The 108,192-nt window shown below is 41.5% G+C and overlaps 2 protein-coding genes across 8 annotated transcripts; both read left to right on the top strand.

Moving 5' to 3' along the window:
• The first annotated feature begins 12,495 nt into the window (after window positions 1-12,495).
• On the top strand, window positions 12,496-85,026 carry MARK1 (microtubule affinity regulating kinase 1). Of its 6 annotated transcripts, none has more exons than XM_081857790.1 (18): window positions 12,556-13,177; window positions 45,458-45,661; window positions 47,666-47,719; window positions 48,925-48,973; window positions 51,533-51,598; window positions 54,026-54,096; window positions 57,482-57,538; window positions 59,399-59,635; window positions 59,724-59,843; window positions 66,463-66,562; window positions 67,689-67,801; window positions 69,322-69,496; window positions 70,981-71,174; window positions 72,985-73,085; window positions 74,566-74,727; window positions 76,159-76,413; window positions 79,732-79,776; window positions 82,900-85,026. In XM_081857790.1, the coding sequence occupies exons 1-18, from the start codon at window positions 13,127-13,129 to the stop codon at window positions 83,252-83,254; spliced, it is 2,409 nt and encodes an 802-aa protein (XP_081713916.1). In that variant the 5' UTR covers window positions 12,556-13,126; the 3' UTR covers window positions 83,255-85,026. The 6 variants fall into 6 exon arrangements, 5 of the variants coding, with proteins under 5 accessions (XP_081713916.1, XP_081713918.1, XP_081713917.1 ...); XM_081857791.1 differs by having other exon boundaries at window positions 12,559-13,177; window positions 69,322-69,475; XM_081857792.1 differs by lacking the exon at window positions 79,732-79,776.
• A 6,885-nt stretch (window positions 85,027-91,911) lies between these two features.
• On the top strand, window positions 91,912-106,073 carry LOC309339641 (required for drug-induced death protein 1). 2 transcript variants are annotated; one of them, XM_081857846.1, is made up of 2 exons: window positions 91,912-92,414; window positions 104,431-106,073. In XM_081857846.1, the coding sequence occupies exons 1-2, from the start codon at window positions 92,127-92,129 to the stop codon at window positions 104,548-104,550; spliced, it is 408 nt and encodes a 135-aa protein (XP_081713972.1). In that variant the 5' UTR covers window positions 91,912-92,126; the 3' UTR covers window positions 104,551-106,073. The 2 variants fall into 2 exon arrangements, with proteins under 2 accessions (XP_081713972.1, XP_081713973.1); XM_081857847.1 differs by lacking the exon at window positions 104,431-106,073 and adding an exon at window positions 94,833-95,132.
• The last annotated feature ends 2,119 nt before the right edge of the window (window positions 106,074-108,192 follow it).

Here is a 108,192-nt window from a genome sequence, read left to right as displayed (position 1 = left end):
TTCCTGTCCTAGGAAATGGATGCGGGAAGGGGGAGACTTCAGGTCCTGGGCCAAGTGTGGTCCTCCAGCTCTCAGTGTTTCCTGCACTTTCTGCTCCCCACCTCCCAGTCTTCTCACCATTCTTCCTCTGTGCTGTGCTGTTGTTAAGCACTTTTGTATAGCTAGACCAATGTAAGGTAAGGTAAGATAAGGTAAGGTAAGAGGTAAAGACCCCTGGAAGGTTAAGTCCAGTCAAAGGCAACTATGGGGATGCAGTGCTCATCTCGCTTTCAGGCCAAGGAAGCCGGTGTTTGTCCGCATACAGCTTTCCAGGTCATGTGGCCAGCATGACTAAACCACGTCTGGTGCAATGGAACACCGTAACGGAAACCAGAGCACACAGAAATGCCGTTTACCTTCCTGCCGCAGCAGTACCTATTTATCTACTTGCACTGGCGTGCTTTTAAACTGCTAGGTTGGCAGGAGCTGGGACAGAGCAACGGGAGCTCACCCCGTTGTAGGCATTCGAACTGCTGACCTTCTGATCGGCAAGCTCAAGAGGCTCAGTGGTTTAGACCACAGCGCCACCCATGTCCCATGCCTCTTGACCACACAGATGGACATGTGTGCAGAGACCTATGACTTTTGCATGGCTAGAATGTACAAAGAGTCATGTCCATACCTCCACACAGGTTTAGCTCTAGTTGCACCAACGACAGACAAGCAGCTTTCAGAAGGTTACTCATGAAAGAATGCAGTGATTATGATGGACTGTGATTACCTTTTCCTCAAGCTGGAGATGGAAGTACCAGTATCTCACTACTACACCCCTCTATTTTCTTCAGGAGTATATACATCTCTAGGCAGCTCACTGCTCCTGTACACTCAGTGTCTGTTGCAAAGGTTTCCCAAAGACTTTTCTTTCTGAACAAAAGTGGGAGATGCACTTCACTCTCCACACATTCTAGAAGCTAGAATGTCTAAGTGGTGTACATATCCCAACAAAAAGACTCAATATAAAAAATTGCAATGCAAATTCCACATTCAAACCTTAATACTAATTAGTCCATATTTTAAGAAAAATTTAGGAGCAATTCAAATCTCAAAACAATGTACAAAATCTAAAACAAATAAGCACAGAAGCACAGCATATATGAAGCATCAATATTCAACATCAAAATGCAAACTACAGTAACTTTACAACGAAACCCCATTTCAATGGCACCAGTTGTCCAAGCAACTCATTGAGATTTACTTCTGTGGACGAAAGTGATTGACTTTATGGGATTGGCAGAAATGACTGGCAGAATCCGCGACCAAGAGAAAGAGACGGTGGAGGAAGATTGGAAGAAATTTAAAGCTTATCTTAAGAACTGTTATAAAATTGATGAGTGTTAAAATGTCAAGGGAAAGGAAGAAGCAGAATTATAGCTGTAACTGATTGATGAATTAAGATGAAACTGAGAAAGAAAATAAGTTATTACTTAATTGGAGTGAAGGGTTGCTGAAAAACCTTAAAATAAGGATGCAGAGAGGGTGAGGTATGGGGAAGTCCGAGAAAGAAGGTTTACGAAAAAGAGGATTTGAAATTATACTTGTTTGTATGTTTTTGTTTGTTTATATCTGTATGTTATTTTGTTTTAAATTTGGAAAATCAATAAAAAATTATTATAAAAAAAGAGAGATTTACTTCTGTGTAAGCATGCTTAAAATGTATTTGTTATGACAGACTCTCCATGTGTCCCTATGTATAATTGTTTATTGTGTATAACTGTTTTGATGTTTTTAACGGAACTGCAGTATACAAATATTTTTATGAATGAATTAAATACACTGTCTTTTATACATGACACAGGTGGTTTACAACAAAATGAAATAACGTTAAAAGAATGCATAAAATCCATAAAAACCCACAAAATAAAAATAAACCGCCAAATGTCCATTACTAATAGCAACAGCAGTTACAGCAATTAATCAATTTGTCTGATTAGGTCTCTTCTCCTCCAAATGCTTGCTGAAAGAGGCAATTTTGTTTGTTTGTTTGCCAGGTTCTAATTTGGGTATAATAGGCCAATCATACAGTAAACTTTAAAATAACAGCTAGGTACAGGAATGCCTTGCTAGTATTTGTGCTGTTGTTTTCATATCCTTTTTTGCAGGCGACCCAGAGATATCTGTTGGCCACTATGAGAACAGGGGGGTTGTGTAGATGGGCTTTTGGTCTGATTCAGCAGGACTTTTTATGTCATTAAACTACCCAGGAGATGAGTCTCTCCCTCTGGAGATTATTGGATAGACTCAAAACTTTTTTGGTATTTTGCCCAGCAACATTGCTGACTACACACACACACACACACAACACACACACCCTTGTTATAAATATTTCTGGCATAGCTTCTCAGCCAAACTTATGAATGCAAACACACAAAGCCCCCTCATTCTATACAGCCAGATACTGCAACCCACAGAGAACATTTGAAGAACACTTTGGCTGAAATCCCGTCTCCTGACAGCTGAGTCTCTTTGAGAGTGCCATGAGCCTTGTCATAAGCACAGTCCTTGACTGACAGATGTAAAAGAGCAGCGCAAAGTAGCCTAGCAGAACATTTGACACTGTTCAGTTAGTTAAAAAAAAATTAATGGTGAAACAATGATCCTTCAGCAGATGAGCCACAAACTATGCATCACAAAAGATGTGCTTTGGAAAATAAAGCTACCATGTGGATGCCAGTGCTCCATAGGCCCTCCATTCCACTGTCAAATAGTTCTTAGTACAGTGGTACCTCGGGTTAAGTACTTAATTCATTCCGGAGGTGCGTTCTTAACCTGAAACAGTTCTTAACCTGAAGCACCACTTTAGCTAATGGGGCCTCCTGCTGCCGCCGCACCTCTGGAGCACGATTTCTGTTCTTATCCTGAAGCACAGTTCTTAACCTGAAGCACTATTTCTGGGTTAGCGGAGTCTGTAACCTGAAGCGTATGTAACCTGAAGCGTATGTAACCCGAGGTACCACTGTATCAGAAAGTTCTCCCTGATGTTTAGTCAGATTCCCTTTCTTGTAACTTGAAGTCATTGATTTGGATCCTACCCTCTGGAGCAAGAGAAAACAAGCAAGACCCTTGATCATCTGCACATGTTCTAGCTTTTCAATATCCTTCTTAAATTGTGGCACCCAGAACTGGACACAGTACTCCAGGTGTTGTCTGCCCAAGGCAGAATAGAGTGAGACTATTACTTGTGGTCTACTAAAGTTCCTAGATCCTTTTCACAGGTGTTCCCCAGCTTATAGTTGCGCAGCTGGCTTTCTTGAAAAGTGCAGAACCTTACAAAATGAATGGCAATAGGGATAAATGTAAGCTTGGGCCCAGTTCTCTAACCTGTTAAGGTCATATTGAATCCCAATTCTGCATTCTGTGACATTAGCTACCCCTCTCAGTTTGGTGTCATCTGCCAATTCGATGAGCAGCCCCTCAAATTCAACCACATGCCAGCAATCAGGTTGTTCAATTACAGTTGATTGGGAGACCGTACACAGCACACCTGTCCCCCCCCCAAACAGATTTTTTTGCAGTAAGGAAAGTGACAAGAAAATGCCACGAAAAGTGTGGAATAACACTTGCTTTGATGGAATTTCATCTGACCTCCCTGCAAACAAAGAAGGAATGCTCATTGAATAGTCAACCTTGCCTGATCTCCCTGCAAACAAATCAGGATGAGAATGCTCAATAAACAGATTGCCAGGAAGCACCCTCTAACACATCTTGACCCCACTCCCAGTTTTCTGATTTTCTTTTTCAAATGACACTCAACATAGCAATTGACCATGCTCAACTTTCATTGGAGGGGAGGGTGCTCTTTTTTCTCTCTTTTTTCTCTCCTTTTTTCTTTTTTGCATTTCTGCAAATTTGGGAGTTCCCCTGAGCATGCTGATACTCTCATCTTATTTCTCAGTGATCTGTTATGGCTGCAGTGCTGTCAGCACTCATCACCTGAGTCCACTTTTAAGAGAGTGATGCTCCTTATCCGGCTTCCAGCTTAAACTGTTTTGTGGCAGCCCACCAGTATCAGTGATGGAGCTTTAAGACTGGCACACCATGTTTCCCAACTGAGAATCAAAGGCTCTTCTACCTGAACAAGGAGTAACATCCCTCCACAAAGCAGTCTCTGTGTTGCTATGAGATAGCACATGCCCTGTGGGGATTGGGAAACACTTGGCTTTGTCTTCCCTCCATGAAAGCCAGGGAGCATTACCTCATGGTATTTCGAGGAGCCCTAAATATGCTATTCCTGTGACAGTATGACATACAAAAATAAACTGCTTCGTTGTTACAAAGAAGCATTAATTCGTCCAGCTCTCCCCCACCCTGCTGAAAAGGATGGCAGAAACTGAAGCAGCCCGTTTGTTAAATATCACACTCCTTACTGTACCTGGATTGGGGATTGTTCATCTTTCTGTGCATTGCATATTCATGAATTATGCACATGTATCTCTTATGTGCATGTGCCTTTGCTTATGTGCTATTTATTATTCATAAGCACCATATTTTAGATTTGTATGTAAATACTGTATGATCTTTGAGTTCTGACTGGTCCTGCGTGTCTCAAATCTGCACAAACACATATTTTAAAAGCATGGAGGAACATGTTTACTTAAGACTGAAATATTTTATTTGAGTCACCCTCCAAGGATCTCAGGGAAAGATACATGGTTTCCCCCCTCCCCTCTTTTTGTCCTCGTAACAACCCTGGGAGGCAGGTGATGCTGGGAGATTGTCACTGACTCAACATCACACATTCATGGATGAGTGGGGAAACAGGCCTCCCCAGGCCAGGTCTGGCACTAAATGATATGCCACCCAGACTCTTTAAAAACAAACACAACACCACTTCTCCCTCATTCCCCACTCCATGATTTCTATGCCCAGAGATTTAATGTCAGATCTGCAAAATAACAAGAGCATTGTAAGTTTTCTGGGCATGAGCAATTGTTCTCATGCAGAAGCTGCCATTACTGCAAAAAATGCAAGAAAATCCAGACACTGGATTTTTGTTTTATTTGTGGTAGCTGTGCAACCCCACACCTAATTCACTAAAACTAAATAGGTCTCATTTCAGGTAACACAAATAAGAATACTGAATCACTGGGAAGCATTGGCAGAAAATTAAGTGTCCCTTGCACCTATTCCTGCCTACAGACACACACGCACGCACGCGCACACACACACACACACACACACACACACCACCATAGCTTACTGGTAGTGGCAGCACATGTGATTTGTATGCAGAAGATCCCAGGTTCAATCCTGGGTGTCTGCAAGTAGGGCTTGGGGAAGACTCTTGCCTGGAAACCACCACCAGTCAGTGTTGACAGTACTCTGGACTCTGGTTTGACTTGGTATAAGGCAGCTTCCTGTGTTCCTACATTAAGAGGTAGGGGCATGTGAAATTCCCATAATACAGTGGTACCTCTGGATGCAAACGGGATCTGTTCCGGAGCCCCGTTCGCATCCTGAAGCAAACGCAACCCATGTCTGTGCGGGTCATGATTCGCCGCTTCCACGCGTGATGTCATTTTGAGCGTCTGCGCATGCGGCGAAACCCGGAAGTAACGCGCTCCGTTACTTCCAGGTCGCCATGGAGCGCAACCCAAAAATACTCATCCTGAAGCTACTTCAACCCGAGGTATGACTGTACAGTAGTCCTCTACAATCAAGAGTTTTAAGGCAGGTTCTTGAGCTGATAAACTGCTACACAATCTCTACTTGTTGGTCCCTTGCTCTGGCTCCCTGCCCTGGCTTGTTTTCTCCAGACTCCACAATGGGTTCATCTACACTAGGACAGAATAGCAAACAGAAATCTTCTGAAGATGTACGGTTGACTAATGGTGAAATAGAAACTTGTTTCCCCCCACAGATAGGGGCCAACAGATGCAGCAAGTGAAGATGGTTGGAATAGAACTGTTCTGTAAAAAGTCTTGTTCTGGGAGCTGCTGCCTTCAAATATGAAATTACTAGGGAAAGGACCTTATGACTTATGGTATACCAGCTGTGGAACCCTCTCCCTAAAACTACTCAGCTGGTGCCTAGTTTGCTAGTTTTTTGGCACCAAGAGGTAGAGACAATTTGCCTGTTTGCAGATGATTGCTTTGATTCTTGCTCTGTTTGCTTTTGTCAGCTGTTTACACTGCTGTTTTTGATTTAATTTCAATATTAATTGTTGAATTTTAAATGTTTATTGCTAGCAGCCTTGGAAACTTTTGCTGAAACGTGGGATTGAAATATTTTAAATAAAGGGAAGAAGTGTTTCTGGAAAGAAAAGCAGTAATGATTTTGCAACATAGCTCTCCAAACAGCTGTTTCTCATGCTCTGGGTTAGGCGCATTTAAAAATCCCAGCACCCTATGATTTCATCAGTGTATGTGTTAATCAAGATATAAATATACGTGGGGGGAATGCTTCTGAAATAAACAATCTCTGTAAAGCTGCCACTGTATGCAAATGATATGCTAATCAGAGCTGCTGTGATAAGATAATGTCATTGCAAATTGTCTTATTTACACTACAGAACAGAACCATTAAGCAAAATCCAAATAAGAGCTTAGGATGAAAAGTGCAGAAGGCCCTAACTTGAATGAAAATGGCATTTCGATTTCTGCTCTGTCTCTTGATTTAGATTCCAAAGAGTTTACTCTTTACCTCAGCGGTTGGGTGGCTGCTCATTCTCCATCTTCAAACTCTTGACAGAGGTGAGAGAACAGATATGACTGGGAGGGACAGGCAGGTAGACATCGCCAAGCAGAGATTCAGCAGATAGAACGGCTTGTTCTGAACCTGCAAATTCTCTAATTTGGCCCCGAGCATTTGGAAACCACGAGTCAGGTATAAAACAAAGCAGACTCCGAGACAGAAGCGGGGGGGGGGGGGGGCGCTAAGGTCATTTCAAACACAATATATTTCCCTACATGGAAAGCACAGCATGTATGCAAAACAAAATATATGAAGCAATAAGAAAAGTTTTGCTGCATCAGACATAAAGCCCCTCTAGTCCAGCATTCGGGGTGATACCAACGTCATAACAGAATAGACCCATTAAAACCAATGGATTTATCCACTGATTTCAATGTACAGTCGTACCTCGGAGGTCAAACACCTTGCGACTCAAACATTTTGGATTCCGAACGCAGCCAGCATGGAAGTGAGTGTTCCAGTTTGCGAACATTCTTAGGGACCCGAATGTCCAGCGTGGGTTCCGCAGGTTCTGATTGGCTGCAGGAGCTTCCTGCAGCCAATCGGAAGCTGTGCCTTGGTTTCTGAATTTTTTGGAAGTCAAACAGACTTCTGGAATGGATTCCGTTCAACTTCTGAGGTACGACTGTATTTCAAATTGGCTTTCACATTGTGTGCACAGCAGCCAATCAGCTGCCCATGGGAAGATCACAAAGACTTGAGTCATTAGTCCTCTGCTGCTGTTGTTCCCCAGTAAATGTTACTCTAAGGAATGATGACTTTGATCAGGAAGTGGTATACAGGCATTATGATTAGCCGCTATTGATAGCCTTATCCTTCATAAATTTGTCTAACCCCCTTTAATTTAACCAGCTTTCCAAGTTGGTTGTCTTCACATCGTGTGGTACAATCCCCATAGTTTAACCATGCACAATGTGAAGGAGTACTTTAACAGGCTTTGGTGAAATGGAACTGCCTACTGTTGCTTTATTTTATTACTGCCCTGCACAACTACACGAGGCTGAACATTTCAGTCTAGTTAAAAGCTTCCTGGTTGTGCTATATATTTGGAATTCCAGTTGGCATAAACTGATTGTTCCCGAAGTGAAAACAAGGTTTATGGGGGTTTTTTTATAGAAAGGGTTGTGGTAAATCCTGATTAAAGAGCAACTCCAGCTTAAATTTTTACCCTCCAAACAGAATATTGCTTACAGTTGGTGGTAATTTCAGTCTTAAAGTTCCAGGCAAATCCATAACAATGAGATTTTTGTTGGTTTGTCCTGAGCTACTTCTTGAAAATCAGGCCCTATGATGGCCAAAAACACACCTTGTGACAAAGGATTTTTATTTATGCAAAGAGAATCTGTTGTGCTCAGGTTTTGCTATGGTTGGCCAATGTGAGAACAAACTAGATGGGTCTTTGGCTTGCCAGGCTCTTCTGTTCTTAAAGGGGGACTCCAGTAAATGAAAAATTATTACTTTAGTCATTTCTCCTCCTGAGTTATCACATCCTAGTTAGACCTTTCTCTATCAGTTACAGCAGACACAGCCCTCTCTGCTGCTCTGTTATGAAGAAGAATGTATTTGAACTCTGAAAACACAACTGGCACTAAAGTAGCAAGCAATAACATTGACAAAAAATGAGAGTATTGGAAAATAATATCTCTAGGCTGCAAAAGGCATAAAGTAGCATTATGCATGATTGTGACCCTAGGGGGACTATAGTATTGCTAGTCAGCTCATGCTCAAATGCTATTACAGGAAGTCAGCAAGTCTTTCCCGACTCGGTGGTGACACTGAATACATTTATATGGGTTTTAGTTTAAGCTGCTTTCTCCTGCAACCACAAATCCAGGAAGGAATCAATATTGGTATTTCTGAAAAACATTCATTTGGCTCACTCTGAGCAATTCTGATCTGGAATAATGCTAAAATTTTTAGATACCAAGCAAGCATTGAAAACAGCTGAAAGCAATTTTGTTGGTGTTCTGATACAAAATAATAGGAGTACTCCTTTTTGCAGTTCGGATTTGAATGAAAATTGGCATACCTGAAATTTGAAAAGCAGGGAAAGAAAACCTGGTCTAAACTCCGAGAACCATTAACTTCAAAGTTTTAAAACTTTTAGAAACCTGCAGATTTTATTCTTAAAAGCCTTGGGAGTCTTGAATTGAACCACTCCCATGTGTTCTTTAATGTACCATTTTCATGAGTCAGTATAGTATTATGAAACTGCTCCCCAAATCTACAGCTAGTCTTCTGAACTGTAAGAGTCCAGACTCCATAATTTATATATTGGCTGTTGATTAGGTCAACTAACTTAGTGAGAGAGAACTGTTCCTTAAAGAGAAAATACTTCATTAAAATGCTTTCTGGCCATGTAATTGTTGTTTCAAGGGAAAAAGATAGGTATAAAAAGGAGAATTTCTGGAACCGAAGATCCAAGTACTCTTTGTTACAGATAGGTAGCCGTGTTGGTCTGCCATGGTCAAAACAAAATAAAAAAATTCCTTCCAGTAGCACCTTAAAGACCAACTGGGTTAGTTCTAGGTATGAGCTTTCGTGTGCATGCACACTTCTTCAGATACACTGAAACAGAAGTCACCGGACCTTTCTATATAGTGAGAAGGTGGGGAGGGGTATTACTCAGAAGGGTGGTGGGAATGGGTGATTGGCAGATAGCTGCGATGAGCCTGTTGACGACTCTTAACGACCTCAATAGGTCTAACAGGAAAAAGCAAGGGGTGAGAAGGTGAAAAATGGCTTTGTCATGTATAATGAGATAAGAATCCAATGTCTTTGTTCAAACCAGGTCTCTCCATAGTTTTAAGTTTGGTAATAAGTTGCAATTCAGCAGCTTCTCTTTCCAGTCTATTTCTGAAATTCCTTTGTAATAGAACAGCTACTTTGAGATCTTGTATAGAAATAGATCTTGTATACAAGATCTCAAAGTAGCTGTTCTATTACAAAGGAATTTCAGAAATAGACTGGAAAGAGAAGCTGCTGAATTGCAACTTATTACCAAACTTAAAACTATGGAGAGACCTGGTTTGAACAAAGACATTGGATTCTTATCTCATTATACATGACAAAGCCATTTTTCACCTTCTCACCCCTTGCTTTTTCCTGTTAGACCTATTGCAGTCGTTAAGAGTCGTCAACAGGCTCATCGCAGCTATCTGCCAATCACCCATTCCCACCACCCTTCTGAGTAATACCCCTCCCCACCTTCTCACTATATAGAAAGGTCCGGTGACTTCTGTTTCAGTGTATCTGAAGAAGTGTGCATGCACATGAAAGCTCATACCTAGAACTAACCCAGTTGGTCTTTAAGGTGCTACTGGAAGGAATTTTTTTATTTTGTTTTGACCAAGTACTCTTTGGTGAGAGAATCTCAGCAGAGATATAAAATCAAAAAGTATGCAGCAAAGTAAAGCATGGTAAGTTAAAAGTGGTTTACTTACAAATTCCCCAAAGGTCAGATTCATGTGCTTTTCCATACAGCATTCAGAAAATGTTGCACAGGCAGTAACACTTGGCTTAGTTACTGTGATGAAAGTTCCTAAATTATTGGTATACAAACTCAATAGTGGCTTGTGAGAGTCATGTGGTGAAGATGGAGCAACCAGTTTAGCCTCTTCACATGCTGAGTTCATCAAGTAGACTGAGGGGGAACAAAGACTTGACTGCCTAGTCCCTCCCAAGGTGAGCTAAGCTTAGCAGGGCAGCTTACTCTATGGTCTTAACCATTTCATGCATTAATTACACTTAAGCAGGCTGGTTATGTCTGGCTGGTTACACCACAGTAATATGCATATTACATTAGACCACCAGTCAACTACAGAACACAAGTTGGCGAATGGAGGAAATCCCCATTCCAGTTACTACTAGTCTGCATGGTTTTAAATAGCCACAGAAACCTAAGATCCCTGCACCAGGTGTGTATCTTCAGCTTGGTAGGTAGCTATCATCCTTCTAATAGTCTTAGATACCACATTTGGAAGCAATCAATATAGAAGCAAGTCCTTATTAGGTCAAGACCTTTAAAGGACTTTGGAATTTTTCTTAGACTAACAAGAGCTACCTTAACTCTTGAAATGATCTAGTCTTATTTCACATGCTTCACAATTTCTGATCCTTTGGCACTTTCCCAATAATTTCACAAGTTTCTCTCTACAGTCTTGAGGACTAGAAATAGGATTCTCAGGATGCTAACAAGATTTTCAAAGGTACATCATTAGAACTGGGCATAGTAATACTTCTTGCTTATATAGCACTGTAAAAGTGATCTTCCAAGCTGCCCCACGACTTAGTATGAAAACAATGTAAGGTAGCTCATTATCTTGATAAGGAAGAATGCAGCTGAGGACGACTTGCTTTACTTTAGGTCACCTAGAGTGCTTCTAGGCAACACCAACAATAAAAGTTTGATACTTTTATTATTTTCCTATAATTGTGCCTTACAGTTCCCAGATGAAGGACACAGTGGTTGTTTTCTCTACTCCTACCTCTACCAGCAGGCAATCCTGCTTCATCCTGCCCCCTCTCCCCTTGAAAAGCATATGGGATACAAAATAGGGTGGTGAATTTGTGATAACTGCTTGTTACCCTCTCTGGGCTCAGCAGCCCTCATCCTTTCCTAGTGCTCACCGTGTGGTGGCACTGATGGGATTCCCTCTGTAGCAAGTTGAGCCCTGCCTTAAAATGCAGTATGTGGATCTCAGTGCCAAAGAAACTCTTGGTTCACAGATGTGAAAGGCTGGACAAATAGATCAGACCTAACTCAAATAATAAATTTAAAACCTTCTGGTACCAAGTTTACACAGAAACCCCTTCTATCCCACATGCACAGAAAATTTCCTGTGCAGAGAATTGTGTGCATTGTGCATGTATTTTCCTATCTAGGTTCTTGCATACTGTATTTCAAAGGAAGTCCTGGCTGGCAGCATGTTCTCACATGGTATGGTGTGGCTCTATTTTTATGCACACAATTTCCTACACAGAAGCAATAAGTGTACCAGCTAATTATCAATGTGCTTGTAATTCTTACACTTAAAAACATTTCCATGTGGGAATTAACACACTTCATAGACAGTGTCAATTGCTCACATTGGGATTCACTTTGGTTTCCAGAGTTTGTGTGTCTGATCAGCACCAGCATACACTCAAAGTATTCTGTTCTGTAGGGGATGTCTTTTTAAAAATGTTTGCTACTAGATTTGCCATTCTGTCTGTATGAATGCCCCAAGTATTTGGACATTAACGGGGAATTCTGTGGAATTTACTCCCAGATAAATATTATGACTGGGTAGTAGAATTTTGCCTCGAGTGCACATACATGTTAAATGCACATACATAAACACTAAGCTATTAAGTAGCCACATCCTGCCCTTTCAAATGCTGCAGGCAGCTGATGAGATTTCAGTCTGAACTTTGTATATTTTGCTAGTAGCCAAAAGCAAAACAAACACGCAAAAACCAGACACGTTCTCTTTGCTTGCAAATCAATGCTGGGCAGGTTGTGCAGAGTAAACAGCAATCTATCAGAGCACCACTCGTGTAAAACACCTGGCCAAACGCAAAACAGAGCGACTGGAAAGGGACTCAGGCAGGGGTTCTTGGGGTGCAGATACGGATCTTACAACAAGCGCGTCCCCATTTCCACCCGTGAGGAGCTGGAGGAGGGCGCCCCTCAACACACGCGCGAGTCTCGCGCTGATCCTTTTCTTTTCTTTTCCTTAGACGGAAACTCTTTCCCCGGAGGAATTTCGTAGCGTGTGAAGCTGCCCTGGGTGCGTGAGGAGGAGGAGCAACCACAACCCCCGGCAAGGCGGGAGGGGGGGACTTGGGCGCCGTCGGCGTCAATGAATGAAGGCGAGAGCGTCTCCGCAGGGCGGGATGAGGCGCCCCTAGTGTTTCCTCGGCGCTGCAAGCGGCCGGCTCCGGCTGCTCCGTCCCCATCGCAATCCCAGCCGCGTCCCCTCCTCTTCTCCGGCCTGTGACCGAGCCGGGCCCAGCTCAGGGAGGAGGAGGAGGAGGAGGAGAAAAACAGGGAGCAGGAGGAGGAGCAGCAGCCGCCGCCGCCGCCGGATGCGGCGAGGAAACAGCTCCGGCTCCCCTACGCAGCGCTGCCGGCCACTCACCTGAGCGCGCCGCGGCGGGAGGAGGAGGAGGAGGAGGAGGAGGAGCCGGCCAGGCTGCCGCTGCCGCCGCGGTAATCCCGGCCCAGGGGGCGGCGGCGGGCGACCCAGAAGCCATGGCAAGGGCTCCGGGAGCCTAGAGGCGGGCCGCCTCAGCCTCGCTCCGAGGAGCCGCGCCGCAGAGGCCTGCGAGTCCAGGGCGGGCGGCGGCGGCGGCGGGCTCGGCCATTCCCCGCTTGGCCCGGGCCGGCTCTGCAGCAGCGCCTCTCCCGCGCAAGATGTCCACCCGCACGCCGCTGCCCACCGTCAACGAGCGGGACACCGAGAACGTGAGTGCCTTGAGAGCCCTTCGACTCTGCCAGCCGGCGCGGGGCTCGCTCAGGCCGGAGTCGCCCTTCTTGGCCTCGGCCGGGCGGGGTTTTTTTTGGGGGGGGGGTTGAGAGGGAGAGCGGGAGGGGGCTTGGCGGCCACGGCTTCCCCGTCTCGCGTGGGTGAGGGACCCCCTTGAGCTCTCTTTTTCCTTTCTTCCCGCCTTGCTGGGGGCAGCCCCTTTCCTCTCGCCTCCCTTGCCCAGCCAGGCCTCCGCCGGGTGGCCCCTGGCGCGCCTTTGCCTGCACTGCAGCCACGCCTCAGTGGGATGCGCGCTCTCCTCCCCATGCCACACCCGGGGGCTGCTTTCTCCTCCTCCTCCTCCTGCTTTTCCCTTCCTTCTTTTATGCAAGGCACCCCCAAGCCAGCCCAGGCAAAGTGTCTTCTTTGCGTGTCTAGTTTGCAGCCAGCCTGTCTCTTTTTTCCACACAGAGCTCTATCTGTGCTTTCAGGTAAACTTTCCACATGGCTTCCCTCCCCATAGGGCCGGCCTCCCCTCCCTGACTGTACTCTCTTCTTCTTCTGCCTGCCCTGCCTATTGCCAGGCTTGCATCCTTCCCTGGGCCCGGCCGGCCGGTGACCTCCAAAAGCCAGGCTGCTCTGTCAATCCATCACTCGGGGCAAGCGCAGGATCTGCCTTCACTTCCGCCTGCCCCTCGCCCCTGCTGGTGATGTCTGTGCACGAAAGCTTCTTCTGAACTTTGCTCCTTTTGTTCTTGGGGAAAGCTCTGGTCTTTCTCCCTTAGATCCTTCTTTTTTTATTTTATTTTTGGTGGTGGTGTCCTAGTGGGGTGACGGAGGCTTAAGATAGCAACCAGAGAAATTATAAAGCAGGGTGATTCTCTTCCAAGGGAAGGTTGTTATAGGAACAGTACAGAAGAGGAAAATGAGAACGGAAAGCTTTGTAATGACCAGGGTTCAGTGCATGCAAGTGCCTTCAATTGCTCTCTATTTTGTAAATACAAGCATAACCCAGGATGAAAGATGTTGGGGCTTTGGGGTAGCGAAAACATGTCTGGAATGCCTATTTCACATGGTTAGTAGCAAAGGGAGACAGAAGGTTTAGACTCTGTAAAATCTGGCTTTATGTCTGCACGTGCTATTTCTGGTAGGCATGATTAATGGGAAGTGAACTGTGTGTGGGAGGGAAAAGACATATTTGTAGTGAAGTAATCTAACGGCCTGAATTGAAGCAGACTTTACTATGTTAATGTGAAATGGGATACAGTGTGAACAAGACCACTGACTTTGCTGGCACTGTTGACAATGTTCACTTTTCTAAGCAAGCAGTGTTTATCCTTTCCTGGGGACACTGTGTCTGTGTCCTAGGCACTATTCACATACTCTGGTTTGGAGAGTTGGATTTAAGGTGAAAGTGTGTGACAATGTGAGGAAGGAGACAAAAGGCAGATTATGAAAATCGCGGCTTCTGTGGATTGTGCAATTTCAGAGTTCCATGGTGCTATAATAAGAAATGCTGTCCAAAGAAACTGCATTGAAACATATTATAAATCTGATTATCGTATCAATTCATGGCATTTTTAAATGTAAGCTAAAAAGTGTACATTTTAGTATAGTGTAAATACATCACACACCTCCAATAATTCTCTCCCTATTAAGTTCTTATAGAAGAGATGTTTGAAAGATTTTTATAGGATACAGAGCTAACAATATGTCTTTATTTCCCCCTTGTAATTAGTGTGGGAAAGTTATTGGTGCAGGAGAGACATTCACCCCAGTAAAATGTGACCTTAAATGGGCTTTTTGAAATATCTTCTTTAATGACGCTGGAATGTTTAGTAATGCTATCAATTTGTTTGAAGAGTGTTAAGAGGCTCTCTAATTAATGATCTTTTTATAGCTTCTTTTAAAAAAAATCTTTGCCTAACATTCCTGTGAGGTGAAACTTTATTGGAATGTATAATGTTTAGGACTGTTTTTTAGGGAAAAGTTCATTGGGAAGATATCCCCCCCCCCACCATCTTTTAAAATTCTTTTCTAAACTCTGCAATGATCCATTGGGATTTAGGCCTTGGATGAATTTTTAAGGGAGTAAAAATGTGCTGTAGTTGCCAAGTTGCAACCAGGAAATATTGTTCTCCCTCCTGTTATGCCTTTTGGAACAAACGGGTCTGAAATTGCCCCACAGAAGGCGGATCTGTTAAGGAAACAGGCATAATCACTTGGTTGTGACTTGACAATCCTTGGGTGAGTTGAATTTGTTTTGCTTTATTATTTTGCTACTCCAGCTATTCATTTTTACAGTAGATAAATATGAAGGCATAGAGTCACTCAATTTATGCAATTCCCTTATCACACTGGATATAGAGCGGATTATAGGTCTATAGTGAGAAAGAGTGTGATTGTCTTACCCACTGCGCCCACCTTTTCTTATATTCACAGAGTGAGTCAGCAGGTGGTAGAATTACTGAATAGGCCAAGCAGTTGTTCCTAAAGTACATTTTCTCTTCATTTTTACTTTTTGTCTCTTTCACCTTGGCATTCTTTTTGAGTATTACTTTTCGTTTGTGCTAGATCTTTTTGCTGATGGGTTTTGGGATATATAAGAGCAAACCAAATTGTGTGCTGGAAGAGAATATTTCCATATGCCTGTACTCACTGCAGTTTCTTCTGCAAGGAAGAATGAAGGACCATTGTTTCTCTAGCCACAATGCTCTTAAATGCAACCCCTTCCAGAGGCAAAAATCTCTGTAAGTTCTAAAGAGGTGCTGTTTGTATTTAGGCGGAACATAATATTTCGGATTTTCAATCAAGCCTGTAATTGGAATAGGTTTTTTGCTCTGACACAGCATGTTTTGACATAATGTACTTGAGAAATTGAATTTTATTGCTTCAAAGTTTGAGCTGATAGTTTACATGCACAACAGTACTTTACAGTAACATCAGGTTTTGTTTGTTTGTTTTGGTAAAGCAAATAAAAGCACAGAGATGTTTAGGCTTGTTCAAGTGAGTTTTCTTTGGAGTCCTATAGCCAATTTAAAATGGGTTTCTTGAGTAGTTATACTTAACTGCATTATGGTAACTTTCAGGAACTATAAATAAAGAACCAGGCCTTGTGGAGAGGATATTGAAAAGAAGGGAAAGTAGTTGGTATCCTAGGTTGCCTTAGGGAAAAAATATTGGGGAAGCAAAATAGTATTTGAGGATCACAAATAAGGATACGATTTGGGAAAAGTTCTTACAACATATATGTACCAGCAGTACCAGAAGTCGCAATTTGTAGGCATTGAAGTAGTATTTGATTAGTGACCTAAAGCTAAGGTCTGGCTTTTGTGCCAAATGAATGTTCTACAGCTGTTATTATAAAACTACTTCCACAGACCGGGCCTGCTCTTAAGCTACTGGAGCTATGTGGCAGGAAATCACATTGGATGAACTATTAATGTGTTTCTTGCAGCAGTGCTGCCTACCTCCAGGTAAAGCAATAGCGGTATAGGGAACAATCACTTTGCAATCCATCTCATGTAATTTCCTGAATACAGACATGACTGGAACAGTACAGATGGAGCCACAGGGAAGCAGCTGCCTCACTGTTTTGGTAATGTTAGAATGAGCCCTAGCAGATACACTTCTGGATTTTTTTGAAATAAGTTTTTTCCAGGCTTCAGAGCAACCAAGACAGATAGATGTATGGATTATTATCAAGGGCACCCTTATGGGCAAAGGTTGGCATTCTGATATGTTATAGAACAGACAGTGGCATTTGATGGTGAATATCTTCTCTAGTGATGTTTGCAATCTTGATTTAATTGATTCTTCTTCTTCTCTAATTAACTCAGGATAACTGTGCTAGTTTACCCAACTGTCGTTCCATGATAACCAAAGTGGCAAGTACTGGCAAGGCAAAGTGGTTGAAGATGTTTAATGAACTGGAGATTTGGGCAAGGAATAATAACCACTAGAAATAGTGGCTGTTTATGCCAGTGATTAAAATGATTAACTATGTCAGATGACATGGTTGGGGCTAAATAGGTTTGAATGTGTTCTGGGTTCTCTCATTGGAGGTACAGGTATGATGGGGGATAAGCACTGTGATGTGTCATGCATGAGACACGCACAGAAAAAGGCAGCTTCAGAAAGGGCTGGAGGAAGGCAGTGGCACAATTCCTGGTCACATTGCACTGAGTTTGTGTCCCATTGGAATGAACCACTGAATTGTTTTAAGTGGGATAGCTCAGTCAGTAGAGCATGAGACTTACTCTTGGGGTCGTGGCTTCAATCCCCATGTTGGGCAAAAAGATTCCTACATTGCAGGGGGTTGGACTAGATGCCCCTTGTGGTCCCTTCCAATTCTGTGATTCTCCAGAGTACTACATTAGGGCAGTGGAATCACTATACAAAAGGAGTTGCTTTGCCCCAGCTGGTGCAGAAAGGAGTTTGCTCCAAGACAGCTGTAAAGATCAGAAATGTCATAAACGATGGGCAGGGAAGTATTAAAGCAGAAGTGGGCCCTTTTTTTCCTTTCAAACCTGTTATACACAGTTTTATGCCAAATTTTCTGAATTTCTCCAAAATGTGGAATAGAACATTACTCCTCTAGAAACTCCTTTGTCATATTTTGTTAAATTGTTTCATGGCCAGGAGACAGTACATGTAATTTATATATAGCATGTAAATTTTGATTTAAAGTCTTACTGTAAGCAAGGTTAACTGTCAGGGACTAGCAGGGCTCTGAAGAGTGTGGGGCAGAGGCAGAGGACCAGGGGAGTGACTCAGGAGAGGGGACCAGCAATTTATGGGGTTTGACACTGCCTGCAAGGCAGGAGCCAGAGCAGGGGGAGGAGGAAGAGTCAGGGTAGTCCAAGACAGAGGAAGGCACACAGGATATGGTAGAAGAGGCTGCTCAGATGACAGATGGGTCTCCTAAAACCCCTCTGCCTCCTAAAACCAAGAGGAACTTGAAGCAGGAAGAAAAACTACAACTTCTGTGCAGGAGAAGTCTCAGACTGTTGGTGCGCAACCCGTCAGAGGAAGGTGTATAACCAGGCCAGGCGGAGGGGGCCTTGCTTTTGCTGCGGGGGGCAGTCGCCTAGTGGCTAGAGCAGGCATAGGCAAACTCGGTCCTCCAGATGTTTTGGCGCTACAACTCCCATTATCCCTAGCTAATAAGACCAGTGGTCAGGGATGATGGGAGTTGTAGTCCCAAAACATCTGGAGGGCTGAGTTTGCCTATGCCTGGGCTAGAGGCACGTGTGTGCGTGTGCATCTGGAGCGCTGCAGGAGTTGCTATAAGTGCTTCTTTTGTAACTTAAGACTTGACAATCAGACACATGCTTTCCTTAGCTGGGGTGGGCCAGGACATTGACATATTACTATAAGCAAGAGCAAGAGCATCTTAAGTCTTTGGATCTTCAGTTTAACTTAATATCCTAGTATAGAGACAAACAACTTTATTTCATGGTAGCTTTAAAAAAACTCATAATTTTTCTGCTATAGACATGATGTACGTGGGAACAGTTTAGACTGAAAAACAGATCTGCGCGTCTCAAGAATGGCATCATATAAGACAGTTGGTAAAGGAGTTAGCTGTCAAAACCAGGTAGGGATAGTAAACAAATCTCTTTTTTGAGGAAAGCACAAAGGTTTAATAATGCCTTTGGTTAAAATGTAGAATAAAAGTTGGATGGCTATACTTATAAAGTTAATAATATCTAGCTTTGCTCCTGTGTAAGAAAGAATGGATCAGATATGAAGAGAGAAGTTGTGGGAGACAATTCTTGCTAAATATTTTCTTTCACTGCCTTGAGGAACATACGGCCTAGATTTTAAGCATTCCAGGTTCAAAGTAGAATTGCTGTTTGCCAATAGATATAGAGTAGCTTGGTGATGGGTGATAGCATGTCTTTTTCCTGGATAGCCAAATGAATTGATCCAGACTAAATTTCTCTGAAACAACTGCTAGTTGGCTTGGGGCCAGGAATCCTTCTCTTTTCTGCAGTGAATAACTTGTTTTTACACAATAAAATACTTGTGATAAGAGCTCATCTGAATAAAGCTTATGATTGTTGGGAAACCTCATCTGGTAAAGTTTTTTGTCTTGAAATTTTGAGTTTGAGTGAAGACTAAGAGTAATCTCATATAATTTCTGTGCTACCTTTTATTCCTCATTTAATTCAGGGAACTCCAGATTTGAAGAAATATCTGACAGTGAGTTCAGTTGTGTGAGGCAATCTATACAACTGGACATCTGTGTTGGGTATTGAGGTCACTTTGTGATGGATACAACATTTGGTGTTGGCATCTGTCTGTCTCTGGAGACAATAGATGAGTATGCCTTTGCAGGTGAAGTCAAACCGCTGGAAGGTTACAGCGCTTGCTGTGGCTGTAGAGACCACAGAGATACATGTTTAGTTGCAGCTGGGGCAGATGCACCATGGCATTTTCTTCTCTCTGTGCTCCTCCCAGCAATCATTCCTCCTCTGGCCACTGCTATGGATGCATGACCTGACTGGCTGTCTCCAGGCACCACAATTGTCTTCAAGAGATTCCCACATGGCTGGGTTGGCGTTGCCAGCCTTCATGTCACGATTGCAGGTATCTTTGTAACACAAAGAGTTGGTCTGCCAGTGGGCTTAGTTCCTGAAGCCAGCTCCCTGTAAAGCACATCTTTGGAGATTCTGCCAGCTTTCATTCTGTGGCCATGACCAAGCCAGCATAGATGTCACTGAGACAGGAGTGCAGACATGCTGAGACTGTGGGCTTGGGAGAGCACACCTTTGTTTGAGACTCTGTCCTGCCATGTGATGCCCAAAGTCTTCCTGAGGCAGCACATGTGGAAGGCATTGAGGCGTCGCTTCTGTCGGTTGTAAGTTGTCCACAACTCACTTCCACAGATGGTGTACTCAGCATGCAAGCCTGGTAGACCTTCTTCTTGATACTGGATGTTAGCATCACATTCTCCCATACCCTTCTGGAGCAACATTGAGAAATACATATATAGTTTGTTGCAGATGAGATGGGGGGGAAGGTTTCATTTGAAGACTGAACTTTAACCATATCATTGTAGCCCATTCTCACACATATTTTGTGTGACTACATTGGATCCTTTGAATGTAAAAAGTTCACCTGAGAATGGGAGATACTGTGGCATTTTTGTTAACACTTCTACAGTGATGGATGGCTTCGGGATATGTTAAGTTAAAAATATTAGTGTGTAATGAGGTTTCTCATTTTTATTTGAACTCATTTCCCCCCTCATGAGATTAGCTGCTATTTTGCTGGAAAGAAATGAAAATGCTTTAAAATGCAATAAACATACCTTCTGGAAGTAAGCATTCCTTCTTTAATTTGTCTTCTGACATAACTGAGGTTTGGGAAGGTATTTGCCAATCCTGTATTTATCTGACAAATTACATACAATTTCAACTGCTAATGGTTTCAGCTCTCTACTTACTTGAGTGTGCCATTTATCTAAACATATATGCATTTCATTATCTGAGTGATGCTGAATTAGGCTGTCAAGACATACTGGACACTGATATCCTCAAAGGCATATGGAAGAGTTTCTGTGTTGCGGAAAATATTTATCATAAAAACTCATGCTGGCCTTTAAAAATAGCTTTCATGGTGCCTTACAAAATTTTAGAAAGAAATAAAATACAAGAAATGGGAAGGAACACCATCATAAAACAAAATATAAAATCTTAGGAGGATAAAATGGTATTTGCCTGGCAATGGGTAGATAGTATCATGGGTGCCAGGCAAGCTTCTAGTTCCAAAAATGGAGTGTCATAGCCAAAAATCCATCCCAAATTGCCACATGCCTCAGCTCAGATAGCAGCATACCCAGAGGACAACTTTGGCAGCTGGTCTCAGTAAATGAGCCAAAGGTAGTGATAGGCATTCCAAAGGTAGTGATAGGCATTCCAGGTTGTGGCAGAAATGGTCCTAAGTGCTCAAGGTGGAAGAGAAGAAGAATGGAACTGTCTGCTCAAGATACATGCTTGTGTAAAGTCAATATTTGCTGTGGCCTATGGAAAGGAGGGACCAGGAGAAATAGTGCTGTTGGTTCTTTGCCTATAACTTACACTTGTTTATGGCCGTGCAGAAGGTTTTGTTTAAATCAGTTAATACAGAATCCAGTAGTCCAGTCAGAGCCTATAATTGCTGGCCTTCTCCCCTTGGTTTTTGTGCACTTCCAGTTTCCTCATCTGTGTTGCACTGACATAACTCTTCTCTGTTGTGCTATATTTCTGGGCATCCAGCCTCTACTATATTCAGTGGTGAAGTTTCTGTGCTCTGCGTGGATGCCCATATTGTATGTTATACGGGTCCTACAAATGTATTCATATTTCTTCTTTTGTTTTTATAAAACTTTGGTGGGTGGGGAGTTCAAATTCTGAAAAGCTTTAAATAAGAGCTCAGAATAAATAATTCAAATGGAACATTAAATGAAAAATTCATTTCAGAATGTGCTTTTTCTTGTTGGGTCTTGAATTTCCTTGGTACAACATGAGAGCAACTCTTTATACAGCACACACACACAAAAACAGATAGACAGCACTTTAATACTTGTCTTATGCTTAGCGTAATCATATTGATTTCCTGATTTCATTCCTTGGGGTATCAGTATTGATTATACATTTGTTAAATAAAATAAACTAGTGTATGCTGTTTGTTTTTAGCTGCATCTAAGCAACCTACCTCTGCATCAAGAATTGATGTAACTTTGTGTCTAAGAGTTTGAGATGAAATCTTGCTAGATGACTTTTAGCAAGTCTATTATTTTTGTATCAGCTTCCTATCTGCAATATGTAGGAATATTACTGCTGGCTTGTCTTACAGAAATATGTTGTAAAGAACTCTCAGTCCTGAGCTACATGCCATGGGGGTGTATGGGAACTACCAAATGACATCCCTCTTCTCTCAATGTATAGTATGGGGTGTGTTTGTGTTTGTAGAAATATGACAGTGACATCATGTTAGTGTTTTACAGGTCTGCTTAATTGGCTGCCACTTGTAGGGGCAGGGAAAACATGAATGTGATGTCATCTCACACTTTTTCCATCTGCACATTATGGGGGAAACATGAATCCATTCTCTTTAAGACATTTATGTACAAGCACCAAACCAGGAGATTCCTGAAATCCCCCCCCCCCCCAAAATCTGCAGTGAAACAGGGTTGTCTCTTGTTATCTTCATGCTTTCTGGTTGGAAGTACCAGGTAATGGTTGAACTGTGAAGCTGGATTATATCTTCTGTAATTCAACAGATATTACTAGGATATTTTGAGTATCCTTTTCTCATGTTAAATCTACTTCATTAAGAGCAGATAGAGCCTTCTGTAGTGAGATATTTCTGATGATGAAATGCATAGATTGCTGTAACATGAATGTGTAGCTGCAGAGCAGCATTTTTTTGTCCATTGGGAGATAAGACTGCTTCCTTCGTATTGCCCTCCTGCAATGTCTTTTTATTGTTTATATGTAGGAGGGGTGAATGTAATTTCAGAATTTACAATCTTTCCAGGCACAATAACTGCCTGAAGATCATTTCTGATAAGGCTGGAAAATTAAGAAATCATTTTATAAAATTGGCTTTTTTCATGGTTTATGAACAAAGCAGTATTGAAGTGTTGGAAGTGAAACAAAATGGTTTTGCATTGTGCATTAGAATATGTTTGAACGATTGCTACTATTCTGTAGGTATGAGGCAGGCTATATTGCTATCATCTGCATAGGAAGTTGGTTAGGAATATTGGGATTTAAAAATATGCCTGGAAATAGGCTCAGTGAGAGAGTAGGAAATAAATTGCTTTGTTGTGTTAGTTTTGGTACATGATGAGTACACAACCACAACTACTTTGAAGTTGCATGCTGATGAATGCTGGAGTTGCAAACAACCTTAACTAGAAGAAAGCTGGGTTGTTGCTGTACCAGGCTGTCTTCTTATCTGACTTTTTCTGCCTCAAGGATGACTCGCTCTATAAGGGAGAAGGAACTTGGGAAACTTGGCATGTGGCCTGAGATGGCAGTGGTCCTTCACAGTTAACAGCCACCAGAGCACTATGCTGTGTTTCCCAGATATTCAACGCAGTGGGGAGTTTGGGTTTGCGACTTTCTCCCACTTCTTCTCTTGGCATCTGAAGGCAGCCCTGTTTAGGGAAGTTTTATTCTGTTTTTAATGTTCTGTTGAAAGCCAAACAGAGTGGCTGGGGAAACTAAGACAGGGTAGAAATAATATTAATTATTAATTATCAATAATTTATTATTTTATTGATTGGCCGGGAACCACAGAAGGATGCTCTATTAACTGGAATTAGTCTGTAAGGCAGACATTGGTCATGTTCATCTGTGGCTTAGGTCCAAGCTATCTGAAAGACCATATTCCTTCATATAAACCAGCTTCAGTTCTGAGATTCAGGAGAGGCCCTTCTCTCAGTCCTGCCATTCTCACAAACATGCTTTGTAAGGGCACGGGAGAGTTGTATTGGCTGGGCATAATTATATGAAAATCGAATGTGTGAGAATTTTCTGTATGTATATTCATAAATCTACAATGATAACTATTGCTTTGGAATTTATTTTTTATTATGAAGAAAAGTCTCTCTGTTCCTTTGATGTGTGGTGTAGAGAAGCAGTAGCTGACTGTAAAACAAGTTCACATTGCTAATGAATCAAATAACTTTCCTCCCTCCTTTCAAGTGTTATCATTCTGCAGCTTCTATAAAACTGTGTTTTGACCCAGATGCTATGATTTATTGGGCTTTCCTTTTCTTAAATTTAACTAGTCCTGGACTGATGTCTCTTTATGAAAGACTGGAAAGAGGAGGTGAACCAGGTTGCAGAGAATTCTGGCTGGAGTATAGGGTTGCTATCCTACCTACAAACTTCCCTTACTCCTGGATTGCAGCTAAGGATATCTACTACTATACCCATGGCATTGGTGTTGGCTCAAAATTCCTAATAGGAACTGGTCAGCAAAAACCGGGAAAACCACATATCAGCCACCCTCAGACATAAAGTTGAAAAAAGTACACGGGGAAGACAAGTAGAGCAAAAGAGTGCTTGCTCTGGCAGCGCATGTACTGAAAGTGGAACGATACAGAGATTAACACAATTGTTGTTGTTCAGTCGTTTAGTCGTGTCCGACTCTTCGTGACCCCATGGACCAGAGCACACCAGGCACTCCTGTCTTCCACTGCCTCCCACAGTTTGGTCAAACTCATGCTGGTAGCTTCCAGAACACTGTCCAACCATCTCATCCTCTGTCGTCCCCTTCTCCTTGTGCCCTCCATCTTTCCCAACATCAGGGTCTTTCCCAGGGAGTCTTCTCTTCTCATGAGGTGGCCAAAGTATTGGAGGCTCAGCTTCAGGCTCTGTCCTTCCAGTGAGCACTCAGGGCTGATTTCCTTCAGAATGGATAGGTTTGATCTTCTTGCAGTCCATGGGACTCTCAAGAGTCTCCTCCAGCACCATAATTCAAAAGCATCAATTCTTTGGCGATCAGCCCTCTTTATGGTCCAGCTCTCACTTCCACACATCACTGCTGGGAAAACCAGTTAGCACATTAGCACAATTAGAGCAGCAGAAACCCACCTATGGAGGAAGGAGTCTGCATGATGTTGGACTCTTGATTCCCATCAACCCTTAGCCAGAATAGCTAGTGGTCAGACATGATGGCAGTTGTAATCCAACAACATCCAGAGGGCTACAAGTTCTCTGAGAAATGCTGATGCAGGAAGCTCATCCACTTAGCCCCCAGTTGTGTGGTATCCATTGTCTCTTGGAGGGCTTGCTGGTTGTGGAAGTCAAGGGCCCAGAGGGAAAAGAAAGAAGAAAAGACCTGGAAAAATTGCCTCTTGAAGTCTCCTGAACATGAACACCCTGCTTCTCTTATTCTCAGTTGAGCTGCCTGCTGTATCCACCATAGGAAATATGTAATAGAAACTAGCACTAAGATCTCTGCAGATTCTTTGACTTACCGGTACGTTTTCTTCCCTCACATGGGCCATTGCATCAACAATCCCTGGCATGTATCTCTGCTAGGAACAGACCCTTTGAAAATGTATTGATCTAAGAAGATCCTAAGGCAACCGAGCAAGAGATGCCTGCGATGGTGGGAGTGGTAGAGGCCTTTGACGAGCAGCTTCACTTGATTGTTTCATGGGAAGAAGCTTGTGTAATCCAAGTGTGTGGTTGGATCTTAATTAACAAAGACTGCTGTGTCTCCCCAGGTTTTCAGCTGGCAGGGAACAGAAGGACTCTGGCTACTTCCTGGCTGCTTTTTAGCTTCTTGTTTGGACAAGAAGGATGGGTCCTTAGGATGGTGCACCACCATTTTCCCCCCATTTAGTATCCATCTCATCAAAATGTACCTTTCTGTAGAGGAAGACTATGTACTTTCTATTGATCTAAAGGGGGTACCTCAGAGAGATTTTGGATGCAAGCTTGTGATAGGCCAGGCAACCATGAAATCCCAGAACCAGTACTACTATGACCAGTGCAAAGAAAGGCAGGTTCATTTGCCTGTAGTTGTGGGGATTTTTGCTTCCTGCGCATCTTTCATTAAAAAAAAAGTTCTTAGACCTTATGGCTATGAAGAAGTGTAGCGTGACCCAGGACCACCTACAAGTTTTATACTGTTTTACAACTTAATGTACTGTGTCCATACCTTTTTTAGTTTTGGGAGTTTTATTTTACCCCCTATTGTATTGGATGTTGTGTTGTAATAGTGTTTTCTTTCTTGGGAGGATAATATCTAGAAAGGCAGCTTATAATGCTTGAAATAAAACAAATGAAAATAAAAACCCCAGAGCTAACAGGCTTTTGCTATTTTGCAGTACGAATCAGTGGTATCCTTGGGATTTGGTAAATCTGAAAAGGTACCCAGCTGACCAAACTCGTTTGTATATCTTTATGTACTTGCCACACTCTTTGACAGATTATTATTATTATTATTATTATTATCTTTCTGGCAGAGTTGTTTGTTTGTATTATCTAACTTATTGGTATCATTTATCAGTTAGAATATTGCTGATAACCTATTTCTTGGTTTCCTCTGTATGTCTGTCTGCCAGTGACTAAAAATAGCCCTGGCTCCAATTACTTGTAGACAGTTGTTGAATCTAAGACTTTTTTCTTTTCTTAGGTCATGTACCATTAAGTTGTTGTTAATCTTGGGGCCATTTTTAGTTAGATCATAACATGAATCCCATGATCGATATTTTTAAGGTTGCTTCTACCAAATCATTTCTACATATTTTCTACTATATATTTAAAGTTTTGTATTGTAGAGATTTCAATTTCTGGTGAACAGATTAATAAGAGCTTTGCTCCAGACTACTGGATACTATTGATGGTATATTAAGTGCAACAGACTCAACTAATTAATGTGTATGGGCAGTTAACTATGAAGTGAATGTTTTAAAAATCTGTTCTGTACCTAAGAGATAGAGGAGTTAATGCAAGTGAATGTGTCCTTGATTTGACAGTGAAGGAGCAAAGAGCCAACTTCATTAGTCTACTCTAATTCAACTCTTTACAACTTAATAAGTAAATACAGTGGTACCTAGGGTTAAGAACTTAATTCGTTCTGGACATCCGTTCTTAACCTGAAACTGTTCTTAACCTGAGGTACCACTTTAGCTAATGGGGTCTCCCGCTGCCACCACGTCACCGCCGTGCGATTTCTGTTCACATCCTGAAGTAAAGTTCTTAACCCGAGGTACTATTTTTGGGCTGGCGGAGTCTGTAACCTGAAGCGTCTGTAACCTGAGGTACCACTGTACTCATCAAAAACTACAATAGAACCCCTTGCCCTTCAAAACGTATGTTTCTGTTGAATATGTATTTTCAGAATGGCTTCCCCAAGATGAAATGTTGTTGCTCTGGCTTATTGAGAGCCTGAGACATATTTCAGCTTCTTTTTGGTTTTGGTTTTTCTTGCAAGTTTCCAGTATAATCAGAGTTGGCCTAATAAGTTTTTTTCTGCCTGGGGTGGAGCAGCAAATGACATTCCTCAACCGATGTCAAGGTACATAGTACCCAAAGTCAAGTTTATTTGGCACCTGAGAGAGAAAACCACACAAGTGCTGTTTCTCCTCTGTGGTAGTAAAATGATCTAATAAATACAATAGCCGGCAATTTTCATGACTCTTCCTGATGGTGGTAGGCCTGGCCCTAATTATCATTCACAGGAATGTATCTAACAAAGTACTGTAGACAGCTGTATTTTCTGGACAGAGAATCATGCACAAATATGCCTGTTCTAAAGACATTGTCATCATGATAATCTGAGTTGTTGCTACAGCATCAGTTAACTCTGTGATGAAGCACTTGACTGTTAAAATAACTTTTCCCATCTTGTACCTGCCTATGCAGCATTTTGGGTCATTAGTGCTGTGTCATCAGCAGTCATTTTTACTTATTTATTTCACAATATTTACATACCTCAAAGTGGTTTACAAAAAGAGCAAACAATGAAATTATCAGTAAGATAGATAAGATAATTTATTACGGTCAAAGACCAGCTCTGAAATTATCAGTCAAAAACACTTTAAAAATCAGTATCGAAAACATTTTTTTTTTTTAAATCTATAATCAACAGGAAGCTTAACAGAATAAAACATATGAAAACTTGGATAGACTTCCCTAAACATAAATGTTTTTACCATGCATGAAAGACACTGTGGTCACCTACCAAAGATGTACTATGGCACAGATGCTGGTGGAGAAATTTGCATGTTTCATTAAAGGCGTTTTGGGGGGCCATAGAATCCCAAGTACTTACTTTGACACAATCCTACATATATGTAGGATTATAGTAGTGATACAGCTGATCACCATACTTACATTCTGCTACTTTACATACAAAGCCCTAAGTAGCTACAGACCACTCGACAATCAGCTAATGGAGCCCAAGTCAGTTTTGCCGTGGTCTGATGGTTATCTCCATGGAGTCAGGCTTTTTCACTGGTGGCACCAGTGTTGTGGAGTGCTGTGGTCCTTGCTGAAATACAAGATGCCCCACCAATGTTGGCCTTCTAGTGGCTCCTGAAGACACACTCATTTAGACAAGCATTCTCCCCAACTGCACTTTGGGTTTTATTTTTTGTTTTGTAAACTTTTTCAGTTGTTTGGTTAATTCAGTGGAATTGACTGAAAACAAAACTGAAAACAAATAAGCGTCTGGTTTCCTTAATAAATATCTTATTACAGAAGTGAATAGTTTTACCTTCCCCTGTAACTATCTTTGCTTGATATAGCCGTTTGGAAATAGTTACTCATACAAGCACCTTTCTGTACTGCACCTACTTTTTTGTGGTTTTGTGATACATTATAGCCTGGATTGAATAGGCTGGCCTATCGTGGGCTGGTTGATTGCACGGTACTTGCAAACAGAGAGTTAGGGTAAATATTGGTCCTTTCCACTCTTACGCCAAAGCTGTATTATAGAATCAGTTATGTTTTATACTGACAGTGTTAAGTTATACTAGCAGCTATTTTCACATTTGTTTAGGAGAAGGATACTCTGTCCTACTGGTAAGAAATATCCCCCACTGTTTCTAATTAAGTGCAATGTAAGCTATGGATCTTTCAGGATTGGATTTCTATGATCTAATGTGAAGACTGCCTATTTAGTACTAGCATTTTCTTGATCATGCCTAATTGTTTTTAGCGTAGTCATAGTTTACTTACATACCACATTTCCCCCGATTTGTGCTCAAAAGTGCTTTACAAAAAAAAGCTGACAATGATACAGTATCCATAATACATAATTAAAATTATAATATCACTACAACACTAAAAGTTTAATAATTAACAATTTGTTTAAAATATATCAAATAAAATTAAGTATGCACAAAGCTTCCAAAAGGCTAGTTTTATAGCTACAAATACTAGAACTAATTGCAGTAAGTAGTAACTAGTAACCCCCCCCCTCCCTTTTGCATCTAGACTGAAAAGTCACAGTTCTTCTGTCAGCAGCTTCCTTATGAAGACTCCTGGAGCAGGAGGAAGCAGCTATCCTCTGATGGCAAACATAATCACCCTCTCCCCGCTGCATGAAGTACATATTTATACATTGATATGGGATGCATTGCCATCCTCTCCTTTGTCTAGGAGAGAGAATAACAACAGGTTTTGTTTTTAAGAGTGAATTGTGCCATTAACTTTATGACATTCAAGTCTCCTGTTCCTTTTTAGAAAGATTTATGCTTATCAGGTAAGCTTGAGTTGTCATATTTTTTCCTTGTGCCATTATTTTGAATTGAAATTCTACCCTTCAGGTTGAATAGATTCTTTGTTTTATGGGGCATAAAATTATAGGAAGGATCAGTAAATAACTAGATCCCTGCTCTTAGGCTGACCACCTGCAGTTGTAGGTCTAACACAGGCCTTTCCTTGTGGCAGCCTGTCACTTTAAGATCACCCAGTCTCTATCTAGACCTCCATCATCTGCAAGTGGGCAAGTCATGACTCCCTTCAGCCTCTGTTTAATACACAAACTGCAGAATGGGTTAAGTTGTGACAGAGAGATGACAAATCCACATAGCCCATCTTCCGCTTTCCAAAAGGTGTCAAGCCTTGTCCCTAACTAAGCACTACTCATAAATCGAGGCCCACATGGGTCAATGGTTGAAAACTGATTGTTGCCTATTATTCAGTTACCCTCTTCTTCCAGCTGACTGTTGATGTTTATCCACTACACATCAGATGACTCAAAGCCTGTTTGTAAGTAGCTGCTATAAGATAGACTTGAACTAAACCCTTTACTTTCTTGAACACTTTACCGAAACACATTCTGCCTCTTCCATTTGCCCTTTTGCTTTTTATTCTTAATAAACTTCATAAAACTGGCTGTTTGGGACTTGTTTGCATTTCTGGCAGACTGAAAGAGATTTTCCCTTTACAGTGGTACCTCTAGTTGTGGACTTAAGCTGTTTGCACCCCAAAAAGTCCGCAACTAGAGCGCCCCTTCTGCGCATGTGTGTGGCGTGATCAAGTGCTTCTGCATGTGCCTGAAGCCCACAGATAGCTTCTGCGCTGGCGTCGAACCTGGAAGTAAACACTTCTGGGTTTGCCATGTTCATAAGTTGAAAGTCCGTAACAAGAGCGGAACGCGATATAAGGTATGACTACATGCATAGACCATTTAGTCCATTCTACTTGCAGTATAAGTGGGGTTTGATCGAGAAAAGCAAGCTATCATTGGCTACTGCGAAGTCCAAATAAGCTGAATGCTCCCTCTGTTAACCCTGATAAGTATTTGCCTTGTACCTGCTGGTCTCGCTTCCATTTGGAGTAGAGGGAATATGGTGGCAGTCTATCTGAGGTTCCCTTGCATGGTTGAACTACCTAGACTGGCAGTTGTGGAAGGAACAAAGTAAAAGGTCCCCCTTCCATTACAGTAGGTAGTGTAATATCAGCTGCTTTTTTTATCCTTTCATTGTGAAGAACAAGTATACATGGTCTGTTTTGACTTGCATCTTTAAAAAAAAGTTATATGGAAACAACATGTGCAAGTTGCACTCTTGATATTTGTTTACAAGGATGGAAATCTGTTATATTGTGACAAAACTGAAGTGCATCAGATTAAAACCAGGGTCAAAGTTAGGATGTGAACTCAAATGCAAGATTTTAGTGCATTGATATAAATCTTAATTGTGCATCAAGGTTATCTTGTCATAACACAAGTTCAAACACACATGTGCTTTTCTGGCTTCTCCTATTTTAATTGCATCATAAAACATGCAACACGATCCACATAAAGCTAAAATGTTCTGAAGTAGCTGCAGTTATTGTAGAAGTGTTCATCAATTATTTAAGTCCATTAAAATCCGGAAGAAGATATTGTCCTGTCTTCTGATGGGAAAGCCTATTGTATATGTTTCTATATAGTAATAGTCATGTATCATTTTCCAATGGCTTGTGGGAGAGGACAATGAGATGAGGGCATCACAGTCTGATTCATTGGGTTGCAGGTGCACCAGCCCTCTCTTCTTCCCTGGTTTTGGGTTATGAGAGAGGGTTCCAAGGGCTAGTTAACTTTCCATGCTATCAGCAGAATCATATGAAAGAATCATGCACAATTGCATTCCAAGTTTCTTTCCTTCCTCCAAAGTAGAGGAGCGAAAGTGACAAGACAGCAGTATTCGTGGCTGCTGTTGCTGCTGAGTATGAAAGAGCCAGAAGTTGCACGCCAGGTAGGGCAGAGCCACTATGCCAGCTTTCCTGATGCTGCATCAGTGTTGATTACTAGGAGGGAGGGGTGGCATGGTGAGGAGGCTGACAGTAAGCTAGCATACCAGCTTTGCCCTACTCAGCAAGATGTTTCCGTCACCAGTATGTTCATGGTACCAGGAGAAGCAAGCGAGTCACTGTGGTGTGGGTTCTCCGATACCCAAGCGAACATGTTTGAATGAGATTACCGCTTGAGCAAAACTGGATTGGCATCATAGTTACATATCCATGTGATTATTTCCTTCAAATATAGCTGAGCAGGGTGGGAGCAGCTATAAAACAGCAGTTGACATAAAACTGCTGGTAACCTACAGGTCAGGGCTAGGTTGAGTGCTGGTGGCACATTTCCAGTTCAGCCGGCTTCATCCCTCTCTGTGCAAGGGAAGCCAATTCAACCAGAGCCTAATGAGTATCCTGACAATTGTCTAGGACCATCTAGTTATGCCTCTGTGCTGTAAACAATGCCTTGATTCTGTATTATATTGAGTCAGCAAATCTTCCAGAGTTTTGGAATCCTGCTGGCTTTGGTTCTGTCAGGGTCTGTGCAGGAGCTAGCCAGCTGGGTCTGCCATATACAACAATAATATAATTAGATCATTAGCTTTTTACAACAGTGATGTTTATGTAACAACCTACATTTAATTGCATTTTTCCAGGTTCGTACAGAGCATTAAAGGCCAAACATGTCCTGCTGGTATATATATATTGGTCCTCACATTAGTTGAGAATTCCTCAGTTGTTTGTAACAACCTTAATTTGGTCACTTGTTCCTAGGCTAGAGCAATTTTTTAAATATATCTTTCTTGCCTGCCCTCCATCACATTATAAAATAAATAAAAGAATCACAACCATACATATTTCCAGTTCCAAAGCATTTGCACCAGAATTTAGTAGCTGAGATGATTGGGCTCCTGGAATTTTTCCAATTCTTAGAATTGATGTGCTAACAAATTTCATTAAAAATGTATATATAATCTTATCTGGTTATTAAAAACCAGTGTGGTAGTAGTTTCAAATGTTTAGCTTTGGTGGGGAAGGCTGTATTGTGTGGGGGTAAGCACAATCTTTGGCAAGTTCAGTACAATAATAGTAACTTTTGCCATTTTTAGGGACATATGCAGCATGCTTTGAATGCAGTGCCATTGTGGCACTAGAAAATACCTGCAGGTAGTGATTAGAGGCCACATGAGAGAATATCCAAGTGGTATAATTCCTGTACTAAGTTGGGGGAATCTCATGTAAATGGTTTTTCTCCCTCTGCATGCAGTAATTACCTTAGTCTGGTTTTACTCCATCTATCCTGATTTGCTGTTTATAAATGGGCTTCATTCCAATATTTCTGTTGCTGTACCTTTCTTTCTTTCTTTCTTAATATTTGTTTGCTTAGTGGTGTAGTATTTGCTTTTGTATCTGTTTTACATATGGGACTGTGCAGTCTCCCTTAAAAATAAAGCAAACCGCCAGCCCCATCTCATTATATCCTTAGTAGTCAATTCCTGCAGATTTGATACTTTGGGGGGGGGCAGGGGGGGGCAAGCTGTGAATATCAAGGAAAGTTCAGATCGTCATGATATTAGCTGAGAAATCAGGTTGCAGGGTATGTAGCCAAGTAAATGTGTCGTGCTCTGGGAAATAACTGAGGAGGACATAACAGGCCCAATACACTGGGGTCACAGCACCTTTGTCCAGCTAGGAAGATTTGTTCTTTCAGCTGTGTCCTTTGTTTCAGCCTCATTTTTTTTCATACATGAACAGCTTTCATTGACATATACAAAATAAATGGACTCCAGTAGACAAGTCTGGAGGGAAGAATCAACTTCCTGCTGAAGAAACCACAGTTGCAACCACAGTTGTCAGTGGCAAGTTTTAAGCTGCATGCAAATGGTGTTCCCATGTGTGACACTTTCTTGCATATACATGATTTGATGATATTCAGCCCTTTGGGAATAATGAAGCATTGTAGTTTGTATATAGTATATAGTGGTGAGGAAGAAGCCTGTCTTACCCTATTTGCTGCTAGCTGGCTCAGGTTTCACTGACAAGGGCTTTGCAGTGGTGCACAGAGGGACACTGTTGTCCTGCTTACAGGTGTGTAAGAGGGCCAGATTTGATGAAGTGAAGGGCCATGAGGGCCAACCAAAGTTGTTGAGCTTTTTTTATGATTTTACCTTGAAGTTGTTGAGGTGGGGTTTTTTTTTTTTAGGATTTAGGCCCCCGAAACGGACTTTGGACATGCCTGCTTTATGGCTATCATAATGATTTGTACAGTGGTACCTCTAGATACGAACGGGATCCGTAAACATATCTAGCGACAGCATGTCTGCGCACACGCACGTCACTTTTCGCCACTTCTGCGCATGCGCATGATGTCATTCTGAGCATCTGCACATGCGCAAGCGGCGAAACCCGGAAGTAATGCGCTCCGTTACTTTCGGGTTGCCAAGGAGCGCAACTCGAACGCGCTCAACTCGAAGCATATTTAACCTGAGGTATGACTGTATTTAGCAAGTTACACAGTAATGTAAAGTTATCCAGAACCTCCCAACGGTTCCCAACACTGGTTTTGGTGGATTGCTTCTGTGTAAATTGAACTTCATCTTTTTAAGAATATATTCACAAATTATTTGGAGGCTTTTGTAGATATAGTACCATTAAGTAAACATGAGTTTATCATCTATAACTGCTAGAACAGACGTGATTGGTATTCAATATGAAGGCTTTCACTTTGTGATCTTTCTGGCTTTTAGCCGTGGAGGTTTTCAGGTGGGTTCTTCGGTGCAGCACCTCTAAACTAAGTGACCATATCCAACTTTGAAAAGTTGTTTTTGAGTAGGTATATTATCTGAAGTTTTCAGTGAGGTGAAAGCTCACTTCTCCATGGGAAAGACCATGCTTTTGGTACTTAATATCACCAGGATATCAGAATGACAGTGTTCCTGTATTTTACTGCCAGTTACTTAAAGCCTGTCTTCACATAGAATATTTGAATTACATATCAGTACATTTATTTTGCCTTTTGAGTAACTTTAAGGGTATGAATAAGGAGACTTCCAGTTTGTGCTGTACTAGCGTTGAGCAGCCTGCCAAAGAGATCCTCATTTTATTCTCCTGTCCTCCTACACAATAAAACAAGCTTAAGTTTTTCCAAATTAGGAAATTTCATGACTCACACACTTTCACTGTATAAGCGGCAATCGCTCTTTCCAGTTCCCACATCCTTGCAGACAAATAAGGGACAAAATAGTTCTCCCCTTTATTTAAAGAGCAAGACAATCCTTTTGGGGGGTGTTATTTTTTGGAATTAAAACAGACACACACTCTCTCTCTCTCTCTCTCTCTCTCTCTCTCTCTCTCTCTCTCTCTCACACACACACACACACACACACACACAGTGTTTTAAAACAAATTTAATTCTCTTCTAGTGGCATTCTAAATTACGATCCCAGTCTGACACCTTTAATTTAGCAGGAGTTATTCAGGTCTTAAAAAAAAAATATCAAATCAAGCTCTTTCCATTTCATCATACCAAATGTATATTTTGACTGAGTGCCTTTTATCTGATGAACTTCCTGAATTCCCTTCTTGCTTGGGTGAAACTTGTCAGACATCACTTTATTAGGTCGTTTATTCTGTGCTATAAACTGTCTGATGACTTAGGTTGAATATGAAATTACCTCAGCTTTAGTTGCCTTAGAGCCCAATCCTATACACGTCTACTCAAAAGTAAGTCTACTTATTTCAGTGGGCTTACTACCAGGAAACTTGGAATTGGATTGTAGTCACATTGTCTGTGTTTTCACATACCAGATGCAGAGGATAGAAATCTGTTTTGTAATTGAACTTTTAAGTGGCAAAATTGACTTGTTTAAATTAACATTAGCTTTGTGAATGAAAGTGTAACATAAGAATGGGATGCCACTGAGAGAGCTGCTATTATGCAGGTGGTGATTTTGACCATAACAGACAACAGTCAACTGTATTTCTCCATGTGTCCCAACCCTCTGAAACAGTTTGGGGTGTGAGCAAAAGGGCCACAGTATGGGATCAAGGAAGGGAGAACCTCATTGCATGATCAAACTCTATTCCACACATAGATGGGCACAATTGGAATGATTGTTGCCCATTATGGTTGAAATCCTCACCTGCAAAATGTACTTGTATGACACTGGATATAATACAGGTTTTACCGTATTTTTTGCTCTATAAGACTCACTTTTTCCCTCCTAAAAAGTAAGGGGAAATGTGTGTGCGTCTTATGGAGCGAATGCACGCTGCGCAGCTATCTCAGAAGCCAGAACAGCAAGAGGGATCACTGCTTTTGTTGCGCAGCGATCCCACTTGCTGTTCTGGCTTCTGGGATTCAGAATATTTTTTTTCTTGTTTTCCTCCTCCAAAAACTAGGTGTGTCTTATGGTCTGGTGCGTCTTATGGAGCGAAAAATACGGTATATTAATCTTATACATGTAACTGATAAGAACAGCCAGAAAAACAGGACTTCGAAGACATGGAGTGTACTACTTTTTGAGTATTAACCGTCGAAATATCTTTTACATGTGATCAAAGTATCTTCACCTTTTAGTAAATGATAAATGAAGATTGTCTGACTTACTGGGCAGTACACACATAGTGGTTGGTATTCAGTTGTGTCCATCTACAAATGGAGCAAACTTCTGCTTGTGCATGCAATAGGACTCCCATTCCTCCTCTTTACAGTCCTCCCTGAGGACTGCAGGAGGATCAGAGAAAGAAGAAGTAACATTGTGCAATCGGAAGTCCACTTTCAAGATGGTGGATATCACACCAGGAGTAGATTGTGGTAATGTCCTTTTTCCCCAGCCTCTCCCCTCTTGAGTGTGAATTCCCCCCATAGATCTTAACCACTGTTTAAGCATTGCAACAGTACAGTCGTCCCTTGGTTTTTGAGCAGCTTAGTTCTCGAACGTTTTGGCTCCTGAATGCCGCAAACCCGGAAGTGACTGTTCTGGTTTGCGAACTATTTTTGGAAGCCAAACGTCCGACGGGGCTTCTGCAACTTCCAGTTGGCTGCAGGAGCTTCCTGCAGCCAATCAGAAGCCATGCTTTGGTGCCCGAACATTTTGGAAGTTGAATGGAATCCATTCCAAAAGGTACAACTGTAATGAAATTATATGTGGTTAAAGTTAATTTTGTAACCAGGCTTTGCTTAGTCTGATTTTAAATCATGGAAAGCAGAGGACCTGGTGCTGAGTTTCCTCAATCTCATTTTTTTAGCCCAGGGCAATCAAAATAGGTCCAGTTACAGATAGGTAGCGGTGTTGGTCTGCCATAGTCAAAACAAAACAAATTCCTTCCAGTAGCACCTTAAAGACCAACTAAGTCAGTTAAAGACCAACTAAGTCAGACTTAGTTGGTCTTTAAGGTGCTACTGGAAGGAATTTGTTTTGTTTTGACTATGGCAGACCAACACGGCTACCTATCTGTAACTGGAACTATGGAAGGCACCACATTGAGCCGCATGAAATGGAAGTCCATCAACCGGTATCTGAAGAAGTGTGCATGCACACGAAAGCTCATACCAAGAACTGACTTAGTTGGTCTTTAAGGTGCTACTGGAAGGAATTTGTTTTGTTTTAATCAAAATAGGATTACCCATGTACCATTGTATGATGCGTATATTTCTTTGGTCAGTGTAATTCTGTCTGTCTGAGAAGTCAAAAACAAAAAAGCATGGTCTTTTTAATTATTGTGTTTTACATAAAGCAGAAGGCTTTCACTTTGACAAGTTTTATTTATATTCTTCCAGGAAACTGTTACTTGAATAATCTCTGGCTTTGTACTCAGCAAGCAAAAAGCATGACTGCTTTTGCATATGTACTCTCTCCAAAACAAATCTAATCTTGAATGTCTTGCAAATGAGGACATGGGGTTCACTAGGACAAATCTGGCAGCAGAATCAAAACTCTGGTATTTCTTTCATTTTACTGAGATCTTAGCTGCCAAAAATTAGTATAGCAGCTGTACTAATGAATAGCATTAGTAATTGGGGGAGGAGAAGTGTTTGGTTTTGATATGGAATGCTAGAACACATAATTTAGATCAGTGGTCTTCAACTTAGTAAAAACATGTATTTGAGGATCCATTTCTTTTTTTTTTTTTTACCATATATTTATATGGTGGTAGGATAATTCCATAGTGACCAACATAACCTTTACAAGCTTTTTACATAATATTTTTCTGTTAGCGAATATTATTTGATTTCCATTTACCTTTTTTTTTTGTAAACTGGGTTGCAAAAATGTTCAAGAAGTATGCCACTGAGAGTTTAAACAACTTTCTTTTTATTGTTTTAACAGACATGACAAACAAAAAAGTTTTGCAGCCTCAAGTATTTATCTGAAACTTAGACAATTCTATCCTCTGAAACCATGAATATTTTTTCTGTCTGCCGCAATATACATACACAGCCAATGTTTCGTAGATGAGTGTCAAAATTACGTAAACTGGGGGTAAGCTGGGTTTTCTGGCAAATTAATTGTGACCAATGTAACGTGAAAATTCAGTAACAGGCACTCACAAATAACTACCTCCAAAACAAGACCCTGTGCATATTTCACTTTACTCTGCATTCACAAATTACAGATCAGCACCAAGTCCATATGTGAAGTTGTAATGCCAACTGGAATTTACACTTGACTATAGCAACACTCCAATTATTCCCCCCACCCAAAAGATTGAGAAATTGGCTAACAATTTCTCAACCTTTGCAGTAACTGAGTTGCCAGCTGTTTCAGTTTCCATACTTTCTGGCAGGATTACCCTTAGGGACATCATTCTGTCAAACAAAAAGACAGAATGAAATATATATTCATACACTTTGAAATATATGAGAAATTCATTTACACTTTATGTTCAAGACTCTTCAATCTTTTACAGGGTTGTATTGTTATCCAGAGGCAGATTTAGGGCCAATGTGCAGAATTAGGGCACTGTGCTGCTGAGGGTCCCCCAAGTTAGTAGTGTACATTGTTAACTGAGAGGATACCTTTGAAACATGACTACCAACAATGAATTGCTATTGTTGAATTCTAGTGTTTCAGTTAGTTGCATTGTTTCCAGTCTTCATTTCTTCTACTCTCCAATTAAAGTGAGTGGAGTCTGGTCCCTTAGGGCAATCTGGACTTACCGTATTTTTTGCCTTATAGGACACACTTTTCCCCCTCCAAAAATGAAGGGGAAATGTGTGTGCGTCCTATGGGGTGGATACAGGCTTTTGCTGAAGCCTGGAGAGCGAGAGGGGTCGGTGCGCACCAACCCCTCTCGCTCTCCAGGCTTCAAGAAGCTCTCCGCAACCCTTGGGAGACCGGGGCGAAGTCGCGCCGGTCTCCCGAGAGCTGTGCAGAGCTGCCTGCAGTCCCGGGCTTCGCGCATCTCTGCACAGCCCTAGGGAGCCCGGCGCGAAGTCGCGCCGGTCTCCCAAGGGTTGCACAGAGCTGCCTGCTTTCAGAAGCCCGGGGCGCGCTGAAGAGCGCGCCTGGGCTTCGCACAGCTCTCCGCAAGCCTGGGGAGACCGGCGCAACTTCCCGCCGGGCTCCCTAGGCTTGCGGATAGCAGGCAGTTCTCGGGGCTGGGGTCAGGGGAAGCTCGGGCTTCCCCCGTGCCAGCCCCGTGCCTGGGGGGGGAATAAAAAAAATCTTTATTCCCCCCCGGAAAAAAAACTAGGTGCGTCCTATGGGGCGGTGCGTCCTATGGGGCGAAAAATATGGTAAATCCTACCAAGTGAAATGTCAAACAATTAAAAATCTCAAAGCCATACTCTTCCCTTGTCCTACAATCCTTCCAAAATCCATTTTAATTTAGACAGACTCAGGGAGACATTGCTTTCAACTGGCCAATCAGTTTTCTGCAGCACTCAGGCAATTTCAATCCAGAAGTATTGCTGTCAACACAAGGTCCCACCTGTCTCCTGGTAGAAAAACAGTGTGATAGTAAATCTGTATATTAACGGAGCTGCTGACTCTTAGCCCTGGTTGTACAGGTTTCACCTCCTTACTGTTGTCACATTGTCAGTCCAGCCACATTAGCAGGTATACTTTTCTGTTAGACCCAGGAGCCGATACATCTGTTCTGAGTAAATTCAGAGCAGTTTGCTTAGAAGCCACACCTACATAGAAGTAAAGCTCAGACCCCAGCTCCTTTGATTAGCCTTGCTTCTTTCCCTGTTTGTGTGAATGAGCTCCACTAGATATTAAAATGACTGTATAAAAGGTCTTTTGACCTTTTCTCTCCCCTCCTCCAGTGTCTCTGCTAAAAGAAAAGGATAAGATTAATGGGAAAGATCAATACACAAACTATATATTGTATTCTGTAGGATTAGTTGTCGCTATTGAACCATTCCTACCTGACGAAAGCTTCATAGATTGCCTCTTCCAACAGGAGATTGATAATATATATTTGTCCATGTGACAAGGTGCAACATGTTACATTTGGTTGTATGGTAAGCTCAAATGCACAGAATGTGTGTGCGCTAGCCCTGCCAAAGGTGTGAAGGAAGTACCATGCAAATAGTTGATTTGCATAAGCACAGAGCAAATACCATATGGAATGCTGCCATGGGAAGCATTAACAAGTAGCCTCAATAAGTGGACTATGGCATGCAAAGGCAGCATAAGAAAAGACAGACAATTGAATAAGTCTGGCAGGGAGCATGCTTTCTTGTGCAAATAGAGGTTTCTGTGCTGTTTCAAACATTTATTTTAGGTGGTGAATTAGCCAGATATATTTCTGCATTAAACTTTCTATACCACCTTTCCAAAACAATTTTCCCAAGGCAATTCAGAAACTAATTAAAGCAATTAAAAAAATAAAATAAAGAAAAAAACCCTGAGAGGAGCAGTGTGTACATAGAGGCAAAGATGCAACAGAAAGCCTGACAGCCAATAGTTTGGAGCTAAGAAGCAGGATGCTGTAAAGGTTAAGGCAGAGGAAGCAAAAAAACCTAAAAGTCTAGTGAAGTAAAGCTTGGACTTGGTCCAGAAGATCTCAAAGCCCAGGGAGTGTCAAGGGAGCAGGGTCTTCGCAAGCTGGGTATGCTAGGTTCACACCATTTGAAAGATTTAAAGGATGGAACAAGCCTGTTGAATTGAACCTAGAAACAAACTGGCAGCCTAAAGAACATGTAACACTGGCCATACCATTTTGCGCAGCTGTTGCTTCCAGACAGTCTTGAAGGACAACACCCAGACAAGAAATGACTGTGATTGATCTGCATGCTTTCTAAGGAATTATTAAACATTGCCAAGGTCTTAGATTTCCAGATGCAGCTGGCCTATTAGATGCAGCTGATAAACATTGCTACCTGACCTCATCTGCACTTAAGCTTCCAGGTCAATCATTCAATTATCCTGGGGAGAAAGACAATGAGCCTGAGCTTGTTCCTAATCTCACATTTGGGTTCTACCCTAGGGGCAAAGTAGTGGTTGAGCAGGTCTTCCAGATACCCATCTTAACCAATTTCTTGTTTCTACAGCTTTTTTGGGGGGGTTAACTTATAATGCTCAAAACTATGCAGTACTTGCTAAAAAGGAAATGCTGGAGCATTGTAGTATACCTTTTTAGTTACTGATGTGAGGATAGTAACACATAACCTCAAAAAAATGCTGAAGGAATTGGTGGTTCTTCTGTAATGGGCAATTTATGCTCTCATAATCCATGTAATGGCAGGTCCTCTGTTTCAATATCCACACAGGAATGATGTGAGCTAGAATTCCACAGGAGGGGCAGACTTTGGTCTTTCAAATTTCAGTGGTGCCCTGTGCAAGGCCAAAATTCTGCACCTTGCATTACCCTAAATCCACCTCTGGCCAGAGTACAAGCTTTTAAACGTGAAATATGTTTTGTAAAATATACGTGTCCTCATAGTATTCCATTTGGAAAACCTGAATTATTGGACTGGGTTGGTAAGTACAGTTTTCTTTCTCAGATTTTGATTGTGAAGGATAAATGTGGAATTTACATCCCTGGGTAGGAGAGACAACCAACAGAAGTCCAACAAAATAAGTGGCTGTTAGTTACTGGTACAAAGTAATGGATTTGATACCCTATAATGTTTCAAGCTCTTGCTGTCCTTCAGGATGAACCTCAAGGTGAATCAGTCCATTAAGCCCAGAGATGTAAGTGCTTGCAAAGATTAGGTTTCCCATCCTCAAACATTACCAGTCATAATTCTTTTTACTGGTACATTATAAAACTTATTTGAGTATCTTTCTCAATACATAACAGTAAATTACTAATTTTAAAACAACTTCTCCATAGGGCTACAATTGGAGATTGTAATCTGATCCCCTTTGACTTTTCTTTATCTAACATTTCTTGCTCAAATGCAAGCTTGGATAATTATTGTGTGCCTATCACAGTCCAAGAATTAAAACACACACACACGAACACAAAACTGATGAATGAATTACAACATCAGCAACACCTCTTCTGTAGGCTAAAGCAAATGAAATCTTATCTAGAGTTAACACAATACTTGAATGCCTCCAAAAGATTAAGTATAACATAAAATGACCAAGAGCTCAGGGCAACCCCTTAATCTTTTTATGCTGGACTTAAATTTTCGTTGCTGTCAAAGCCAAGCTCAGTATAAACTGTTTCCTGAAAGAACAGTCACACAGCACTAAAGGGGTTGTAAGATATTCGGGGGGGGGGGGATATGCTTCATACATTTATCTAGTTGGTAATGTAACAGGTATGGATAACATCCTCTATTTACCTTTGCCCATAAATACAAAATATTTGAACCCCCATTTCATATGGCCAATGGCATTGCAGATAAAAGCTGTAAAATATTTCATGAAGGCATGGCAGTGAGAGCTAGAGCTATAATGACAAATAAGCCACATTTGTGAAATTTGTATCCCATCGCTTGAAACAAAGCTTGTCTCTCCCTTTCTTTTGAGCAGCTTGTCTCTCTTCCCCATCCCCTTCTTTTGAGCAGCTGTTTTCCTCTACTAGGGTGAAGTAGAGGATATGGCATTCCAGTATGGTTTAGGCAATGATGCATGTATTTTGGGAGGTGGGAGGGAAATCAAATGGGGGCGGCGATGGGTGGGAGGGAAATCAACCCAGAAAGTTATGTTAAGTGAGCCGGACTTCAGAAAGCCATAATATGCAAAAGAGGTCTGTTTAGCTACTTCAGTTCTTCTGCTTTCCTGCTTCTATCTCTGTGGACAAGCACTTCAGATGCTGAGTGCACATTTCTGCAGCTCAGAATATAAGAAAGCCTTATGAGAGAGAACTGGCTACCCTCAAGTTCTTATATTTATTTTATTTATTTATAAAAATATTTATATACCGCTGTATCAAAAAATTATTTCACAATGGTTCACAACAGCATCCTGTACTGTAGGCCTGGGCAATGTGTCGCTGCATCACCGAGGACCAAAGCGCGATGGCAGCTTCACCCGACGGTCTATCGCAAGTAAAACCACCACCGCTCCTGAGTTGCTCTGCCACCAGAGCCCAGCGCGCTGAAGGAGAAACAAGCTGCAGCTGGGCGCTGGTGACAGAGGGACTCGGGAGGTGTGGCGATTTCACTCACAGTGTGAGAGCCAGCGTGGTGTAGTGGTTAAGAGCAGTGGACTTGTAATCTGGTGAACCATCTCCACTTCTCCACATGCAGCTGCTGAGTGACCTTGGGCCAGTCACACTTCTCTGAAGTCTCTCAGCCCCACTCACCTCACAGAGTGTTTGTTGTGGGGGAGGAAGGGAAAAGGAGATTGTTAGCCGCTTTGAGACTCCTTAGGGTAGTGATAAAGCGGGATATCAAATCCAAACTCCTCCTCCTCCTCCTCTTCTTCTTCTTCTTCTTCTTCTTCTTCTTCTTCTTCTTCTTCACAATATACCCCCAGGTGAAACCGCCACCATGCTCTGGCCATCATATAACTGAGGGAGGAACATTGGCCATGCCAAGGCGGTGGTGGATAATAATGCACCGTGTATAATTGTACAGAATTCTGTCACTTGTTTATTCATTTATTTAACAAATTTGCATGCTATCCTTCATTATAAACATTTTCAGGGTAGTTTGTGTCAGTAAAACAGAACAAATAAAACCTACAAGAACATTGCAGAATGAAAAAGCTGATTAGACTACCACCGTTGTTAAGTCTGTGAGGACTAAAAGGTCTTTGTCTACCACCAAAACGATACCAAAGTGGATACTAGGCAACTCTCCCTGGAGGGGAGAGAGTTGCCTAAATGGGAAATGAGAACAATTTCCCTCCCATCCTTTAGGAAATCTTCCTAGTCTGTGATTCTCATGAAAGCTGATGCACACATTCACAAAAGATCCTGTCCTGGTATCACTAGTTCCAAATTACTTAAAAGACCACCTATCTTCTTAAGTTGGTGGCATTTTTATTTTTATTTTTTTGTATTTACATTATTTCTTGTAAATCACTCTGGATATGATTAGTGATATAAAATTCCTATACTAAAAAAAAGTTGCATTACTTTTTTTTCTTAAGCGATGAAGCTTTAGGAAAACCAAATCTATTTTTACTCACTTGGGGCTGTAGGCAGGCTGTTGTTAACCACAGCATGGCCTTGGAAAATAGGTTGTAACTGATGTGGCTCCTGCATGTACTTTGCAATTACTTTAAGGTTACCAGATTTTTTTTCAATGAATCCAGGGACACTTTTCAACTTCAGTAGGAATGATAGGATTTTGTATGGGGACTGATTTGTAAATCCTGGGACTGTCCCCGGGAAACGGGGACATCTGGTAACCTTAAATTACTTGTCCTTTTCCAGTGCATTTGTTATACTGTATGGTTACCACTGATAGTTGTATTTACCGTATTTTTTGCCCTATAGGACGCACCGTCCCATAAGGCGCACCTAGTTTTTTGGGCGGGAAATAAAGGGGGGGAAATTATCCCCCCCCCCCAGCGCGGGGCTGGGGTGGGGGAAGCCCGAGCTTCCCCCGACCCCAGCCCCCAGAACAGGCAACTCTCCGCAAGCCGCAGGAGCCCAGCGCCGGGCTCCCGCGCCTTGCGGAGAGCTGCGCAAAGTCTGGGCAATTCTCCGTAAGCTGGTGCGCACCGACCCCTTTCGCTCTCCAGGCTTCAGCGAAAGCCTGCACTCGCCCCATAGGATGCACACACATTTCCCCTTCATTTTTGGAGGGGAAAAAGTGCGTCCCATAGGGTGAAAAATACGGTATGTCTCTTTAGTTGGAAAAAAGATCAGGGGAAAATACAACCAATTTTATAACTTTTAAGGATTGCTAAAATATTTAAAAGCCCTAATATATTTATAGTTAGGGGCTTGTGAAAAATGCTTGCTAATGTTCAGCTGTTTTGCTGTTTGTTTGTTTGTTTGCTTGCTTGTTTTCTCCCTCATTGGGCCAGTCTGTAACTTCCTGAGTTTGCAAAAAGGGTTCAAGGAGTATTACATTGAAATTAAGAAAGTTCCTCGCTTCCCAGCTGCAATTGAAAGAACAAAGGTCAAATTTTAAATAAAGCAAAAGTTAATGAGTAAAATTATTTACTTGAATTTACTTGAATTAGCAATGGATATGCAGTACATTGATACATAATTGAACCAAGGAAGGGACTAGAGGGAAGTCAATTTGTTTTGTTTTGTTTTTGTATTGTTGTTATTTTTTGTTATCTTTGGGAAATTAATAAATTGTTATTTAAAAAGAAATAATTTACTTGAATTGATCGCACTGTTCAGTTTTGTACATTTCAAATGTAGGCCAAATATGAAAGCAGACAGAAAACTTAGGGTTGTAGTCAACTAAGAACTACTTAGAACAGAACCATTGAACTTAATTAACCTATGTTAGTCATTTCCACTTACTTCAGTGAGTCTAGTCAGGGTAGAATTAGCATTGCATACCACTCGCTTAAGATTGAAATTTTTGTGGTTGAAATCATCTATAGAGCATTTTTGATTGTTTGTGAGGTGGGTCTTCCTATTCCCATTTAACATTTGTTTTATAATTCATTAATCCTAAATAGATTAACATTGCTCTGTTGTTTACTCTTATAGCACACATCTGTTGACGGATATACTGAGCCCCATGTCCAGCCCACAAAATCAAGTAGCAGACAAAACATACCCCGTTGCAGAAACTCAATCACGTCTACAAATGAAGACCATCCTCACATTGGGAATTACCGCTTACTAAAAACAATAGGAAAAGGAAATTTTGCTAAAGTGAAGCTGGCTAGACATGTTCTTACTGGTAGAGAGGTAAGCTGTTTGTCTTTTTTTGCTTGGTAACAGTAGCCTGTGTTGCCTTATTCACACTTGTCTGTCTGCAATGAATATGCTTATTCTCTAGTTCTGTGATTGAATATGTAACAGGCTTTTCTTAGAGCCAAATGAGACATCAGGGCAGCAGACAAGTGGGCAGAATTACGTGTACTACTAAATCTCTTTGAAGAGGTAGGCTTGGAATTGAGATATTTTAAGATACAACAAGACCATTTGAAGAGTAGGATTCCCCCGAAACAGCTGTATTTCTTGTGGTGGGATGGTAAGATCGGAGGTAAACCCCACAAAAAGGAAAAAGTTTTATAAAAAACTTTTTAAAAGCTTTTAAAAAAAACTTCTCTTTCCCATCCATGCTGCCTTGAACCCCCCTATTTTATAGGAGATCAGAAGGTCATAGGGTTGGATACTGTTCCTATCCCATCTAGTTGTGCCCTGATCAAAAGATAAACCATATTTGTGTGGAGACAAGAGTGGACAAGGGTTTGGAGTGGAGATCTTCTCTGAAAGCTCTAACTTTACTTATAGAAATGAACATGTTTAGTTGAAATTCAAAATATTCTGAAATCTCTTAGTTTCCCTGCTTCCAAATGCTAATAATAGAAAAGGGAAATCACCACCTGTGGCCATGGGAAGTGATGCTTCCCTGCCCCACTCTTCTGCTGCTGCCTGGAATACAACACTGATTGCAGATTAGTGACATTGCCAGCACAAGAAACCTCTGTAAATAGATTGTATTAGACAGAGTGGATAGAACAAATTGCTCTGAGAACATTTAATGTGGATGGGCCTGTGTATGCAGTATAATCAGGCTGACTTCTTCCAAATACTGTATTTTTCGCTCCATAAGAAGAAGAAGAAAAAAAAGACAGAGCGTGCGAGGGAGAAAGATCCGCCTCCCTCCGTGCTGGCTCCTGGCTGCTCTCATTCAAGTCACAGAGCCCCTTGGATGAGTGTTCTAAAGCTCTCTCCCCCCACCTTGCCTCTCCCCACCCCTTCGTGTGGGCACCGCCATTAGGATGCATGCACGGGCAACGTGCCACGCCCCTGCCGCTCTGGGAACCAAAGTCCCCAGCTCTGCCACTGCCAGGGACCACATATTCGCTCCATAAGATGCACAGACACTTCCCCTTACTTTTTAGGAAGAAAAAAGTGTGTCTTATGGAGCGAAAAATACAGTAATACCAAACATCGCCTGACACCGTGAAGCCCCCTAAACATGTTCATAGGCCCACTATTTTCTTGGAATTGGCAGTGTTTCAAGGAGCTTAATTTCATTGTTTTTGTCTATTTGCTAGTGTTGTTTGTAAAATACTGCTTATATTTTAAACTTTTAAAACTGTAAACCTCTACATTGACTTAATTTGTTTGTAATGCTAAGCTGTGATTTAGAGTTATGTGAACAAGATTCAAGCTTACGCTCACCCCTCCTCTGTTTCAATTGCTTTTGCTTTCATTTGCAGTTATCCACAGTTGCATATGATCAGTTAACCACAGTTTAGAGCAGCATCTGAACCCTAACTATAACTTAGTGAAAACAGCTGAACTCTCAGAGAAGAGGTTGCAGCCACTCTTATCCTTCTTGGTCCTTTTAGAATTTAGTGTGTTCCTTGAACGCAGAACTTGTGGGTTAAGTTCCCACCTGCTTAAGGACCAGGCAGGATCAAAGTGGATGCAGACTCCTCTCTAGTAGCCAATGCATTCATGCAGTGACAGTAGTTTGCCTACTTATGACCTGCAAGCCAGGCCATTGGCTTATTTCAGTAAACCATAGTTAAGATTAATCACAGTTTATCTTGGTTCAGAAGTAACACTAAGCTGCAGTTAGCTAAAAACAGAAGCTAAAATTTCACATCTCCTTGAAACAGCACAAGAGCGGAACAGAAAGTAAATGTGTATTGCTGTGTCCAAATAAAGTCAATGTCTGCCTAAAAACACTCACCTGTTGGTACCTTCAAAAGAGTGGTTTCTTTATATCCCTAGGTTGCTGTGAAAATAATAGACAAAACCCAACTAAATCCTACCAGCCTACAAAAGGTAAGATGTTTCTTTGAAAAGGTTAAATATGTTGTCACTTCAATAATTTTGGCCCATGTGATTTAAAAATAAAAATATTTTTATTCTTCCATGTTTATAATGTTTTTGCCTTTACAGGGCAATTGAATTGCTCTGAAGTTTTTATGCCCTGAATCCTTGGTCAGTTACATTGAGATAGAGAGATGCCTTCCGTTCCAGATGTGAGGAGGGGGCCATACTAACATGACCTTCCTTCTGAAATATTTGAAGCATGTCCTGTGCAGTGGAGCTGATCCATATGTTCAGTTGGTGCACCCAAAAGCTTTCTGTGTGGAGCAGCCATAAAACACATACAATTTTAAGTAGCCTCCAAAGTAGCTCCCATATTAGTCCAGGTTCAGCTTTAATCAAGTCACTCACCTCTAGTCCCATGTAGGAACTGCCTGAGGTGATGCTGGTGCATAAGCGAACTGAAATTCCTGAAATAAATAAGTTACATTTCTTACTTCTTTAGCCAACCAAGATCTCATAATGGATTTGGGCAGTATTGTATGTTGAAAAGGAGAATTAAGTCCCACTGAGAACTAGAGCTCTAAAATATTGGTAGTTATACTTGTGTAGATTTGGAGTGATGTCACTTTCTTGAAGAAAAGTGTCCTGTAGGTTGAAGAAAGTATGTTATATGTTTAAGCATTTTGTGAAGTATATTCATTTTAACCTTTCCTGAGAAATAAAGCAGTTCTTCAGATCTCTTTCTCTGGATCTCCTTGCTGCAATTTTGAACATTCAGTCACTGGTTTGAGAAACTGGTTAAGAACAATTCCCTGTCAGACTTCAAATAGTGGTAGAATTTGCAGTAAGGTTTTGGGTGTAGTTTTTTTTTGTTTTTTTTTAAGTTTGGGCAGGTTCAAATTAGTTAAAGCCAAGAGAGTCTAAAGATTACATACAGTGGGCTAGATCCTGACTAAATTAGTTGAACTTAGTTTTCAGTGAAACGTTAGTCATCACCCGAAGCAGACCCCCTTTATTTCAATGGGAACTTAGTGCAATTAACCTAGTCCGGTTCTAATCCAGTATCTCTATGCAAGCAACTTACCACTGGTATTTCATAGACACTTATCTAAGTGTGAAACTACATCTTAAAACATTTTTGAATTTTGCATTCTGCAGTTATCCTTAGAATGTGTAAAAACACCTTAAGTAAAATAGTTCTCTATTTTTTACAGTTGTTCCGAGAAGTACGAATAATGAAGATTTTGAACCATCCTAATATTGGTAGGGATTTGACATTTGTTTTGCTGAATCATATTATTTTTTTCCTGTGTTTGCCTTTTCTTCTAACTTTGAAGACTCTCACTAGGTGACTTTTAGATTTGTGATCAAAGCCCTAATGCATATTAAAAAGACATCCACATCCACATTAGAGGAAGCCTAAATACCAAGCAGGTATTGGGATCACTTGCTTTCAGGACCCTATGAGCCCCCACTTCAATACACATCAATACTGAAATGAAGTGGGCTGCTTCAGAGGTATTTAGACATTCTCCAAAACAAAGCAAATTGTCTGTATTCTAGTGGACTTGTCCCAAAACTGCATAGAATTTTCCAGCCTCTGCTTAAAAAAACCTCATCCTATCTCCTCTCAGTCTCCTCTTTTCCAGGCTAAACATATCCAACTCCCTCAAGTGTTTCTCATAAGGCTTGGTTTCCAGACCCTTGATTATCTTGGTCACCCTCCTCTGCACCCATTCCAGCTTATCAGTATCCTCCTTAAATTGTGGTGCCCAGAACTGGACACGGTCTCCCAGTGTGGTCTGCTCAAGGCAGAATCAAGTAATAATAATAATAATAATAATAATTTATTATTTATACCCCGCCCATCCGGCTGAGTTTCCCCAGCCACCCTGGGCGGCTCCCAATCAGTATTAAAAACAATACAGCATTACATATTAAAAACATCCCTGAACAGGGCTGCCTTAAGATGTCTTCTGAACGTCAGGTAATTCTTTATCTCTTTGACATCTGATGGGAGGGCGTTCCACAGGGCGGGCGCCACTACCGAGAAGGCCCTCTGTCTGGTTCCCTGTAGCCTCACTTCTCGCAATGAGGGAACCGCCAGAAGGCCCTCGGCGCTGGATCTCAGTGTCCGGGCTGAACGATGGGGGTGGAGACGCTCCTTCAGGTATACAGGACCGAGGCCGTTTAGGGCTTTAAAGGTCAGCACCAACACTTTGAATCGTGCTCGGAAACGTACTGGGAGCCAATGCAGATCTCTCAGAACCGGTGTTATGTGGTCCCGGCGGCCACTCCCAGTCACCAGTCTAGCTGCCGCATTCTGGATTAATTGCAGTTTCTGGGTCACCTTCAAAGGTAGCCCCACGTAGAGCGCATTGCAGTAGTCCAAGCGTGAGATAACTAGAGCATGCACCACTCTGGCGAGACAGTCCGCGGGGAGGTAGGGTCTTAGCCTGCGTACCAGGTGGAGCTGGTAGACAGCTGCCCTGGACACAGAATTAATCTGCGCCTCCATGGACAGCTGTGAGTCCAAAATGACTCCCAGGCTGCGCACCTGGTCCTTCAGGGGCACAGTTACCCCATTCAGGACCAGGGAATCCTCCACACCTGCCCGCCTCCTGTCCCCCAAAAACAGTACTTCTGTCTTGTCAGGATTCAACCTCAATCTGTTAGCCGCCATCCAACCTCCAACCGCCTCCAGGCACTCACACAGGACCTTCACCGCCTTCACTGGTTCTGATTTAAAGGAGAGGTAGAGCTGGGTGTCATCTGCATACTGATGAACACCCAGTCCAAACCCCCTGATGATCTCTCCCAGCGGCAGTGGGACTATTGCTTCCCTTAACTGGGACAATATGCTTCTGTTGATGCAGCCTAGAATAGCATTACCTTTTTTTTGCTGCTGCATCACACTGTTGACTCACAATGTTTTACTTCTAGGAGATAAGCTAGTTTATTGGAACTATGTAAATTCTCACCAAGTAGGGCCTGTGGCTTGCATCATTCTCTGATAACTTTCTGCAGGGCCAGTGACTCATCAGATTAGTTCTTTAGCCTTTCATGAAGTCCTGTTAACACACTCTTAGGGATGCCCTTAAGTGATTGTTTATCCTGTGTTTTCAAGCTATGGTCTGACTTAATTTGGTTGTAGTGTTTTGTGAAAATGGGGCACTGATTTTTATCAACATGGATTTTTAACATTGCTCTTTGTTAAATCGATACCACTTTGATAAGAAAAATTGAGGCCTGTGAATAAGAGCGGGTTTGCAAAGTGTGTAACTTTCCCTTTCTGCTTTAGTTTTCCCCACCTTTAGAGCCCCACTTTGTGATGACAATTCTTCTGGCTGAGGAAGGCAGAACAGTTTTGTTCCAGAGACAGTTATTGTTGCTGAATCGGCCAGAGGGCTTGTTGCATACAAGGTATACACATTGCTGCATACAGGGTATGCCCTTTTTTACTCCTTCCAGCTGAGTGTGCTGCCTTTCCAACATGCTTAGCTTTCGTTCACTTATTCTTAAACTATTGAACAACAATAATTTTGTTAATATATTTGATAGGCAGTGTCCTGGTTCTTAGTTGTTCTACTTTCGCATCTAGCATTTAAACTCTTTATCTTCAGGGAAAACAAAATATGGCCAATTTCTAACTGGTTCTAGAGAAGTGGGTGGTTTTACTTCTACAAAGTTCATCTGTAGAGCCAAACTTTGACTCGGATTTCCATTAAATTGTGACATAGATAAGAAATAACATTTACCTGTTTTTAAATGTTCTTTACTGTTTGTGCTAAGGCAATTTGTTATCAACTTTTTATCTTGCAGTTAAATTATTTGAAGTTATTGAAACAGAGAAAACATTATACTTAGTTATGGAATATGCCAGTGGAGGTAAGCAAACATTCCATTCTACTTTTATGGGCCGATTTGAAATGTAGGAATTTGAAGGTGGAAGTGGGGCTGGCATAACACCTCAGAGCTGTGATATACTTTTGGTATCTATTGCATGACACTCCGCTGCATAAGAGCCATAGTTTCCATAGGACATAGTTATCTCTTTTGTTGATGTAGGCTGCTTTATAGTCTGTGTCCTTGAAAAGGACAGCCTAGTTCTCACCTACAGCAGATGAGTTGGTAGGTCTTTGACTGGACTAAAATACTTCAGAGTGCATCTGGCGACTTACACGACCCCTCCCCCCCAAAAAAAAACCAACAACCAGAAAGTATTCCTAGCATATAATGCAGAAGAGTTCTAGCCTAACCTGCTCCCTGACATGTTGGATTTCTATGTATAGGAAAGTTTTTCACTGAGGAATATTTCAACATGTGACTTATTTTCTGCAGTGTGAAGTAGTATAGGCCACACAGGTTTACTGCCTAATTTTCTGTTGTGTGAGAGGTTAGCATGCATAAGCAGCACATCAGCTCAGTTTGATAATAATAATAATAATAATAATAATAATAAATAATTATTTTTATTTATAAATAAAATAAAGTTTAAATAAAGCAGTTAAGCTTAATAGGTTTGGTGTCGAAGTTTGGTGCTGATAGAAAAGAAACTCTTCCAAGGAGCCCATATTCTGAAGTTCGAGTGGTAGAAGTTCTGCTAAGAATGAATTCTTCATGCTCAGGAAAGATGAGGCTAATATCCTACACTGGATGAGAAACTGAGTTATTAATCTGCACACAGTTTGGATTGTGTTTCTCCAATAATCAGAGTTTTGGATGAGGAGCACCTAGTTTATTTATTTGTGGGTGGTCAGTCTAGTTAAAATTGTTCCCGTTCATCTTTAAAGTCACAGTTATCCCTGTCCCATAGCTTATATGTCAGTTTTGCCAGTTCTGCATAGTCCATCCATTTTTTTTGCCATGATTCTCTAGTTGGGGTTTCTTCAGTCTTCCATCCTTGTGCTATTAGAACTCTCACGGCTGTTGTCGCATACATGAAGATGTTTTTCAGCTTTTTTGGCAGATCTTTCCCTACAATCCCTAACAAAAATGCTTCAGGCTTTTTAGCAAATGTTAAATGGAACATTTTCTTCAATTCGTTGTATATCATTTCCCAATTTTTTTTAATTACATTACAATCCCACCACATATGATAAAATGTCCCCTCCTTTTCCTTACACTTCCAATATATATTTGAACTAGTTTTGTACATTTTCCCTAACTGCACTGATGTCGTGTACCATCTGTACATCATCTTCATGTAATTCTCCTTCAATAGGGAACAATCTGTAAATTTTAAATCAGTTTTCCATAATTTTTCCCAATCTTCCACCATAATGTTGTGACCTACATCTTGTGCCCATTTAATCATAACTGATTTTACCTCTTCATCTTTTGTCTCCCATTCTAATAGTATGCTGTATGCGGCCTTCAGTAATTTCACTTTCCCTTCGATCACTTCCGTTTGAAACCTAGATCTTGTATAACTGAATCCTTTCTTGCTGTCTTCTTTATGTGTTTCATATAGTTGTCGATAATGCAACCAACTCTGAAAGTGGTCTTTGATCTCATCGTAATCTCTTAATTTCCATTTTCCATCATGGTCCTTTAATAAATCAACATATGTGAGCCATTTTCCTTTCTTTCCAAGTGGTTTGAGCAATAATGCTTCATGTGGTGAAAGCCACCACGGGGTCTTTTGTTCCAATAAGTCTTTGTATCTCTCCTATACTCTCATTAGTGATTTCCTGATTATATGGTTGTAAAAACTTCTATTAGTTCCCATATCTTTTTAACCGGTTCCATAGAGCTGTAAGTTACATTAAGCAATATAGAGTACAATTTAGAAACTAATCCTTTTTCTCCTCTATCCATTGTGCTTAATAAATTTTCAAATTGTGTTAAAGTTTCAGAGCTTGTGTTTTTACATGTTCTTTTATAATAAAACTATGAATTTGATTAAAATAAATCCAGTTTGTGTTAAGATTTGACCAGTTTAATTTTCTTTGGTTATTGTACTGCTTATCGATAAGACCTATGTGCCTGGCCTTTCCTTCCAACAAGGAATAATCTAAATACTATTTTTATGAGTTGCTTAAGATAATTCTTGAACACATCTCAGGAAACAGATCCATGTCCATAAATTTGGTGTTGTTGAGAAGCCTAACGCTTCACTTATAGGTTCAGTGGTAGTATAAGTCAGAAAGCAGCTTGGGAGGGTGCGGGGAAGCCGAAGGGGGAAAGCCGTCTTGCATTAGTCAGAGTCCTTGTGCTGGCTTTTGCTAAAGGAACGAGTTAGTTGACTGACAAGCACTTTGATTTGTCACCAGGGAAACCTGTGCAATATAATTCTGTTCCATTCTGCTTTAGGAGAAGTGTTTGACTACTTGGTGGCACATGGAAGAATGAAAGAGAAAGAGGCACGTGCAAAATTTAGACAGGTAAGAAAAAAGGTCTTATAAAGTGAACCTGAAGTGCTGGCTTCAATAAAAGATACGTTTTAGTGTTGTGAACTAAGCGCAGGAAATGTAGATCCCGTTCACACTAGGTATTAAGTGTGAAATGGCTGACTTGGTTCGCTCATATTTTTACTAGGCATAATCTCTTATTATCCAGCAGTGGCCCTCTAATATTTCCCCTGTGCTTCTTTCATCTATTTGGGGACATCAAAAAAATCATTTTAATTTTTTTTACAAAGGAACAGAACAGGAACACAGTGCCTACAGATGTAGATCTCTTTAGTACAGCTCTTTTATCTTTTTGCAGATGCCTGCTCTTTGACATGTACAGGGATGCTGCAGTCCTGCATCAACCCTCCCGACTTCTGTACTTTTCTGTGGAATTTTGCTTAGGGAACTTACAGCCATAAATGATTTGGGTCTCCTCTCCCCATAATTCTTCTTTACCAAATCTTCAAAAACATTAAGTCATAAAAAAGAGCTTGATGGTAGGAAGGCTAGGACAAGTTGAAATTGCTTTAAGGAAGGTTGCAGTCATAGAATTATAGAGTTGGAGACAAATTGAAATTGCAGAGTTTTGAGAAATTAAAAAACAAAGTGCGAGACTGGCTTCATTATTATCATATAATGGAGGCTTATAAATTAATCCGAGACCAGGGAAAAGAGTCGGCGGAAGAAGATTGGAAAAAGTTTAAAGACTATTTGCAGAAATATTGTAAAATCAAGGAATGTTAGAATGATGTTGGATAGAAATTAAGTGGTTTTCAGCTGTAATGCTTAAGAGATATGGAAAATAAGGTTCTGAAATAAGTAAAAGAACTAATGGTGAGGATTTGCTGAACAAACAATCTGAATTGGAATATAAGAAAGGGAGGTATGAGGAGGTCTGGAAAATAAGTTAAAAGAAAATAAGTAAATGGAAACTCTATGTGTTTTTAAATTGTTTTTATTTCTGCATTTTTGTATTTTTGTTTTTTCTCTTTTTGTTTTGTAATGTATTATTTTTGAAAACTTTAATAAATATCTTATAAAAAAAATAGAATTATAGAGTTGGAGTCCAACCCTTTCTAATGCAGTCATCCTGCCCACAGCCATCTCTGGCTACCAACCTTTTGGTTAACAACTAGACCCAATTCCCTCAACCGTTCCTCGTAAGGCTTGTTTTACAGATCCATTATCAACTTGGTCGCCCTCCTCAGCACACAGTTATGTGGGGGTAAGACCCTGAGCAAATATGCAGTAGTCTTGGAGGAGAAGGGAGGCAGACCAAGTCACTCACAACACTGGCCATTAGAGATATAACCAACCATGAGGGACAGAGAAAGTTACAGTATATTGTAAAGGCTATATGGGGATAGGAAGGGGAATGCTACTGAAAATTAGACCGGGTCACTGATGGAGATACTTCTACTAGCACACCACTGATTATCAAGAGCATGGCTAGGCAAACTAAGGCCCAGGGGCCGGATCCGTACCAATCGCCTTCTAAATCTGGCCCACAGACGGTCCGGGAATAAGCGTGTTTTTACATGAGTAGAATGTGTTATTTTATTAAAAATGCATCTCTGGGTTATTTGTGGGGCATAGGAATTCATTCATCCCCCTCCCCCAATAGTCCGGCCCCGCACAAGGTCTGAGGGACAGTGGACCGGCCCCCTGCTGAAAATGTTTGCTAACCCCTGATCAAGAGAGACTGACCAGCACCAAGTCCTCTGCTCTTCCTGGAACAAAGGACAGTTTGAGAGGAGAGAGGAAAAAGACAGCAACAGAAGCAGCACAACTTGCAATGTAGAAAAATGACAAGGAAGGATATTCAGTCACTGGCAGGAAAGAATTGAGCCTCCAAGAAGTAGAACAAGGAAGATCTGTATCTCTGGTGCAGGGTGCGAATGGTGCTGTGGTCTGAACCACTAAGCCTCTTGGGCTTGCCAATCAGAAGGTTGGCAGTTCGAATCCATGCAACGGGGTGAGCTCCTGCTGTGTTGTCACAACTTCCGCCAACCTAGCAGTTTGAAAGCATACCAGTACAAGTAGATAAACAGGTACCGCTGCGGCGGGAAGGTAAATGGCGTTTCCGTGCGCACTGGCATTTGTGCGCCAGTAGTGGTTTAGTCATGTGGACAAACGCCAGGTCCCTCTGCCTGAAGCAAGATGAGTGCTGCACCACATAGTCATCTGGACTTAATTGTCCAGGGGCCCTTTACCTTAACTTTTACCTATCACTGATGCCTTATTCTGCCTTCCTCCACCTGCTTTATTCATTTTAATTATTTTGTGCGGGTGCATACCTAAAAATATGCGGGTGCATTTAAAAATAAAAATTAAATACTTAAATAATTAGTCTCTTCTCTTTTCCCTACCTTCTACAGTTCTCCCTTTGCCATGTGGATGGTTTAAATGGGGAAATAATACTGTTTTATGTGCTGTATGGAACCAATCTTCAAAGTCCACTTTATTGTGCAACAGCGGCACTTCAGCGGTATTAAAGAGCTCTAGTGCGGAAAGGCCCATTGCTTTAGTTCCTAAGTATTTAAAGTATTAGAGCATGCTTTAGGAATATTTTCAGTGGGTTGGATCCAAAGGTCATTCTTTTGACTTTCAGGCAAGTTTGATTGTATTGCAAGTTTTTTTCAGATCTTTGAAAACAAAATGCCTTTTAATGCTTGTGTGTGTGCCATAATTTACTCTTGGGGAACCTGGGCAACTTGTTCAGCACCAAGGAGAGCATTCGCAGTATATTTTGTTAATATCGCTTACAGTAAATAGGAATCTTAAAAATGTGATTAAGTTGGACTTTTTTTGTCGTAAACAAAAGACTCCTTCATTTTGATTGACATATTCACCCCAGCCCACTTGCTTGCAAAATTTAGGGGAGTACTTGCAGAACTGTTCTAGCACAAGGCTGTTGTCCCCCCCCCAAAATTAACTAATAATGGCTTTCAGGGTTTTGACTTTTTGCGTAGTTACCACTGTGTGGAAAGTAAGCTTGTACTCAAGGGCTGACAAAGGAATAATGTTGCATGTATTCTGACCCGATGCCATGTTTCCAATACATTTTCTGGATCTGGTAGGGGCTATTGTGGTGTAGCGATGAAGAGGCTGAACCACTATGAAGCACAGATTTGCTGGCTGGAATCTTTCCTTTGCATATAACTCATTTGGTGGCTTTAGGCAAGCCATTCTTTCTCCATGTCAGTATTCCACTTGCAATAAGGGACAATAGTGTAGCAACCTCGTAAGATTCCTGCAGCGGTTACAAGAAGATAATAGAAGTGTAGGGTTTGATCTGCTTCACTATATAAATGTTAAGCATTCTTCTTGGAGTCGTTCTTAAATGTTCGCTTATTAACCAGATTTCTTATTTCAGATTGTGTCTGCTGTGCAGTACTGTCATCAAAAGTGCATCGTTCATCGTGATCTCAAGGTATGCTCCTTTTCCCATCCTTTAAGAACTCAAACTGCACGGAAGCAGAACAATTTATGTGCTCTTTCTGCCCACTTTGTAAGTTTGTAAAATATATAATAAATTGCTGCTTAGTCTCTCCCCATGTTTGTCAGGCATGTAAGTCATGAGTCCTTTCTTCCCCTGAAGAAAAGTGGGACTCACTGCCCAAATCTTCCTAGTCTCCAGTCCAGGGAAACTTTAATCCCACCCTGTTATGATTCAGTGCAGTCATCATACTGCCTCTTCTCCTGACTGCCTAGGAGATTGGGAATGCTGCCTTGCAGCTTTATGCTGTTCCCTTCTTTTATTCTAAGCCATAACAATTCCTTTAGAGCAGGCCTGGCCAAACTTGGCCCTTCAGCTGTTTTGGGACTACAATTCCCTTCATCCCTGACCACTGGTCCTGTTAGCTAGGGATGATGGGAGTTGTAGTGCCAAAACAGATGGAGGGCCAAGTTTGGCCATGCCTGCTTTAGAATTACCATGCAGTCCTTCCCTCTGGATATAAGTCCCCACCTCCCTTTAAATTTTAGAGCTAATTTTCACTAGTATTACATTTGCACACGTTTTTGCTAACCATGTCAGCAAATCTGATTCTACTCATAATTGTGGATAATGGTTTGCAGCTGTAAAATAGAAGCTCCATTGAGAGCCCTATCTTGATGACCAAGCGTGTGTGCATGTGAAGGCACATCTGTATGTGTTTCTTTGTAAAAAGTTCAGCAATGAAGAATCTTCTGCTTTTTAACTCTCCACAATCTTTATTTCCATTTCAAAAACCACTGTCTTGGCCATTTTCATCTCTCATTGTACCATCATAGAGCAACTGGCTTCTTGGCCCTCTGTTCTGCTATATCTCCCCTTCTTCAGTTTATCCCAGAAAGTCACTGCCAAATTCATTTTTCTCTTCCCTCAAAGTGAACCTTAAGCACAGGCTCTGTGTTGTGCTCAGCGTCTGCTTCAAGCTCTCAGTGCTTTGAAAGCTGCTCATCACTCTGCCTTTGACTATGGGCCCATCTATGTGATCCTTTAGAGATAGAAGTTACTGTGAGTTATCCTGAGCGCAAATGCTTTTAATGATTAAGGAACAGTGAGATTCACTGAAAAAGCGTTAAGTGAGAAAATCTGAATCTAGAGGAGTGCACATTCTTAACACTGAAGAAGCAAACCTTTGGAGCCAACAGCAATCTTAAGGTATAATTGTTAAAGAAGATGGCATTAGACCTGATACATTTTATGGAGTCAACTGGCTAAGGGGCAGGAAAGAGGGAAAGACAAAAGAAAAACCTGGTTCTGTTTCATATAGGAATCACTATATGAGTTTTCATTTGTTTTGCCTGTGTCTTTTTAATTCCTAAACAGTCCAGTCGTTATTTTAATTTCTCTTTTAGATTTTTCCATTTTCCAAAGATCCAGGGCAACATTATCTCTGTAGCTGTTTAGGTTACAATCCTATACACACGTATTTGGGAGTGAGGCTCATTAAGCTCAATGAAACTTATTTTGAGTAGACATGCATAGGATTGCACTGTGTCTGATATGTGTACACATGTCCCATTGATGGCAGCAGGTGTACTGTTGGCTAAATCATACAAAATATACAAGATTTTAAAAATTCCTGCCCTCTTCTCAGCATGAAAGGATATATATTAGATCCCATTTTATATACAATTGCCATTCCAGAACATTCTGCATTCTCAGTACTGGTGATTGCCTGTTATGCTGTAACATATAGCAAAACACGAAGCTCTGTAGAATGACTAGTTCTTCTCATAATGAAGTTATGGCGAACTGTTATGTTGATACTCACCTTTGAAATTCTATTTTCATTTTTTTCAGGCAGAAAACCTTCTTCTCGATGGAGATATGAACATTAAAATTGCAGATTTTGGTTTTAGCAATGAATTTACTTTAGGCAACAAACTGGACACTTTTTGTGGAAGCCCCCCATATGCTGCCCCTGAACTTTTCCAAGGAAAGAAATATGATGGGCCAGAAGTGGATGTCTGGAGTCTCGGAGTCATTCTTTACACTCTAGTCAGTGGATCGTTGCCATTTGATGGTCAGAATTTAAAGGTACAGTTGAGATTTGAAATGACTAAATCTAGTCTTCAATTTTTCTGTCTCAATAGTAGATGTTCTTCTTTGTCTGGTTTTTCTAAAGGAACTGAGAGAACGGGTATTACGGGGGAAGTACCGGATACCATTCTATATGTCCACAGACTGTGAAAATCTACTGAAAAAACTACTTGTATTGAATCCAATCAAGAGAGGGAGCTTGGAAGTAAGTATTGTGATCTTCCCCCATTCCCCTCTCTTTTGTATTTCATTGGAATAACTCAAAACCTATAAGGAATAGACTATCCCTACATTTCTCCAAATATGTTACCATAGGCTGCTTCACTGTTTTGGTTTTTTAGTATCTTTTTTCTTGGTAAAATGGCTTTTTTATGGATCCTAGTACGTTGACGTTGTTAAATTAAAGCCTTTTTTTAAAAAACAACTTCCCATTGAAAGCTGTTTTTTTCTGGAGGAAATAAATACAAGTTGGTGTATATCATGTGTGATGATTAAACATGTAAGGTTTCATCCTGAGCTTATGGGACATAGTAGCCAGTTTTTGCAAATAATACCAATTTAAATGCAGGTTGGTTAGTTAGTTCTACCAATTGACAGTCTTTTGTGTGGGAATTTTGTAACATGTGCAGTAGACTTGTCAGGTGAGGTTCATTAAATTCATCATCGGATGACCCTGGATTCTAGTGATATGTGTCGGAGAGTAGGAGAGAGAGAGAAACTTCTGTTTATCCACTGTTTCTGTATATTATTTCACAATCCTAGATACCTCTATCATGTCCCCTCTTGCCTGCCTTTTTGAAAACTAAAGAGCCCCAAATGTGAAAACTTTTCCACACAAGAGAGTTGCTCCAGTCCTTTGGTCAGCAGTATGGCTGTAGTCAACGTGTGAAAAAAGAAGCTTTTTGATCAACCAAAACTGATGCTTCTGATTGGGCATATTTTTTTTAATTAACTCATTTTAATGCAAGAACTTAGGAAAGCTATAGGTAGCATGCACCTTCTTAGAATATCAATTTCCCCTTCTCTCTTTCGTAGAAGAGAATGCTTCTTCCAATATGGAGCTTGCTAGAAAAGTGTGTGCATTATCTTTATAAAAAAAGCTGTTTTCTGTAGTAATCCTTTTTACAGATGAAAATTTGGGAGGTTGTGATTAACTACAAATTTGTGTAATTGTTTGACTAAGATTTCTTTGATCTAGTGAAAGCTCTCATAATATACTTAGGCTTAGAATTTCAGTAACGTGATATAATAATGGTCTGACAAAATGAACAGCATATGATTAAACAGCTAAATTCGGGTTTAGAGCAAAGCACAAATAACAAAGATCATGTTAAACTGTCTGAAATATGAATTATAAAATATTCTCAGATATTTATTGTTATGCATACAAAGATACAATATCCTGTTTAGTGTCTCAAACTATGAAATGCTGGTGTTTTTTCTGTAGCCATGTAGTTGTATCACTCCTTTCCACAAAAAATGAAATGAATGCTAAGTTAATTGTGCTTCTGCTGAAAACAGTGTCCTTGTCCATTGTACTAATTTAACAGATAAAGCTAGTGCATTTAGTGTAAGAAAGGTTAATTGTTCTTCAAAAACCAATGATTCATAAGTAATCTTGTTTTTATAGTAAAGACAGCAGCTGAGTTTTAAAAGAAGCAGTTTCCATATGAGTACCTGGTTCCCATTTGCTATGATAGTTGATGAGCTGCATTTGAGAAAAAATATTTTGGTTATGTATTAATTCCAGCAAGTTGAAGCAGCCAGTCACCTAGGCCTCTGGGCTTTGCATCCATGGAAGATTTACTGCTTGTTAATGCCCAATAAAAGTACAGCAGATGATAAAATGGCTTGAGAAGTACAATGTGTATTAGTCATTGGTTGACCTTTCTTTCATCTTCATAGGTTTGCGTTTGCAGCTGAAGATGGTGTTCCACCAAATTAATCTCATATAATCACTTTCTGACATAGATCACTTGAGCACAAGCTGGGAGATATACCCCTGATCAGCTGTGACTCTGTACTGAATAATTCTGTGTCTGGTAGCTTGCCAGTGGAATGTGGGTATGAGTAATTTCTGCTTCACTGATGTGTAGCACTCATTGTTAGGCTCCTGTCTATATAGGATGGTGTAATTAGGATCACAGGAGGTCAACTCAAGGATGTTAATATTCACTTAACAAACTTCAAAATGGTTGAGTCCAAAGGATACTGCTGACTAAAAATGTAATACTAATGTTTAGGTCTCTGTAATTTTGCTGTATTTTGTAACAGCCTAGCACAGGCACAAAACTTGGCAGGAGAGCAGTGCACAGAATCTGAGAATGCCAGATTTAAGGGTGCTCAGATTTCAACAAGTTTCTTTCTTTTATAGGTTTAAATTGTGTGGCCAGTGTGTGGTGAGATCTCAGTGCACTGCTGACTTTTCACCAGTATTTATAAATAGGTTGTGTTCATTTTCATGTTTAAATAGTGTTTTCTACTGATAATCCTCCTGGATACAGTTTTGGGAACTTGGCCCTGTTATGCCCAGTAATGCTCTGTTAGTTCCCTCCTGCCCGGGTTAATACTGTCTCACTATTAACAGCCTTAGAAGAATTTTATGTTGCTGGTTCAAAAATGGGTTCTTGCCAGGACATTGTGTTCAAAGCAGAGTGCATCAATGCTATAGAAGAGAGGGACTGTCTCTGTCTTCCTGTGAAACACAGGGCAATTGTCTCAGGGGGTAAAAGGCCATTGCAGAATCACTGTTCAATAATTGTGTGAAGTGCTGTGTTGTATATGGGTATTGTGTCAGATAAATGATTCTATCTGAGCCTTTGTCTGATCTTCTTAAGATGTGATTTTGACTGGCATCTGCTCATCTAAAATAGCACTAGAATGTTAAGTTTCGTGTCCTAATGAAATTTAATACATTTAGTTATAGGCTTTATCAGTGTTTTGATGTTTGCACAGTAAAACTACCAGTATTTAGGACCATTTTGTAGCAATATGCAGTTTCTGCAGTGTTTCTTTCACTAGCAACCTTTGCCAAACTAAAGTTGAAGAGACAGCACTGTATGCTTAATTCATATGTTGCCTAAGGAGCATTAAGTTACCATGCACTTCGTATGCATTTTACCTTGTACATTTTAAGAGGAGAATTAAAGTACTCCTGAGGGATTTTTGAGAGCATAATATTTGAAAAGATTTCACACTTTGCTTTCTGTTAGGTCTGAATTCTTCAGCTGTGCACTTTTTCAGATGGACTTTGGAATACTGCTACATATGTGGTCAGACAGAACATGGGTTCATTATATTTAAATTGTCCAGATGTCATTCTTCTTTAAAAGGGCAAAAATATGTCTGGCTTTTCCTTGTGTTCCAAAACTCAAAACTATATTCTAATAGCAAAGGGTGAAATCCTTTTGATCTGTCTGATTTGTCCTCCAATGTAAGAGGAGAAGTTACTTTCTCTGGTTCCTCCTGCACTAGTAGTGTCCATGCTGTTTTGGAGGGTCTCTCAACCCTCTTGAACAGTGGACCACAGAGGGAAGGGGAAACTGGAGAAGAGCAATTCCTTTTCTTAAGCTATGAAACTCACTCCCAAATGAAGTTCCATATTTTTCGCTCCATAAGACCTCTCCTCTTAAAAAGTAAGGGGAAATGTCTGTGTGTCTTATGAAGCGAATGCTGCATAGAGGAGGGATGAGTAAGCGGCTCCTGTCCGCTTTGCTGCTTTAAAGCAAGCCACAGAGGAGGGAAGGAAGGGGAGCCATGGCTTCCGTCCGTCCCTCCTTTGCGGCTCACTTTAAAGCAGCAAAGGGGTGGCTCCCCTTCCTTCCCTCCTCCTTGGCTCACTTTAAAGCAACAAGGCGGACAGGGGCCACCCGCTTTGCTGCTTTAAATTTGCTGCTTTAAAGCGAGCCGCGGTGGGGGGACGGACAGGAGCCATGGCTCCCCTCCTTCCCTCCTCCATGGCTCGCTTTAAAGCAGCAAAGCAGACAGGAGCCACCTGCTTTGCTGCTTTAAATAGTTTAGTACAACATTTGATTCAGAATATTTTTGTGTGTGCTTTCCTCCTCTAAAAAACTAGGAGCGTCTTATGGTCAGGTGCATTTTATGGCGCGGAAAATACAGTAGTGATGGCCAAAAACTTTGATAGCCACAAATTTGTCAGATCCTATTTTAAAGCTATCTTGTCCCTTTGAATACTGGTTGCTGGGAAGAGCATGCTTACACTCAAGCCTTGGTTGCGGGCTACTCAGAGGAATCCCATTTAGCCACTGTGAGAACAGGATGCTGTACCATTGACCTGTTCCAGCAGGCCCTTCTTATGCTGTCTTGTTTAACCACCACTGGATTAAAAGCCATTCCAGAAGTAGAACAGCAGCATTCAAAGAATAAGATAAGCATTGAATTTCACCCATAATCTTGAACATGAAGTTTGATAAGGACACTTTTTTTGCTGTTGTAGAGAATCTATTATGGACATAGTTTTCAATAATGCTTCCTCAGAAACTTGAGCTAGGAGAGCATATGTTTTAAAGTACTCAAGCATTGCAAGCTGATGCCTTCTGTGCGACCCACTAAAACAAAATCCTGAAGCATAGACATTAGCCAAAAGCAGGAGAACAAAAGTGCTTCAGTGCTTCAAAGGGAAATTGGTCATGGGGCAGCGGGCGTGTGCACTCAAAGGTCGCAGTCTGCAAAACCTCTGAACAGCTCATCCGTAAGGTGTCGCAGCACTTCTGCTTTTTGCTTGGGTATGAAAGAACAATGGCTTGTTGTAAAAATCCTTTCGAAATAGAAGCTGAGAAGTGAAGCAGTTCCCAAAATAAGTCTTTCTTTCCTGTAGCTGAAATATCAGCAGCTTTCGCTCATTCATATGAATGTGAAGGAAAGGTAAATTGCAGGGGACAATTCTTTAAGGAAAATTAAGCTGTTATATAGGGACGCGGGTGGCGCTGTGGGTTAAACAGAGCCTAGGACTTGCCAATCAAAAGGTTGGCGGTTCGAATCCCCGCGACGGGGTGAGCTCCCGTTGTTCAGTCCCTGCTCCTGCCAACCTAGCAGTTCGAAAACACATCAAAGTGCAAGTAGATAAATAGGGACCGCTCCGGCAGGAAGGTAAACGGCGTTTCCATGCGCTGCTCTGGTTCGCCAGAAGTGGCTTAGTCATGCTGGCCACATGACCCGGAAGCTGTCTGCGGACAAACACCGGCTCCCTCGGCCTATAGAGCGAGATGAGCGTGCAACCCCAGAGTCGGCCACGACTGGACCTATGGTCAGGGTTCCTTAAGCCGTTATATATGTTTGGTCCTTTTATGGATTCAGCATGAAAGCCCAAAAACGTATGTTTATTATTAATTCAACATTTGTAGATACAGATAGAAGCTAATAAAGTAGTTCAACGTACTTTAGATGGTAGTGTAAGTCTTCCATATTGTTAATATTTTTATGGATAATTTTAAAATATATTTTCAGTTGAAAGAATTGACAACCTAAAATAGTCTTTAGGCTGCAAAAATGGTACTATTGACTTGTTTGAGGTGAATTAATCATGAGTATAGAAAGCTGTTTTGTTCCAAGTCAAACTGGGTCCATCTCATTCAGAAATGGCTACACGAACTGGCAGCTGTTTTCTGTGTAGAGATGCTGGAGAATGAACTGGGGATCTTCTGCTTGCAAAGCAACCACACTATCACTGGTCTTCCCCAAATTTATTTCTGTACATAATACATGGCTAATACTAACCCTTGGACCTGAGTTGTTCTTTGTTTTGTGCATTGGGGTTGAAGGGTCCAATTTAATTTTGGCAGTAAAAGTCATATGCCTTCAACCAAATTTGGATGGTACTCCAACTGTGGCTATTCTTGGAAAACAAGATTTGGCCATGGTTATCTGTGCTCTCCTAACATCTAGATTGGAGTATTATAATGTGTTTTTAAGAGGGCCTTTCTAAAGACTGTTTGGAAACTTCATTACTTTGGAACCCAGTGACAAATTTGTACTGATAGTAAGGAAAATATTTTTTCAGTATTCCAAGATCTTAACCCGGCTACCATTTTATTTCTAGGCACAAAAATCTTAAACCACTTAGGGCCAGGAGAACTTTCCCTATGTTTTGTTTTATTTGCAAAATTTAAAGCTCACCCGTCATGACATCATAATGATCCAAAGGCAGTTAGCATGTTAACAAAATATACAGACAACCATGGGAATATACGTTCATTAAAAATAATTATTAAAAAAAATGAATAGTAAAATACAGTAGTGCAAGAAAATATAAAACTCAACAAGTGGAAATCGCTGATTTACCCAGAATGCCTGGGAAAATAAGAAAGTGTTCATTTGACAGCACAAACACTGCAGAGCTTCCACCATCTGTGCTTACCAGCAGGGAAGTGAGAAGGTCCTTCCTCTCACCAGCTGATCACAGGGTATAGATAGGTTGGTTGGTATGGAAGAATGTGCTTCAACAAGTAACTGGGTCCTGTATTATCCTGTCCAACTATTAAAACTTCTGCAGGGTTGCTGCTCAAGAGTAAACCTTACCCCAGCGGTGAGATGGGAAGCATCAAAGTATAGAACCTTCTTGTTAATAGGGCCTCCTTTATCCATTTTACTCCCTGTCCATTTGTCCAGCACCCATTTTTATTTAACCAGCAGTTGAAGATGTCTTTTGCACACTGATTGGTCCCCACTGATTATTTTTCACTTATGCTTCAAAGCAGTTTTTATATTTTAAATAAATAAACATGCAGATTTCCCCACTAACTGGGTATTGATTTGGGAGTCGATAAAAAAAAAATCCAATGATTCAGTTTTGCTCTGTTTTCTAGCAAATAATGAAGGACCGATGGATGAATGTTGGTCATGAAGAGGAAGAATTAAAGCCATATACTGAGCCTGAACCAGATTTTAATGACACCAAAAGAATAGGTAAGAATAGGTTACCCCAATTGTTCCAATCTATAGCTGTATTGTATTCTCCCTAGTCTCCTAGTCCAGTTCTTCATCTCTTTCGCTGTGCACTGCAGATTCATGGTTAACAGTAGGGAAAAATGCTTGTCAATGTTTTGCTAATTCTGTGGATTAGTTTGCCATATACCCAAGGTTTTTTAATATAGTGAATGTTGAACAGTTCCGATATATCTTCCTGAATTAGCCTAGTCTCAGTTTACCTGTTTTTTTCACTGCCACGTCATTAGTTCCAGTTCACATGCTATGGTATGGAGGATCAACAACATCCAGGAAGCTCATAGTCTTATCCTCCTCTTCCTCTCACTTCCAGTAGGAAACAATGGTTTGCATTTGCCCTCCTAACCAGAATTGGGGATAAAACACACTTTATAAGAACTTTCAGTCATGGTTTGGTGGATTATTTAATCCATTGGTAATGAGAAACTATGTTTGGTGCTAAAAAGAAAATGAATTGAACCTGAATCTGCTAGCCCATGTCACATTCCTAATTATCTGGACCATGCTAGGAGGATTGGAATGTTTATGTAATCCAATCCCTCTCCCCTAAATCTCTTATTTCCTATCTTATGTAGATCTCAATTCTATACAGTGGTACCTTGGTTCTCATACTTAATCCATTCCGGGACTCCATTCGACTCCCGAAACCGTTCGAAAACCAAGGCGTGGCTTCCAGTTGCCTGCAGGAGCTTCCTGCACTCAAGCGGAAGCCACGTTGGACGTTCGGCTTCCAAAAAACGTTGACAAACTGGAACACTTACTTTGCGGTGTTTGGGAGCTGGTTTGTTCGGCAACTAAGCAGTTCAAGAACCAAGGTTTGACTGTATATGTTTAGGGTAGAGACTCTGTTGTCATTACATAAATGTTAACTAGTAGAGTGTAATGGAACATGGTAATGGAACTGGTCTGTCGGGTGAATTTTTATATTTTAGAGAAAACTTGTGAACAGTATTCTAGGTTCCTACTTTATTCTACTGTGATTACTTAAGTAGAAGTTTTGTGGATGAAAAAAAATCAGAAGTTGTCTAATGACACGTTTTAAATATGTCTTGTCAATAATAAAATTGAGCTGTCTTGTTTTTGATAGATATAATGGTCACTATGGGTTTTGCAAGAGATGAAATTCATGACTCTTTAGTAAACCAAAAATATGACGAAGTCATGGCTACTTATCTGCTCCTAGGCAGAAAACCACCTGAGGTAATTTATAGTTGCTTATATTTATTTATCTGCTAGTTTTGAAGTTGTTTTCTATAGGGATTGAACACAGTGCTGAGACATGCTTATTGGCAAGCCTTTGTACTCTTTGGGTTGCTGAGTCTATGGAGTTTATGCATCAATCATTTTTGCTGGCATGGACTCATAAGCATGCATTTCACGTATGTGTAGGGTCCCTGGAACGTGATCCCCACATACGTTGAATGTCACCTGAACTAAGAAAAGTGGGGGGGCCAGGTAGGGCCCACCACTGATTCTTCCATGCCTGTGGCAGTGGTCAGCAGGGACTGGGTAGAGCAAGGTTGATCCAAGACATTGGGCACACAAACATGACTCCACTGTGTTACTTATGCTGGTGCCTCTCCCACTGTATGCATGCCAACATAGGGCCAGTGTGGAAGCCCCTGTGCTCTGGGCTGGCATCATCCTTGTGCTGTTACAGATGCCAGCTAAATATATTTCTGTTTTGACAAGCCTACCCAGACACATGAACAAGTTGTGTATATCCATTTGTATATTTTGCTGAGGTAATCTATATGTTTGCAGCAATTCTGTATGCCTATAAAAATGAGCCAAACAGTTAATTATAAAACCAAATAAACCAGCAAAGCCATTCCATCCAAAAACAAATAATTGTTTTGCTTTGGAATTCTTTGATTAAGTGGTTCATAAAACCTACTAAACGGTAGTAATAATAATTGAGGTGGGGAGCATGATTAAGATGGTAGTGACAGCATTTGTCTGTGGTGCTGGTTTTGTCGCTTGTCTTCCTGTTCCAATCTGTGCTTTCTCCCCACCCACCCCTACACTCCATCTCTGCCAGTGAGCTTGAGGTTCCACCAAACACTTGGGTGTGGCCTGCCACGGTGGCATAGATTGACAACCTGTGAATTACAGCAACAATTGTCAACTGGGTCGAATCTTTCACAAATGTCAGTTAATTCTGGGACTGGTTATATCTGTATGATGCATAAATAAGGATTTTTATTTTAATAATAATAATAATAATTGTATACCACCCTATACCTGTAGATTTCAGGGGGGTTTACGACATAAAATCATGATAAGTGATTGTGTATCCTTACATCTGTTAGCATGTAGTTTGAGGAAATGTAGCTGCATCTTTCTTTCCCTTGATGCTTTTTCCCCTCCTTCTGTTACGAAAAAGTAGCCTTGGAGGAGGATGCCATAAAAAGTGGAAGGAGAGGCTGCCTCTCTGGCATTTACCCACTTAAAATTCTTCTGTCCATAATGAGGAAAGTGTCTTCTTCCTCTCTGCCAACTGCATTCCTGCTGCTAATGGCAAGCTCTGGGTTTGCTTTTCAGTGTAAAAAAGGAAAACGGAAAAAAGGGTTGGTGCCAAAGTGACCGCAGAGAGTGCCCAGTCTGCATCCCTGTGATAGCAAATGTTGCATTGAGTTTTGTGACATTGGAAATAACTCTTGTCTCAAAAATAGAGATGCAAATGGCTTTGCTTTCTAAATTGTCACTTATCCTTGTAGTTTGAGGGGAGCGAGTCCCTGTCCAGCAGTAACCTGAGTCAAAGATCTCGACCCAGCAGTGACCTCAACAACAGTTCTATGCAATCTCCTGCTCACCTGAAGGTCCAGCGGAGCATATCAGCCAATCAGAAGCAACGTCGCTTCAGTGAACATGGTGGGGATGGCATTCAACCAAGTAAAGTAGCAAAATACAATTTTAAGCTGTGTGCCATGTTTTCTGGGCTTAGCAGTGCCACCTCTTCATGCATTAGTTGTGCGCTGCTTCATATCACACCATGGTGCTTTTATCATGTGATCCTTCCATGGTAAATATAGTTTGGGTTAGTTGACAGATGTGTTAATTATCATTTGCATTTATTCTGGTGTCTGTAGCTATTTTAACTGTTTGCATAATGGAAACTGCTCTGTATTTGTCATCATTGCTTTGAATCTAAAACGTGAGCTTGGATATCTGCAGTGCAGTAATTTTTTCAAGAAAGGTTAATTAGAAGATATGGATGGGTTTATTTCCATAGAGAGAACAGCCATATGCCTGAATAAAATTGCAGACCATTGTCCACAGCCCAGAAGACTTTCCTGCATTTTGTATGGAAAGCAAACAATCTCTTAATCCTTTGTGCTTGTCGAACGTTGCTTTTCGGTAATGGATATGACTATTTGCTTCTGATATTCTGGGTTGTGACTTATGTACTGCAGTCTCAACAACACTGGACAAAAAAAAATTCTGATTTGCTTTAAACGATGGAGACAGTGTGCCAGTATAGAGAACCATGAATGATGTAGGGAGCTAGAAACTGGTGAACTGGGAGCAGGTGAACTGGGAGCAGCCAGAAACCCCTTCTCTCTTTACTTCCCTTCCATAGCTGACTGATGCTAAAAGGAATTCCTTAGTGAAGTGTATCACACACCGATCATCTGCCCAGTGGAGGGAGAAACGTTTGAATGGAATCCGGGCATCCTCTGCTTTACTCTTATCTAGCAGCTAAGACTTCCCAGCCATGTCATAACCTTTGGTTTGCACCAATGCCAGAACCAGCAACACCTTGCAATCTGAGTGAAGGTGCAAATGTGTGTCTTTCGTTTAAGGAAAGGCTGAGCTATGGAACTCTTTGCCACAAGGAAAACTGTGTGGCAAATAATTTAGCAATTTCTGAAAATGGGTTAGATATGATTAGATGTCATTCATTGCCAGCTGGTTATGCAAAACTCTGCCTCCATCTGCCTTGATTTTGCAACTGTATTTGATGGTAATGATTCCACTTTCGCTGGGAAATTGGTTGGTTGTAATTGACAAATTATTGTATTATGGATCCACAAATGAGGTGGCAGCCCACTGTATCATTGAAGGCTTCTGAACGGAAGCCAGTTGAGTAACCTTAAAGTATGCCTCTGTGTTGTTTTCAATGTGGATGGCATATTAGCAAATTAACGGGGAACAAATAGTAAATATTAAGCTTAAAGGTGTGTGAAATTATGCAATGAAGGCACTGATGACTCATTTGTATTCAGGCATGTTCTTTGCACAATATCTCAGTTTCGTAAAGTGGCACCAGCATCTTATTTGAATTAGTTCCTTGGATGTTATTTTTAGTACCAGCGCAGACTGATTGAAGGTGATACAGAGAGCACCACCTCATTGATGTTACCTTTGTTTGACAGTTGGCCCATCGATTCCTCCTGCTGTCTCGTATTCAAAAAGAGCTCAGGCAAACAGTGTGGAGAGTGAACACAAAGAGGAATGGGACAAAGATGTGTCACGTAAACTGAGCAGCACTACAGTGGGGTCCAAAGGTGAAATGGCCGCAAGTCCACTGGTGGGCCCTGAAAGGAAAAAAGCGACTACTATTCCAAGTGTAAGAAAGATCTTTGCTCACTGACGGGGTCAAATGTTTTCTGTACCACGATAACAGTTGTTGCTATTGTATTAACTACATGATTCTCTTCTGCAAATGGATTAAATGCTGGCATACACTAATAGAAATGGGCTCAGAAATCCAGTCCAGCATTTAAATACTTTTTTAAAAATCAGGAGTGGGGGTGAATAGTTGAGTGTGACAATTGGCTCCTGGGTTGCTGAAGGAAGGAACTTGCAGGTAATGTTGCACCCTGGCATTTTTCAGCTGGAGTGCCCGGTGGCTTGTTCCTTCACTGTGCTCATTGCCTCTCACTGCCCTGGTTGCTTGACTCTCCGAACTCATTGTCACCACTGCAGGCCTGCTTCTTCATTTTTTTAAAAAAACCACCCACTTATATAAAGAAACAGCAGCTTAACTGTTTAATATGTGAATGTTTGACTATCAAAATTGGTGTTCTTCCCTGTGAGGAAAGTTGATCCAAGGCAATTGGGAAATAATACTACAAGCTGTTTGCCAGGGGCTATACAAATTTGCATTTCCCTTCAGGACACTATATTCATTGTAGCTACTAGTTGGGCTCTGAAAGTTCCCAATGCTTGAAAACCTGTTCTTCTCAAATAATACCTAAGCATTTGAGTCTGTAACAGAGATCTCTTCTCTTGGTCTTGCTCACATACGCTTGACTCAGTATCACTAGATGATATTGCTCTTGTGCATAGTTCTCTATGGTCAGGGAAATAGGATGGATGAGAACAGAAACAATCTCATAGTTCATACACTCTGTTAAGCAGCCTCTTTGTAGTAGAGGTGAGAAAACAAGAATGGTTCTTGCTACCACCACAGCTACAGTGCATTGTGTGTGATACAGTTGTATGCATAGATGATGCACAGCTTCCTCCCGGTCCCCTTTTTTTAAATGAGGGAGAGAATTGTCTGTGCAAAAAAGTCACATTGCACACTACATTGTAGGCATGGTAGAAGTGCTTCCTCTTTCACACTTGCCCATCTGTTTATATAAGTCAGGCATAAGCAAACTTGGCCCTCGAGATGTTTTGGGACTATAACTCCCATGATCCCTAGCTAACAGGACCAGTGGTCAGGGGTGATGGGAGTTGTAGTCACAAAACATCTGGAGGGCCAAGTTTGCCTATGCCTGATCTAAGTTCATGGACCAGGTTTGTGCTTTGTGGCTTAAGGTCACAGTTCAAAGTGCACCTTGATTATTTTTAGAAGGCAATACCAGCTCAAAAGCATCAATATGCTCTCCAGATTCCCATGAACTGAAAATGCACTTTGAGGATTTTGCACAAGACCATTTTAAAAGGAGAAGATCTGGGTTGCTTATACTTTCTTGTTTTGTCTGCACACCTGCCCCCCCACCACCACCCCAAGAGAGCTGTTAAAGGTGGGGGGTACTACTTTTCATTTAAAATGCTGTTTTAACAAATCTTCAAACTGTTTTTGAATTAACGGGGCAGTAGAATAGCAATTTCAGGGCTCATCTGTGTGTGACAGCTGCTATGTTTTCTTCAGAAAAATGGATTGTGTCTCTAGCCTATTGTTTGCTAAAATTGTGGCACATCAGAATATTCTGTGTTATTATATTGTGTCTCTTAGCCTGTCTATTAGAACAGAAAATAAAGCAACATTTTTACCCGTCAACGTAAATTAGAAAATGCATGGCTAAATAACATGGGATGCCCAAATGCATCAAAGAATGTATACATACGCTAATGTGCTATATATTTAGGCATTCTTACTCTGTCATGTATTTTTAATAATAATTGTATTTCCCTGTCTTTTCTAGAATAATGTGTTTTCTGGGACTGGCATGACACGAAGAAATACTTATGTCTGTGAACGCTCTACAGATCGCTATTCTGCCATTCAGAATGGGAAAGACAACAGGTACTGAACCTGTTTTATGTGAAAATTAAGATTTCATGTTGCTCTGGTACTTAAAGGAACATTTCATGTACACGTTTAACATAGTTTCGCAAGCCTCGGAAACAGAAACTCAGCCTAAGCAGGCCTTGCAGCTAGAGAGGGAAAAGGAAGCCCCCAGAGTTTAGGGTATCGCTGACCAGCCTATAACAGTCTTCTACTATTAAATGCCTTCAGAAAAGTTGGATATGTTTAGACTTGGGCAGGCATCTATCTTGTTTAGGCTGCTGTGTTCTGGTCCCTGACCTGGATTGGCCAGAATGATAAGATGTCAAGCGAAATTCAGTAGAGTTGTAGCCTGTTTCATTCTTCCCTGTCAGCTGTCATTGTGCCCCTTTCTCCTGCCTCAGGCAAAACTGAATGAATTTTATTATTTCGGTCACAGACCAGTTCCAGCTCACATACAATATCAAGGAAGTCATAAAGCACGATAGGGGTACATTTGAATTTGCAATTAGGTATAACAGGGACAATACAGATATAGCAACAGTTAAAAAATATATAAATTAAAGCTTAGTCACTAACATATAACCTAAAATTATCATTTAAAACCTTAATCATTATGATGGCACAGCTTGATCCCTAAGTTTTATGGCAATTGCACGGAACTCAGGCAAAACTGTTTCTGAGGTTTTTAGACTTGTTAATTTTGCACATACCTAAAAATCTACATTGGTATCATGAAGGAGATGCTGGGAAGCAGCAACGAGAAAAATGATTGAATACTGAAATTATATAATTCCATTTGACCGTATTGTCCCTCTTGTTAAATAGTTGCTTTCTGTGCTCTTCCCGAGTTGATTATATTTGTATTGAAATACATGCTGTGGCTTGTTCTTCTCTCTGCACTTTGAAATTACTAGAGGATTCATTTAAAGTGCTACCAGTAGCCTTTTAATCAGATACAATGGTAGAGATAATTCATCAAGTCTAGCTATGCAGATGAGTACAAAACATTTACTGTGATTGATCAGGAAAGCCAGTTGCAGTTGCTTTTCTTTATTTATGCAAATTGATAGGGCTTGGTGAGAGATTAATTACTTTTTATTGAGGCATTCTGTGCTATTTTGATGAGTGGCCAAAAGTTCAAAATTCTTTTGCTGCCACCTATTTTCCCTTGAATATCGATAAATACTATTAATTTCTATTTTCTTCTGCATTTGTTCCCAGCAAGTACAGAAAGGGTAGCACCAGTGAGCAAGTTCCTTTCATATGTTTTAATTTGGGTTAGGATTCCTAAAAGTGTCTGTCCGTTACCTGAATGGAGCCAAGGAAAAGCAATCTTAAGACATTTTTCAGTAGAAGCTGTTGTTGACCATGTCTTGGCTAAATCAGTTTTTTCTTAAGTATCCAACAGTAGTTCAAAGGTTCCACATGCAACTACTTTACTAGACCATTTTATCTCAAGATATTCCTTTTCCTGCTTTCGTTTTTATGATGAAAGCCTAACAGAAATGTCTGCAAGCAGTACCTCCTCTACTGGCTCCGCTGTCTCTTCGGCAATATCAGCACGACCTCGACACCAGAAGTCCATGTCTGCCTCTGGCCACCCTATAAAAGTTACACTCCCAACTATCAAAGATGGCACTGAAGCTTATCGACCAAGGTATTTTTCAATATGTAGCATTTGTGTGGTACTTTGCATGGTCAGGTGTTCTACAAATGTGCATAACATAGGTGTTTAGGCACAACATCAGTAGTGCTAGGCTCTGCCAATCTACTGTATATTGTGATACTGAAGCCTTTAGCATCAATCAGTTGAGCTTACGTGATGGTGTTGGAATATTCACAAACATTCTGACTGCTTTGGTGAACGAAACTATGATCGTTCTAGCTCACCAGAAGCCAGCATTGTGCCCTCCCCACCTCGTGTGGACTGCTACTCATGTTCCTTGACAAATGATCATGCCTGACTTAGGTTGATATGAGTTGTAGCCTACAACATCTGGCTGTCGGTGTGGGTGAAGGGCAAATTGACAGTTTGTCTGGGGTTGATGGTTCATAGTTGCCCAAGAGACAGGAGTAACTTTCTAAAATCAGACTGAAAAATGGCCCTGTGAGGCAGGTAAGTGAAGAAGCAGGAAGTCAGAGGCAAGGCAGCTGAAGTAAGGATGCAAAGGAGCCCTTGAGAAACAAGAAACTAAGGAATGGGTAGACGAAAGAAAGGTGCTTATTGCATTTTGTCTCATCCTTTCTGCAAGGAGCTCAGGAGTCCCCCACTCCCAGTTTTAGGACAACAGCAATACATTGAGTTCTTTCCACATTTTATCCTTCCAACAGTCCCTTGAGATAGATCAAGCTGTGAGATAGTGACCGGTCCTAGATCCTCTTAAAGGCTGAGTGGGAACTTGAACTTGGGTCTCCCAAGTCTTTGTCTAAGCTCTAACCCAGGCTTCCTCAAACTCAGCCCTCCAGATTTTTTGAGACTACAATTCCCATCATCCCTGACCACTGGTCCTGCTAGCTAGGGACCATGGGAGTTGTAGGCCAAAAACATATGGAGGGGCAAGTTTGAGGAAGCCTGCTCTAACCACTAAATAAGACTTTGGAGGTAGGAATTGTATTTTCTAGATCTAGCCCCAAATCCTATCCATCTCATGCATATAAAACCAACACTCGTGTGTGTGTGTGTGTGTGTGTGTTTAAGAGCACCACTTTATCATGACAAAAATTTTACTCACCAATATCAAATACCACTAAACCCTTTTCTCTTCTTGCTTTTTCTTCTACTTCCATTTGAGCTCTTCCCATTGGAATGAAAAATCCCATGTAACCTCTGAAATAGCAGCAAGACCTGGTATATCTGTTGTAGAGGATGCATTTTCTCTTTCCCAAGCTTTTACTCTTTCTACAGGCTATTTTGAATTAAAATAATCTACTGTTCTTCATCTCTTTAGAGACTTTTTGTACATAAAAACATATGGCTCATGTTATCCCAAGATAGTGCATGTTGAGATGTGCTAGTCATATTGAAGGTTTCTCATGACTTGGCTCTTTCTATCTCCCTTGCTTTTCAAACGTACTTCTGGCTTTCCAGCAGTGCAACTCAAAGGGCACCTGCTGCTTCCCCATCCGCTCACAGTATTAGTACTAGCACTCCAGACCGAACCCGTTTTCCTCGAGGGAGTTCGAGCCGAAGCACTTTCCATGGGGAGCAGCTACGGGAGCGGCGCAACGCCACTTACAATGGGCCACCTGCCTCACCGTCACACGAAACAGGCACGTTTGCTCAAACTAGAAGGGGGACGTCAACTGGCATTATAAGCAAAATAACTTCCAAATTTGTCCGCAGGTTAGTACCCTCCGTCATTTCCATTTCCAGGTAACATGAAAGGTGCAATGGGATGTTACATTGTTAGAAGCAAGCCTTGTAAGTGCCTGGATGAGCAACTGCTTGGAACCCCCTCATTTAAGCCAGTGTAAAATCAAATTATAGGATACAGTAATGATGACAGCTTTCTGTATTCATGTCATTTTTTAAAAAATCAAAAACTTCCTGAATAAATTTTACTGTTCAAATCCAATAGGTATGAAAAACTTGGTTCTTTGGCTAGTGTCCCTGAAAACATTGATAAGCATCCTAGCGCTTAAAGGCTGGTTCTAATGTCACTAATTTCATACGTGGGTTTTCACTTGTGTGGAAAAAATGGTATGTGCACCATCATGTGCAGTGAGCATCATTTTTGGCATGTGGACACTTTAACATAAGAAGAGCCCTGTTTGACCAGACCAAAGACCCACCTAGTCTCACAGCCCACAAGTAGGACACAACTTCAACAGCACACTCTCCATTTGGGTTCCCTCACAACTAGTATTTAGAAACATACCGCCTCTAATGCTCTCATGACTAGTGGCTATTGATAGCTTTTTCCTCCACAAATCTGTCTAATTCCCTTTAAAAGCTGTCCAAGTTGATGGCCGTTTACCGCATCTTCAACTTGCAAACTCCTACGTTTGCTTATGTGCTATGTGAGGACGTGCTTTCTTTTGTCTCTCCTGGGTCTTCCAACATTCCACTACATTGACTGACTCTGGGTTCCAGTATTATAAGAGAGAGAGAGAAAAAAAAAACCTCTTTCCCTATCTATCATGTCCCGCCTCACTCAACTTCTTTTCTAAACTAGAAAGTTGCAAAAGTTGCAACCTTTCTCTTGGGATGTTTTACAGCCTCATCATAAATTTGATTGCCTTTTTCTGAACCTTTTGCAACTCTGCAATATAATAATAATAATAATAATAATAATAATAATAATAATAATAATATATATTATTTGTACCCCACCCATCTGGCTGGGTTTCCCCAGCCACTCTGGGCGGCTTCCACAAAGACCAAAAATACACTAATATGTCATACATTTAAAAATTGCCTGAACATGAATGAATGGGTGAATATCCTTCATGACATGCTGTGACTGAATTCTGAGAACATGCTGCAATTCTGGATTTCTCACTATGCACAAACGTAGCAAGATACACATGTGCTCTCTCTTTAATGTGACAATTTCCTACAGGGAAAGGGTGTAGGAAATTCATATTGCCTGGAGCAGCCCCAAGTATTTTTATTTTTTTTAAAAAACTAATTACCCCAATCATCTTGACCCATTCAACACCGTTTGTTTTGACGGTATCCATCTGCTGTTAGAACTAAAGATATTACTGATTTCAAAAGGACTCTAGTTTAACAGTTAAACATTTATTGATATTATAATCCAAAAACACAGCCTAACGTGTAACCTGTTGGGGGTACATTGGGGCCCATAATGTTAACTTAAAACAATTAGCTAGCATCTTAAGTTTAATTGTCATTTTGAAATGGCATTTTCTGAATCCAGAGCCCCATAACTTGCTTTAAAATTGTGTATGGTAATGGTGAGGTTCACTAAATTCAGTAGGAGTTTTGCTAGTCACTTTGTTGCCCTGTGAACCTTATCAGTGGCATTTGAGAATAAGGCAGTTTCCAGTTCTGAAATTCTTTCCATGATTCTGCTAAATAGAGAACTCACTTGACAGCTCATCATATTTCAAACATTGTGACGCCACATGTGCAGATACTTGGAAAAAGTCATGTCATCTTTATGTTCTTTAACAGCTGCATCTAATTTTAAGTTATGTTCACAGCTTGCATTAATATTGTCCCTTTTTAATTGAATATATTTAGAAATACATTTCACTTACAACTTAAAGTGTTCAGTAGTGTACAAATATGTGCTGGAATCAGAAGTACTTTTTTAAAAAAATGCTGTAATAAAGCATATTTTATAAACGTGCAATCTAGCATATGACTGATACCTTAGAAAGAATTGTTTGCTGCTTGTTCTCAAAGTGTTCTGGTGAGTTTATGGAATGTTCTGTGTAGATCAGCCCTGCACAATTTGTGACCCACCAAGCTGAAAGCAGCCCACAAGAAGCATGATAAAACCCTCTTTTTAGTGCCTGCCTGGGATTGCAAAAGATGATAGTTGTAAAAAATGATTTGCTAAGACTTCTATTTCCTGACTTAGAAATACAGGGTTTACTGGTTCAAAATGGTCCTGTCAAATTCAAGGTGAGAATTATGTATACATATACTAGTTCTTCTCCAGCTTGGATTTTAAGCGGTGCTGGAGAAGAACTGTCTTCCTTGCACTCTACTTAAACCGGCTGTTTTTCTATGCTGGTCAGCAGCAGCAAGCAGAAGGGAGCCTGGCAAGCTGGTATACAGTGAGCCAAGCACAAATAGCCTGTGGGATGTGCAGTTTTCCAATAGGCCTGTTGACTTTGCAGTGGGGAGGGGAATGGTGTGAAAGCTCATGGGGTTTTGTAAAGTCTAAATTCAAATTGGCTTAGAGATGAGCATGCTGATCCATTGTGAACAGCTCACCTGTTATTGGTGGCCTAGTACATAGCAGATGGGCTGCATATTGCTTAGGTGGGTCACATGCTACACAGGTCTGATATACTTGTATATTTAATGTCATTTAAAATATTACGATGGACTATTGTGTGGGACGGGCTATACAACACTCTGCAGATGTTGCAAGAAGTGGTGTCTTTGAGCCCTTAAATAAGAGCTGTTAAAGTTGGGCGGTAGAAAATTTTAGTATGTTTTTTAGGTGGTATCCAATAGGCCTTAATTTGCAAATAACTAACACAATTGGCAAATGTGCTGCTGTGTTATGACTTAAGGGCATGGCAAAGCACACGGCTAAATGCTAATAGCAAACTGTTTGAGGCATCTTCGTGAGTAAGAACCCCTGTCTGGATAAGTTCCTTGCTGACTGCAGTGGTGGTCTCTCGCCATTAATACACAGTGGGGTGGGGAAAGGAAAGAATGGAGCATACTTGCCGTATGGCTTCTAGCTTTTGAGCGCGGCTATTTTAAGCTCACGGTGTAAGGGGGGGAGGGGAAGGGCAATCTGAAGTTACCCAGCCAGGGTAAAAATAAACTGAAGTTTCATAGGGAGAAAGTAAACTGCAGCTTTGGAAAAACACTATTTTAAAAAAATAGTAGTAAATGATGGTTTCGTGCTATTTGCTCAAAAGTAATTTTAACTTTGTTCTGGATAACCGGTTTTCTTGACTTATTTTTTTTAACCATTTATTAAAATCTTGACCTTAACTTTGTTTTGAGGGATCCAAGTGAAGGCGAAGCGAGTGGCAGAACTGACACCTCAAGGTGAGGAGCCACGATTAATACTTCGCTGCTAGGTCCCTTTGTGTTCAAAGCTTTATGATTCTGAAACCCTTTAAACTAATATGTAAAACAGAGGAGTCTCTAAATAACTTGTCTTTTAAAAAAATACTATGTATGAGTTAAATTCCCCATTTCTCTTTTAAATACTATTAAGTTTAAATAACTTTTTTTAAAAATGAAAAGCTATGATTCTGCAAGTTCTTAGACTTCAGCAAGTCCACTTTGGGAAACAGCTCCCTTCTAAGTGTTTGCAAGGTCACAGCTTAAAAAAAAACCACAACTATGTATATTCAAGCATTATCTTTCATTGCGTAGTAAAATCCTACATTGCCATTCTGAGAACTTTGCAAACTGCCTAATATGCACTTCTGCCATACGCCTCTGCTTTTTACAAATACTAAAATAAAAAAATGTTCTGGCAAATCCTTTGGGGTTAATAAGAGTATATGCATCAGAGAACCTCAGGCCCAGGGACTGAATGCGGCCCTCAATAACTAATTATTTGGCCCTCTAAACTCTCCCCAGGCTACACCTCCTCCTGGCCCTGCTTTGCACTCTTTTTGAGTGTGTTTGCTTGGCTGCAGTGTGTCCTCGAATTCCTTGAACTCTGATGACACCTAGATGGAGGATAGAGGGTCAGGAACTTAGCCTACTTTACAAAAAGTGAAATTTACTTTCCTATCGCTGCCCTCTTTGGCCTCTGGTCCTGCTCCTGAATGTCGTGTGGCCCTTGGAAGGTTGCTCAGAAGGGAATGTAGCCTTTGGGCTGATAAAGCTTGCCCACTTATGGTATATATAAAACAAAAACAGACGGATGTTATTTTTAAAGATTGCTTTTTAACACACACTGGAGATGTGGGAGTTAGCCTTGGACTGGTGCCTTACTCGAATCCTGCTTGCAGGCTGCTTAGTTTGAACCAAGGACACTACACACAAACACACACCGAGAGTCATAAATAAGTTCCCCCCATTCATCTGCTTCACAACAAGGGGTGTATCCTAGGAATGGTTGTGTGTGTTGGCTTTTGTTCCATGGGCAATGTGCTGCCTGGCATGCAAACCCAAAGCCTGCTCCTCAGCACAGAGCTTGTGTGTGAAGCTTCTCTTTAACAATCTGAGCAAACATAGTGGCGGGGGAGGGGGTGTTCCTCTTGAAATTGGTTTACATATCAGGAAGGGATGATCTACATGAATGCTATTGTGCCTAGTATTCAATTGGCATTTTATACATTGAATACGTAAATCTCATTTTGCTGACCATTCCTTTGAGATGCCATGGTCCATATTCTTCCCAGTATTACATGCTGGAAAGACCATGAACCCTCATTCCTATACTTTTAGTAACTGATCCCTCCATCCTTTCAACTTGTGTAGTAAGCTTCCCTAAAAGATGTTGTTACTGGAAGACCACATTACATTTTCATTATGCACATGTATGTATCGTTGTTGAAAGTGCTGCTCGTGGTGTTAGTGCTCGCTAGCAGTCACATTTTCCACTTGCTGGTGAAATTGTGGGCTCTGAATGAAAAGGAATGTGTCATCCTGCTTAACTTTTGCAAGTGTTAAAGATTTAAATAGCATTGCCTAGTCCCCAGGGCGTAGGTGTGTGAGCACATACATTCATGTGTGTGCACCACCACCACCCACTATCACTGGCAAGAGAGTTCCTAACATCTTAGATGCTGAAAAATCTACTTGATAGAAAACTAAAGTTAGGTTCCAATGGTTGATCAGTTTGCTGCCCTTTAGTCATGCATTGCAGGCTACAAAATTCTTCTGGAATGCACACAAGGATTGGAATTTGTTTCTGATTTTTCTTCTTACGGCAGCTCCTAGCCAAATATCCTTCCCTGAAAGGGAGTGGTTAGGGAGTGACTTTTCAGATGCAGGCTGGCCAGTGGACTTAGAAGCTCTGCAGAGGGTAACTAACTATGGACCACGTAGACATGATGTATTGTGTATAAGCAGTACATTTTGCGGTGATAAAATATTTCTCCTGTCACATTCCAGTTGATAGGCTGAAGCCACCGCACTGCTCCTTGCTCCACAGCTTATTTCCTCACATGATGTTGGAAAGATCATAGGACTTTAAGATACTAAATGATGTCTAAACAGACACTGAATAATTCTCAGCAAGCATGGGACTCCTGAAGGCAGACAGTGTGTGATGAAGTTTTAGCTGAAAGAATAACTAATAATAATAATAATAATAATAATAATAATTTTAAAAAAACATACTTCGCTAGGGCTATTATTCTGTGCACTCTTATTTGGAAGTCAGTCCTGTTGAACTCAGTTGACCTTAGTACTTAGTAAACATTCATATGATAGAACTGCCCAATTGTTTTCTTCCCCATTACATCACAAAACAATTTGCGGAAGATGCTGCCAAAACATTATGAAATACTTTATAATAGGAAGCAGTGTATTCCCTGTCAATGATTGGTTTGAGTTCATAAATGTTCTGTATTGCACAGAAGGTAATGGCAGATATGACGGAGAGCCTTGCTGCATATGACAGCGCATATCTGCCACTGCCATCCTATCATTGTGCATCTTTGGGGTTGAATGGAGAGGAAACATTCTTTATGGATTTGTGTCCCTTGAGTGCCAACTTTTAAAGATAAACTAGTTATAATTATTTATAAAATTGGACAGTAGAAGGAAGCAACCCAGTTGTTTAAGAGATGCTCATATTAATTCTGTAGGTTGAGATATTATTGCTTGGAGGAGGCATTCTAGGCAAGAATCACCCAAAATTATTTCCCTTACTTTCTCAACTTCCAACTTTAAATTTGCAAAATAAGCTGTTATTGTAAAGGAGGGTAACATTTTTTAATTACTAATGAATGAAAGGTGACTTCCTTTCTTCCTTGCTTTTGTCAGCATTCCTTGCCTTCTGTTTTGTGTGGCCTTTCAATGTTTCGGTGATCTCCCTAAAGATGAGACCTAAAGAGAGCCTAACCAAGTTGATAGTTGAGAAACCTCTTTTCGTTGCTCCACTAAGCGAGGATAGTTTTGATCAAGAACATTTTTTAATTGTCTGGTGCTTAAGTGTAATTCCCTAATTTGTCATTGGTATATAAATGATGTTTCCCTTTTCAGGAGCACTTCTGGAGAACCAAAAGACAGAGAAAAAGAAGATGGTAAAGATTCTAAGCCACGGTCTTTGAGGTTCACGTGGAGCATGAAGACCACAAGCTCCATGGACCCAAATGATATGATGAGAGAGATTCGAAAAGTGTTAGACGCTAACAATTGTGACTATGAACAAAAAGAGAGGTTCCTGCTCTTCTGTGTCCATGGTGATGCACGACAAGACAGCCTCGTCCAGTGGGAGATGGAAGTTTGTAAATTGCCACGCCTGTCACTCAATGGAGTCCGCTTCAAGCGAATATCCGGGACTTCTATTGCCTTTAAAAACATTGCATCCAAAATAGCGAATGAGCTTAAGCTGTAAAGAGCAACAACGTTTCTGGGATCAGGGAAGAGTCTAGCTTACATTCTGAATGTACTGGTTATGCCTAACATGATTGGCTTGTGAAACTCCCCATGTAGAAATTGCCCCATTGCAATAAGGTTATACATAGTTATTCTGAATTGTAAAATTAAATTCAGTATGACCTATATTAAAAGGAAAAAAAAACTGTAGCTGAAGAAGTTATGTTCACATGTACAGGTAAGTATATAGAGCATTTTGTTCATTTTATGTTCATAGAGTTGTATAATAAAAAAGAAGGCTTAAATGCAGATCTTGTATAGTTGTCTAGATATCAGCACAGAAGTGTGTTTGCTTTGAGTTAAGAAGTTCTTCCTGGTCATTATTTACATTTTTTGTGGTTTTTATAATTCTTACCTCTTACCATGCGTTTTTTAAAAACTACGTCCATAGTAGAAATGCACAAAAAAAATGTTTTCACAACTGTAGCATGAACAATTTTAGTTACGTTAAAACAAATTGCATATAAAAATTGAATTAGTCAAGGACAGATTGGCTTTTGTTGTATACAAGATTTTTCCTGCTTCCCTTTCACTCTTAGCCTCCTTTATAGAACAGTGTTTATTTGGCAGAATAAAAAATAAAAATGCAACCATGTTTACAGTGTTGGCACTTACAGTGAAGAAAAGGGGGTTCTGAGTATGTTGGCCTCTGGCCCCTTGAAATTTGTTGGGGAACAGAAATCATGTCTTGATAACATTTTTTAAAAAAAAGTTTTTAGGAAGACTGAACTATTGCTCTTGTGACATATGGTCAAATGTAGCAACAGAATAGAAGTACAGTTCATATTCATTCATCATGGAGTGAAATACTATTGTTCTCTGCCTTCACAAATCCCACTTTATGAAAATACATTGTTTCATAGCACAAGGTATTCTGAAATGTTGCCCAATTGTAAGAGCTAATAAATGACACCTCAGGAATTAACTGGTTTTTGGAATATTCCCCACCCCACCCCACGCTCCAGTATGTGCAGTTTCATATACTTTACAGCTGAGCAAACATGGTTTATAACAATAGATTATTACTTACATGATTGTACAAATTTTGTTCTCATATATCTTGTTTGTGTTTCTAATATTTTGCCCACTTTCTTGTATTTATTCCACATCATTATGCCTGTAATGTGCAGCTGTGAGTAGGCATTTGCCTACGGAAGTAAAGAAAACTCCTTCATAATTGGTGATATATAAACTATGTAAAACCACTAGTACTTGGTACATTTTAATATTTGTTATTTTGTACTGAATTAATCATAGCGGTTGGTTGTGCAATGTTATTTAATGTCGTAATTACTGTAATTTCAACATACGGGCCCCATCCGCACACCCCTGTAAAGATTAGAAAAGTCATTCAAAATTGTCACTTTATTTAAAAAACAAAAATGAAAAAAAGAAGCTGTGGTAAACTCTGTAACCCGAAGTTAGAAGGTTGTAAGTGTAGCTAAATGTGCCATTTGAGAATGGATTTCTGACAGATGGACTTGACATGCTGTACTGTACTGTACTGTGATATAGCTCTCCTGTAACAGTTCTGTTCTGAAATGAACGTGTATTGTTGCCTTAGAAGAAGAAAAAAGGATGGTGTTTTGGCAAGAAAGAACTGTACCCCTTTTTATCTGGTGTTCCTTTTTAAAATAATAATATTTTTTTTTTTTTTTTGGATGCAAGTCATCCTAATTCACATTCACTGGTGCACTCTATTAAAAACTTACTTGAACGGTTCTCATACTACCCTCCCTTGTCTTTTGCTCTTTGTCGCTAACTGTGCTGGTTGGATGGTTTGAGGCTCCATTGAGGAAGGGTTGCAAGGGGAGGTGGTGGTGAGTTGGTGGTTGCAGGTTTATGAAAGCTTTTAGATTTGTGTGTTTCTTTTATTTCCAAATAGTTTCTTAAAACCAACCCAAGTGCCTCCCCTTCCCAACCTTGGCCTTGTTTCTTTTTTTTTTTTTTTTGAGGGAGCATGGTTCAGTTTTAGAGGACCCCCAGGTCCTTGCGTGAATTCATCCCAGATAGGAACTTGGGACTGCTTTTTGTTGTTGTTGAGATTTTCCTTAGTATGCCTAATTCCTAAGTCCCTGGATAGGTTATGAAACTTAAGAATGTAAACACTTTAATCATCTAAAAATCAAGTAAAATTGATGAATTCACAAGACACTAAACAAATTATCTTAATCACTCACAAGCAGTTTAGCCATACCATTTAATGTCAGCCTTGCCAAATAATTTTTATTATGTGCATCTTCCGCCAAAGGGTTGTGAAATAGGGCTGGGCTAGGGTCTACAGCTCCCTGGAAAAGACCCTGATGTTGGGAAAGATGGAGGGCACAAGGAGAAGGGGACGACAGAGGACGAGATGGTTGGACAGGGTTCTCGAAGCTACCAGCATGAGTTTGACCAACCTGCGGGACGCCGTGGAAGACAGGAGTGCCTGGCGTGCTCTGGTCCATGGGGTCATGAAGAGTCGGACACAACTAAACGACTAAACAACAACAACAAAGGGTCTAGAGCAGGAACTGGGAAGCATTTTAAGGTTGAGGGCCACATTCCCTCCTGGGCAACCATTTGGGGGCCACATGGCAGTGGTGGGTGAGACTAGAGGCAATAGTGGGCAAAGTAACAAATGTTACCGTAGGCCATGTTCTACACACACTCATGCACCCCTCTCTATCAATCTAGGCAAACAAGAAACATCATCCCAGAGTTCAAGGGCACATTCCAGACTGGCAAAAAAACACTTGAGGTACCAAGTAGGGCAGCTGAGGAGTGTGGCTGTGGAGTGCCAAGATAGGCCTGAGGTTCCCCATCCCTGAACTAAGAGCACCCTGTGGCTTAGCAGGACTTTGCCATAAATGGTTGAGAAGTTTCCCCTAAAAGTTTTTTATTCAGTGCAATTTACATTTTCAGTTTTCCTCTGAAGTAACATGAATTGTAAGCATACTCTGCTTTTACATAAAAGCTTACACACTAAAGTTGGTTCATAAGCAAGCTGTGGTCATTCCTGGATGGTGATAGCTTGACCACAATCGCCCATGCATAGGTAAGCTCAAGGTTGGATTACTGCATCATGAGGACTACCTTTGGGCTTGGTTCAGAGGCTGCACCTGGTGTGTGGCTAACAATCTGCTACTTGGCCAAGTCCAAGGTGTTTGTACTAAAGTATAAGTTAATTAGCTACTTGAGAAGCCTCCCTAGCCCTTATATACCCTGTAGATCATTGCAGTTTGTGGGAGATTTTCTTCGGCAAATTCCAATGATCTCAGAAGCCCACTCCACAGTAACTCGGAAAAAGACTTTCATTGTCGCTGCCCCGTTCTGTGGAATAGCATTCCTGTCAAGATATGACAGGTACCCACTATCTGTGCTTTCCAGGGACTAAATGAAGATATTTTTCTTCTGATGGGCTATCCTAGCTGAATAAATGGGTTTTGGCTACAAGTGTATATTCTGTAATGTTTTGTTTTAAATGTATCAACTTTTTGTGTGTGTGTTTGTAACTTTTCTTTGCTGTTTTTATTGCCTTGAGATGATTTTGTAGAAGGCGATTAGTAAATTGTGATTAATAAGAATATAAAGATGGTAGCAAGTAAATATTTATTTGCAACCATCAGGACACATGGTGTTTTGCAGAGTAGAAGACAGGCCTTTGCCCAGACAAACCTGCAGCCTGAAATTTGACACAGGGAAAACGGAGAGGAGGGCTAAATGAAGAATATGCGATGGTTTCATTTTAACATCTGCTTAGGATGAGTTACAGATAGGTAGCCGTGTTGGTCTGCCATAGTCAAAACAAAACAAATTCCTTCCAGTAGCACCTTAAAGACCAACTAAGTCAGTTCTTGGTATGAGCTTTCGTGTGCATGTGCATCTGAAGAAGTGTGCATGCACACGAAAGCTCATACCAAGAACTGACTTAGTTGGTCTTTAAGGTGCTACTGGAAGGAATTTGTTTTGCTTAGGATGAGTTGGGGAAGTGCCATAGCTCTACGGTACAGTATCTGCTCTGCATGCAGAATGTCCCAATTTCAGTCCCTGGCACCTCCAGGTAGGGTTGAGGAAAAACCACTGCCTGAAACCTGGATAGGCACTGCCAGACATAGAATCATAGAGTTGAATGCCCCCCCCCAGCATCACCTAGTCCAACACGTTGGAATGCAGGAATCTCAGCTAAAGCATCCATGACAGATGGCCATCCAACCTCTGCTTCAAAACCTCCAGGGAAGGAGAGACCTCAAGCTCCAGTCAATGTAGTACTGAGGTTGATGAAGCAATATTCTGATTCAGTATAAGGCAGTTTCCAGTGTTGTAATGAGCTGCAGATGGGAATGTGGGGATTCAACCAAAGGTGTCATGGAAAAGTGGGTTTTGACTATGGATGTGAAGGAAGAGGTGGCATCATGCTGGTGTCTTGGGAGCCAGTTTCAAGTGTTGGGTGGGTAGTTGTGGAGAGAGTGGATTTTGGGGGACATTAAAACATCTGAGGATGGTGGAGCTTGGAGGAAAGAAGGTAATAGGCAGGGATATATCTGGATGTGGGTGGGAAGTGAAGTAGGGAGCAAAGCAAAGGCAGTCTTTGAAAGTAATAACAAATTACTCTGCTGGAGCTGGGAGTGAGCAGAAACCTATTGTAGGGAATTAAGGAAGGCTGCAGGGGGCAGGTAAGCCATGCCTAACATAGAATCATAGAATCATAGAGTTGGAAGAGACCACAAGGGCCATCGAGTCCAACCCCCTGCCAAGCAGGAAACACCATCAGAGCACTCCTGACATATGGTTGTCAAGCCTCTGCTTAAAGACCTCCAAAGAAGGAGACTCCACCACACTCCTTGGCAGCAAATTCCACTGTCGAACAGCTCTTACTGTTAGGAAGTTCATCCTAATGTTTAGGTGGAATCTTTTTTCTTGTAGTTTGGAACCACTGCTCCGTGTCCGCTTCTCTGGAGCAGCAGAAAACAACCTTTCTCCCTCCTCTATGTGACATCCTTTTATATATTTGAACATGGCTATCATATCACCCCTTAACCTCCTCTTCTCCAGGCTAAACATGCCCAGCTCCCTTAGCTGTTCTTCATAAGGCATCGCTTCCAGGCCTTTGACCATTTTGGTTGCCCTTCTCTGGACACGTTCTAGTTTGTCAGTGTCCTTCTTGAACTGTGGTGCCCAGAACTGGACACAGTACTCCAGGTGAGGTCTGACCAGAGCAGAATACAGTGGCACTATTACTTCCCTTGATCTAGATGCAATACTCCTATTGATGCAGCCCGGAATTGCATTGGCTTTTTTAGCTGCCGATCAGAACATAACTGATCAGAAGTCACATACACCATTTAAATGGCAATGCCCATCAACTTGCAGAGGGGCATCAAATATTTTATTGAGGGGGTCAAAAGGACCTTGGCTCCTAGGAGTTGGCTCCTATAAGGAAGAGCATCATGTGGCCAGACTGAGGCTATTATTTTGGCAAAGTGCAGGATATACATGAGGCAACCAAGCTGAGACAAACACAGGAGAAGATTGGTCATTGCCCAGCTAGACCTGCAATCAAAAGGACTTAAGAGGCATACTGCATCAGGCCAAAGATCCATATAGCTAAGCGTCTTCACATTGGCCAACCCAATGCCTTACAGGAAACCTATAGTCTAAAGCAGGCATGGCCAAACATGGCCCTCCAGCTGTTTTGGGACTACAACTCCCACCATCCTAGCTAACAGGACCAATAGTCAGGGATGATGGAAATTGTAGTCCCAAAACAGCTGGAGGGCCAAGTTTGGCCATGCCTGGTCTAAAGGGTCTATCTGATTCTGCCTCGGCTACATTCTTCCATGAGGTGGTACAGCTGTGGAGAGATTTATTGAGTGCTAGATGATCTATCTATAAACTTGATGCACAGGTTTGGTGATTTTCCTCTAGGGACTCTGCTGGCCAGCTGTGCCCTTTAATTATAATATATTTACAATGATAGATTCCCTTCCCCCCCCCACCCCCAAAAACCCATGTTGCTAAACCAAATTCAGCCTCAGAATTAATGTACTTTTTTCTCACATGGAGTATTAGAAACCAGTAATGCAGAATAAAATGGAATTTTGGGGGTGGGGGAGAAAGATTAGATTCTTTATGACAGCTCCTGCTGGAGGAAAATGTATACAAATCCCCAATATCTTAGTAATCAAAAGAACACTTCTAGTACAGCGCTCGGACAGTGAGGCATGGTAAAATTCTTAATTACTTGGGGAATTACTTTAGTAGCGACATCAAATGAAAACAAGATAAGCTTATTAATGAATTCCAACCAAAGAGCTACTGAACTGAAGATGAAATAGCATAAAATAGGAGGAGGAAGTGATCATTTCATGTAACTGGTTTATGGATGTGTAGTGAAGTGTTTAGCGAAGATTAAGCACTGGAGGGTTTATATCATTAAACTAAAAAAAAATAAAAATGATATCGCTTCTCTTGCAGAGGCAATATGCCTGCAAACCTGGACTCACTTTGGATTCAAAATTTAGAATTCTATCAATTTCTGGACCTGAATATGCTCAGAACCTACTTCTGGCTGTCCTGGTGAATGAGACAAGGTCAGGGGTAACAATGGAGACATGGGGGCCAGGCCACCACTTGCATTATGTCAACTTGATTTCAAATAATGCTTGCATAAGGCTTATGAATCATATGGGCATAAGAAGAGTCTGCTGGATCAGGCCAATAGCCCATCTAGTCCAGCATCTCATAGTGGCCAAGAACATGCTTATAGGAAGCCTGAAAGCAGGACCTCACCACCACATCACTTGCCTCACTTGTGGTTCCTAGCAACCATATTCAGTCTGTCTACACTGACTGGCAGCAGTTGTCCCAGATTTAAGGCGGGGGGGGGGCAGGCACTCCAGCCCTATCTAGAGAGGTCACTGATTGAACCTGGGACCTGATCCTGTCCCACTGAGCTGCGGCGAAACGCCTCGCGCTGCAAGTAGGCCTCTCACACTATATTGTTGTTGTCGTTTAGTCATGTCCGACTCTTTGTGACCCCATGGACCAGAGCACGCCAGGCACTCCTGTCTTCCACTGCCTCCCGCAGTTTGGTCAAACTCATGCTGGTAGCTTCGAGAACACTGTCCAACCATCTCGTCCTCTGTCGTCCCCTTCTCCTTGTGCCCTCCATCTTTCCCAACATCAGGGTCTTTTCCAAGGAGTCTTCTCTTCTCATGAGGTGGCCAAAGTATTGGAGGCTCAGCTTCAGGATCTGTCCATAAAATGCCAACAGTGTCCTTCAGCTCTCTATATTGGACAAACAGGCCAGACCTTACGCCAAAGAATAAACGGACATAAATCGGACATCAGGAATCACAAGACAGAGAAACCAGTAGGAGAACATTTCAATCTCCCAGGACATTCTATACAAGATCTCAAAGTAGCTGTTTTACTACAAAGGAATTTCAGAAATAGACTGGAAAGAGAAGCTGCTGAATTACAACTTATCACCAAACTCAAAACCATGGAAAAACCTGGTCTGAACAAAGACCTTGGATTCTTATCTCATTATACATGACAAAGCCATTTTTCACCTTTTCACCCCTTGCTTTTTCCTGTAAGACCTATTGCAGTCGTTAAGAGTCGTCAACAGGCTCATCACAGCTATCTGCCAATCACCCATTCCCACCACCCTTCTGAGTAATACCCCTCCCCACCTTCTCACTATATAGAAGGGTCTGGAAACTTCTGTTTCAGTGTATCTGAAGAAGTGTGCATGCACACGAAAGCTCATACCAAGAACTGACTTAGTTGGTCTTTAAGGTGCTACTGGAAGGAATTTGTTTTGTTTTGACTATGGCAGACCAACACGGCTACCTATCTGTAACTTTTTCTACTTTGTAACACTTCGTATATTTCTCCTTACAAAACTTATTGTAGTGCTACTAGTGTAATTTGTTGATTACAGTTGCTCTTCAAGTAATTCATATACTTCTTCCAATCTTCTGTAAATCTCTGGTCCTGCAGGTTTCGAATCCTTCCTGTCATTTTGTCCAATTCTGCATAGTCCATTAATTTTGTCTGCCATTCTTCTTTCGTCGGAATTTCTTCTTGTTTCCATTTCTGGGCTAACAATACACTTGCTGCAGTTGTTGCATATAAAAACAATTTAACATCTTGCCTATTAATGTCCTGACCTATAATACCAAGTAAAAATGCTTCTGGTTTTTTTAAAAATGTATATTTCAACATCTTTTTCATCTCAAGGCCTCATACTTTATTGGGTCTGGAAGCGGAAGAGGGAAAGCAGAAGATGACAAGGAAAACTTTTCCAAATCATCTGTCCCATCAGCTTTATAAATTTCCGAAGATGCCAATGGATCAAATATCCCGGGGAGGAAATTCTACTGAGGCAGCACTTTTTTCTTTTGTTTTAAGAGTTCAGTCGCACACAACGCCATTGTTTTCCCTGCCTGAGCCTACCGATCACGGCTATTGTGCGTCGGTATGTGAAGTGCCTGGTGCAACAGGAAGCCCTGGAAATGGGGTGTGTGGGTGTGTGTGTGTGGGTGTGTGTGTGTGTGTGTGTGTGTTGTCAACAGCGCCGTTTGGCACAGGATGTTGGACTTCTTGGATCAGCTGCCAAGCCTCTCCCCGCCCGCTGCCCTTTTGTGGGGACACAGGGAGGGCAGGCTGCGGCCTTGGCGCTGGCGCCGCCTCTGCGAAAGTGTCCCTTGAGCGCCACCTGTTACTTCTCTCCCGCCGGCCCGGCGCGCGGATCTCCTGCTGCGCGCTCGGCTGAGGGAAGGGAGCAAAGGTGCCTCACAGGCTCTTCGCCAGCGCCGCCGGCGCATTCTCCGCGGGGCGCCATGACCGTCGGGGGGACCCGGAGAGCCAACTACCCCCGGCGGGGGCCTGCGGAGGACGAAATCTCTATCCTGGAAAAGGACGAGGAAGAAGAGGAGGAGGAGGAGAGGAGGCCGACAGCCCCAAGCGGCCACGCTGAGGAGGGGGAGTCCGCCTGCGCCTCCAAGAAAGTCGCCTTCGCCGTCCTCCCGGACAGGTACGAGCCTCTCGGCGGCGCGGGGGACGAGCAGCAGCCCAAAGCCGAGCGCAAGAGCAAGAAGCGCAGGAGGAAGCTCAAGAAATACGGCAAGGTAGGCGGCGAGGGCGGCGGGACAAGGGGCGCCTCAGCCCTTTCGGCGGATCATGGCGCGCAGGTCCGTTATTCGGGGGCTCAGCCTCGCTAGGCGAGTGTCTTGCCCAGCCTCAGCGCCCCGGCTATCGGATAGGATGAGGGCAGACTTCGGTCATATTATATAATAAAACAAATGTTTTAAAAATTGCTGGGGGATTTCTGGACGCATCGGGTTGTTGAAATGCCTTCACCACACTTCCCTAGCACCTTGTTGTCAGAGTGGTAAGAAACTGGATCTCACCCAACCGGGACATAGGCACCTCGAGTTATGGTGCGGGCATGTGGGATATTTGGTCGGAGTGGCGTTCATGCAGAGCCGACCCATCCAGGAGGCTGGCTAAGTGAGGCAACCCCTCAGGCACAGCAGCCAACTCCTAGGGGGTGGAGGTCCCTTACGCCCCCCCCCCCAATATATATATTTGAGGGTGCCAGGGTCCCCTAAGTTGATGGGCATTGCCATTCACATGGTGTTCATGTGCCATGTCATGCGATCAATTATATGGGGCTAGACTTACCTGGTCTCTCCCAGTATTTTATTCAAGTTGGTACCCCTGGCCTCAGGTGGCAGGATCCACGGGGGCAGCAGATCCTGATGTAGATCTCTATTCCTCCTTTGTTCCTGATGCAGATCTTCACTCACCCCTTCTTCCCTGGTGGGATTGGGTGTGAAAGCGGGGTGTTTGGAGGGGCTAACCAGGCTGGGATAGCAGGCTTGTGGGTTTTTGAGTGTCCGGTGTAGATTTTTTTTCAATTTCGTTGTTCTGTATGGGACAATGACAATAAAGATTATCGTATCATTTTCCTCAGGTGCCAAAATGTCTTGGGCTGGCCTTGTGCGCAAGTGTATATGCTTAACCTTTCTGTTCAGATGACTCCTAGAGAACATGTAGAGGGTCCAGGATAGTGCTCAGTTCATTTCTCTCGGCATTCGTAAGGTCTTCTGTACAGTGATCCAAGACCGCCCTTTCTCGCTTTCAGAGGTCGTAGCAACAATCCCAGTTGTTGACATCCTTGTGTGCATGTTCATTGCAAGTCTGAAGCCACCTGCTTTTGAAGGACTGTAGGATGTTGAAGTTGGACGGGATCTTGGAGGTCATCTAGTTTGCACAGTTCAGGGATTTGGGCATAGCTGTCAACTTTCAGATTTGAAAATAAGGGATCAACAGCCTAACCTGTCCCTGGGACAGTCTATGGGATATCTAACAATCTGGGATAGCAGCGGGAAACGGCGCTGGAATAAGGGAATTTCCCGCAAAAAAAGGGGAAGCTATGGATTTGGGGAAGAATCATTCGAGAAACCACATGGTCAGAGTGGGGCTTTCCAGAGACAAAAAGAGACCTGGGTTGGTTTTGCTGTCTATTGCTCTAATTAGGAAAGATAATCTTGTAGTAGCTGTGGAACACTGGTTTTATATGGTTTTATAAAAGGAAATAGGGACGCGGGTTAAACCACAGAGCCTAGGACTTGCCAATCAATTCGCGATTCGAATCCCCACGACGGGGTGAGCTCCCGTTGCTTGGTCCCAGCTCCTGCCAACCTAGCAGTTCAGAAGCACGTCAAAGTGCAAGTAGATAAATAGGTACCGCTCTGGTGGGAAGGTAAACGGCATTTCCGTGCGCTGCTCTGGTTCACCAGAAGCGGCTTAGTCATGCTGGCCCACATGACCCAGAAGCTGTACGCCGGCTCCCTCAGCCAGTAAAGTGAGATGAGCGCCGCAACCCCAGAATCGGCCATGACTGGACCTAACGGTCAGGGGTCCCTTTACCTTTACCTATAAAAGGAAATAAAAGAATGGACCATGAAGATAAGGAGACTTTTTGTGTTAAAATGCACACACAGAGAGGCCAGGTGTTTGTTTGTGGCTAAAAGATATCCCAAACCCAGATTAAGTTGTGCAAAATAACAGCCACTCTCTACATAGTCATAAACTATGTACCTCAGTGGAAAAGACCGTCTTTTCTGTTTTACTTCCATGGATGGAGGAGGGTCTCTAATGCTCATCTAAGAGCAAGGTCATGAGCGAGAGGCGATTCTTAAGGTACTTTGTTGCTCTCCGGTTGTTATTGGATTGCAATTCTCATCAGCCCCAGCGTGGCCAGTGGTCAGGGATGAAAGCAGTTGTAACCCAAGCATATCAGCAGAGCCACAGGTTCCCTACCCATCTCTTACGGCTTTGTAAGTTAAAACCAGCACTCCACATTGGAGTTGGATATTATTCAATATTAAACCAAACAATAAAAACTGAGGCAAAAAAATAAAAATAAAAACATATGAAGAAATAAACCAGAAACTTATTCAACTGGCAAAAACACTATGGTAGATTTTCAATGGCTTGGCAGATAAAATAAATGCTCTATTTTGCACACTTCCTTTCAGGATGAAAAAGAAAACCTGCAAAGTATACATGCTGTGGAAATTATTGAATCAAGTGCAACTATATAAAATTGCCTTTGGCAAGTCACTGTGATGAGACCTGGTTACAAATCTGAATTGGGTGGTTGTAGGTACAAAAGAGATAATAAAAAATGCAATGGTGTAGCAATTGTGTATCAGTGAAAGATAGCCATGATTTCTCTTTGTTGGTGCTCCAGTGAAAATCTGGCAGGATGTATGACACAGTGGCATCCTGCATATGAGCCATTTTCAATGTTCTCTAAAATTATGGATTTATTATTTTTTATAAAAAATCATTTAGCTTATTTCATTTCAAGTTTTGATCATTAAAAGCTTAGCTGCTTAGTTTTCAGATGCCTGATTAATAAAGCTGAATTCTTGTCCTCATAATTAATAACTGTTAATTTTGTTATAATTAATGCAGCAGCTGGTCTTAGATAGTTGACAGCAACACTGTTTAAAAAAGTCGTGGGGGAGGGGAATCTCTTTAAAGAAGAAAAGGGTCTAATAAATGCCGAAACCAAAATTCTTATGATAATCAAATTAATAGTAGTAATTTGATTCCTTACTTGCTCTTCATCAAATGGTCCCAGTGTGGGTCACAACAATATAAAAACACAATATTAAAATCGGTTAAAACAAATTACAATAAAAATAATAGGGTGGATCCTATATGTATCAGGTTACAAAGTGGCAGGAGACAAGAATGTTCATTTTCCTTGTAACTGTGCTATCCTGAATGCAATCAGTTGTTTAAATTTGTACACTGAAAGTTTATTGTTTTAAATTCCATTTTGTTTTAGTTATTTAGAAAATTTTGTATCACTTCCTTTACTAAAAAGCAAACTCAAGTAGAGTCACATTCAGATAAAAATACAAAACTAGTCAATAAAACTATCTCAAGCCTGAATAGTAATATTTATTTATTTAATTATAAAATATGTACACCTATTGTCAAAACCTCTAATTGGTTTACTTCCTTTTGGAGGAAGGGCGTGATTAGATAATTACGTTATAATTATCAATAAAAGCAGAAGTTAAAGACAAGCTGGCCTAAACAATCGAAGTATACATATAATCAGTGGTTTGAAGCATACCTTTTTTAAAAAAAGCCTATTAAAATGCATGACAACCTTACATATGTGGCTAGGTTTGGCTAAGCAACAAATAATTCAGCAGGCACTAAAAACAATACAATGAAGGCACCTGCCTAGTATCAATGAGTAAGGAGTTCAAAAATGTAAGTGCTGCTGAAAATTCAGTTCCCTACCAGTGCAGGACAAATATTTTGTGGTACTTTCTCAAAGTCGTTGAATGGGCATATATGGGGTAAGGGGATCCCTCAGGTAAGCTCATTCTGTATCTGTACCAGGTGGCTCAATATCTCAAAACCCTTCTGATGTATTTGTTCAGCTGGTGCCAATAGTTGAACCATGTTGGTGCCAATCATGCCTCAAGGGAAGAAGATGTCACATTCAAGGTGCCATCATTGATGAGGCCCTGTCTCAAACTAAAGCACCTAAGGTTTTGCTTAGTGATAGAGTGACAAGAAGGACCTTCCTGATAAATCTTAAATGCCCAGGCACGACAGTGCCAAGGGAGGTGCTTCTTTAGATAACTGGGTCCTAACTCATTCAGGGAAGCATTAAAACCTTGATTTGGGCTGTGTAGCATGTGGGTTGCTGCTGCATACTCTTCAGAAGCGGCAATGCATGATTCCAAACAACTGAAGCATTTTGCAACAGCTGCTGCCTCCAAACCATCTTCAAAGCCACATTGAGTGCATTGCTGTAATCTAGCCTGGAGGTTACCAGAGCATGGATTACTTTGTTTAGGATAGTGCTGAGGATCTTAACTGCCCTAGAGCACACCAGTCCTGGTTTGCTTGTTATGACCACAGCTTCAGCTTTGCCACCTTCAAGTGAGTCTCCTGCTGCACATTCTCCTATGCTGCCCAGTATGGGTGAAATTTTCTCCTTGCTCCCTGACCATGTAGACCATGTACCTGGTACCATCTCTTCTCTCTCTCTCTCTCTCTCTCTCTCTCTCTCTCTCTCTCTCTCTCTCTCTCTTTCTCTCTCTCTTGTCTGTCTGCCCCACCCCTTCAACACCTCAAAATCCAAGTCTTTCTACAAGGCTTATAAACCTCTTAATCCATCTTCCTGTAGCGAAGTATTAAGTGTGTTAACCTGCTTTTGCTCACACATTTGCTTCTCTCTCCAAACCCCATTTTATCTCCCCTGTTGCCTATTTAGATTGCAAATTACTTGGTAAAAGGGATCTGATTTTTCCCCCCTTATGGAACTTCATGTAGACAGATAGGTGAGGCATAATACATTCCTCTGTTTACAGTGCCCCGGATGTGAATGCTGTTGTTTCTGTAGGCAAAACAACACACAGAAAACAAGGAGTACCAGTGACTGGCTACTAACTCTGATGGCTGTGCTATTAACCTTCACTGCTGGAGGCAGCATACTTCTGAATGCTGGCAGCAGGGAAACAGCAGAAGATGGATAGTGTTGTTGTGCCCAGCTGCTGCTTTTGGGCTTCCTATGGGCATCTGGTTGTGAGAGCAGGATGCTGCACTAGGTGGGCGTGGGCCACTGGCCTGATCCAGAAGAGGCCTCTTACCCTCTTAGCAGGTTTGAGGGAGTTCATAACCAGGTTTGAGAATTAAATATTTATATATCCTTGGATAAAAGGTGAAGGACACTCCTCCCTGCAAAGAACCTAGTGAGGACTGAGAGTGCTGCTCAGTGGCCTAGTCCTAGCCTTCTGGAGGGAATTCCAGTTTGGGAAGTCTGTTCTCGAGCCAGCATGCAAGAGATACCCTCTAAAAAGCAAAACACAACATCACAAGACAGGGATGCAAGCGGCAAAACGCTGGTTCTGCCCAGACCAAGGAGCCAACTCAATTTGCCTGCCACTAACACCCAATCACCCTGCTATTTCAGCTTCTTACTAGCCCACTCTGTGCCAACCCAAGTGTGCCACCTGGGAAAAGAAGAAGCCTTTTTTGTGGGGGTTTTTTATTTTTTTTACTTGTCAGGTAGCCAGTTGGTTTCATCAGAAGCTAGGAAAATTAGGGGGTGGGGGTGGGAATGGCTTTTCAAGGGAAAAAGGGGTTTTTAAGTTGGAAACTGTTTTGAGTGACAAGCTGGGAAGGGCGGAGGCATTTTGGAGGGCGGGCTTTCGATTGGTCCAACTCTTCCCTACCTGCCCCTGCTATGATTGGCGTCAGAAACCAGCAGTGGCCAAACTGGGTTGCTGGGCACAGTGGCTACAGAATGCTGGTTGGTTGACTGTTGACTGTTGGGAGGGGACAAGGGGAAATTGAGTGGTTGGAATCCTGAAAAAAGAGTGCAGCATTTTGTTGCAGGTTCCACTTATAAGTACGTAATAACAAGTTCATGTTCATGCGATCTTCTTTGGATAATTCTTGTGGCCGAAGGCTGCTCTTGCAGCACATACAGAATTGTCTTTGAAAAAACAAATAACAAGTTAAATCCAGTGAAGGAGCCTGTTGGAGTTCACCTCCCCCCCTTTCCTTTTCCCTTTCCCTTTTAAGAAGAAACCAGTCCTATCTGAGCTGAAGCCAGCATTCCTGTAGATCAAAAGAGAGACCTGCCATTTCAGTCTGTAAAATAGTCTAAGCTAATCCACGTGACAGATGCTTTGAATCTCTTTGTGCCGCATTTCTTCACTTGGCATCCTTACTTTGACAATGTTCCAATTAGCAAGAAGTGTGAGGTTCGTTTCCCACCTTCCGCAACAGAGACAAAGAGATAAAATAATAGACCTCCCTTCCGTTCTGTCCGACTGCATCAGCATTAACACTTTGCTGCTGGTTTGCTGCAAGAGTTTTACCACAGAAAATACTACTCTTGCTGTTTATTTATTTACTAATTCATTGTACGTATACCTGTCCTTTTAAGAACATAGGAAGCTGCCTTATACTGAATCAAACCATTGGTCCATCTTGCTCAGTCTACAATGACTATCAGGGGCTCTCCAGGGTTTCAGCACTACCTGGGGATTGAACTTGCGAACTTGTACATGCTCTGCCATTGGAATTACCAGTCTTTTCCCCATAACAACCCTTTTCTGCAAGGAGGTCAAGGTGGCCAGTGTGGTGTAGTGGTTAGAATGTTGGACTAGGACCTGGGAAACTAGGGTTCAAATCCCCACTCAGCTAGGAAGCTCACTGGGTGACCTTTGGCCAGTCACTGTCTCCCAGCCTAATTTACCTCACACGGTGGTTGTGAGGAGAAAATGGAGAGGTGGGGAGAGCCATGTATGTCACCTTGAACTCATTGGGATATAAATGACCCTTTCCTCTTTTATCCTTACAACAACCCTGTGAAGTAGGTTACTCTGGCCCAAGTGACTAGTCCAAGGTCATTCAGTCAGGGACAATGGCCATAGGTTCCCTTTTCCTGGACAAAATAGTAAGCATCAGGTTGTCTGTGGAAATTTCATATATTGTATGAGTCAACTGAAAGGATGATTAGCTCATGTGTTGGTGCTGATAAGTCTTGTATATAAGATCCAACATGCAGCAGTCATGTCACCTTTAAAGCACATTTGAAACACATTCTTTTCCTCAAAGAATCATGGGCATTGTAGTTTACCCCTCAAAGAGTTACAATTCCAGTAACCCTTAACAAAGTGCAGTGCCAATAATTCTTTGAGGGAGCAAATGTGCTTCAAATGTGATTTAAAGGTATAATGTGTGTACACAGGGAGTTTGATGGCCATGATTTGTTGTCTGTGTCATTCGCTACAGGTTTCGGTGAGACTTTCACATCCCACCTCTTAAATATTGCTTCATCGTTTATAGGAAATGAACACAAAGGTCATGTTCTATGTTTGTGTTGGAAAGTACCTTGAACCCTGTTGAAATCAGGGCTCCATTGTTTTGGCCAAGGTCCAAGCATTTTATGACACAATCTCTGCCAGGCCCAATGAAACAAAAGAGGTGAAGTAATTTGGCCAAGGCTAGATAGAGGATGAGACAATGATGTCCTCTATGTGACCACCTCTGTTGGTGGCTTTCCAGCTTCATCTTTCTCTTCCTTGAACAGGAATTTATTCTGATCTTGCACCAATGACTTAACACAATTCTAAGCATCTGACAGGGAGTTGGCTGCACCATTGCATTTTAAAGACGTGTGATTGTGCAACTATTTGTAGGCCCTATCACAGAGATGGGGAACTCTGAACCTTCCAGATAATGTTGGATTACAACTCCCATCAGCCCAGCCAACATGGCCTGTGGTCAGGGATGATGGAATTTGTAGTCCAACAACTAGAGGGTCACAAGTTCAGTCACTGCTCAGCCTTACGTTTGCTGCTGCAGCAAGTTTTAGAATTACAGTGGTACCAAGGATAAGGTGCGAGACTGGTTACATTACGCTCAGATTAAAGAAGTGTTTAAAAATGACAAAAAGTTAGGCTTCCAGGTGGAGAAATCGAAGTTGGAAACAGAGCTGTTAGAACCTAAGGCTAAGGTACTTTCAAGAATGTATAACTTGCTGTTGAAATGGAATACACAAGACGAAATGGTTAAATCGGCTATGATAAAATGGGCACAGGATATTGGGCATAACATTATGTTTGAGGACTGGGAAAGGTTGTGGACCACTGGGCTGAACTTTACTGCATGTAATGCTTTAAAGGAAAATGTAATGGAAATGATATACAGATGGTACATGACCCCAGTTAAACTTGCCAAAATATACCATTTGTCTGATAATAAATGTTGGAAATGTAAAGAAAATGAAGGAACATTCTTTCACCTCTGGTGGATCTGCCCTAAAGTGAAGGTCTTCTGGGAAATGATATATAATGAGCTGAAAAAGGTATTTAAGTATACCTTCACTAAGAAACCAGAGGCCTTCCTTCTGGGTATTGTCGGCCAGAAGGTGTTAAAGAAGGATAGAACATTCTTTATGTATGCAACAACGGCAGCAAGGATATTCATCGCTAAGAACTGGAAAACCCAAGATCTACCCACACTGGAAGAATGGCAGATGCAGCTGATGGACTATATGCAACTGGCGGAGATGACTGGCAGAATTCGAGACCTGGGAGAAGAAAGGATTGAAGAAGATTGGAAGAAATTTAAGATTTATCTACAAAAATATTGTGATTTAGACGAATGTTAATAAGGATGCTTGGTTATAAACAATTGGCCATCACTAAATTGGATCGGAAATTGATGATAAATGAGATTAAGAGAAACAAAAATTTGTTGGAGAATTGTTACACTATATTGAATTGAGTGGTTATAAATTTGCAAATAAGATGATAATTTGCTTGAAAAAATTTATTAACGATGTAAGTGGGAGCGGGAGACGTGAGGAAGTCCAAAGAAGTTATGAAATTTTGTTAAAACAAAGCAATGCTGTTTATTATCTTTGTATTTCTTTTATAAAAAACCCTAATAAATATTTTATATATAAAAAAAAGAATTACAGTGGTACCTCAGGTTAAGTACTTAATTCGTTCCGGAGGTCCGTACTTAACCTGAAACTGTTCTTAACCTGAAGCACCACTTTAGCTAATGGGGCCTCCCGCTGCTGCCGCACCGCCGGAGCAAAATTTCTGTTCTCATCCTGAAGCAAAGTTCTTAACCCAAGATAATATTTCTGGGTTAGCGGAGTCTGTAACCTGAAGTGTATGTAACCTGAAGTGTATGTAACCTGAGGTACCACTGTAGTTTGGACCAAAGGGCCAAAATTTAGCCACTTCATAGAATTGAAGAGTTGGAAAGGACCCTGAGGGTCAACTATTTCAACTGCCTGCAATACAGGAATCTCAACTAAAACATCCATGACAGATGGCCATCCAACCTCTTCTTAAAAACCTCCAATGAAGGAAAATCCACCATCTTCCAAGGGAGTCCATTCCACTGCCAAACAGCTCTTACCATCAGAAAGTTCTTCCCAATGTTTAGTTGGAATCTCATTGTTTATAACTTGAAGCCATTGGACTGGGTCCAACCCTCCAGAGAAAGAGAAAGCAAGCTTGCTCCATCTTGCATGTGACAGCCATTTAGATATTTGAAGATAGCTATTATATCTCCTCTCAGTCTCCTCCTATCCAGGCTAAACATACCCAACTGCAATTCCTCATAGCCCTCCTCTGCACACGTTCCAGCTTGTCAATATCCTTCTTAAATTGTGGTGCCCAGAACTAGACCCAGTTCCCCAGGAGTGGTATGCTCAAGGCGAAATGGAGCGGAACTATTACGTCCCTTGATGAGGACCCTATAGTTTTGTTTATGTAGCCTAGAATAGCATTAGCTTTTGACAATTAATGTGGTATCCTAGTGTTTTGAATGCATAGCGTGGATATGACCAAGTCTTTATTCAGACTCACTCAACAATCCACAAGTAAGTTTTTCCTGAGTATGAACTGATGAATGAGCCCATGGTGATAGATAGCTGGTGTTGTGTAATCTTGTACTTGAGGCAATCTCAGTCTAAAGGAAATAGCTTGAATTCCAGCGAGTCTCATACACTCCTCCAGCACCAAGTATTTGCTGCAAAAACAGCATAGCAGCCTCCAGCTTCCAGTGAGGTTTTGTTTCATTTGTCCCAGCATGAATCTGGGGGAGCTGCCTTTTGTTATTTTTAATGTCTTTTCAACCCTCTATTCCTTAAGGCTTGTTACTTATTATGTTATAAAATAAAGGCAACAACCTTACCTATCTAAATAAATAAAGGCTTTTTCAAAAAGCTGATAGTCAGATTCACATAAAAAAAAAAGTCTAAAGGGAGGAGTGCGACAATGATACCTAATTAAAAGTAGAACACCATTACAACAAATTACTAAAAAAATCAACAAAATTTAAGTGAACACAAAGGTCACCAATATTCAAAAATATTGAATATTGCAAAGCTGATGACATTAGCTCTTAGCAAAACCAAACAAACCAAAGACCAGAAAGTCCCCATTGCTTTATTTTGGAAGCAGCTTCCTTAGGCAGTAGCAGATGCCATGGTAGAGTGGTGGTACTCACCTGACCCCATGAGTTGTCTGGAGAAGGGGAGGAAGGTAGGGATGATGGCATAGTGCAAATGCACCAGTGGAGCCAGTCTAGCACTCCTGCTGAAGAGTGGTGCAAGGCAGGTGGGAACAGTCATTCCCTGATGGCCAACATGGTCTCTCTTTCCCCTCACATTCTTCCTCTTCTCAGATTTTAATGGAGTTCTGAGGTGCTTGATGTGCCTTCATAAAGGGGTGCAGGCAGTGTAAAGAAAGTGGTTTTGGTGAGAAGGAAATGGAGGTAGGGGTTGCATTGTATATTTTCTGTTTGGGTTTACATTATTTGTAAGCTGTCTTGAGAACCCTTTGAGGTATAAGGCAGGAAAGGAATGTCCGTATGTGTGCATATATATGTACTACTTTTGCTGTTTATTATATGTACGTAGGTTGGTCAATGAAAGTGATATAATATAGAGGAATTGCATGGAAAACAAAGCCTGAATGTGATAAATGCTGGCTCTGACCACTTTCAAAAGTCACATTCAGATGAAATCAGCATGGTATCCAGGACCAGCCCAATACATTTTGGCACCTGAGGCAAGCCACAAATTAGTGCCCTGCTCCCCAGCAGAGTAGAATAGGTAAGTGGAGATCTGCATTAGAAACCAGGGCGAGGGGGATAAAAATCTATATCAGAACCTGCTGCTCCTGTGGATCCCTGCACCTGAGATGATCACCTCACTTTGTCTCATGTGTGAGCTGGCCCTTGTTACAAATGTATCCTGCTCCCCGCCCCAAGGAACTAAGGGGCTGCACCCCATATCATTAACCAGTAACTCTGTGTGGTAGTGTAGGCTGAGAGATGGTGGCCAGCTCCACAGTGAGCTTCATGGTTAAGTAGGGATTCAAACCCCGGTCTCCCAGATCTGAGTACACCACTCTTTCTAGTACAGTGGTACCTCAGGTTAAGTACTTAATTCGTTCTGGGGGTCCATTCTTAACCTGAAACTGTTCTTAACCTGAAGCACCACTTTAGCTAATAGGGCCTCCTGCTGCCGCTGCACCGCCACAGCATGATTTCTGTTCTTATCCTGAAGCAAAGTTCTTAACCCGAGGTACTATTTCTGGGTTAGCGGCGTCTGTAACCTGAAACATATGTAACCTGAAGCATATGTAACCTGAAACATATGTAACCTGAAGCATATGTAACCTGAGGTACCACTGTACACTGCACTGGCTTTCCTATACCTTGTGACCAGAAAGCATTGTGAGAACAGAACCTCACTCAAATAATTATTATTTTTTTGCAGCTGAAAATAAATGTAAAAATATGTGTGGTGTAATGGTTAGTGTTGGATCAGGACCTGGAAGACAGGGGTTCAAATTTCAACTCAGATATGAAGTTCACTGGGTGACCTTGGGCCAGTCACAATCTCTCAGCCTAAACTACCTTACACGGTTGTTGTGAGATTAAAATGGAGAGGTTGGGAGACCCATGTATGACACCTTGAGGAAACTTGGGGTATATGTTGTCACTTTCTTGAGTATGTCCTGCTCTTCAGTAGTGTTCTCTGTTCTTTTCTTCTAGAATGTGGGCAAAGCACTGCAAAAAGGATGCCGTTATCTGGTACTCGGTCTGCAGGGATTAGCTAATGCCTACTCATCTCCTCTTGGAGTGGCTGTTTCAATAGCTACGGCGTTTCGTTAAGACTTGCAGCCTGCCACATTTGGGTTGAAGACGGGAGGAACAGTCGTTGAAGCACCTGGCTAAATTTCCCTTTCCCTGAAACTTCGTCTTCAGAAATGTCTCCCAACTCAGCACCAAGAAAGAAAAAATAGAGAAGAGTGATGGCTCATTTGCTGCTCTGGACTTGAGTAGTTCTCTGACAAGTGCTTTGATCAACAGAATGAGTAAGGCCAAAAGAACAAAACATTGATTAGCTGGGCTAGCTTTAGAAATATAGTAATTGTGTGTCAACCACTCACCAGCAGGATTGGCCCAAGACATTTGGCCGCCTGAGGCAAGAATGGCACCCCACCTCCCATTCCATGTGCAAAATCCAACTGGATTGTCAACTGAATGAACATTGGTGGCAGGACAGTTTCCCCCACCACACATGAGGCCTGAGAGGTATAGGGCAGACTATGTGACATGCACAACTCTGTCCTTCAACACCTCACCTCCATTCCTCACCCCTTGAGGCAGCCACCTTTGCCTAACAGTGGTGACTGGTCTCCACTGGGACTGCTGGCGTGTAAGGCAGGAGGCCAACAGTAGGTGGAGCCAGAGCCAATGACAGGTACAACCATGGTCAATGATAGGCAAAGTCAATTAATTCTAATTTTGTCCCTATCCTCCTCCTTGCTGAGTTCTGCACAGGAAACACTGAAGCTAAGGAGGAGGAAGCTGAAAGCCAGTTACATCTTTTGGACCAAATATAATTGAAAAAAGGCAGGGAGATGGAGGTTGACGGAGGGTAAACTGAAGTTGGTGCGGTAGTGCCCCATTCAACCCAATGGACCAGACTGTACTACCGCCTATTAGTTGGGCTGGCCTTGACAAAAGCAAAATCTGTGGGCAAAGAAAAGGACAGCGTGTAGGAGGAAATGGAGGTAGAGTAACAGGTAAAGGAGACACATGAAAGGAAAACAAAGAGAGGATGTTTTCATAATTCTGGTCAGGCCTTAGTAATGCTGCATGGTGGGCTGGTGTTCCACAGAGGCAGGAAAAGCTGCATCTGTGGAATGTCTGTATCCGAGATTGGGAACTTCTGGATGTTGTTGGACTACAACTCCCATCATCCCTGACCACTGGCCATGCTGGCTGGGGAGGATGGGAATTGGAGTCCAACAGCATCTGCAGAGCCACAGGTTACCCATCCCTGGTCTACATGTTAGAGCATGCAGGAACAACAGCAGAAGCAGGCAAAGACCAGAAAAGATGGACGAAAAGGGGGAATTGGGAAGAGAAATTATTTGACAAAATGAGAACTTGAGGACATTATTGCATTGGCTCCATCACATAGCCAAGCATCTTGCAATCAGTTCCAGATACCTTGGGAGTCCTGGTTCTCAGCTGGAGAATTGTGAGAGCCCTGTGGGTAGGGTTGCCAGGTCCTGGTAGTGCTTTTATCTCTCTTAAGGGAAGGGAACATTTCTGCAAGCCACGCCCACTTTCACCAGCCTTGCCTCATGCCCGCCTTCAGTGGCTGAAATGTGTTTTTGAGGATAGAGGATAGAGGCAGGGGTGTGTGTATAAACTAGCCTGTGGTACAAAGGTAACATTTACATTCATTGCTCTGCCTGCTTTTGCCTCTGGCCCTGCCTACCACTGTCATGCAGCCCCCGGAAGGCTGCCCAGAAGAGCTGAATAATTTTCCCCACCACTGTGCTAATTTCACAAAACGCGTACTTTTATAAACCTCTATTAAAGGTGTGGGAAACCTTTGGTCCTTCAGATATGGCAGAACTATGACTCCCATCAGCCTCAGCAAGCATGTCTCAATAGCTAAGACTTTATGGGAGCTGTAGTTCAGCAGCATCAGGTTAGAACGTGAGACCATAAGATGATCCTGCAGGATCAGGGCATCCGGTTGTCACAGTGCCCAGCCAAGCTGCTTATGAGAAGCTCTCAAGCAAGACCTGAGTCCAAGAGTATTCTCGTCTCCTGTGGTCTCCAGCACTGGTATTTGGAAGCATTAGTGCCTTCAGCTCTGGAGGCAGAGCACAGCTGCCATAGCTAGTATGCATCTATAGCCCTTTCACACAATTAAGAATCTAATCCTCTTTCAAACCCATTTAAATTGGTGGCCATCACTGTGAGCGAGTGCCATAGTTTATGTGTTTATTTTTAAAAATGCATCCTGAATTTTCCAACATTCAGCTTCATTGTATGTCCATTAATTATAAAAGAGGTTCTCCACACCTGCTCTATTATGTAATTTCCCTGCCACTACTCTTCAGTAGACTTTAATTCTTCTTCTGTATCACCTGCTTGACCTGTGACTGTAGGTCAGGGGTGAGGAATCTTCAGCCCACATGCCTACTTAGACCTCTCATGGCCCCCAAGGCCATTTTGGCCAAGCCACACCCACCTGCCCTACCCTTGACTACATATATGTCATCAGTTGTGGGGCAGATGAAGACCTGGCTCAGCTCAAAGGGGGTTTACAGGTACCACGGATGGGTGGTGCTTGCAAAGTCCTACTTGGGTCTTGTGAAGCACCTCACAAAATGCTCCTGAAGAGCCCTGCAGGCAAAAATGGGCCATCTGGTGCCATGATGTCAGGTGATTCATAAATGTCTCCCACCTGTCTGTCTGCAGAAGCTCCTAGGTTCACTCTCCAGCATCTCCAGGTGAGGCTGGGAAAGACTGAAACTTTGGAGAGCCACCAGTAGTCAGTGTAAATAAATAATACCAAGCTGGATGAGCAATTGGTCCATCTCAGTATAAGGCTCCTTATGATCTGATTGTCCTGGGACCATGTGGCTTCTGACAGCATTGCAAATGACAATTCTTGTTCTATTGGTGGTGCAGAGGGCCACTTTACAGCCTCACTAGTCTAGGGCAGTTCATGTGGGCAGGAATAGAAAGTAGCCCCAGCAATCTTGCTTTGCAGCTAGAATGCTACACGTAGGATTACAAAGCTGGTGGGAGGTGTGTAAGACATCTGTATGGCACTCAAAATTTTGCCCCATTTGTTGGGTACTAGATGTTGCCTTGGCACAGCTCTCTGTTTATCCTGCTCCAGTCAAAGTAGCTGTAGACAATCAAGCAGCCTGTGTGTATAGGACAGAAAGAAGTATCTGTCATGGTGTTTAATAAAACTCATCTTCATGGAATGCCCTAGGCACCAAGAGTAAGAGATCAGATGAATATCTTCACTGGAGAAAGCATTAAGCTGGCTCGCTGGGTTTAACCTTATGGATGGAAATCTCTGAAAGCTGCCATTTAAAGAATTATCTTGTCCAGTGTTGACAGAAGAATCAAGCCTTTGCATTCCTGAAATGATATCTTTCTACCTAGATAATAGTTAATTTTGATACGTTTTATATATACCTTCTGAACTTTACAGAATTCATTCAAGAATACTTGCTTTTTTAAAGAAATATGCTTTAAAGCTGGTTGTTATTTTGTTTCACTCAATATTAATGAACCTACTAACAAGTAAGCTGATGTACTAAGATAAATTAAATAGATTTAACCAGAGTGCAATTTGTGTGTAATCTGCTTTTGATTTTCCAAACATTCTCTACTATTAATCTTGTCTTGTGGACAAGCCTGGACTTAACCTTCCAGGGGTCCTTTACCTTTACCTTACATACTATTAATTCAGAACTGGTGTGTGAA

Source organism: Podarcis erhardii, assembly GCF_964252035.2.
Source record: "Podarcis erhardii genome assembly, chromosome: 3".
NCBI lineage: Eukaryota > Metazoa > Chordata > Lepidosauria > Squamata > Lacertidae > Podarcis > Podarcis erhardii.
Note: the sequence above shows the minus strand (reverse complement) of the source record. Positions and strands in the feature narration are given on the sequence as shown.

What these genes read in the sequence shown, in the direction of transcription:
- MARK1 (XM_081857790.1), top strand. Translation starts at nt 13,127, where the DNA reads ATGTCCACCCGCACGCCGCTGCCCACCGTCAACGAGCGGGACACCGAG. An exon ending in TATGGAATATGCCAGTGGAG is followed by an intron (nt 51,599 to 54,025) that starts GTAAGCAAACAT and finishes ATTCTGCTTTAG; the next exon opens with GAGAAGTGTTTGACTACTTG. An exon ending in TAGGCAGAAAACCACCTGAG is followed by an intron (nt 67,802 to 69,321) that starts GTAATTTATAGT and finishes TTATCCTTGTAG; the next exon opens with TTTGAGGGGAGCGAGTCCCT.
- LOC309339641 (XM_081857846.1), top strand. Translation starts at nt 92,127, where the DNA reads ATGACCGTCGGGGGGACCCGGAGAGCCAACTACCCCCGGCGGGGGCCT. An exon ending in AGCTCAAGAAATACGGCAAG is followed by an intron (nt 92,415 to 104,430) that starts GTAGGCGGCGAG and finishes CTTTTCTTCTAG; the next exon opens with AATGTGGGCAAAGCACTGCA.